We start from the raw sequence: 108,047 nt of genomic DNA on the forward strand, positions 1-108,047 counted from the left end.
AGTGAGCTTGTTGGCTTTTTTTTTTTTTTTTTTTTTTTTTTTTTGCGCTGACGTGGCTGCTATCTGCTGCTTGCTTTCTGGCTTCTGGCTTCTGCTTTTTGGTTTCTGGCTTCTGGCTTCTGCTTTTGGTTCTGGTTTTGGTTTTTGACTTTTGGTTCCTGGCTTCTGGCTTTTGGCTCTGACTTCTGGCTTCTGACTTCTGACTTCTGACTTCTGGCTTCTGGCTTCTGGGCTTCAGGGAGGTTTTTTTTTGATTTTTTTTTTTTGGTTTTTTTTTTTTGGTTTTTTTTTTTTTTTTTGGTTTTTTTTTGGTTTTTTTTTTTTTTTTTTTTTTTTTTTAAGTATTTTTTTGGAGTTTTTTTGGGGTTATTATATTGGCGTTGGCTGTGAACTGTTGGCTGTGAACTGTTGGCTGTTGGCTGTTGGCTGTTGGCTGTTAGCTCTGAGTCTATCTCCTCAGACGCCCTTACCTCGGTCTGATGCTCTTTCCCAGGCCTTCTGCTTTCCTCCATGGATCGTAGGCCTCGCTCCTCCAAGCAAAAGTCCCATTTGCAGTGTGGTCTATCGAACAACTAATCAATGGAGCCTCACTTTGACCAGAGCACTTTGGTTCAGACGGCAGGAAACAGGGGTCACACAACATGACGCCTCTACGCCATGCACCCACTACGACCAGGCGTCCCTGGCGCAGCATCGCTAATTGGATAGCCTAAGGATGATAAGTCAGTAACAATGAACTATTCACAAAGCCCTATAGAGCACCGAGTTGCCAAAGATTCCACCTAACCAGAGAGAAACGAAAGCAAAGTAAAACAGAATTAATATGCTCTTTGTGTCTTTCTTTTCACCTACCTTAGATGTTACCAGGCCTCGGTAACACCTGTTCCTGCTCCTGATCCTGATCCTGCTGGAGGGGGAATCTCCTTGACGGCCCGAAGCTCGAGCTCTACAGGACCCAGTGAATAATTCATTGGTACTGACTTACCATTCTCAGGCTACCGCAACTGTGTGTCATCCTGGTCCCTACGCGAAATCCCCAGAGGCACTCGGATCAAGTGAGGCCCAGAGACTAGAAGTTCTCTAGCGCCACCACAATGGTCCTTCCTCAAGGAGTCGTGAGGGGTCCGACGGAGTGGAACCCCCCATCAGAGCAGATGAGGAGTTCGGAGGAGGCGGCAGAGAGGCCGGCGGAGGGGCCCCCGGGCTCCGATGGTAGGACGGAGTGGAGCCCTTATCGAATCGGATAGGCCTCTACGGAAAGAGCCGAAGAAATAAAGAAAAAGAAAAAAAAAAAAAAAAAAAAAGCGTGGTTAGAATACTATAAAGAATAGCATAACACAGCAACACCAAAAAAAAAAGAAAAAAAAAGTGCAATATGTTTACTCAATAAGAGAGAGTACTTACAGATCCGCTTAGGGCCCCATTTCGATAAGCACTGCATGAGCTTATTGCAGTCTTTGGGATGGTCGCCGCTGAGCATCCATCGGTAGTGGTTTTCTTGTGATGACTAAGAAGGACAAAGGCAAAAAAATAGGAGTAAGTTAATGGACCTGCTGGACTCATTTAGCAATAGCTAAACAGTGGGTGACGGTAGGCAAGACAAAACGAAGCCATACATATGCTAGATACTTACTTGATGACGGCTCTATAGTGGATTGTATTTCACGGCTGGAATAGAGCATTTTTTATGGTCTCTGTGTGGCCTTTATAAGGCATGTGAAGGGGAGGTGGAGAGGATGTGGGTGAAGAGAGGAGAAAAGAAAAGAAAAGCTGAGGGGGAGACGAAGGGTATTTATGAAAATTGTTTTTCTTTTTGTGTCGTCGATATGACGTTTTACAGCAACGCAAAGGAAACTTGGTATCCCACTGCCAAAGGTATTAAATAATAATACTAATAGCCATCATATGTCAGCAATAAAGAAAGCCATTGTGAAGTATAATAGTAAGCGAATGAGTGAGTAAAAAATAAATATTTGAAATGTAAAGAGATAACGCGTTCAGAGGGCAATGCCACAAAATTATTATTTTCCGCCATGACGCCTTCGGTCAGATGTTCGCATGAAAACTCTGTTTTCTGGTTGGTCAAAACATTTACACGGCAGATAAGAGAAGCAGACATTGTCCATCTTCGGTAAAATTAACCTTTTTTATCTCCAAATGCTGTATGAATGAGTATGGAAAGAACCATTGAGTCAAATATAATGAATAATACAAAATAATGCATTATATAGACATATACTTTCTTGCTGTCGACGGCGAGGGCTCTTTGGCGGATTGTGCTTTGGAGAAAAGGAGAAAGGATGAATGCTGAGTGGTTTTTGTAATCGCTCAGGGAAAATAGTAAGTGAAACCAATTTGTGATCTCAAAGTATTGACTGAATAGCAATACAAATACGACATTTTGCTTTTATGCAAGAAAAAAAAGAAAAGAAAACGGCATAGCGGGAATTGAAATCAATAATCTGTGCACCTGTGATATCATTCGTCAATTTTCATATGCTTACAAGGTGGAGAAAGAGAACAACATTCCATCCTCAAAGATATGCAGGGTCATACATACAACAATCTGCCTGCCCACAACAAGAGCACGAGCCACATTGCCCTCTTTGTATGGTGTACAACAAAGAAAGAAAGAAAAAACAGTGAGCAATGTGCTGTAGCTGGAGTAAAAGGACGAGACCCAAAGTACAAGCATATTAAAACTCGCATACTCTGTTTCTCACTCGCATAATCAGCTACTATTCACTATTCTTTATTACACATTTTGCATTGTATTGTATGGAAATAAAAATAAAAATAAGAAATAAAATAAAATTAAAATAAAAGTAAAAGTAAAATTAAAATAAAGTAAAAATAAAAATAAAATAAAATTAAAAATAAAAGTAAAAATAAAAGTAAAAATAAAATAAAATTAAAAATAAAATAAAAGTAAAAATAAAATAAAATTAAAAATAAAATAAAATTAAAAATAAAATAAAATTAAAAATAAAATAAAATAAAATTAAAAATAAAATAAAATTAAAAATAAAATAAAATTAAAAATAAAATAAAATAAAATTAAAAATAAAATAAAATTAAAAATAAAATAAAAGTAAAAATAAAAGTAAAAATAAAATAAAATAAAAGTAAAAATAAAAGTGAAATAAAAGTACAGATTTTAGTATTTCAGGACTAGTATGACAGAATAAAGGAAAAATGCATCCCCCCCGTCAGAATAAAAAATTGACCCCGGCTGAGAATTCCCAAAACCCCCCCGTCAACATTTTGAGGCTGTTTTTTGGGTCTTATTTTCTGCTTTTGGTTGCATCTGTCTTTCTATTAAACTCAACGCTATTAAAGCCCTCTTACTTTTTATCTTATCATCAAAAACTTGACAGTAGAAAAATCAGCTAGACAGACACATGTTCCTTGATGGATCGCTCCCTCCCTAGTATTTTATTTATCTCTAGGCTCAGAACCTTCAGCAACTTTACATGCACCACACAAGCCCGATATAGTCATCGAAAAAAAAAAAAAAAAAAAAAAAAAAAAGAAAGACTTTACACTATATAACACCACATGTCGCACAATCCAAACTATCTTCGCAATCAATGACATTTATTGTCTTAAATACAGATTGGGACAATGGGGCCTTTTACACTTACAGTGTGAGGGTACAGTTGGACTCTTTTTTTTTTTTTTTTTTTTTGACGTGTTTTGCTGTCAACAAGCCACAAAACTCAGGTCCAACTTTATGCTCTTGATTAGGAATGAAAAACGGTTCTCAATTTCAAAAAACAGCTCTAGAATGTTGACAGGGGGGTTAAGGATTACGTGGTTGCCGGGGGGATAAGAATTCCGAATAAAGGTATGTTGACGGGGGGGTTTTAGGAATTCTCAGCCGGGGGTCAATTTTTATTCTGACGGGGGGGTGCATTTTTCCTTATATGCACTACATATTCTTACTTATTGGAAAGTTTGCTCAGTTTTGGAGATATTCTGATGGTTCTACAATATTTTGTCTAAAAGCTAGATAATTTCCGTAGAAACCTTGACTTCAAGATGCCCTAGTTCTTAAACTTTTGAATATAAACATTTTCAATTTTTACCCAAAAATACAATTTCCTGTTTTGAAAGATATATTTTCGGTTGCTTTATCGACTTTAGAAGTTTTAGCACGTTTGGAGCCGAAATGAGGGACTTTACTATATAGTATCTGGTTTTCTATGGATCCTGAGAACGCGGATATGCGTATATGGAGCACTCAGGCACTTTGGGAGATAAATCCCGTAAATGCATATTAGTATTATTTCCATCCCCGCCCCGAGCGCCCATTTTTTTTTGAGAGCACATGGAAGTGATACTAAACAAAGATGCAAGTGATACTAACACAAGAGTTGACATTCATAAATAAACATGCAGGTGATACTAACACAAGAATTGACATTCACAAACAAACATGCACTGAAACTAACTTAAAAACTGGCCCGCACAAATCCTATGTAAAGTGATACTAAAATCTTGTTTTCATGATACTAAATTATGGCCCGCACAAATCCCATGCAAAATAAAGTCGAATATTTTATTGCAGGTCTGAGATAATATGACTCTTGCAAATGCATGGAGGCATCCCATTTCTAGACGCCTCGACCGAGATTTCTGTTTATTCACTTCTTTCACTTCCACTTCCTTTCTTTTACTCACTACTTCCCCACACTTCTTTCTACCTCTGCCTTCAATGAGTTACTCACCTTCGGGCGAAGAAGCCGACTTCTGTCGCGAGCGATCAAATACTCATTCCACACCATCCTTGCCACAATGCGGATCTCATGCTCCACCCTCTCGTCAAGAGAATCCTCCACCAGTTCATTCTAGGAGCGAATGGAAACCATCATATCCAAAGCTACCACCGTCACATTATCCCTCGCCACATTATCCCCCGCCACATCATTATCTACCACCACATTGTCCACCACCACATTGTCCGCCGCCACATTGTCAACTATTACATTACCCATCGCCACATTGTCAACTATTACATTACCCACATTTGCCACCGTACAACATTTCCTCGCAGTCTCCATATCATATGCTTCAGCCTTCGTTTTCATACGTCCCACACCTACATGCATACATGGCCTATCCATACAATCCTATCCAATACCCGATCCAGTACCCGTGCTCGCTTCCCAGCTGCCCTCATCGCCTGCCGCCATCCGAGACACTTCATCAAGGGCTAGCGTACCTATACTCAACAGCGGCTAATATGCTTTCGCATTTTGTGCCGCCAGGCGTGGACGTCAATACAGAGGCTTTGCCATCCGAACAAAAGGCTGCGGAGAATAGGCACCCTATATCCGACCCTTCGCAGTATAATCTGAAAACACCGCTCTCACCCCCCTTTCACCATTTTTGCCTCGACGTTCTCTAGACAAGTCAAAAGCATCTCATCATTCTAGGGTCTCAGCTTCCCTTTCACCATTGTTGCCTCCACGATCTCTAGACAAGTCAAAGGCATCCTGCCGTCCTAGAAGTAGATCTCCCTCAAAGGTTTAAACATAGTCCTCGTGTATGTATTGAAAGAGATATATAATAAATAGATTCTTATTAAACACACCTGTATTGTCGGTGCTCAATAGAACGCCTTCCCTAATGTCATATCATCTTTCGAATTTCCAAATGGGGAGGTTGCGTACGAGACAAACCTCAACATCGTCACCAGTGGCAACAACCAAGTTATAGCGTCTACTTTGGATAGCGAAGATGGCGAAAGCACTTTGGGAGCGTGCAGTAATCGTCGACGTAAGCCAGGGTGTGGGTCCGGGTGGTCCATGCTGGTATACAATAACCGCAAGCAAAAAAACAAAATAACTTTCATGAAGCGGTGCCTTGGAGTCTACAAGTGTCCGGTAGACAGCTGCGGGTATCTGGAAAGGCCTAAGCTCCCTACAAGCAAAAGTATAGACGCGCTCCCTCCGCCTCCAGAGGTTCCATGCAAAACACACAGGCAGCAACTGATTCATACTCCATGCCAGGCAAAAATTGATATAGAGCGCATTGGCAATGTTGAAAGAGCCCAGCATCATGGATACCACTATCATCAGCCTCCACCATCGAACAAGCCGACTGGAGAGGCAATGGCAGAGTTCGAAAAAATGGTGAAGATGGGATCAGAGGCGGAGCCTAAGAAGTTGTTGATTGGTACGAAGACCCGAAAGCCTGTCACGGAGATCCATAGCGCTTTTGCTAACCTTAGTCGTACTGCGTACCACAGAAAGAAAATTCTAGATGGCTTTAAGAGATCCTGGACTATCACCTCTTTGGTAGCATTCGACCGAGATTATAAGATGATGGGCCCCATCAGCTTATTGGAGAATGAAACCCATATTATTATTCAGGCGGAATTCATGAAGGAAATGCTCCAAAACATAGATATTTGTATGCAGACCGACTCCATCGAATCATTTGTCCACGACGAACACTACGCGAATATCAATATCACGTTCACCAGCGCATTCAATTTTGTGATCAATAGGGCGGTGCCAGTCGTGATGTCAATGCTATTTGGGAAAACACAAAAGCATTATAAGCACCATTTTTTTTGGCAATGTTTAAATACTTACCTTTCAAGGGATTCGATGAATTTACTGAGGGATTCCCCGGAATGGTCTGTGACTTCAGTGAAGCAGAACGCGTAGGGTTTGAGCTTGCTGTCCGGGAATATTTTAGGCTCGATGATGATCACGAGATACAGATGGAGAACTTCTACAGGTTCTGTGAGATCCATTTCCGTCGGTCCTTAATGAGGGTGCAGAGGAATTCTGCAGTTGTCCCGCCTTCAGAAGAGTTAGTTTTTAACCGCAAATGCCTAGATCTCCTCGACAAGCACACGCCAGAAAAGTTCCATGAACTTATTCAGGATTTGGTGGAATCTTTCCCAAGGACAAAAAAGTGGATTGATTGAATCCGAACAGAGCAAAGTGTATTTTCCAATCTCTTTCTAATGTCGACATCTCGACATTTTCAAAGGATACAAATGCCCAAGAGAGTTTGGGAGGAGATTTTAAGCGCCACTCACCAACTAAAAAGGGCATGAGTGTCGGGGATACGTATGAATACGCCTGCCGCTACCTAAGTCTCATCGAACGCGATATTGAACAAGCCTTGAAGGGATCGACGCTAAGATACCATCGAATTAAGTATCCTGCAAAGAGAAAAAAAGTGGACCGAACCAGCGATGGCCGCGCGCCAGATTGCAACAAGACGCTGTTCCCAGAGATATTTAAGCAGCAGTGGCGAGCAGGTCGTCCTAAAGGAAGTAGGAACAAAGCCCCCAAGCTAACGATCGACGAAGAATGGGAAGACCTCGCAATACCATGGCAGATCCAATATAAGGGCTTCAAGGCAACCAATACATGTTCGTTAGACGCTCCTCTTATGCTTTGGGTATTATTGCGTAGGTTTTCCGGGATGCGATACTCAGCAGCTACCTTAGCGACCTCCCAAGGGAGCCTACTGGAAGATGTCGTTAACCTAGTAGTATCTCAAAATCATGCCAAGGCAAGATGGATGTGGTGCAACAAAGCTTTGGGATTAACACCAGAAGGTGACCATGATTTATGGGACTCTGTTGAGGGCAGCTTCACTGATCATTTGCGAGGCTTGACCGCATTCAAGCCTATTTTCAACTCGACGTGTTCTGAAGTGGAATGTCCCAATCGAACTTTGAAAGAGACACAAAGTGCTTCTTATTTTGTCATGAGGAGCCATGCAAGGCAAATTAAACAAGAGAGCGTTGACATGTCGGCTGGGGAGGGGGGCACTTCTTGTTCTTTGCCACTGCAGGCTCAGGGACCCCACAAGCGGATGCTTTCACTTAACCTCGAAGATGGAACGTTGGAACCTCTGGAAGTCTGCAGCGGCACGCGGGTGTATTCCCGAATGGAGGTTACTGAATGGCCACTGCTACTCATTATCGACTGCCTTCAGGCGTGGCACACCTCTACAGGGTCGTTCGCCTGCCCAGACCGATACATTTTTCTCGATGGTGCTGATTTTATTTTGGCAGGTGTTATACTCCATAATATGAGCGAAGGGCACTATACGGGTATGGCTCTGATCAAGAGGCGCTGGATATACTACGATAGCATGAAGCCGCGCAAGCTGCAATGGATTGGTGACCAAATGGCTGTTCCTGATGGTTTTCAACCAACTCAAGTATGGTACCTGAGATCCCACAACCAATTAGCTGGCAACGAGACAGATAGGGATGATGTCTTTAGTAGTCCCAGTGTTACTAGTGCAGACAACTCGGAGGACAGTTCAACTGAGAGTCAAAGCCCGAAGGAGGATTCAAGCGAGGGCCATGGAGGTTCCAAGGGTGATTCAGGCGAGGGCCATGGAAGTTTCAAGGGGGATTCAAGTGAGAGCCAAGAAAGCTGTAGGGAGGATTCAAGTGAGAGCCAAAAAAGCTGCAGGGAGGATTCAAGTGAGAGTGAAGAAAGCTCCAGTGAAGATTCTAAGCAACCACGGCAATCACGACAAAATTATCCATTCAGTAGCTCCACCAACGTTGTTTCCAATAAGGGAAAGTTGCCAACATGTGAAGGCTGCAATAGCCAGTTGGAAAGACAAGCTAAGAGATTATTAGTCAAGGTCCCAAGCAACGTCAAGAAAGGGTGGAGTGTTACAAGGTCTTATCACTTTCTCCGGGCCTGCCTCACTAAGCTACCTCAAGAGCAGTACGACGAGGCCATGCGACAACTGCGAGTACGAACAACACGAGCACAGCATCTGCAGAGACAAGAGTTAATTGGAAGACAATAGCGTTACTAGTGATCTTAAATATCTGTTTTCATGATACCAAGTTATGTTCTCTTTACATGGGATTTGTGCGGGCCAGCTTAAGCGATAGTATCATTGCATGTTTATTTGTGAATGTCAATTCTAGTGTTAGTATCAGTGCATGTTTGTTTGTGTCTCTCCAGCCAATGGCCTTTCAGTTATTTTATGTACAATACTAATCTTCTGTCATTTTAGTATGCAGTATCAGTATGTGATACTGGTACTGAAATACTAAAATCAATACGATCATTCTTAAGTCACCAGCTCCGACGCGTGTTTTGAACCGAGACCATGAGCTTGACAGCACTGAAATGAGAAACCCTTTTGTTGTAGCTACAGAGAGCGGTTATTCGGACAGAGTATCCTTTGTAAAGGAGGCTCTTGAGTCACTGCAGTCTGAGGATGCTCAAATACGCTCGTCAGCCTACCTTAACTTGCAGGCCAAGTTCAGAGAGGGCGATGAAAAGCCTTTCTATCTGAAGGAAGTCAAAGAGTCAATACGATTGTTTGCGAGGTATCTCATGAGGGATTTAGATCTATATAGCCCTCCGAGTTTGATTCAGGCGGCACTAAAGTGTACAGGCTACTTTCTTTTCAACCAGAAAATTGTCGCGATGTTTACTTCAAAAGAAATCGAGGCTCTACTTGTACAAATATTACATTTGGTCAATGCAGCGAATGAGAAACCAACTTGTAATTTGGCAATATTGACTCTCTCCTCTACCAGAATCCCTCGAAGGCTCTTGTATCCGTTCCTCCCGCATATGATCGAGGCCTTCTTGGACAATCTGGAGTCCCGATTCAAGCCGTCAAGTATTACGAATGAATCCCTAGGAGGCATGTTTATCTTATTTACACAATTTCTAAATGAAATTGTGGCAACAGTCCAATCATGGCTCATGCCTGTACTTACGAGATTAATATCACCCATTCCTGATATCCGGTCAAGGGCGTTGGAGCTGTTGACAATGGCGATCCCTAAGTTGATTGAAAAGGAGGATTCGAGGCGAATACAGGCCGTCAACGAATTCATGGATGATTATAGCACTGAGTCCCTTGAGGTTTTGACAGCAAACTTTCTGGATGCTAATGATGGTAGGATGACACGGACTTTTTTTCTTCTTCAATGTTAAAAAGGATGTTTGATTAATATTTAAGAGTTTCTCTTGTAACTTTAGAGGTTTACGCCATCTCTGTCTGGGGCGCTCTAGTCACGCTAATGAGAAAGAGACTACAAGAAAGTCCATTGCTCAACCGCATGCTAAAGATGGTGGAGGTAATATACTCGGCAATATTGGTGTTGCATTTTACACATCCTTGAACTATTCTAACTTTTTTTTTTTTTTGTTTTTCCTTTTTTACTTTTTACGCATATAATGCTTTGATCTCGACATATCTATCACAAATAGAAATGTTTTAATTCGACATCATCCGCGAGGACAGAAATCAAAATGGCCGCGTTTCAAGCATGGACGTAAGCCAAGGACTCTAAGAACTTTTTTTTTTTTTTTTTTTTTTTTTTTTTTTCGCTACCTCTTCTCCACCTGTAAAAGCTGTAGTCCATTGCAATTAAAACATGTCAGTTTTATCCCAGAGTGCCTTAAAGTGCCTTTTAAAATGGCAATAGATGAGAAGCCACCCATGGTATCATGATAAGGGGCTGTTGATGACAATATTAAGCATGTGATATTGTATAATACAGGAGATGAGAAAAAAAAGCAACTAATAGAGTTGGCTTCCTAGTAAAATAAAATAAAAACTAGAACCAGATAGTGAGCCTCTCGATATTTGAGCTATACTTGCTGTTCAAACTTATTAAGAGATTGACCAGCAAGCCATTTAAGTAGTTAGCGCTTTATTAGCTGGCAGAGCATTAGGGATCACTAACGCACCGTACTAAGATTAAAATAGAGTTACCCTGACCCAATTTTTTAAATATCTGTTGGATATCAAATATGAATACTAATAGCCTTTGTGCCTTTGCCTAGTGCAAAGGAGAGCATATTGCTTAACCATGTAATATCAAACAACTCAATAGAATCAATTTGTCCCTTCTCCATGCCTTCTGCAGCCTTTTTAAGCCATGGATCCTGGACATATGCCCTAGAAGGATCTATTTTTCTAGTAGCAATGTTTTGGTTACATTAGTAAAGACAGGAATTTATGTCAACTTACGCCGTGCAAAACTAAGTGAAGTTTTATTTATTTATTTATTTCATTTTACCTTATTTATTTTATTGTTTTCTATTTTTATTGGAATATCTCAATGTGGACTTGCCCCATCGCCTTGGGTGCTGGCAGTGCGATAGCCCTTAGCCTTATTAATAGTGGAAGCAGCTAAGTAGAATATGATCAATCATTGCTATTATGAGATTGATAAGTAAAGTAGGATCGGTCATCGATTCGGTTTTGGCGGCGTATTTTGGAAATTCGATCTTTTGTTTTATATTAGATTTGGTACAGAAGTACCGCTGTTTCTATCTTTTAGATGCCACTATTGGAATTTTGAGGATCGGGCTTTATTCTGGAAACAGATATGGAATACTAAGACGACAAAGGACATCTTTACGTCCATTACCCGAGCTAGCAACCCTCCCCTGTGCCGCCACACCTACCCTCATCTTCTACCGAAAAAGATAAGGACTAGCCTAGGGGACTTCTCATTATATATTTATTTATTTAGTTTAGTTCTGGAATCTCGAGCTTTAGTAAAAGATTGATTACAGAGGAGAGGGTTGCTAGCATCGGAAGCATAATACTAAGGGACGGTCGCTTAATTATATGAATTAGGAAGTAAGTATTTTTTTTATTCTAGTCTTCAGCTGACGTCTGACCAAAGAATAACTTGACACTAGCAGATGGCTATTCATCTGTATGATGTTGGTCTATAACAGCCAGCAGCGGAGCAAATTTTGTAATTTGTAATCCGTAGTGCCATGGTAAATCTTATAGTAGTGGCATGTATTTATTTAATAACGTTTGCCATTGGGACATTGGGGAACAGGCAAGTCGAATTTTGCTTACATGCTTATGAAGCATATTACCGCGTGAATCACAAAGCAACCTTTTCCTTTTCCTTTTCTAATGTAACCAAATCATCACTATTAGTAAAGTGGATTCCCCTTGGGCACATGTCCGGGCTCTATATTCTCAAAACAGACTGTGAAATAATAATGGGCTTTATATTTCTTTTCTTATCAGTGTTTTTGATCAAAAAGGAAGCCAAGTGTAAATATTGTGAGATTTGAATAGGTTCATCACTAAACTAGATGCGCCGGGCTTTTGGTTCACAGCTCCAGATATCTGTGTCATTCTCGGCCAGTTGTTTATAATCCATGTCGCATCCTCAGGTTCCATTTGTTGACACTTGTCGTGATCGAAGGATAACGAACGCAATCTCTTTAGGCTGACTAGCTCATCCAGACCTGCTTTTAATCTCAAGTCCAGCGTCCGAATATCCCCAGGTTCAAAATTCGTCGCTGTCAAATCAAGAATCTCTAATTCCGTCAACTTGCCTAGCTGTCTAAACACAATACGCTGCTTCCCCATGCCTTCTGCAGTTTCTGAATCAACATCTGCTACAAGTCTGATGGCCAAGCTGACGAGGTCAGCACAGACCCATTCTGCTCCATTGACAATTTCTGCCACTGTAATCTTAGGCCCCTTTAGTCTCTTCAGACGCGGACAACTAGATAGTATTACTTGGACAACACCATCGTTCCTTTCGACTCGGTTATCAATAATCAATACTTCAATTGTGTCGCAGAGCTTCTGACTCCTCCTTTTCCGCACTATAATTCCACCATCCAGAACCTCCTGCTCGTCTGCTAGTAATTCTCGGACGGAAAGCGGGCCGAAAGTACATTCTGGGACATCTAGCTCTCTTAGTTCAGTTATTTGTCTGAGAAGCGCCGCCATATCCTCATCCCTTATTTCCATATGAAGGCGTAGATTCGATAAATTTGTCAGAGTGTAGGGATGATCACGGAATGCTGCCCAATGGAACTTAACAAGTTCATGCTGGGAAGTATGGGCGTCGCTTAAGTAATCATAGAAACCCAATGAATGTAAATTTGGACATCTCCTAGTCAGTATACCAAGGCAATAGGCTGATGTATGCGGATGTGGAGGGTTGGATATCTTGAACTCATTAAAGTATAGTGTGCTCATATTTGGAAAAATGAATGAATTCTTGTCATCGTTTAAGTAGTCAGAAGGAAGCCGATCGATGCTTACGCTTTCTATATCCAAATTCTTAATTTTCTTGCAGACTTGAAAGAATAGATCGACTTCGTCGTTGCTTATTTGTGTTCTAGAAAAGGCCAAGTTTTCAAGGCGAGCACATTCTAGTAATGTTCCCCATATCCCCTGCGAGCTCGAATCGCCGAAATCGAAATACAATCTAGCAATCGTGGTTCTGTGGGCCTTGATGAGATTAGAAAGATCATTCAGGACAGACGCGTCGTGAGATGATGTCCCATAGAAGCTGATATCTTTAAGGCGGTTACAGCTTTGCAGTGTCCTGTACTCTTCTGGAAGCGGGCTATAAAGCACAAGCTTCTGAATGTATTTCTTGTTATTATGCAGTGCTTCGCCAGTAGGGTACTTTGAATCTAGACTGATCGTTTTCCAAAGGCGTTTGACAAGGGTGCTGTGGAAAGCCTTGGAAATGCGAAGACAACTGATGATGTCGTCCCGACTGAGGAATTCACCAACACGGGAAACAATTTCTGGGAGATCAAAAGGATTCAATTTGCAGTTGGTCATCATTATGATGAAATGAAGATTAAATGTGACGCTTGGAGCTTGCCACAGACGAAATTTGGGGTCACCACTTTAATAAAACGTGACACTACCTGCTTCTTCCATCATCCCATTGCGATATTGGTACATGAAGTAGAGCTGATTATTGACTCGGTTATTTTGGGGAGTTCAGTCCTTTGCTTTATACTAGATTTGACACAGCAGTACTGAAGCCTTTGTCTTCTAAATGCTATGATTGTAATTTTAAAGGTCAAACTTATCCTGGAGGGAACTTTGTCGTTAAAATCCGTTTGGCACATTTCATTCCACGCTGGATATACTCCAACAATAACCCAACTTCATGATTAGTTCTTACCATAAAGTTGCCCCATAACCATGTAAGCGAAATCCAGCCTGCCTGGGCTTCCAATTGCAAGCGTTATCAAGTGAATACCATGCCACCATGGGGCAGTAGCAGCATTGATAACAGCGATGACCAACGAGATGGAAGTAAAAAACGATTTGCCAAGTCACTAGGGAGAAGTGCAAGCCGCTTCTTTCACTTGCTCTGTTAACTATCTGTTTGGTCTTCAACTGTTTTGTTATGAACAAAAAATTGCATTCTACAACCTTTGACTAATACAAATGTATTCTTTTTTTTTTTTTTTTTTTTGTTATTATCGCTGAGCCTTTGGGCAATGCGGTTCCCTCTCTATGACCAACTAGTTTTAGTGATAGAAGTATTAACATCAATAGGCGACAGTCAGCATCCTAGAAAGCATAAGATCTACTAGGAAGGTGATAAATGTATTGTCCGACATCATACCACGCACTGGCAGATCTATTACTCAATACGCTACAACTGGTCCGCTTGACTCCGTACAACTTATTCAGAGGCGACAGCTGAATATTGTTTTTGAACCCGTTGTACTTGTATCATCTGTGGTTGTCAATATCTATGGGACGATACTCCACCGTTTCTTTTTTTTTTTTTTTTTTTTTTTTTTTGGAGTTTCTCTTTGCATTAAATTGACGCCTTCGCTGCATTCATAGCGGACAGATGATTCAATTGATTATTATTGATAAAATATCAGTGGTTTCTACCCTTGTTACCTCCTGGCCAAGCTTTTTTCAATTTTTTTTTTTTTTTTTTTTTTTTTTTTTTTTCAGTGTCTGCAAACCCACAGCACTGAAGCACATGCGAAATAACGTCTACTCGCACCACGAAAAAAAAAAAAAAAAAAAAAAAAAAAAAAAAAAAAAAAAAGCTACGTCTGTCATGCTCCTAGCTCTGAGACTGCACACAACCCATTGCCAGCTGCCCAAGTATCTTCCTCGCCTACTCCTGTGTTATCTCCTTGTTGATTTTGGTCACTGTCCACCTTCTTAATACTCATTATTGCTTTATAACTGCGATAAATCCAATTAATGGAAGTTTTGGAGGACTCTAATATTAGCAAGTCATCCTCTTGCAAGCTTCGGAGAGTGTTTTTAATAGCGTGATCAATCTTTGAAAATCTCATTATTCTCACTGTGTTTTGCTGGGTCACATAACAACCTGACCATCAGGTCGCGTCCACCACTGCGCAGGCATTTGTGCGTCAATTGCCCAGGCTGTAAGAAAAATGTAATAACAAGACGTTGTGCAGCCAGAGAGAAAAGGACTCCTTGTCATCATATTTACGAGTGTCCTTTGTAGTGGGCGACAGTAAATGAATGGTCTAAAACAAATATAACAAATGAATTGTGTTGTGGCCGGACGAATTGAGCTCTATCTAATGGTGCATAAACATAAAGAACAAAACGAAGCACTAGTTATTAAAAAGGCTCATTTTATTTTTGCACTATCAACTGTGCCTCTATAGGAAAAAATCATGTAGTTGTACGTGGAGGATGGAACATCGGCTCCAGGCTTTGGACGGTCCAAATCGCGCCATTCCTAATAGGCGTCGTTTTTCAGGACAGGCTCTTGGAGCTATTCTTGAAGTCCTTGTCAGCGATTTTATATTTTTCCATAAGACGCATAGTTGAGGCCTAGGGTAGTAGCATTTAATAATTTATACGCTATGAAGGATAAACTTAACATGAAGAGACATGATACATAAAGCTCAAGACTTACACGGAATGACAATAGGTAAACCAATACAACCAGAGTTTCTGACATGGAGCTAATACATGCCGCCAATGAGGCTCTATTCCGATTGACTAATCTGCTAACATTTCTTCCTTTTAATCCCCAGCACAAAGACACAAATTGAACAAAAGGGCCTATAATTCAACCATATCGATGCTTAGAGGCGAACATGTTGGCACAAATGACAAAACGCCAAAAGAGTAATATTTACCTTTAAAAAGTAATCCTGAAATTAAAGCATCTCGCAACTTGCTTGGACCTCCTACTTCTATTGACCGCGAGATAAGGATGTCATGGAGCTGTCGCGGCAGCTTGAAATCGCCTTTATTGACATACTCTTGGGAAAATGGATCCCACTCTCGAGCCGCCTCCCCGATTGCCCAATCCTTTTCTGGGTTACATAAGGAGCGCCAAACGAAGTCAGCACGAGCACCTGTCTTCATCTTAATCTCTTGTGGTGTTCCCGTTTCCATGTGTAGCTTGTTATTTCGACTGCGCGTTGAATCCAAAGTCATCTCTTCAACCATGATGAAGCATCCGGACACTTCATCACAAAATCTGTTACAAATTTGCCACACATTCCTCTGCCACCATTCTTCGGAGAGTTTTCCTTCTAACTGGGAAGGAGATGGATCGCTTTTGTAAAGATTTAACCTAAAATACAACGTCTTATTGCCATTAGAAGAAGCGTAACTTGAATCATATCAAGAAAGGCAAAAATAAAAAAAAATAAAATAAAAATAAAAAAAAATAAAGATACCAGTTCAACAGGCAACTATATAAATACAAGTCTACACTCGGGGGGTCACAATTAGGACGCTTTTCCAATTTCGATTCCAGTTAGTGCACAGTCTTAATGTTAACAAACGAGTTTATGTACACCAAAATTTGTTTATGCGGACGATTTACTAAGGAAAACGTCTGTATATTTTTAAGGTTCCAATGAATTGGGAAGTATTCTTAACTTTACAAAATATATAGGCACATGTGACATTGCATTTATGGGTTCCCATAAATGCACTTGCGTCCGGCCTTTTGTCCAACCTTTTTCGTCCGGGAATGTGCATTTATGGGAACCCGTAAATGCAATGTCACATGTGCCTATATATTTTGTAAAGTTAAGAATACTTCCCAATTCATTGGAACCTTAAAAATATACAGACGTTTTCCTTAGTAAATCGTCCGCATAAACAAAATTTTGGTGTACTCGAATGCATCCTAAAACGAGTGACTCCGGAATGCCATTCGTTATTTCATTCCACTCCTGCTTGCTGAAGAGGTTTTTCGTGTATGTATCCTGTACATCGATGATATATGAATGGATTAGGCTATATATTAAATGAATGATAAGGCGATAAACAGGATTGCACGAGCCAAGGGCATGATAAAACGCGGCCAAAGGTACAACCTCTTACTGAGTCGAAGATAGTTTTTCTCCCGCTTCGAATGATATATCCTCGACACACTTTCCAGATTCCAATATCCATTTTTCCTGAAGGTTATCGTGCCTTTGCTGCAGTGAGTGTCGAACAGTTTTTGAGAACTATTCAATATTAAGTGGCAAAAAGGGACTAAGAATCGACTTCATTTTCAGAAGTGCTTCCAATACCATCGCCATGGTCTGACCTACATCGTTTTTTGTTTCCTTTTCCACTCCTTCTGCTGCTTCGTATTGTTTACGTTTTTTTGTATCTGTGAAAGAATTTGACAAAGTAAGAATGACAGCATTTAGAAACTATAAAACAATATGCCTGAAAGCACGTATCAGATATAACAGAAGTGGCTGCTATAAAAAATATAAAGATCCAGATAACATATCATTACGCTTGCTACATGAACATAAAGAATTTAACTATAAATGATAATAATAAACTTACTATCAAGTTTTCGCTCAATGTTTCCGCATTTGCCTTATCTAACAGCAAAGCAGACGTAAGCGTAATGATACAAATATTGACTACACTTATATTCAGACCTAATCGTCCTCATGCATTTGCTTCTTTATTAACTTACGGGTCGAATCTTCTAGCGTACTTGGTGTTAAATGAGAGTTTGAGGGTTTAGTAGATGGTGGAACTGCATCTCCCGGCACCGACGCTGTTTCTACTAGCGATGTTGCTGTAGGTTGGGCGAAGGAAGTCATCTGCTACACCGAAGAGGTCACTGTGGGCTATGCATCAATGATAGCATGTCATACACTCTCAATAAACTGCTTCCTCTCACAGAAACAAAACAAAGACCATGCCAATACTAACAGATGATACCTTTTCCTGTTCAGACTTTCCGATTTGCTCCATAGTAAAAGGTACCAGGGCACCGGCCTGACTGATGATTGCAGTCTGCGCATTTATGAGTACCATCTTTACAGTCACGGCCCTTTTTTGTTCCACCCAAAAGGCTTCATGGTCGAAAGCCACCTCATATGTTCCAGACTGTCATGGATCTCGGAGCGAACAGCGTTTGACGTCGAGGCATTTGTCAAACATTTCGACTATGATAGCAAAGAGACTGCTGTCCGTGACATTCGGATGTTGATACATGACAAGCGCTTATCCTGCGCCACCCGCAGAGCCATCCATCGGAGTCTCGAACAATGGCTCGGCTGCGATGAATTGCTGAGATTCGGAGCAAGATCAGGGTTGGTGCCTCGCGTAAGGCAAATGAATGGGCGAATTAACATTGCGATTAATGTTGAGCAATTAAAGTTTTAAAATTCATTGAGATGATGAGATCATTGAGAGGAGAACCATCCGAATCCTTCGACCCACATTTCATCCGGCGGGTTCGACAGTTTCATCTGCAAAGAACTCACTGCCAGACGCGAACCCTGGATATACTAAAATGGGAAACAAGACGACAAGTTTTTTTTATCCTCTCTGCACAAGGGTCGAGATGAGAGAAGCTATTGTTTGCAAAGAAAGAGCCTCTCCCTCATAGCCGTGGAAGCTTGATTGAAGTCATATCCTTCCACCCACATTTCATCCAGTGGGTCTGACAAATATCCAGCAATGGATATATGGGCAGACGCGAACCTTGGATATACTCAAATGAGAAACAGGGATAGACCCAGCCCAAATAAAGTTTCCACCATGCCAACCCAACCTGTGTGATCAAGCCAATTGCAAAGAGGACTTGCATTATGACTAGCGTTGTTACTGTTTACCTTTACAAAATAGAATTGCAAACAAAGGATGAGAAGAAAAACGCGCTTTGGATTGAGGGAATATTATAAATGGGTTTCACGTGACTATTTGCTTTGTCTTTTTTTTCATTGAGACCGTAAAACAGGCATATTTTTCTATTTTGAAAGTTCAACTTTAATCAACTCATAGCAGGCCAGATCCAATTTTCTGTACTTCCTACTAGTATAGGAAGCGTAGGAGACGAAACTATCGGCTCCTTGCCATCAATGCCAGCGCTCCGACCTAGTCGGTACATTTTTTTTAAACATTATATTTAGTATATCAAATCAATGATGTTGTTTCTTATTCGTTCTTTGTTCCCTCATCTCCACGCTTTTCTACTCCATATTACTTCATTGCACATAATTTTCTTTCTCTCTTCTTTCCCTCTCACATTTTTAACGTCCAGCTCACATTGTTTCGTGGTGAGAAAAAGTATTCGTGGATGATTTCGATAATAATTTTATGCTTCCATGGCTGCAGTACGTAATGAGGCCCGGTAATGGCTCGATGTGGATATTTCAAAGAGGCTTTAGGACCTTAACGCCTGATTGCTATTAACCTAAATCCCCTTTTTCTATAGCACTTTGAGGATCACGATTTCGATGGGGCGAAATACATAACACTATATATCTTCTCAAGGGCGTCTTCAGAAGGATGACTGTGCGCGTAAAGCTTATGGGGAGCTTGGGTGGGAAAGGGGCAGGTCTAAGGGTATATTCAACAAGAGCTATAACCCTGTCGGTGATGCGGCTTTTTTCAGAGGTCTACTCTCTGACGCCTGTCCACCTTTTCACTCAAAATAAATGCTTGCGCTCTCACATTGTAATCCTCCATATACCTGCTCCAATCTATGCCTCCTCGAGGGTAATCCTTGAGCTCTGCTGGAGCTCATTCATAAAGGACCATTAGCTCAGGCCAAAGGCTTTGAAGGTCATGGGTACAATTAACGCCTTGGAGATACGGACTTTGAGTTTCTCACCATCCTTCTGTCGGGCTAATGTTCAGAGCTGCTCTCCAAAGCGAGAATCAAACCAGTACTTCAATCCTGAAGCAGGGCAAAGTTTGAGTCGAATGTCATTTGAGACTTGCCAACGTGGTCGTTCAGCTGTGCACCAGTAGCAACGATATGTGTACCAAAGGTACACCAGGTGAGGGGGCGGATGCAGCTGGTAGTGACTTGCTATATGGGCGGTTCTGCGAGTGTGCGATTAGCAATTGCGGCGGAGAATAAGACCGTTTTTGCCACAATATCGACAGGAATTAGATCTGCTATAACAGACTATAGGGTTGTAGTGAAACATTCTATATTCCTTGACTTTGATGATCACCACGTTTCAAAGCTTTTTTGCTATCTGCTGACTATTTACCCCGCAGCCGATTCATTATTGAACTTGATCCGGGGCGCAGGATATTATTACTTTGCTGGTTGCACCGACACTTTAGGGATTGGTTCCCGGTAAGTGGTGCCAATGCCAGAAAGGCGGACAATGACAATAAGGAGAGCCATATCCTTGTATTATTTCTTAATCAAGTGTTCTGTCAGGGATTTGGAGAATGCGTATGTATTGTTTTTACTTTTACTTTTAAGTGCTTGTTTGCTATCTTGCTACCTAGCTTACCTGGTTACTATCCTAAGCTACAAGAAGCCAGACTCTTAGCCATCTTGGAGAGTGCTTTCCTTTGTCACCATCGAAAAGGCTCTCCAAGATGTTGTCCGGAGCACACCACGTGGAGGTGGTCTGGCATATCGTGCTCCGTTGGTCAGGCCCCATGGCCTTGCAAACGCCCGCACACACACACATTTATTTACCCATTTGTCCATTCCCATCCCCATTCCCATTCCCATTCTGGGCCGAAGGGGCTCCACCATCGCAAAGTTCGTCAGAGAACCAGCTCAGGCTCATACCCGTTCGGACCTGCCTTGGATATGCATTGCTGCACCTTGGATGTGCATTGTTGCTATGTTAAAGAGTGCTTTGTGTTAGTAGGAGGTTTTTTTTTTTTTTTTTTTTTTTTTTTGCGTAATTTGTTTTTTTTTTTTACTTTTTTTCTTTTTCTGGTTTGAATCTTTTTTTTTTTTGCTTTTCTTTTCTTAGCTTTTACTTAGTCTTTTTTTTTCTTTGGTTTTTCTTTTTTTTTTTTTTTTTTTTTTTTTTGGTTTGTTTTTTTTTTTAATCATTGGCTTTTAATTTTTTTTCTTTGGGTTTTTTTGTTTTTTTTTTAAGACGTTTGTTTCCGGAGGCGCTTGTTTTTGCCTGGGTGGACTGTTCGACCTTTCTTTGGTTTCGTCCTTTTGCTCGTGACGCCGAGCTCTCAGTGCCAGTGCCTTTCAGACCACACCGTGAGAAGTGACCTGACCGCTGTGTTTTGGAGCAGTTCGCGAAGTCCTGCCCATCATACCTAAGAGGGGGTTGGGTTGGTTATTTGGCCGTGGAGAAGGCCTGGCTGTTCGACTGCAGTGGACTGGCCTTTTGTGCGGGGCCGTTTGAGCGTGGCCATTTGGATACGACTTTTGGTTTGGGTACGGTTGTTTGAGTATGGGCTGTCTGAGCGCGGCAGCCTGGCTGTGAGCTATGAAGCTCCAGTTGGTTTAGGTTTCATTTCGTTATAATCTAATCGAAGGATGAAAGGAGAGGCAGGCAGAAAAAGAATAATCAGAAAAGAGACAATGGAGTACAGAGCGATAGTGATGGGAACTTCAGTAGGAGTGAGTATTTGGGGAGTGTTGCTTACCTTTTATCTTGGTTGAGGAGGCCGATGGTCGAGGAGACTGAGGAGAAAGAGAAGCGAAAAGAAAGAAAAGAAGATGGTCCTTTTTATATTTGGTTTTTTTTCTTTTTCTTTTTAATCGCGAAAGAAGAAATGAAGGGACGAGCAATGATTGGATTCCAAAAGCACGATATACCAAGTACCTTGCTTGCTGTACGCTCAAGAGCGACCAATAAAAGATAAGCAACAATATAAAAAGATAAAAAATAAAATAAATATACGTGTCTTTGATGTCATCTATCATATTTCATATGAAAGCAGGGAGACTCTCACGATTTGAAATGGGAATAATACTCTGCCTTCAAGACCCGCAAGGAAAATCTGTCCGCAAACAACTAGAGCATGAGCTGCATTACTCTCGAGCTGCTTACTCTTGTTGGTAAAGGAAATCATCATCTTTATCCTCTTCTTCTATTCTCTTTCTTCACTCCTAACAGAGATGGGATAGGCTATCATTGGGACTGTACTTCAGCTGCTTGCCGTTTTTCCAGAGTGCAATAGAAAATAACACATGACAATCATCAGAATACCTCTGTGCCTTTTTTATTTTTTTATTTTTTTTTATTTTCATGCAATACAATATACAATATATAAAGATTAGCGAATAGCTTGAAGGTGAAACAAAGCATCAACGTTTATATGTTGACCAATGAAAAGCACAATCGTATCGAGGGAATGACGTGTCATACCTCTTTGTCATTCTGAAAAGAAAAAGGAAAAAAGGGAAAAAAAAGTCTGTTTGGACAAAAACTGCCGCAGCACAGTTCCCACGATAGTCTATCCTACTCCTTGTTAGGGATGAAGACAGAGAATGGGAGGAGAAAGCCAAATACCAAGCTTGACTGGTAAATGCCTGATGGGTCCCTATTACTAAGAGCCAAAAGGTACTCGAGCTTAATGCTGGTGGAAAATAGAGTATGTGAGGATTGATAAGCTTGGCTCTGAATTTCGTCCTTTTACCCTAGCTGCAGCACTGTTTTCTCTTTCCCTCTTATATAAAGAGAGCAATGTGGCTCGTGCTCTTGTTTGTGGACAGGCAGGTTGTTGTTTGTATGATCTTGCAGATCTTCTTTGAGGATGAAATGCTATGTGGTTGTTGGAATAAAAAGTTTATCTCAATGCCAGCAGCTGTGTGATGACAAACATGTGAGCACATTTTAAACAACATCCACAGTGAAAAAAAAAAAAAAAAAAAAAAAAAAAAAAAAAAACATCTTGTCAGTGCACATCCCTTGGGGTGTATGCACAAGCATGCATGCTCTTTGCTGATCTCATCGTCTTTAAAGTAGCCTCGCTTATGCTATTGTTTTGAAAGGCATTTTAGACTGTGCTGTTGCAACAGGCACTGTTGTCTCAGTTTTATTATTATCATTATTATTTTTGGAGGGAACAGCCTAAGCTTTGCCATTTTATGTGTTTGCATACCACGCACGTTTAATCATCAGGGAAGTATGGTACGTCTAAAAGCCTTGAGGACAAGGTATACTACTCTATTTGACTTTCTTGCCTCTAATAGCCTCTTCGTTTATTATAGTTGTTGTTCTGCGATGGCGTTTATTTTATTTCTACCAGCTGTCTTCCCTTTAATGTGTTTATCCGACTGGAACGAGCTACGTTGATCCTCTAGCTGCATTTATTACCAGAAATCGAAAGCTTACATCGCCTAGTCATATAGCTGGTATACATTCGTTCAATGAAATTATCACATTATGTGACATAAAGACTTTTGCTTTTTTCTTTACACGGCTACATGCCAGGCATCTGAAATATTGCACCATAATTGAGGGCGCCACGGCAGATTCTATCAATATTTCAGGCAAACAATATTTATTGATAATCGTTTACCATGCTACCTCATCCGAGATGCATACTATCCCAAAGGCGGTCACGGCCAGGCCCTTAGCCAAAAAGACTTTTGCTTTCGTGTTTTAGGAGTTAATAGCCTTGATATGTGTAGGCTATTGGGTGCTTTTTGGCTACCTTTAGTAGTAATTGGATTCCTTTGAGGATGATTTGGTATACCCTTTAATGATAACTTGGCTGATTAGCTTTGATAGCCTATGATCGACCGCCATTAGTAAACTGGGTTCGGTTGATTGACTTTAGCTGGCTGACTTTGGCCGACTATTTTGGTTGGCTAGAGCATTTTGGATTGTCTTTGTGAATTGATAAATACTTAATGTGTTTGTTTTGCTTGAGGCATCCTATGTTTGTTTTGCCTGGCACTACCTTTGGCAATTTGGTTGAGGCTGAATATGTTTGCTTTGATTGAGGGAGCCCGTAGTTACTTTGACGGATGTTGCCTTTGGTGGTTTGACTGAAGCTGCGTATGTCTGTTTCGATCGGGGCAGCCTATGTTTGTATTGATTGAAGCTGCCTACTACTGGCTTTAATTGAGGTTGCCTACGGACCATCTGCTTGGAGGAGCCTCTGTCCGCTTTGGTTGGGGTCGCTATGTTTGATCGGGCTGAGGTTGCCTTGTGCTAGCTAGCTTGGAAAGCCTTGGGTTAACTGTGACTTTGACTCTAGCTTTGGTTTGGCTTTGACATTGACGCTGTGACGTAGGCTTTTTCTTCTTGTTATTGTTTTATATTTTTTCTATCTGTTGGATGTTGGGTGTTGGATGCTGACTGCTGAATGCTGATTGCTGCCCTACGCCCCGAGCCGCATTCGGAGCACCTGCTCTCTCCCTGGCCTTGTGCTCTCTCTTTCGCTCCCCCAAGCTGTCTTATTGCAGTAGTCTATCGGATAACTAACCAATGAAGCCTCACTTTACCAGAGCATCCTTAGTTCAGACGGCAGGAAACAGGGTCACACACCATGGCGCCTCTACACCATGCACTACAGCTACGGTCAGGCGTCTCTGGTGCAGCTTTGCTAATTGGTAAACCTAAGTATAGTAAGTCAGTATAAATGGGCTATTCACTAAACATTATAGAGCCCTGAGTCGCCAAAGGCCCCATCTAAATAGCGAAAACGAAAGCAATGGTAAAATCAAGTTAATATGCCCTTCGTTATATATATGCACATATGCTTACCTAAGGTATTATTAGGCCTCGACAGCACTTAATCCTGATCCTGATCCTGCTCCTGCTGAGGGACCTCCTTGAAGGTCGAGACTAGAGCTCTATAGGGCTTGGTGAATATACCACTGCTACTGACTTACCATACCTAGATGAAAACAACTGTGTGACATCCATTTTCTACGCAAAATCCCCAAGAGTGTTCGAACCAAAGTGTGGTCCAGAGGCTAGAAGTCCTCTGGAACTACTACAGTGGTCTCTTCTCAAGGAGTTGCGAGAGGTCAATGGAGGGGTCGGCAAACGAGTGGAAGAAGGGCCCGACCAAGCGAATGGGCCTCTAAAGGGAGAAGGCGAAAGGGAAAAATAAAATAAAAAAAATATACGCATGGTTAGGACATTTGGCAAGCAGGACATAGTAGGATGTACCTCAGTGTAGAGGCCAATAAAGAGTATAAAGCGATATATGCTCTAAAAGGAGCTGTATTTATAGTTCTGCTTTTATCCCATCTCGATAAGCGTTGTACGAGCCATGGTAAGCTTTGGGATGATCGTCGCCGAGGGTCCAGGGCAAGCGATCCTTATTATGGCTAGAAAGTAAGAAGCCAAAGATAATGAGAGCAGTTTAGTTAGCATATTGTGCTTATTTGATGATGGGATAAACAGTCGATGGTCGCAGGCAAGCCAAGTCGAAGGCATGCATAATTAGTATACTTACTGATGATGGTGACGAGAGCCCTTTGGTAGGCTGTACTTTTCTGGTTTGGATAATTTTTTTTATTTTACGTTATTGAATTGCTTGGTTTTCCTTTGGTTTCTGCAGCCGGCTAGGCCTTGTTGCATTTGCAGCCTACTAGTGATATGAAAGAGGGAGAGTAGCAGAGGTGAAAAGTCAGAACAAGTACATGGTTTTGTAGCCGCACAGGGAAAATAGTAAGTGGAGCCAATTTGCGACTTCTTAGTATTGATTGAATATTCATTTATGGCATTTTGCTTTTGTACAGGAAAAAAAAAAAGCGTGGCGGGAGTTGAAAATGGATAATCTGCACATCTGTGATATCATTCGTCAATTTTCATATGTTTACAAGGTAGAGAAAGAAAAAACTCTTATGAGTAAAGGGAGAATAGCATTAATCACATTTCATCCTCAAAGAAGATCTGCAAGATCATACAAACAACAACCTGCCTGTCCACAAACAAGAGCACGAGCCACATTGCTCTCTTTATATAAGAGGGAAAGAGAAAACAGTGCTGCAGCTAGGGTAAAAGGACGAAATTCAGAGCCAAGCTTATCAATCCTCACATACTCTATTTTCCACCAGCATTAAGCTCGAGTACCTTTTGGCTCTTAGTAATAGGGACCCATCAGGCATTTACCAGTCAAGCTTGGTATTTGGCTTTCTCCTCCCATTCTCTGTCTTCATCCCTAACAAGGAGTAGGATAGACTATCGTGGGAACTGTGCTGCGGCAGTTTTTGTCCAAACAGACTTTTTTTTCCCTTTTTTCCTTTTTCTTTTCAGAATGACAAAGAGGTATGACACGTCATTCCCTCGATACGATTGTGCTTTTCATTGGTCAACATATAAACGTTGATGCTTTGTTTCACCTTCAAGCTATTCGCTAATCTTTATATATTGTATATTGTATTGCATGAAAATAAAAAAAAATAAAAAAATAAAAAAGGCACAGAGGTATTCTGATGATTGTCATGTGTTATTTTCTATTGCACTCTGGAAAAACGGCAAGCAGCTGAAGTACAGTCCCAATGATAGCCTATCCCATCTCTGTTAGGAGTGAAGAAAGAGAATAGAAGAAGAGGATAAAGATGATGATTTCCTTTACCAACAAGAGTAAGCAGCTCGAGAGTAATGCAGCTCATGCTCTAGTTGTTTGCGGACAGATTTTCCTTGCGGGTCTTGAAGGCAGAGTATTATTCCCATTTCAAATCGTGAGAGTCTCCCTGCTTTCATATGAAATATGATAGATGACATCAAAGACACGTATATTTATTTTATTTTTTATCTTTTTATATTGTTGCTTATCTTTTATTGGTCGCTCTTGAGCGTACAGCAAGCAAGGTACTTGGTATATCGTGCTTTTGGAATCCAATCATTGCTCGTCCCTTCATTTCTTCTTTCGCGATTAAAAAGAAAAAGAAAAAAAACCAAATATAAAAAGGACCATCTTCTTTTCTTTCTTTTCGCTTCTCTTTCTCCTCAGTCTCCTCGACCATCGGCCTCCTCAACCAAGATAAAAGGTAAGCAACACTCCCCAAATACTCACTCCTACTGAAGTTCCCATCACTATCGCTCTGTACTCCATTGTCTCTTTTCTGATTATTCTTTTTCTGCCTGCCTCTCCTTTCATCCTTCGATTAGATTATAACGAAATGAAACCTAAACCAACTGGAGCTTCATAGCTCACAGCCAGGCTGCCGCGCTCAGACAGCCCATACTCAAACAACCGTACCCAAACCAAAAGTCGTATCCAAATGGCCACGCTCAAACGGCCCCGCACAAAAGGCCAGTCCACTGCAGTCGAACAGCCAGGCCTTCTCCACGGCCAAATAACCAACCCAACCCCCTCTTAGGTATGATGGGCAGGACTTCGCGAACTGCTCCAAAACACAGCGGTCAGGTCACTTCTCACGGTGTGGTCTGAAAGGCACTGGCACTGAGAGCTCGGCGTCACGAGCAAAAGGACGAAACCAAAGAAAGGTCGAACAGTCCACCCAGGCAAAAACAAGCGCCTCCGGAAACAAACGTCTTAAAAAAAAAACAAAAAAACCCAAAGAAAAAAAATTAAAAGCCAATGATTAAAAAAAAAAACAAACCAAAAAAAAAAAAAAAAAAAAAAAAAAAACATATCAACCAAAAAAAAAAAAAAAGAAAAAAAAAAAAGAAAAACCAAAGAAAAAAAAAGACTAAGTAAAAGCTAAGAAAAGAAAAGCAAAAAAAAAAAAGATTCAAACCAGAAAAAGAAAAAAAGTAAAAAAAAAAAACAAATTACGCAAAAAAAAAAAAAAAAAAAAAAAAAAACCTCCTACTAACACAAAGCACTCTTTAACATAGCAACAATGCACATCCAAGGTGCAGCAATGCATATCCAAGGCAGGTCCGAACGGGTATGAGCCTGAGCTGGTTCTCTGACGAACTTTGCGATGGTGGAGCCCCTTCGGCCCAGAATGGGAATGGGAATGGGGATGGGAATGGACAAATGGGTAAATAAATGTGTGTGTGTGCGGGCGTTTGCAAGGCCATGGGGCCTGACCAACGGAGCACGATATGCCAGACCACCTCCACGTGGTGTGCTCCGGACAACATCTTGGAGAGCCTTTTCGATGGTGACAAAGGAAAGCACTCTCCAAGATGGCTAAGAGTCTGGCTTCTTGCAGCTTAGAGTAGTAATCAGGTAAGCTAGATAGCTAGATAGCAAAGAAGCACTTAAAAGTAAAAATAAAAATCTTTGAAGCGCAGTGGCTCCTCTCCAAATGCACTCTCAGATAATTAAAAGTCTGATAGTAAGACTGAGGAAGAGGTGTTGTAGTGACTAGTCTCGACGCAAAAAAAGAAAAGACCGGTTCCTATGAGATTACAGTATTCATACTTGCAAGGGCTACTTGGCATCTAAAGAGATATGTGATTTGGCCTACTTTCTTGCATTAAAAGTATTTAGATACATGGCGGTCAGATCGAATCCTACTAGGGTATAGTAATTAAACATAAAAGGAATTTGGTCCGCAACCTGCGGTGCTGAGTATCCTCTTGCAATGTAACATTTTTGCCATTATTGTCGTATCGTTTATACGATCAGACGGACGCATCCACAACTAACCAAGTCCCATCAAAAAAGCGATGCATGATGCATGATGATGAATAAATACATATCTCTACAACCACAACTACTTCTACCATTTTCATTAGAAGAAAAATCGCTGGTGAAATAAAGCAGCACTTCATCTGTACCACCAGAAAACCATCACTTCAGAACGATAGCTCTTACTGCGACTTTGTGCAACAAATCTTAAAAAAAAAAAAAAAGTGGCAAAATTGCCAGCATATCACATTCTTTTATTTCACTCCATCAGCTTACATGATGGACAGCATCAAACTGAATCCCTTTGAAATTCCAGAAATCATTTTGCTTATTGGGAGACACCTAGATCAAGATGCTCTCTTATGTTGTATTCGGATCTCAAAGATTTTTCACAATACACTAGTCGGACTCATTTGGAGATTCATTGTGGTGGAATCCTATTCAAGGACAGGACTTCGTTATCCCAATGGAAAGCCATTACAGCACAACAAGAAATATATTGAGGAGCTTGTGTTTTACAACCACTTTCCAGATGAGTTCATGTCATTACAAGGGTGTGATCGTCTCCGATTTATCAAATGTGTCGCCAGTGGTTCATTCAATCTGCATCAGGTTTTCAACTTGGTTAAGAATCATCGTGCCACAATCTCGACGCTTAAACTCCATTGTTCGACTTTACGGGAGATATGGGCAGCATTACTGGAATGCACCCACCTTGAGCATTTGACTATTTCTAAAACATATATAAAGTAAACATCAATTGAGGCACAGGTGGACCCATTTTTCCATATTTAAACATACTAAGTCTTGATGGAGCTGAAACAATCAACCTTCCATATTTGCATACATCTTCATACTGTTTTGGCGCGCCGACTAAGAGGTATCCAAGCCTATAATCGTTAAAACCCTGTGGTTTAAAAAGAGATTTCCAGCTAAAATGTATTGATATCCATAAGGCAGCATTCCTCTATCATTTCTACACCTAGAAAACTTATCAGATCTATGTCTTCAAGACATGAAAAATGAAGGACGAAGATTTGGCAGCGTTGCTCAGGCGAATAGGACATTTAAGGAAATTAGCCCTTATATTTTGGATTCAGCCCACTCTCCCTTGGGAAATCACTAGCAGGTGAGCAGAAAATTGTGGATGGTGAGTACATTGTAGCGAAAAGTAAAGAAAAGAAGCTCTGCGATACAGCTGAGGCTCTGAGAGTCAATAAAAAGTACTTAAGCACCCATAGTATTGCTCAAGCGATTTTACCCAACTGTCCGCATTTGGAGGAACTGTGGGGATCTAGGGTTAGCGTGATAGAAGTTGCCAATAGTGCAGAATGAGGCTGAAATGAATGTTAGTCTAGAGGTCGATGTTGATCAAGGGCCTTCAGAAGGATGGTGTTTGGACAACCTGACGAGCTGACTCAACTGGAGACTTTTGATTTAATAGGGCACCATTCATACGTATGATAACTATTTACCAGGTGAGAAATAAATATTGGACTTAAGTTTGAGGGTGCCTGTATCCGTTACTCCCCAGATACAATGCACATCAACAGGCGCAACCTGAGGATGCAGCATGGATTGTAAACAATTGGCCGGGTTTTAAATACCAGATGGGCGTTGTTAACCATGATTAAGGTACATTCAGTTTAGTGAATGGCTTACTCCGAGGGTACTATGACTATAAAATCCTGAGCATAGGTCTTCCGAAGAATGTCTGTACTAATAACACAGAAATGACTGGAATAATAAAGACGAAAAAAGACAGCCCCCATAACATAAATGGTGTATATCTCAGTCAGTTTTAAGATATCTTCCTACTGTAATATTAGCTTCGATCTCTGGGCAAACTATTATTGGTAGATTTTGGATCGTTTTGGTGGGTTGTGAAGCCGGCCACTTCCAGCTACAGATAGATGAAATAACTCTCTAACACGATAAAAGAACAACACACTACTCAAAGACTGAACGAGAACAGTCAGTACTCAAATGGCTCTTGTGTAAAAGAAGGAACAAGGAGCCAGATTTTAAATAGTTGGTGGCGAACCCTCTCCACGTGGCTATCTTTTTCCTTTTCTTCTGGTAACTCAGTTTGTGAGCTGACCTATAAAGTTCCCATTCCCTTTTGGCATCTTATGGCGCTGTTTATCATCAAGGTTATATTCCTCGTTAATCTTGTTGACACCGTCTAACTTATTGCCCCTTAAACAAATATATATTACTGTTGGTTTTAGTTTTAGTCACGTGTAGAGGGTTCGCCACCAACTATTTAACGAGCAACAGCTCAGGAAAATCTGGCTCCTTGTTCCTTATTTTTACACAAGAGCCATTTGAGTACTGACTGTTCTCGTTCAGTCTTTGAGTAGTGTGTGTGTTCTTTTATTGTGTTAGAATTATTTTAGCTGGAAGTGACCAGCTTCACAATCCACCAAAACGACCTAAATCTCCTACCGCATCTGCCCCTAAATTTTACAACATTACTTACAACAAATCAAGCACACGTAATCTCTTTCCGAATCTGAATCCTCTTCATCTCCAATTGGACGTCGGTCAGCCCTAAATCTACCCAATATGCGCCTGCAATTGGTGCCACCATCGTTAGCATGTTGGTGAAACTCTGTTCTCAGAAATCGAGCCACTTGCAAATGATGATGGGGCTTCATCCGCATGCCTCGGGATACCCAAAGCGTATGTTAAATTTGCTCGCTGTGAGTAGTCTATCGGTGTCGCATATGACGGTCTGCACAGCTTTCAGATCGGGAGTTCTCTTCAGGAGGTCCACTCCGAAGTTTGGAAGCGCTCATGATACTTGCTGCATGATAACATCAATACGGTTAATTGGAAATATGACCAGCGCAGTAATAACTTGGACTCCTTCGACAATGGAACCTCGTGCACGGCGAGGATATTGGGCTAGATCAAGATAATATTCCCCTCTCCACCATTTGCACCTTCCTTCCTAAGCAATTATACTCTAGGTGAGGCACAGACACAAAAATACGACTGAACAGTTTACCTTTTTTTTTTTTATTTTTGCTAATCATTCTGATAATGCCATAGAGATACCATTCAGTTGCATTTGATCGATGTACTTCAGCGCATTCCACCATCTACGGCTGTTCGGTGCAAACCCCTTCAATAGAGCCCCTTGAAGTAAAGGAAACAAAAACATACCCGTTGCCTGCGTTGAAGATCGATCAATCAACTATATCAGGCAACATTGAGATCCTTGAGACAATAATGAGAGACACGCTTCAGCTGCCTGAAGAGTGGCTCACCGACTATACGAACATTATAGTTGCGGGGGATCAGCTTACGATATCCAGAATAGCATCCTTGCAAGAGTTACACAGAGAAGATAGAACAAGCTTCCATCGGATGCAATGAGCGATTCCTGTGATACAGCTCTTTCACCTCCAAATGGTTATCTGTGGTACGCAACGCACAGCAGAGCGTCGAGGAAGGCGGCAGTGCGAATGCAAACGCGGTCTTGTTTATCAGGGATGCTCTTGTTTATATCGAATTGCGTGCAGCCATAAAGGCTGGGGACGATAACCCTCATGTTTCAAGCTGGAGGGATTAAAAACTATGCGGGGGAGCTCTTGCGTTTGACATATGGGATCCACCACGGCTGATCTGCACAAAGGAGAAAGGCTATTTTGATCTCCTTGCTAATAAATACGTAGGGCAAGGAGTGTTACGTACTAAGGCTTGGGAATGCGCCTCAGGGGCACTTCCATTTTTATTCATAAGGTCAGAATATTGTGTGACGGTCTTGGCGGGTCCTTAATAAAAGGCTCCCGCCCGGCAACAATAATAAAACAACTTTTGGTCTCCTTGACTTGCTAGACGCAGAAAATATTTCAAGGAGAATGTGTGGATACCTGCGGATTTGTACCAAGAGCACAATAATCTGCTGGCAAAAGTTATTCATGCAGCGGAGGGAAGCAATATCCGGGAGGTAATGACCAATTCAATATCAACCAACATTCGTCTGTTTTCGAAGCTCAAGTCAGTATTTGAGTCACAGTACGACATCATTCACAACAGCACTCGGCAATAATCAAGAGGATGCGGTTAGGCAACTAACATCCTGTCCCCAATTAATAGTAAAAACATTTTAGTTTTGGTTCACGAAGACGACGAAGGAAGTCTTACGTCCATTATCCGAACAAGCGACCCTTTATTGCTCCACCTTTTTTCCCATCCTTCGTAGTTTTTGCTTCTCTTCTTTTCGCATTGAAAGAAAGATTTAGATCAGAGACAGCCATAGTTGAGATTTTATTTTCTTTATTTGCATGGTTTTAGTTGGATTCTCGAGCGGGAAATAAAGAAAGAGAGATTACACAGTAAAGGGTGATGGATAATATAACAAATAAAGCATCCAAATATCAAGATTCTATCCAGAGAAATGCCAAGCGTACTTCTAGTTTCCATTTTTAAAATAAAAAAAAAAAGAAAAAGAAAAAGAAAAAAATGCCGACACATTTTGTTAGTCTGCATAGTTGCTTTCTCAATCAGCGCTACAACATTCACATATCTTTTTCGCATCAGATTGTTCTCCTGCCATGCTTTACTATCCTTCTACGATTTTCATTGAATGACAACAAAGACGCTTTTTATACAACAAATAAGACCAAATGGGAGCATGTAAAAGGAATCGTTATGAAAAAAGAAGAAACATAACCTACACTGAATTATGCACAATAGAATAGTATTACAATAAACTACAATATAATGAACAAGATATAGACAATAAATTACAATGTGATACAATAGAAAGTAGTACTTGAGATGATGCAGGCTGGGATGACAAAAAGGATGAAGGTTCTCGCAAGACTTATGCTGACGAGGATAGACTGAGGCAAGGAATAAGGACAGAGAAGAGACCAGAAATGGGAACATAAATTGGAGCTGGAGACATGGCCGGAGACGAAGTATAAATGCGGAAGGGTCGATTCTTGCTCCTGTATAGTAAGCTTTTATGTGAAGCTACTGTGTGGGCTGGAAAACACTAGATCCGTCCATGGGGGGGATCTTGCACCACCCCTATATAGCTCATCTAGATATGAGGTGTCATATTCATCATCTAACATCATATCTAAGCCTAGACTATTGTATCCATCCATCTGCACGCCTTCAGGACAATAGGAGGTAATATACGCCTCCATCTGCCCATCTTCCATCACAAGACTCGCGAGAACGGCCGCCATGTCTTCAGCACTATTTTGTTTGGAGATGTACTAAGTTCGCCTTTTGTTGAAACTGTCCCTTTTCTCAATTTCCTCTCTCATCAATTGACAAAAAGCAAGAATGTAGCAAAATATCACTTCACAACTTTTTTTCAACAGCTCCATTTCATTTTCCAATTTAAGGTCAGCAGGCACTTCCATTCTTTTGAAACAGCGTACATTCTACAAACATCCGCTTGAATGCGTCGGTTACAATTCTGTAGGATTTTAATGCACCAATTCCTCTGCTATTTTCATCATCATCGGGGTCTCGTTTTCGTTTTCGTTTTCATTTTATTCATTTCTGCAAGGCAACATCGAGCTGTCGCTTTTCAACAACAGGGAACCTACATCATATACATATATGTTGGTGTGTTCATCAAAGCAAGCTCTTTAGATCCTCCTGAAGGAGCTTCCGTAGTCCCTAGCAAAAATTGTACGCGATCCCAAGTGCTAAATTTTTAACATATAACATAGTGTTTTCTTTCACAATCATGACCTCCATAATATCGATTATTATCACGCAAACAGATGTGCGCCCCAATTTAGCATTATTTTACCCGATACTATTGACACTTTTGATGTACACACCTTGTAATTCAGGGACCTCCAATAGAACTAAAAATTAGAAATTTGCCTGTTCTGATATTCCCATAATAAGTGTATTTCAGAAATTGTACCTATTGGGAGCGGTCCCCCTACAGCCACGTGAGTGGCGCCTTCTAGTGGCGACACGCCAGACATCTGAGATCGATTTTATGAAGTGCTGTATTTGGCTACACATTGTTGAAATTGACTGAAATACCAGGAATGGAGACGCTCCATAGAGCTCACAAATGCGATGTTATTAAACCTGGACTTACTCTCTTGATGAGCCTCTCGATGGCCGATAGATTTTTCAGGGAGGATTTCTACTGGCAGTGCTCCTATTCGAACTGAAATTTTGTCAATTTTTTTAATCTGAAACATCATAATTGACAAAATTTCAGTTCGAATAGGAGCACTGTCTACTGGGAATGATGCTGGATCCCTGTTGACAATGCAGGATCCCTGTTGACAATGCAGCTGTGGTCATGGTTGTGTTGCATTATTAACAGTGACTGCTTTTATTATGTGCTGTGCTTGGAATAGAGGAACAACCATTTGGAGGATCACGTTAATTGCTGTTGGGGTTTCCACGAAAGAGGTCATGTTATGGAACGTAATCTTTGACATTGCGGTAGGCTGTAGTTCCTGAACACGACCATTCTGGTCAATACGGGGCTCCTTCTTTGGAGCTGTGGTCACATTTTTGACTTATATGCACTATCGATATCCTTATTTAATTTGATAAAGATATTGGCAACTTCCTTTAAAATGTCATCATCAAAAAAAAAGTTCAAACGGTAGCCGATGCAACTGATTTGGGCGACGTCGTGTTTTCAAGCTTTTGACCTAGTTTATCGACCAAGTCATCCGTCAGCACGCAAGAAACCCTTAACCTTGACCAAACAGGCTCGTAGTCCCTTTGGTGAACCACCAATCTCCACCCCTTATAGCTTTTTTGGCAGCTTCCTTCTGCTCTCTCGTACGCCGAGCCTTTGGAGTGGCATCGACACGAATTTTGATTCAAGGAAGTTGCAGCGGCTCTGGAGCTGGATGATATATGTTGTAACAGTTCTCATTAGGCGAGGGTATATTGCCAAAGATGTAATTGAAGATTTTCCGCTGACATCCTTTGGTCGAAATTTAATTGGCGGGGCCATTTCTCTGGAAACTTGGTATCAATGGACAGTGGAGGTACCAATAAAATACCCTAACTTTGAAGTTGCGGGTTGCGAGCTGCACGGTCAAGACGCTGTACAAGAGCCGAGATTATGGACGGATACTTGTACTGTACAACACGAATGACATCACTAATGCCACACCCCATTCCAATAACTTCTGCAAATAGCGAAATGAGAATATCGCCACGCCTGAGCTATTACATAGTTTACTGCCTGTAACCTTCGGAAAAGTCGGCGTGATATTCAGCGACCTTGAACTTGCCCTCCGCTAGCTGGTACAAATACTTATACCAATATTTACTCTCGTCCTTGGTCCGAAAGTAGACGATAGCTTCTTGAGAACAAGGGGGAGGAAAGCAAGGTGCTTGGGTTTATGTTTATAGTTAAGATACCGGACTTCAAGTCTGATGTTGCGGCGGTCGTTACCGATGCTGATACTCTTGAGATCCAGTATGAATTGAATCAACCTTTTGAGCTCCTCTAGGGCCGTCGGCGGAAGGGTAGCTGAGACAGCGATGAAAGCTATACCGCGAGGGACCTTTGAGCGTAACTCTGCAATACGGTCATAGCAAGTCCTGGAATATATGCCCCAATCGCAAACACAGCGAGCCTCGTCCGTGACAACTGCCTGTAGACGCTTTTGCCATTTTAGATTTGGCTAGAGTTTCGTCTGAATAAAGTTGTCAAGGATAATCTCTGGCGTTATGAAAGCAGCCCTATATTTCCCATCGCCCACGTCGTCGATTGTTTTCCGTGGTGGCTCCTCCATGGAGTAATGCTACGCTACTAATACTCGGCCTTTGGAGACTCTGCTGCTACTCTTGTATCAATGCTCTCAGAGAAGAGAGATGACGACAGTGATTCGATCTCCCCAAATTATGAGTGGGAAAGTCTAAACAAGGGTCTTACCCCAACCACATCCAGCAATAAGAAGGCAGTCTTGGCCACTGCCAACACATTCAACAACATCCAGCTGCAAAGTTTTGGGATAGTCCTGAATATATCTGCATTGTTCAGTGGCTCCGATTCGACCAAGGATCTTATTTTCGACGGCTATTTCATTATTGCCGCTGAATAGCTCAGCCAATCCTTTAATGACATTTCTAGTCGGCACTTCCGATATTTCGAGCAGATTCCTCAGCTATTCTGGTGTATTAGGGGTTAAGGATATGAAGAAGTATATAAAGAACAGCTATGAGGTTTATAGCCGCTTTGGTATTTGGCACTCGTATTGGTAATAGATAGAGTATACGAACAAGTGACGGTAATCCCTGTTACGAACCAAGGTTTGGGAGAGCGCCTCCGGCCGGAGCAATTCCATTTTTATTCATAAGGTCAGAACATTGTGTGGCGATCGTGAAGGACCTTGATAAAAGGCTCCTGCCTGGTGACAATAATAAAAGCCACTTTCGATCTCCTTGAGTCGTTGTTTCAGAAAATACTTCGATCCCTATGAGTAACCAGCGAAGGAGTGTTACTAGGATTCATCGTAAGTTACTTGTAATGAGGCGGAGTATAAAAAGTGAAGAGAGAAGTGATTAAGAGGACATACAACTGGAGGTTGTCAAGCAAATCTGTGTTTAATCAATTATCTGATGAAAAGTCATTTAGCCCTCATTACGAGAGGTTGGAGAGTACTAGTGTATGTTCATCAAGTATCAAGGAGAGCCGAACCACGACATTGTCCAGAGCAAACTTATAATGCTGGGTCTCTTGTTAGCGCCTAGTCACTACTGTAGTACCAGCTACATTGGGACCTGAACGCTATGCATCCATAGCTATTTTTAAGACCCCAACAAACAGTATTAAAAGGGGGGTTTATCTGATTCTCACTACTTTTCATCAATCCATATTGATTGGGTACACGACATGTCTACAAGCACTACCACTGCCATGAATGTATTCATCTATATCCGAGCAAGGCATTGGTGGAAGAAAGCGCGGCAAGCTGCTTAATAAAGTAAAAATTATTTGGCAAGGCAGCGACAAACGTATGCTGGGGGCCGCATTCAGCTCGCTTCATCACATCATGAACAATCTCAAATTGAATCCCTTGGAGATTCCAGAAATCATTTCGCATGCTGGGGACCTCCTCTCTCGATGAGACATCACCAAATACCTTCTCATTTCCAAGGCCTTCCATAATACATTTGTCGGATTCTTTTGGAAAGAAATCATCTTTAAACCTCAGTCAAGGCATCTCACAAAGAAAGCACTGGAGAAATACAAGCAGTACATTGAGAAGCTCGAATTTGACCAGATATCCCCAAAAGGGTCGAGATCATTAATAGGCTGTGGTCGCCTCAAACATATCCATATCCACTATACTGTGGGAATTAATCTAAACCCTTCCTCTCTTGCGCAGTTTTCCCAATCTCATCAAGGTCCATAGGACCACAATAGTTTTCATCCGACTGTTACCGGTTACAAGATATAGCGAGCAGTATTAGAATGCACTCACCCTGAGACATTGGCCGTTAATCCTGCGATGACTACCAACGATGAAGTCGATGAATTCTTTCAAGTTAGCAAGGAAATTAGAGTTTTAGAGATGTGCAGTGTATCGATCAGCTCCCTCATGACTTCTTGAGCGACGACACGGATAAATTCAGTTCCTCAAATGTGACCACACTACACTTTTCAGGAGTCAGGATACACAACCCTCCACATTCACATATACCATTCTATTGCCCTGAAATGTGGATTAGGAGATGCCCAGAATTAGGATCAATGAATACTATGATCTTTGATATTTGGGGGGATGATCCCGCTGATTTCTACTAGACAGCAACCCTTGATCATCCCTTCACACTGACAAATCTATCGGATCTATGTCTTTATATGAGTAAAGGACGGCCGGTCTTGAGAATGATATCGACCAAGACACTGTGGGAGGCTTGCAGAAGCAGCGTATTGTCTTTAGACAGCTAGGCAACTTGACAAACCTGGAGATCCTCAGTTTGGCAGAGGAAGCACTTTGAGTCTAGGAATATTTGGACGCTAGACCTGAGGTTAAGAGCAGGTTTGGATAGTCAATCTGAAGAGGCTGCATACACTATGCTTCAGAGGTGGTAAGTATCAACAAATGAAAGTTGGTTTTATCACATGATAATGAAGACAGCCTAATGAGCATAACAGTCGGGTCCCTTTAAACTCGACAATGGATTGTTAGCGCGATCGCTGGTATGATAAACGATGTGTTGAGGCATTTTCTTACTCTCACTATGCCTTATAAAAAAAAAAGAGGAAAAAGAAAAAGAGAGAAGACCTGCCGAAGGTCTAAAAGGTATGTAGCTATTGAATAGCGCATGCAACGCTTGGAGGATGTCAGTGAAGTGACTGAAACATTATAAATTATCTTATTGGCTAGAGAAAGCGGCGGCAAAATGTCAAACAAAAAAAAAGAGATATAAAAACAAGAGTCGGCCATGTCCATTCTCTCTCCGCTTCTCTCTTTCTCACTTGTCTGTCCATTCTCTTAGTCTCTACTCCCTTCTCGCCATCTCTCTTCGCACAATGAACAGCTTCAAGTTGAATCCTTTAGAGATCCCCGAAATTATTTCGCTTGTCGGTGACTTCCTCCCTCGAAGTGACCTTCCCAATTGTCTTCGCATCTCCAAAACATTTTACAGTGCACTTGTCAACCTCGTTTGGAGTACGCTCAACATTTTAAAACCTATTGCCCTAGTGAAGATGCACTGGAGAAACACAAGGAGGCCATTGAGGAGCTTGTTGTTTCGAGCGACCTAGAGTGTTACGAGTCATTGCGAGGTTGCGACCGCCTTAAGCATATCTTCATCTACGGTACGTTATTGAGCCTATTATCAGGCCTTAAATCAGAACGTCCTCTCAATCTCATCAAGGACCATAGATCCACAATAATAAAGCTTACATTCAACTCCGTGGATTTACAAGGGATATGGGGGACAATACTGGAATGCATCCACCTTGAATACTTGACTCTATCTTTTTTAGATATAACCACTGATGAAGTCGATCCATTCTTTCAACTCTGTAAGAGGCTTCGGTACTTGGATATGCAATACACAACTCTCACTCGGCTTCCCCTCAACTTCTTGGACAACGACGAAGATACATTCATTTTTCCAAATCTGAGCATACTAAGCTTTGTACGTGTCAAAATACGTGAACCCCCCACATTCATATACACTAGCCCATTGTCTCGGAATGTGGACTGCGAGGTGTCCCGGCTTAAGATCATTGAAAGTTCTCAATAAAGATAATCCAATCGATGATTTCTACAGGACAGCTTTTCTCAATCATCCCTATAAGCCGAAAGCTATATCAGATCTATGCCTTCCAGATGTGAGAATAGAGGACGAGGACATGGCGGCGATTCTCAGGCAGTTGACGCAACTAAGGCAACTAAAAGTCCCAGGGTATAATTTCGGTGTGCTCTCCTTGCGAGAATTACTGGCAGATGAGCAGGAGATTCTGGAGAATGGGCACGTACTACGAATAAAGAGGGTTCAGAGGCTCTGCGACATAATTGAGGTACTGAAACTCCGTCTTGGCGACATGAAAGCCGATGGAGGAGGTCAAGCAATCTTGGCTAACTGTCCACGCCTGAGGATACTGTGTGGAGTTAGGATCAAAGTGTCAGAAGTTGTCGGTGGATCAGAATGGGTTAGTACTGGACTGACCAAACTGCAGGTAGATTTTGGTGTAGGCGTTGATAAAGAGAGTGCAGAAGGCTTGGAGAAGCAACGGATTGTGTTTAAGCAACTAGGCAGGTTGACTCGTCTTCGGAAGCTTAATTTGACATATTCGCGGCATGGCAAGCCTCAGACATTTGACCTGAGGTTAAGAACAAATCTGGATGAACTAGCCAATCTGCGGAGCTTACGTTTTTTATCTCTCAATGGTGAGGCTCAATGGTGAGGATCGACAGACGCAATGGATTGTATACAATTCACTGCTCTATTGAATCGTGATCCCGCTATATCCAAGTGAAAGACTTATTCCGATGTAATGATGTTTAATATCGGATGATTGACTGAAGAATTGCCAGTCTGATTTATAAGACACGATTCTTGAACGTGTGTCTCTTGAAGGATAAGTAATGTACTGATTGGCAATAAATCAAGTTAGTCCTTATTACACAAACGAATGGTATATATTCATCCAGTCTGCAAAGGACATCAACTATTATATTTATTTACAAAGTTTGCTTTGTAAGAGGAGATAGTCGAAAATCGAAATTTGTTTTAAAAAAAAAGGTCAATGGTTTTTTTCTTTTGATTTCTCCACTGGTTCCATTTACCACTGCTTTCTTCAAATACTTCACACAGACCTTTTTTTTTGTGGCGCAAAACCGAGGAATGATGATGATTATTATTTTTCTTTTTGTTAAAAGTTTTATTTACAAAAAAAATTAAAAAGCTCATTTAAAAAAGGTCATCCAGACTAGAATCCTGAGCAGAACCTTCTGTGCTGGCAAGGATGCGGCTACGCAAAACACCACAGCGACTCTCAAGGATCGAAAGGAACCGGTTCATTTGATGAGCATTCATCTGGCCGATCATATCTGAGAACTTGTGCTCGTCCATGATGAGGTTACCAGAAAGCTTCTGTGTGGCAGCAGTACCACTGCTATTGTTATTGTTGCTGTTGCCGTTGCTGTTGCTATTATCAACAGTGGGAGACGATTGCTCCTGAGAAACAGATAACTGCTCCTCTTCACTATCACTTGAATGCACTACCGGTGATTGAATGGTGGGACGACCATTAAGCTCCTGAGCTCTACGACTCATCTCCTGAACCATGGATACTTCAATCGCCGCAGCCTCTCCTCCTTTCACTTGGGCCTCCACTTGAGCTTGAACCTGAGCATGGAACAATGCAAGTGCTTGCGCTTGTGCCTGTGCCTGATGGGCCAAGTTGCCACCCCAATCACGACGACGACGTGTGATCTTGGATTTGCGCATCGTAACAGGACGCGCACGCTTGTGAAGCTTGGCATAGAGTCCGCAGGCATTGCAAATAGGCTCTCCAGCCTCGTTCTTGCGCCAGAGAGGGGTTTGGGTTTGAGAGCAATTGGCACACTCAATACCTTGCTTGGCCATCATCAATGGTGGATTCGTCTTTTGAGCCGTGGGGCGAAGCAGGGCATCTGTGTACATCTTGGTCAAGTCCGGGAGCGAGCGTGAAATATCGTTTGAGGTACGACACGAGTCTGAATCGCTATCAGAGGACGCAGAGGACTCTGGACCTGAGGGGGAGGAACTACGAGTGGACGAACGACCATAAGGCAGGGCATGGGCCCGGGGATCAGCCAAGACAGTGGGTAGCTTATGGCGCACGTTCAGAGGACGGTGGGCACCATATTGCTTGTAGTAAAGACCACAGGCATTACAAAGGGAATGTTGGCGGTCTGGAGTCCTTCGCCAGAGTGGAGTTTGAGTGACTCGACAGTTAAAGCAAATGAGCTGGCGCGAGGAAGAAGCCTTGGGATTCTGTGAAGCCTTGTTGGATGGTGATGAAGGTATCTGTGATGCCTCTGGGCTAGGACTAGGACTTGGGGACCGTTCGGTGATAACAGATGATGCAGAAGGCGAAGATGGGGCATGAGTGGGTTCTGAAGTATCTGCGTGTTCCATGCTCTGATGACGAGAAGAATCTCGATCTAACAAGCTCTCTTCTTCTTCCTTCACCTGACGCATTTGAGCAAGATAGCGTGCAAGATTCTCTGCATCTGACTTTTGAGCATTGTCCAATGACCTGCGCCTGACAGTAAGGCCGCTTTGCCCGTCTTGTTGATCCATGCATGCGACGTTATTCTGCTCCTTCTTTTGAAGTTGCTCCTGCTGCTGCTGCTGCTGCTGCTGCTGCTTATCCTCTTGATGAGGTTGTGCCAATGCAGAAAGGTTCCATCGGAGTTGTTCCTGTTGCATCCGAAGCTGATTAGTGTAGGCTTCATTCTGAGCAGCAAGATAGGCATGCAAGAGTGCAGCCTGACGGGCTGTTTCAGCAGCGGAAGGCTTCAATTGATTCGAATGAGAGTGGGAATTGATAGAAACATCAGGAAGCGTTGACAAGAAGGACATCGAATCCGATGTGTGAACAGGAGTCGATAGAGAATCAAAGTCATCAAAACAATAAGCAGTGAGATCAGGGCTATGCTGTTGAGACTCGAAGGACTGAAGCGAGAGAACAGGCGAATGTGAATGGTCTGAGAAGGAAGTATAATCAAGCACGTCACCGGCACCAGAGAGAAGCATCTCAGGATGATCAACCATCCAAGCGGGCGACTGTGAGCCGCCACTGACAGGCGACTGTGAGCCGCCACTGACAGGCGAGGCCGAGTCCAAGGTAGGAGAGGTGGCGTTGGCAAACATTATTGGGCAAAACTTTAAAAAAAATTTCTTTTTTTTTTGGCGGGTGGGTCCAGAACCTTCCGGGATAAGGTGACAAAAAAAACGAAATTCGGAAGAGCTTGATAAGACACGGGAAAAATTGGGTCAATTGGAATGATTTATAGAACAACAGATGGGCTTTGTTGCTAGGGATGATGAGCGCTGTAAGCGTAGTAGATTGTGGAGAATGTGATGGATAGTGCAAAATTGGAGAGAAAAACACAAAAAAAAAAAAAAAAAAAGAAAAAGAACAAAAAGATAGTAGTATTGTTTAACGTCGTCTAGATGGGACGGTAGATCAGTCGACTTCGCGGCCAACATGGCCGCTGGTGGTGAGGTAAAAGTAAGCCATTGTAAATAATAAAATAAAAAAAAAAAAAAAAAAAAAAGAGAAGCGAGAAAAGGATATCAACTAGAGTGCCTGTCTGTTAGGGTCTAGTGGATGATTAATAGAAAAATAATATAAAAAAAAAAAAAAAAAAGAAATGTGAGAGAGAAAAGAGAATAAGAAAGGCTACCGAAGGAGGCAGCAAGAAACTTTTTTTGTTTTTGTCTGATGAATATGAATAGTGATTGTCACAGAGAAAGGATACTCGTTGTCCGTGCTGTAGGATGTGCAGACGGACAATGAGATCGATCAAAGAGGAAAGTCCTTTTGACGGGATGGGGCGGGGGGAGTGTGTCAGAGTGAAGCTGAAGAAAGAAAAGAAAGAAAAGAAACAAAAGAAGAGTCAGCACGATTATTAGAGGGAACCGAACCAAACTAAACAAACTCAGACACGTTCATGATTGACATCCCATCCCACTCACATGCGGTGAGCAAAAGATAACATTCACGTACAGCATACGTACAATAACATGGTTATGGAACATGGAATAACGGCCTAAATGCCTTTTTTTTTTTACCTGTCATGTCATATTCTTATCACTCCCACGATTGGCATAGACACATATTCTCCCCCCACGTGTGTGTCTTATCAGAGTTTTTTTTTTTTTTTTTTTTTTTTTTTTTTAGCTTTGGCTTTTTAGCATTTATAGGATATTTGCATCTAGAGGTCTATAGTTGGAGTAAGTCGGATAGGGATCTCTGTTCTTACTGGCAGCTTGGCTTCTGCAAGGGATCGAGGTGAATGGTACCAAACACTGATATCACCAGGGAGATAGCCCTTTTGAATAACTGCTCGGTATCCAACTTGATTAGCAGTAATCGTTGTCAACCGTCCATAGTAGCCTGTCGCGAAGATCCGTGTATGAAGTTGTGTCATATTTAACTCTCTTCGGTTAACACCTGTAGGGGTATTCGAGTTTGTCTGATCTTGTTCTTGTTCTTGTTCTTGTTCTTGCTCCAACTCGGCTCCCGCTACTGCTTCTGCTTCTTCTCCTAACTCTGACTCTGATACCAGTTCTTGTTGATTTTGATCAGGGCCAAGAATGTCTTCAATCACTTCAATCCGAGGGGGACCAGTAGCAAAGACCCCATATTGTTGTGCCCAATCCGATCCACGAACCCATCGTTCTCTGATAGTCTCTTTGTTTTCTATAGTTTCATCCGCTTCAAAGGAACTCCTTTTTTTCAAAGGATCATGAAACATGACCTTTCCACGCCATTTCTCCTCAGGTCCACCAATGACATTTAAAATCGATTTGAATCGTGTTACAGCTGCCCTTGACATCACAAGGCGGTCTCGACCTTCAAAAATTTTGGCCAAAAGCGGTAATAACGGTTGATCATGTTCCTGTTGTGCCTGAAGGACCAATGGTGGCGAAGTAAATAATTTCGGATTCGGTCGGATCGTATGACATAAAAAACTACTCAGGGCCATCAGTGTGGTGATATCGAGATGCAATGTCTTTGTAAAAAGCACCATATCATCCACAGAACTTGGGATAGAGAAGGGTGCAAAGCTCGGATCGAGAGGAGTTCCCGATAGGAATTGACTAGCCTCTTCAGGAGTGGACCTGGAGGGTTCGATCGGACCAAAAATAGTCTGGACTGGGAATATCCTGTATGTGCCTTCAGAAACGGATTGCGCGACCCTGCCTACGCGGACGGATCTATGGATCATGGCTTCAAGAGCTGGACTTTCATCTGGTTGTACCCCTGCAAATCGAAGGGTTAGACTCGGGATATGATTATAATGGAGTCGGTTCTGATCCGCAGCAAGGACGAGGCTCCTGGTCAATAATGTCATATCTGGGTGTGTATCCTTGCTGACATGAATAGGCTTTCTAGTGCTTGCACGAGCCCATACTAGGCCACGATTGCTTTTGTCATCTCCTTCAAAGTCATTCTTACCCTCTCCACCTGTTTCCTCTTTCTCTTTCTCTTTCTCTTTCTCTTTCTCTTCCTCTTCTTTTTCATCATCATCATCATCATCTTCTTCTTCTTCTTCTTCTTCATCACTCTCATCTTCCATGCCAGCAAACTCGTGTGCGAGGCTCCAAACGCTTCCAGCATTGATCCGTAACCAACTCTTGCCATGATCTGTTACGACATCAACTTTAACCTGGAACACTTGTTCATTTACAAAAGCTGTTGACAATGGCTGAGAGGTTATAAGGGGCAAGATAGAGGTCCCTCTTTCTTTTCCTCTTGCTCTTCCTCCTTTGCTCTCTCCACCCGGATTGTCATTGCCATTGTCATTGTCATTTTCATTGTCATTGCCGTATTTAGCTCCTGTTTTCTTTGATGATGCTCCTTGACTCTGATTGACCGGAAGAGGTTTGAACTTTTCAGATGGTTCGATGACCGTAAAGGGATCGAGTTTATAGGTGAAGACTTTCCGGACAGCAACAGGGTTTTTACTTTGAATAAGCGCCCATACAAGAGACTTTAGATAAGGCACGTTTGAGGATGTCAACTGGACACTTTTGATTTCTTCCGCAGGCGTTGCAGCCACCTGACATTTTGCGACATTTTAAATTGAAATAAAAAAAAAAAATACAGGCTATGAATGAATATGATTGAATTATCTTTTTCTTATTTCACGACGTGATCCATTTGGTAAAAAAAAAAAAAAAAGTTTATATACATGTATATATACCTTCCTCAAGAACTTTTGCTCCGACAAGAGTGCCGAAGTCATCTTTTGGATGCCATCTACTTCGAGGGATGCATTAGCTGTCTTCCATGCTTCAAGACTAGCAATGATGTCATTGCATTCCTGTAAAAGTGATTGCGCGCGTTCAAGTAGCTCCATGCTTCCATGAAAGTTTAAAAAAAAAAAAAAAAAAAAAAAAAAAAAAGAGTGAGAGAGAAGAAGCGTTAAGAAAATAAGAGGAAAAAAAAAAAAGTATAAGATTGAAGGAGTCGAACCATTTGGCCAATCAAATATTGTCATACTGACAGAAGAGATTTTTTTTTTTCGCGTTTTACGTGACAAAGCAAATTCAACAATATTCCAATATTCTCAATGGTCCTGATAGTGATGGTCCCTATGATCTGAGGTGCCACTCTTCTATTTTATTTTAATATAAATATAAATATAAATATAAATAAGCACTATCTTTTAAAGCACTAGTCCTTTTCTTTTTTTAAATATCTGTGAATTAATGTTTCCATTAAAGAAATTCTTCTTTTCGTGGATTTTTTTTTTTTTTTTTTTTTTTTAGCGAGCCATTCAGAAATAGTAATAATAATAATGTTAATAACAATAATGTTAATGAGAATAATGATAATAATAATAATAATAATATTGGTAAATAATAATAATAATAATAATAATAATATTGGTAAATAATAATAATAATTATAATAATAGAACGGAGAGGATGTGTGGTCAAAAAAGTGTTTTTTTTTTTTTTTTTTTTTTTTTTTAAAGATCACAGTGGCTTCCTGCCATAAGCAACATAGACAATTTGACTAGATCGGTACTGAGCAGTCTCCTGATGCATCGCATTCACAACCTCCTGAACCTGTCCCTCACTGATCCTAGCAGCCTTGGCCAGATGAGGTTTCACCGTGTCGAGGACCTGGAACATGTTTTGTTTCCACAACTGGCCTACTTTATCACCCCACTCTCCTACGGGGATCGTGTATTCCTTCACATGCACCTCTGTGAACCCAGCAGCTGCGAGCAATCGATCCAGCGACCGCACAATCGATGGGTCCACTCCTCTAGCGGCCATCGAGACCCTCAGATGTTCGAAGACCAAGTTTGTCTGAGGTCCTGCATTCTGAACTGCCACATCTGTCTCCACGCATTCATAATATCCACCGGGCTTCAGAATTCGGTAGGCTTCATTCATTGCCTTTTGCCAATGCTCAAAAGTGAAGCCACAGGTCAGGTTCCGTTGAAAGACCACGTCAAAGACATTGTCGGGTTGCGAAACGCCCTGGAGGATATCTTCGTTGTAGAAATTACAGTTGCGGGGATAAATCGCTGTAGGGTAGATGGGTGAGATATCAACGCCCACAAAGTTGATAGTCGACATTTCCGTAGCCATATCCTATGATATATAATCAAAAATAAACAAGCAAGCAAGCAAGCAAGCAAATAAATAAATAAATAAGATTGATTCATTAGCATATGACATGGCACTGACAAACAAGGCCCTGTCTGACAAAGGAAAGAAAGAAAGAAAAAAAAAAAAAAAAAAAAAAAAAAAAACTTATGATGATAAGAAGGAGTAACGGTTGTGATTTGTGATTGTGGCTACGAGATGTGTGTGAAAATACAGAAGCGAAATCGGAAATGTGAAATGTGGGGAGAAAAGTCAAAAGAATGAAGCAGCTGTTTACCGCCCGGACCCAAGCAAAGATGCAACCTTTGTCATCCTAAAATAAACGCCCCTGCTTTTCTGCTTTTTTGATTTCCTAATTTCCTAATTTCCTAATTTCCTAATTTCCTAATTTCCTAATTTCCTTTTTTTTCTCTCCATTTCTTTAAAGGATAATCGCGATGGGGGGGTTCTTTATAGCACAATAACACATGAAAAAAAAAAAAAAAAAAAAAAAAAAAAAAAAAAGACTAATAAATAGATTACGACAAAGAGCAGGAGCAAGGCGTAGGAGCAGAAGCAGGAGCAGAAGCAGGAGCAAGCTGCATGGCTTGGGTAATATGCGCTAGTGTGTCTCCATTAGCACCCCTCTTTTTCTTTGGTCTTTGATAAAGGTTCAATGCTAATGCTCTTTAACGCTCTTTTAAAATATATAGATAGCTTGATGGCTACTTTCTCCACCTTATACTTTTGACGTCCAAAACAAGACTTTTTTTTTTTTTTTTTTTTTTTTTTTAAATAAAAAAAAAAAAAAAAAAAAAAAGAATGAATGTAGTGTAGGATTAAACAATGCTCACATGAATGGGGCATTGCATTGTAGAAAGTAAAAAAAAAAAAAAAAGAAAACATTGGTCTTTGCACATGCCAACTCTGCTCAAAACAATCCTTGCACATACACATGCATTCCTCTACTTTTTTTTTTTTTTTTTTTTTTTGCTCACCCTCACTACCCATTCACTTTCTCATTCTCTTTCTCTTTCTCTCTTTCTCTCTTTCTCTCTCTCTCTCTTTCTCCACAATGACCGAGCAAAGTATAAAGTATAAAATATAAAATGTAAAATAAAATGTAGAAAATAAATATCACGAGACAAAATAAAAAAAAATAAAAAATAAAAAAGCTTACCATTGTCCAAGTCGCCGGTCCACAGCCGAAATCCATGACGCGTCCATTCTCGGGAATGGGAACGTGAATGTTCTTGTCCAAAGCAACCTTGTAGATGTAATGCTGAAGATGAAGTCTAAAAACAAAAACAAAACGAAACAGATTGTTATTAGTGATTTTTTTTTTTTTTTGTTTATCATAGATATATAAATATATAGATGTATAGATATATAGAAATATATATATACAACATATACACATCTACATATTAATACATGCATGCGATGATGCAGTATAGTATGCTGCGCTACATTCCTAATCTTTTTTTCATTATTATGATTACTTTTTGGTTGTCCCAACAATTTTCATCCATGTAGTTCAAGAATTCCTTATCGGAATACGTTTTTTCCCCCTCCTTCTCCCCAACAGCCCCTCACCCTTCCTTCACCTCCCACTCCTCCGTGTACAATCAGAGGGAATTTAAGGAAAAACAAGGGTGCAGAGGTACTACTTGAATTTTTTTTTTTTTTTTTTTAAAGTACAGCTCGCGTTGTACCAGAGGTAACGCGAAGAAGATTACTTTTTTTTTTTTTTTTTCCATTATTCAGGCTCATTATAACAGTTACTCAAGATGTGCTGATCCTCTTTTTTTTTTTTTCCTCTTCCTCTCTCCTTCTCCACTCCATTTTCATTTTAGTTCGCTTTCATTTTGATCTCTAAAATAGGAAGAGGTATGTATCACCGTGCGCAAAAATAAAAAATAAAAATAAAAAATAAAAAATAAAAAAAAAAAAAAAAAAAGTTGTATACAACATCATGAATATGTTGAGAGCACATGTAACATGCAATAGTCAGAACATGACATGGTTGTCAGAAGAAAAAGGAAAGGTAGGGTAAAGGGTATGAACAAGGAATAAATGGGACAATGTACGCGAGCGCGCATGTTTGTGTGTAAACAATTAGATAAAATAAAATAAAAAAAAAAAAAAAAAAAAAAAAAAAAGACGTGCACATGCCATTATGGCTAGTTTGTCATTTTTTTTTTTTTTTTTTTTTTTTTTTCGCTGATGTTATTATGTACCATCATATCATTGTCATCATAAAGAACTAGTCGACTGATGACCCTTTCCCTCATCCGTCCATCTATCTATTTGTCTCTCGTCACCCCTAGATAAGGGCAAAGGAAAACAGATATTGGGGGGGATAGATCTGCATACCATGCCTCCATGTCTCCATGTCTCCAAAGAAAAATAAAAACACTTGTGCATTACACTGCCATTTTACCGCCCACCCATTGTTCAGAATCGAAGGCAAGAAATAAAATAAAATAAAATAGAATAGATTATAATAAAATAAAAGAAATAAATGGGTTTCATACTCAGTCAATCATCGTCCACAATTAACCCGGACAAAAAGAAGATGAACCCTTCCGTTAAAGATTGGTACCATACAGAATGATTGATAATAAAGATGGATGGGAAAAGAAAGAAAGAGAGTACTCCGGGTTCATCAGAAGAATGAGAATCTATTCACTTTTTTGTCCTATATGTGAATGAAACAAGTCTTTGTGTCCATATTATTCATAATCATGTTCATGATCATGTTTAACCCTCATGGTCCTCATAGCTTCCTTCATCTTTCTTGTCTTATTGGAAAGAAAGAAAGAAAGGAAAAAAAAAAAAAAAAAATTTCCCGCGTTTTTTTTTTTTTTTTCTTTGTCCCTGAAAAAATGTCCGCACACACCCACGCACACACACTTTTGCACACTTGCACACACACTCAACTTTTTTTTTTTTTTTTTTTTTCTTTTTTTTTTTTTTTGTGTAATGGGATGAATCCTTTCCAAAGTCTATTTACCTGTCAACTTCTTGAGAATCGTTTGGCAACATGTACAGACTAGAGGTATTGTGGTATCGACGACCATGATAGTACTTGAAATCATCCTCTCCCTCTTCTTGATGACTAGGTAGATCGCTGTGATGATGTTGGCGATAATGATCACTGCTGTTGTTGTTTAGGGAAATGGAACCATGACTGGAACTAGTCTCGATCGTTCGATTGGACGATCTTCTTCTGCTTAAAGCCTTTTGAAGGGAAGAACTATTATTGCTGTGGTTGCCGGGGATAAAAGGGGAGGAACCATTATGGGGTCGATCCAAATGTGTTCCACTGCTGTTACGTGAGGAGTATTTGCCATGACCACTTCCACTACTGTGGATCTGATATTGACCATGTCCTCCAGCGGAATCTTTGGAGGAACGCGATGAAGATTGATTTGTTCCCATGGCTGGTCTCACTGGCTGATTGATTTAGGTGATTTAAAAATATAAATAAACTATGTCGGCAGGGAAGGGAAAGGGGAAGGAAAGGAAAAGAAAAGAAAAGAAAAGGAAGGGAGGAAATGTATATAAAAAAAAATATATGTATGCAAGATGCTTTTCGGGTTGTTGAGAAGGGAGAAAAAAAAAAAAAAAAAAAAAGGACTATGAAAAGGACTATGAAAAGGAAAAGGAAAAGGAAAGAAAGAAAGAAAGAGAGAGAGATGTGTAAAAAAGTAAATTGGGTACAAAGAGATTAGTAACAAGATTCAAACGTGTCGAGTTGAATCAATTTTTAAAAAAAGAAAATGGAAGTATGAATGCAGAAGGTTGATGTAATCCAGCAAAGTGGGAAGAAAAGGAAATAAAGTAGAAGAGATGAATGGAATGGAATGGATTAGTGGAGTGGATTGGATTGGATTGGATTGAATGGAATGGAATGAAGTGTGATTAGATGTGATGGAATGAATGAATGATGAAGTAAAAAAAAAAAAAAAAAAAAAAAAAGAAAAGAGATGAACTTTTATATATAAATATATATAATAAAAACGCTCTCTCTCTCTCTCTCTCTCTCTCTCTGTTTTTATCTCAATCTTTTCAATCTTCTTTTTTTCTGCTTCTGTTTCTTACAAAAGTTTGTTCAAAATGGACAAGGGACAACAAAGAAATAAACACAAACAAAGGAGCGGATAGAACGGATGGAAATGGATGTGATGCCGTTTGTAAAAAGAGTTGCGCACAGGGTAGGACACGAAAAAAAAAAAAATAAAAACGCGGGAAAAATAAAAATAAAATAAAATAAAATAAAAATAAAATAAAATAAAATAAAGTGGAGATGTGAGATGTGTGGAAATGGATGGGAAGGAAGAAGAGAAAGAAAAGGTGGAGTGGAGCAAAGGAGATTAGAAGGGGAAGGGAAAGAGTATGTGGAGAGATATAAAGTGATTCTCCTTTTTATCCTTTATATCAATGTGAGGATGAAGAAGAAGAGAAGAGAAGAGAAGAGAGAAGAAGAGAAAAGAAAGAAAGAAAGAGTGAAAGAAAGAGAAAGACAAAGACTGAAAGAGTAATTGAGCAAGAGTGATGAGAGAGATGTAAGAGAGAAAAAGAAAAGAGAGCGAAATGTAAAATAAAAAAGAGAGTTCAGGTTGGAGCGTGTCTTTTTTTGGGCGGAATAGAGAGAGAAAACATTCATGTACACGCTTGAAGAGCTACTCACGATTGGATCCAACTTTTTTTCAAGCCGTACTCGGGAGACTCTGCTCTGGCTCTGCTCTGCTCTCTGTTCTTTTCACTTCAGGTCTATTCAAACAAAGTCTTTGCTTTGAAATCCTGATACTGAAATCCTGAGGATGGAGTGTGGAACGATGGCTGTAATGATAAAAGGATGATGAAAAACAAACAGATGTTGATTGAGAACAAGCAAGGACCAAGAAGCAACACGAAGGAGGAACGGGTCTTTGAGTGCTGTAATCGTCAATTGAGTGTGAGTGTGAGTGTGAGTAAGAGAGTGAGATGACAGAAGAGAAGAAGTAAGAAGAAAAGAGAAGAGGTTGGGAAAAAGAAAAGAAAGAAAGAAAGAAAAAAAAAAAAAAAAAAAAAGAGTTGAAGAAAGAAGAGATGCAAAAAGGCGGAGCAAATTGAAAGAAGAAAAAAAGAAATCCGGGCTGAGGACAATATGGAGAAATGAGTGTCATTTGAATGAATGCCAACGCATCCATGGACATTTAAACGCATCTTCCTCGACATTTAAACATTCGTATTCACAACCAAACATCCATACATCCATACATCCTCCCCCATGTGTTCGTTCAGACATTTGTTTTTTTTATTTTATTTTATTTTTTTTTTGTGCAGCATGGACACACACATAAAAAGTAATAAAGAGTAAAAAAGGATATGAAACGAGGACATGAGAGATTCACGGAGAGCTCCCGGACGATGCAAACATTTACAACAATAATGGACCGGTGAACATTTACATGTTGACAACGAAGAATGGCAAGAAAGTAAGTAATCAAACAATTTTTGAATACATCTCCTCCATTTTGTCTGTGCTGCAAAACATCAAATGGCCGAGTCGTACAGGAAATCATGTAGCAAGGTGTAGGTTAATCAATGAACGACCTTTATTTGAATTGATATCGATAGGTGATGTCAAACAATGTGATGAATAATAATATATAATAATAATATATAATAATCATCATCATCATCATCATCATCAATAACAACAACAACATCAACATCATGGCATTATATACATAATATATATATATATCTATACATGTAGTATATATAATAGTAATAATAACGAATAGAAATAACAATAATATATATATAACAACAGCAACAATAATATATAATAACAAATAATGTGTATAAAAATATAATATAATAACAATTATAATAACAAAAGTATTATAAATATACAACAATAACAAAATAATGGAACGGCAGCATTGCAGAAAACACACATTCTGCATGCAAAAAAGAAAAAAAACAGTTGCATAGCATGTCCTTTTGGATGTTCAAGCGGCAGAGCATAATTTTTACATTGGACTCCCGGGATGCGGGATGGAGAAATATTACATCCATTTCCATTTCTTTAATTTGAATCAATTCGCCTTTATTGATGAGAGTCTTTGAGAAACAAAAAAGACCATCGCTCTCTTCTTTTCTCTTTCTGTCATTCAATGTTTTTTTTTTTTTTTTTTTTTTTTTTTTTCTTGTCTATCGTCGCTCTCATCTACCATGGCTCTCAATGTAAAAAATAAAAAATAAAAAATAAAAAATAAAAAATAAAAAAATATAAAATAAAAGCTGGTTATTTTACATATATATATATGTATAAATACATCTTTTATTTCTTTAAATGGATTTAATGGGTTTAATGGATTAGATGATATCGCTTGAATCGATCCTCACTCAGCTCTCTTTTGTTGAGTATCCACCCTCTAATAGAAAGCTCTCTTTGTCTTCGCTGTATTAGACCTGTGCTAAAACGGCTTCCTTTGTTTTCTCCCCTTTTTTTTTTATTTTTCTGCTCTCTCTCTTTTCAAACACACATTTCTCTTGCATTTACAAAAAAAAATTTTTTTGCCACCGAAGCTCATATTACAAATGTTTATTGAATTTTTTTATTTTTTTATTTTTTTAGTTTTTGGCGGTAAATGAAGGAAACAAAGCAAAACAGAGAGTAAATCATAAAAAAAAAAAAAAAAAAAAGGTGTGTGTATGCGTGTGTATTTGTAGACTAGAGATAATAGATGTTTACACAATGTCATGATTCATACATTAGCATTGCAATTATATATCTTGCCTATCAATCAAATATATACTTCGTGAATGCTACAGTGTACAAGAATACAAAATTATAACTTTCTTTAAACGCCTCAACAAACGCGTGTAACATCTAAATGATTTACGCATTTACCATACCACAAAAAAAAAAAAAAAAAAAAGTTTTATAAAAAGCTTTTTTAGCGATGTGAATATACGGAGTAATAAAAAGAAAAAAGAAAAAAAAAACTCTCACAAGACCGGGCCTTGTTCTGTTTGGTTGACTTTGTACGATAAAAGTATAGCTCATCTCAAACTCTTCCTCTTTACCCCCCCCCCTTTCTTTTTTCTCTTTACGACATTTTATTCTATCAAAAAGTCGAAATAATGGATTAGATGATTGGCAAAAAAATAAAAAAGACTATAAAAAAAAATTGATTGAAGTAATTGCATTGCGATAGAGAGCAATAAACACGACCGATCTCTAGATTTATTTTTCTTAGATCTTTGTCTTTACTTGTGGACCTTTTTTTTTTTTTTTTTAAAAAAAAAAACATCTATATAACTCACCCTTACGCCCTACATATCCTCATAATAGACCAATAACACACTATATCGTCTTCAAAGAGCAGATTTTTTTTTTTTTTTTTTTACTTTTTACTAGAGCATTGTTTAAAGAATTGAGCAAAAAAAAAAAAAAAAAAAAAGTCATTGCAAGAAGAGCTAAAGAAAGAGAACAGGAGAAGGATTAAAGAATTGATTAAGAAAATAAAGAGAAAAAAAAAAGAGGTTTGCCATAATGACATTGCCCAATCTATCAAGGTGGAGTAAAAAAAAAAAAAAAAAACAATAATCAATAATGACAATAACATGCATTCTCTTGATCATGAGTCAAAGCCGTAATCATAGTCATAATAATACATTCGTTATACCAATAGAGTAATCTAGCAATAGTAGCAATTAGCAGCAGCAATCGTAATGACCCCAGGAATAACATCTATAATAAATATATACATATATAAGAAAAAGTCCGGTGATAGCTTCACCTCATTTACACAAAAAGAGTTGCCAGACTGTCCAGACTCGATATGGAACATCTCACCGGGGTAACAACACGCTTGGTCATTTTTTTTTTTTTTTTTTATTTTTTTTTTTTATAGATGAGAGTGAATGGGTGCTGGTGGTGGAGGAAAACACCATTTGTCTAGAAATGGAAACACGATTTTTACCTACTGTTGTTATTATAATAATTATTTAGTTATACATATATATCTAATAGTTATAACTATATTTATAATGATCATCATTGTTATACACCACTTGCCACCGTTATTGCTATGTGTATTTCTCAACATTGATTATACACATGCCACCTCTAGCTTTCACCCCCCACTCCTCCCCAGCCTTCTCACCCTTTGCAAAGAATGTCGGTAGACCCCTAAGCAACGTTTCGGAGGGCTATTTATTTTTTTTTTACCTTTCAACGACCAACAGCAGACATTAGAAAAAGAGAACAGAGAAAAGGGAAAGAGAAAGAGGGGCTTACGTGTGTCTGTGTGTGGGCGTGAGATCTTTTTCCCGACTCTTAATCAACAATGCCTTGTTCCTCTGATCTGACTAATTGAATAAAAACTCCTTGGGGATTTTTTTTTTAGTTTCGTAGATTCGTAGATTATATTATATATACCTTGATTATGCGCATGTCTTTTTTATTTTCGTCTGTTCCATTTAAAGGCCATTGCGCAGAACAAAAGAAAGGGAATCCAATGTTTCAGTTCGATCTGTTTTTTTTTTTTATTGTTATTGTTGTTATCCCTAAATGACCCTTTCCTTTCGGAGGATGTTATTCGCATTGGTATTAGTTTTGGTATTGGTAGAATAATAATAATAAAAAAATAATAATAAAAAAAATAAAAAAGTTGAACGGACTTTATCCAATCTTTTTTATTCAGTTCGATTATATTCAGGTACAGTTTACAGGTCCAGGCGATAACTTCCTATTAAAAACCAGGAATCAAAGAACATGGGATTGACAGGGATTGGGATTGGGATTGGGATTGGGATTGGAAGCGCCTCATCCTTTCCATCTTACCTTTTTACTTTTTACTTTTTATTTTTTAATTTTTTGATTGACCAATTTTTGATATCCTTTCTCTCCGCCCCTTTCCCTTCCCCACACAGAAGCCATCCATTAGCTTACCAGATCTGAAGAGAGCCTAGAAGACTCGGAGGAGTCGGACACTTTTTTTAACTGTTCTATGAATAAACCGATACAGCAATAAAAGCAATAAAAGCAACAAAAACAGCAGAAGCAAATAATAATGTTCATGGACATGTATGGTAGACTATAACAACCCAACCATGATCAATCCGGTCTTTTAACCTTGTGACCAAAAAAAATCCCTTGTTAAAAAAAAAAAAGGGAGAGCTCATTTTTTAAAAAAAAGGTTCTAACCAGCATTCCTTTGTTTCCATCCCCATCCATCCCTATCCATCCCTCTCCATCCATTCTTTCCCCACTTTAAAAAAAAAAAAAAGTCTTTTAGAGTTTTGAAATAGGCCCTTTAAACTCCTAGAGCGTTTAAGCGCAGCAATGTTTTATCCATCTCTTTTGTACGACGATCTAAAAAAGGAGCTCGTTGGACATGCCGCAAACGTGTCTTTTATTTATTTAATAGTCTAACGAGAGGCCTTCAGGAGAAGGAGGGGGGGGGATCTGACGAGAGAATGCATAATGCAACCACACCTCGAGGTCATTGGAAAACGTGGATTAATAATAATAATATTAATAATATTAATAATATATAATGTATATATAATAATAACACATAATTAATGACAAAAAAAAACAACAAAAAAAAAAACTGTAAAGCGCCGTTACTATCTTCGTCCATCTCATCCGGCTCTGTGGAGAAAGAGAGTAAGGAAGGAAGAAAAAAGAATAAAACAGAAAAAAGAAAAAGAAACAAGGAAACCAGGCTAAGGCTCGTTTTGAACAAAACATGCATGCATGCATGCATGCGTATCCCATCCTTTCTTTTTATTTTTTTTTTTATTTTTTTTTTGGGGAGAGAGAAAAGAGAGTAAAAGAGAGCTTGCTCCTCCCCCCCCCCCCATGGCCTGGCTGCTAGTCTAGCAAGCAAAGTAAAACAAGTTGTAATCAACGACTGTTACGGCTATTACAATGACTAAAACTGCTACTATAATTGTCCCTAAACTGTAAAATTACGTACTAACAGCCGCCACTTGGTCCCCCTCCCCCTTCCCCTTCAAAGACTCTTCGCCCATGCATGCAGAGCCTTGTATACATACAATGTAAAAAGGAAAAAAAAAAAAAGAAAAGTAATAAAGGCGGCACGCTGATCAAAAAAAGGACTAATTGAGTTCTGGACAAGTACATGTACACATTTATGCAACATTACAACTATTCAACACAACACTAGACCTTTCCTCTATAGATGAGTATGCAGGTCAGTTCATCTACTGTACTGCACTGTACTGTATAAATGTGGCTATACAAAAAAAAAAATAAAAAATAAAAAAATAAAATAAAAGCCAGAAAGTTCACCCGACTTTTTTTTTTTTTTTTTGTTTATTGTTTATTGTTGTTGTTGTTGTTGTTGTTGTTGTTGTTGTTGTTGTTGTTGATGTCGGTCTATTCTTATGACCCACGTTTTTAACGTTCTATTTCAAAGCCCATGCAAGATTGCCGTTGAGATTAACTCTATATACTACCGATATAGGAAGGCGAGCCATTTCGATTGAGCAAATGTGTTTTCCCTCCCTTTTATTTTATTTATTTATTTATTTATTCTTTCCATCTTTCATCTCCACGAGAGCGTGCGACTTTTAATGGCCAGAAGAAAAAAAAAAAAAAAAACATTCACCATGCAATAACAAAGTGGGAGCAAAAAAAAAAAAAAAAAAAAAAAAAAAAATGGAGTAACGAGAAAAAAAAAGAAAAGAAAAGAAAAAGAAATTAATATGAATATCAAAATTAGCATGTACAAACAAGAAAAATAACAACAAAGACTTGTTGCGATCTATAGTCTGTACATGGCGTCAGCTTGATAACTAGAATATGTAACCAAATAAAAAAAAAAAAAAAAAAAAAAAAAAAAAAACTGAAATAAACCAGAAAGGTTTAAGAACGGCTAAGATGAACTTACAAAAAAAAATAAAATAAAAAAAAAAAAATAAATAAAATAAAATAAAAGCAAATAGAAAAGGGGGGATGGGAAGAGATTAGAGAATAATGAGAAAAAAAAAAAAAAAAACATTGTGGATGAGAGCTAAAGAGAGCCGCTCAACCTCAGTACCCATGAATGATGGGGATGGTCTTTAATTTTTTTTTTTTTTTTTTTTTTTTACATGGTCACTGTTTTCTTTTGTTTCCATTATGGTGTAATGTTGTGCAAGTGTAAAGTGCATATGGATACATGTATGCATACTTATGTATATAGCATGTGGCACCCATGATTCATCGTTAACCCTTTCTCATTTTTTATCCATAACCATTGACAATAAAAAATAAAAAAAATGACATTTTAGTTCGAATTGTCTTCATCATTTGTATTTTAGAGTTAATGCCTGAGCTTTTGTACATTGAAAGCTCTTATTTTTTATTTTTTATTTTTTATTTTTTATTTTTTATTTTTTGGCAATCAATCTTAGATGTACGCTCAGTAGGGCGTAATATTTACGTAGTTTTTTTTTTTTTTCTGTCTCTTTCCTTTCCATATCTGAATATATATATTTATATAACCTGTTGTCGCGTCTAGCTCAGCCATACCTTTGTGTGTGTATAATATATCATATATCTAATTACGTATTACATATATCTAACACACAAATGTGTACATGTAGTTACTTTCCAAACATTTATATAAATATTACCAGTGAGCGCCGGAATAGCATCTCCGAGAGAGAGAGAGAGAGCAAAAGCCAGTGTAAGAGCCAAAACAAATAAAAAACTGGTCCTGGAGAAAAATTCCCTCTAATGTTGTCATACATGTTTAGACAGTTTTTTTTTTTTTTTTTTTTTTTTTTCCCTGGAGTGTTTGTGCATTGGGTAAAGTAAGGTAAGGTATATAGATAGTAAGGTGGAAGAATAGGGGGGGGGGAAAGCAATCCAATTTAGAAATGTGAGTACAAGTATAAAGTCTCACAACGCGTCGTCACACACACTTTCACACTTACACATACACACACACACACACGCGCGCGCACGCGTCCCGATTAAAATTTGGTTTTTTTTTGATTCAGGAGTAACGGAGATCGGAATTGGTATAAATGTGTGTCATTGGCTGCTGCGCCACCCAACCGTCTTTAACCTCACCATCACTGCATACTCATTCTCCGAATCTATTCTTTTTTCTTTTATATATATACATATATACATTTATATATTCTTAATCAGCGCGTTATATCTTTGGGATCCATGTTGCCTTCTCGTGTATTAGCAACAGCTGTTGCAGGGGCTGCATCCTCATCTTCAGCCGTTCGTCAACTCATCAGGAATTCCATTGCTCAGAATCCAGTCATGATCTTCTCTAAATCTTATTGCCCTTATTGCTTACGTGTCAAGGACCTATTCGATGACATGTCCATCTCCTATAAGGCTTTGGAACTGGATGAGCATGAACAAGGCTTTGAAATCCAACAGGAGCTCAAAGCTCTCTCGGGTCAATCCACCGTTCCTAATGTTTATATCAAAGGAACTCATCTCGGTGGTTCTGATGATACTCATAAAGCCAAAGAATCTGGAAGATTGGTCGAGCTCTTGAACAAGGATGTTTGGACCAAGATATCGGAAGCATAAAGAAAAAAACGAAAAAAAAAAAAAAAGAACCAATAGAAATATACACATTACATTATATATATATATACATCCATTTTCTCCTCCTTTCTCCCTCTCCCCTCCTCCTCCCAATAAATCATTACTTGTAACGTAAATCAATTTAACCGCCATGCAGACAATGCATGTCCAACCCCCTCCCTCCAAGGTTGAAGATGGGGGCGGATTTCAGGAGACAATGAATGTGTAGTAAATATACCTGCATGTTTTATATTAGGTAGAAGATGCAGTGGTGAAAAGAAGGAAAGGAGAAGAATACGGATACAGCTTTCCCCCGATCCATCCCCTTTACCCCTCGATCTATTTTGCTTTGATCCTTGTCAACATGGCTCTTGAATATTCATCAACCTCCCAAAATATGGACTTTCTTTGGTTCGATCTCATCTCTTTCTTTTTTTTCTTTCTTCTTTGAAATTAAAAAAGATGACTTTGGGATACTTTGGTGTTCAACAAGTATATAAATGTAAAAACATAGCGAATATAAAATTCTTTTTTCTTTTCCAGCTCACTCTTTTCTTCACCTCGTCTTCCTCGACCTTGACTTTTCTTCGTATTACAAAGCATTTTTCTTTTCTTTTCTTTTCTTTTCCTTTTTTCCTATTTTCAAGCAATAAAGGTTAGATTTGCTTTTCAATGTCGATGTCAACTTATAAAGGTAACAATCCCGCTCATACAACGGTATAAAAATAACCATTCACTCATATCCTCCCTCTCGCCTCTTCGTTTTTCCTTCATCCTTTTTTTTTTTTTTTTTTTTTTTATTCAGACTTGAAATAATAATAATAATAATAATAATAATAAAAGAAAAGAGAAGGAAAAAAAAAAAAAAAAAAAAAAAATGAAGGCCTCGTTTTTTCGCGCGCTTGTCGGCGGGCTTGTAGTTGCCATGGCTACTGTTGCTGTGGAAGCCATTACATGTCAGGAACAAAGAGGATACTGTGTCAGTGGTGACTCTGCTTGTCCCCCAGGCACTACACCCGTCCGTTGGGATACTGGTTGCTTCGATGCTCAATTCTCCAATGCCAAGCATGATGATCTTTGCTGTGCCCGTTACGTTGTCAACAACAATAATCATAATAGCAATAACAACAACAACAACAACAACAACAACAACAACAACAACAACAACAACAACAACAACAACAACAACAATAGTAATAATAATAATAATAATAACAATAATAATAATATTGATAACAACAGTAATAAATAGCCTCCAAGTATTAAGTATTAAGTATCATTTTATATACTTGTCCAATACCATAGTGTAAGGTCCCAATATCCGGATCTTTATGCCCTCGCATGTATTATTGTTTCCCTCATTCTCAATATACTTAAAAAGGTATGAAGACAATAGTGACAATATTGGCAACAAGTTAACTAACCCCTTACGAAAGTCTATTTCTCTTGTAAATACCAATAAGGTCTTGGTTGGAGATGTAGGAACTAACTCAAAAAAAAAAAAAAAAAAAAAAAAAAAGAGAGAGAGAGATAAATGCAGAGGTGAATGTAAAAGTGAATATGAATGCAGAGCGGCAATGTAGAGGAGGACAGAAACAATGGACAAGGATGGACTTGCGGATATCTTTGCTTTGGTTTGCTTCGCTTCTTGAAAAGCGGACAGAATTAAACTTCATTTGGCATTGGATTAACGACCCTGCAGGAGGAACGCGTTCGTATAACTTGTTTTGACTTTTTCCGGCTCTTGCAACTCAAAAACACAGGCTTAGATCCTCTGATACATGCGGCACAGTGTAGATGAACGCATGACATAAAGTCGACTTTGGCTACAAAGAGAGTGATTGAACCAAAAAGAGGCCTAAATGATGAAGCTGACAGCAAAGGCGTGCGTCTGCTCATGACACGGAGAAAAGAGTTCATGTCATATCTACTCATCTCCTCAAACACAGCCATAGGCACCCCTTCTTTCCCAGGAGACTCAAACTCAGGAACTCAGGAACTCAGGAGCCATGTCTTCCTAATCAGACTCTAAAGCTGTGTTCACTAGTCATATTCCAATATTCTGATGTTGTGCGATCGGAGTAAATTATCCACGAGCTTGAGTGTATCTAGATTGTGATCCACAACGCAGAACACTTTAATATTCGGCCCATTGCTTACAATCCACGCCGCATCCTCAGGTTGCATCTGCCGATGCTTATCGCGGTAGAGGTTTAAAAATAATGCAGCCTCTTCAGGAAACTGTGATCGAGCCAGCTTCCCTAGCTCCTCTCAAGAAAGACCTGCATTCTATCAGGTACTGCGCTTTGTGTATTGAGTTCCAGTGCCTCAATTGTATCGCAGAGTTTGCGTACTTCCTGTCCATGATCCCAAGCCTCCTGATCACCCACTAGTGATTCTCGCATAGTGAACGGGCCTACCTCACATCTGGAGACATGTAGCCGTCTTAGTGCAGTCATCCGCCTGAGAATCGCTGCCATATCCTTGTCCTCTATTTTCGTACGGAGACATAGTTCCGATAGATTTGTTAATGTGAAGAAATAATCAAGAAATACTGCCCTGTAGAAACCTGTGGGCGAATGCTCTCAAGGCTCACTAATCTCAGAATCCAATGATCTTAGTCCTGGGCGCCTCCTAATCCACATGCCGAGGCAATACCAGGGCGTATGTGGATACGGGGCCTTGGATATAGCAACGTGCTCGCAGCGTAATGCAGTTACATTTGGAAAAATGAATGTATCCGTGTCGTCATCCAAGAAGTTGAGAGGAAGCCGAGCGAGGTTTGTGTCCTCCATATCCAAGCACCGCAGCCTCTTACAGAGTTGAAAGAATAGATCGACTTCATCATCTCTTATATCTAACTGGATAGAATCAAGTCTTCAAGATAGATGCATTCCAGTATTGCTCCCCATATCCCTTGTAAATTCATGTATTTAAATTTAAGCTTAGCGATTGTGAATCTATGGGCCTTGATGAGAATGGGAGGACCTTCTGGGGTAAGAAGACTTGGACGTCTGCCGAATATCGTACCGCAGATGATATGCTTAAGGCGGTTGCAACCTTGCAATGACTCGTACTCCCCTAGGAAATCGTCCAAAACCACAAGCTACTCAATGGTCTCCTTGTGTTTCTTCAGTGCTTTCATAGCGTGGCATGGGCTATAGCTAATGATGACCTTTTTCCAAACGAGGCTGACAAGTGCATTGTAGAATGTTTTGGGGATGCGAAGACATTTGACAAGGTCAGCTTGGGAGAGGAAGTCACCAACAAGCGAAACAATTTCGGGGATCTCTAAAGGATCCAACTTGAGGCTGTACATCGTGCGAAGAGAGTTGAGTTTATTTAAAGAGCCGGGGGTGGCTGGGAATTACAGAGAAGCCTCAAACACTGCGACATAGAGAGTGGGTGCTAACAATATCCCTTGGTCTGTGGCAAGCCGAAATTAGGTTAAATATTCATGAAGAGAAGAATGGTATTGCTCAAGCATACGAAAACTATGGTTATTCTGCTTACAAATTTGCAAATGAGGATTCGACTTTCCAATCATTGTTGCCTCAAGTGCCTAACTGTGCCGATGAAGGGAACCCTCGCAGTCCACGCTGCTGCCATCTTAGACTTAAACTTCTCAGGTCGTATTAAGAAGGCATTTGCGCGAGGTACATCCCACCGATATTTCCAGCGTCAACCGCATCACGATAAAATACAATATGACTCTAGAAAGATAAGAGAGTGTGGTAATGGCAGAAATGTTAGCATTTTGACCAGATCAAAGAATATATTGCTATCAAGGAGATATAAACGCCAGCTAATGGAGAGTCAGAGCATATGTGCGAAACGCGAAACAGATTCAATCAGAAAAAACTAACAATGCATCAATGTATACAGATCAAATAAAAATAAAATAAAAATAAAAATTGTGACCACGCTCATCTTCGAATATATATGTCTTGTAGATGTGCAAGGCTTCAAGGTGTGCGCATTCCAGTATTGTCCTCCATATCCCCCGCGAAGCTGGACACCCCAAATCTTAGTATAGTGATTGTGGAACTGTGAGATTTGAAAACCTAAATCCGATCGGACGAGCTCTCGTTTATATGTATATTCGATGGACTGGAGACGATCGCAGTCTTACAATGGTGAACTTATCTAGGAAGCAGCAATAAAACACAAGTTCCTTAATGTACTTCTTGTACTTCTCCAATGCTTCCTTAGTAGGATAGGCCGGTTCATCATTATATTCACTAACAAGGATCTTTCTCCAAATGAATCTGACAAGTATGTAGTGAAAAATCTAGGAGGCACGAATACAGCATAGGAGATCATTTCGAGATAAGAAACCACCTACAAGCAAAATGATTTCTGGGATCTTCAAGAATTTAAGATTACTCATCATGCAAAGATGCAAAGAAATCCCAATCTCTTTAATATCATCGTTGCAGCCTTCAAGTCATTTCACCTATCTTATAGATATTAGACAACGCTTTCATTTCTTGGGATAAAAAGGATGTTCGCGGAAGGTAGTGGATAAAGCAAATGTATATTCGATATAATGCTTGCAACGTCAGCTTCATACAGGACGCTTAAAATGTGGAGGTCAATACTCACCATTGACACCTTCTGTAACTGTAATATTAGGTCCCGTCTGTTCCTTCAGACGTCAGCAATTGGATAAAATCGCTTGGACAATGCTATCTGCCCTTTCAATTTGTGCATCGAATTTTAGCATCTCAATTGTGTCGCAGAGTCTCTGTTTCCTGCTTTTCGTGCAATGTATCTATCCTCCAAGACCTTCTGCTCGTCTGCGAATAATTCATGCAAAGAGAGTTGTTTGAAATGACAAAGAGGAACTCCTGGCCGTCTTAGTTCACTAAACTGCCTGGAAGGTGCCGCCATATGCTTCCCTTTATTTCTATGCTTCCAAGACATAGCTCTGGAAGACTGTGTATTTCAACTTCATCGAGACTTGGTATATTCACAGTTGAAAAATCGAATTCTCCTATGTTTGTTTACGCATTCCATATCCAAACACCGGAGATCCTTGCAGACTTGAAAGAATAAATCGACACCATCACTTATATGTGTGTCATAAACGGCCATGCCTTCAAGCTGGATGCATTCTACAACGCTCCCCATATCTCACGTAAAGCTTCATGAACACATCTGTCTGAGACAAAACCTGGTGATGAATTCTAAAAGATCATGCAGAGTAGGAATGTATTCACTTGATAGACTTGACTTCTTAATGTCTTTCTTTAGGAGTGATACTACTATTATCTTTGACTATCATTAAGACCTCTTTTTTCGTGTTTTCTCTGGAATGTATGTTTAATGGTTTTATTTTCTTATTGTACAGGAAATCGTTCCCCCTTAATCAAATATGAGGCTCTTCGTGGTCAAAGATGTCCTCCAATTGACAGATCGATCAATTGGAGTAATCAACCCAATCAAAGTTGTGTTAAACTCTAAACTGAACGGAGTATATTATCATTTTCTATTTAGAAAAAAAAAAAAAAAAAAAAAAAAAAAAGATTCTATCGTCGTTCTGTCAACATCTAATCAAATAAAGGGAATCAAAGGATGGAGTTGAATCAGTCATCAGAAGACACTAATAATGCGCAAACTACAACTGCATCCGAAACATTGGAAGAGCTGCTGGCACGTCATAAAAAGGAGCAGCGTGAATTGATTGCCAAGATTACCGCTCTTAAAAAGACAGCCACCAAAAAGAATAAGAAGGAGATCACAACAGAAATCGCTCAACTGGAACATGCTCTTAGTCAACGGCATGAAAAGGAGAACATGGAATGGCATGCTGCCCATGGCAAAAATAACAACGACAACAGCGGCAAAAACAATATGAATTTATCTGGATCTGGAAATAGTGTTGCTCCTTCAAGCCCATCACTCCAGTCAGCAGCAGCTGAAGAAGAGGACGAATTTGATGTCAACGACGTGAGTGGATGAAATTAGTATAAAGAGTGGGACCAAGATGAAGGATATGATCAATTCTATTTTTTTTTTTTTCTTTTTTTACTCACCTTTACCCTCCTCTCCCACTCTTCCTCTGTTTTTAGATCCCCATTGATCACCTTATTCTGGAGGCGGTGTCTACAAAGAAAGCTCCGTCTGCTGGACAACAGCAGTCCTCAGGAACAAGGAAACCCAATCGGCAAAAGGCTCGCAAAGAAAGGAAGGCACAGGCGTTGAAAGAGATACAGGATGAAGCCGAAAAAGAGGCTTCAAGCCAAACCAATATGAATGAAGTTGAAAAAAGTGCAATTGAGGAACTGGCTCAAGCAATGGGTGTTGTTGTCCAGAGTATCAGTCCTGATGGTCACTGTCTTTATAATGCCATTGCGGATCAGCTTCGACAGCATTATGAGACGGAGGTACCCAATGTTGATTGGCTTATTTATATTTAACGTATTGCATGCTTAATGAAAAACGTATTAACGTTCTTTTTTTTTTTTTGACATAGACAACGGTCAAAGATTTGAGGCAAAATACGGCAGCATATATGCGAGAACATGCGGATGACTTTTTACCCTTTTTGACTAATAAACAAGGAGATATGATGTCCGATAAGGATTTTGCAGAGTACTGTAATGATCTTGAATCCACTGCCGTTTGGGGAGGGCAGCCCGAGGTAAAGTGATTTAGATCCTAAGAAAAAAGATGTTGTAGTTAGTTGAATATCAATAGCATCTAATTTTTTTATTATAATTATTATTTATTTCTTCAACAGTTGCTTGCACTGTCGAGGCTACACAAGGTTCCAATTTGGGTGGTGCAGATGGGCAGTCCGACAGTTAAACTATCAGCAGAAGTGTACCCAACAAAGACCCCATTGATGGTCTCCTATCATCGCCACATGTATGGATTAGGTGAGCACTACAATTCCCTCCGTCCCAAGCCAAAAGTGTAGATATATAGGGCTCTGCATGGAGAGTTGAAGAGAAACATTAAGACAAAAAGACCCTGCTTATCGTGCTTTGTTGTGTGTATGAACTGCATGAATGGTTCTGTACAAAAGTTTTTGTATTAGCATATTTCTAAGGGTGTACATGAGTGTGAGTGTGGTTGTCTTTGCCACTGACACATTGTCACATTGTGCTCTCGATTAGCCCATTAGTCCAAATAAATCATTCTCCATTCTCCATTCTCCATTCTCCATTCTCCATTCTCCATTCTCCATTCTCCATTAACCCTTTCAACTCAGAGATTTCTCTCTACCCCTGACTTTGTTATTTTCATCCCGCCTCTCTCTCTCTTTCTTTCTCGCTCTCTCTTTCTCTTTCTCTCTCTTTCGCTTTTTTTTTTTTTTTTTTTTTTTTTTTTTACATATTATTATTATTTCCCTCCACTCCAATCTCCATCTCCTGCCCCTTCGTCAACTTGCTCTCTCTGAATCTGGCTAATTCTTCATCAACTTTACATTAACTCGACTCACTTGAACAGGCTCTCATTCTTTAAACTCTCTTTTCATTCATAATGGCCGACGTGGATGAATTCCCTCAGAACGACGAGGCGGCCAAGAGGTTCAAGAGTGGGCCGAAAAGAAAACAGCCTGGCACTGTCATACTACCACCTGCATCCTCTTCTTCTGGCTCCTCTTCCTTTTCTTATTCTTTATCCACACAGCAACCAATATTAACCCATAATACACCCGCCTCATCAGCTATTGAGACATTATCAAGCACATCCTGGGGAGCTTCTACTACGGACCATCCTAACATCTCTGGTACTTCAAGCATGGTTTATCAACAACCCAGATCAATACAGCATCATACTTTACCTGCTCAACCTCTCCAGCTTGATAGCTCCAGTTTCCAACATCTTTCAAACGGCAATAGCATCGGCAGCGCAGCTAGTCATGACAGCAAGAAAACGACCGTTTCTGATGGGGTATGTCTTGAGTTAATGCTTGATATTGTGATCATAACGATTGATGCTGGTTGTGAAGACCCTTGCTCAACAATGAGCGCAGCGTGGGAACGTCTATTTGAATACCTGTAAAAAAAATTTTTTCAGATGAACCAGCCCACAGTGAAAATGGAGATGGGCCGTGCTTTTTTATTTTCCGAAGCGGCAATTGATCTTTTGAGTACGAGAACTACAAATAAATATGACATTCATTGTGCCTGGTCGTCTTTGTCTGTGTCCCATTGGTTGTCGTACAAACAAGCGCTCTCACATGAAAAAATAAAAATAAAAAAAGACTAACGCCATTCTTTATACTATTATACTATTATACTGGTTTGTTCTTAGCTTCGGTCACCAGTGAATGAATCTTCCTCCACTCGACATGTTCGAAACAGCAGCAGTTTCCTGGACCTTCCTACACCAAAAACTGTTAATATTGTTGATCACTCCAGCGCAGAAGACTTGGAGGCTCTCACAACGATGCTCGCTGAAACGACACTTAATAGTCTCTCCTACTATGGTCCAAATGCAGCGATGGTTGCAACTGTATTCAATGATGAGGATTTATGGGGACCTCAACTTGGTGCTGGGAATACTGAGAGTGATGTCCTCGTTCCTGAAGAGTTGCAGATCCTTCCTGATGCAGCAACGCGAGATCATTTGATAGCGCTCTACTATAAGGTTTGCTACAAAGCGTGGTCCAACTTTATTGATTTATCATCTTACTTGGCTTGCTTTTAGAAAAACTCATAATTCACCATTGTTTGAATCCAGAACCACTATTGTAGTTTGCCAATGGTTCAACGTGAAGTACTCCGAGTCTGTCAGGAAAACATTCATATTCCACATTGTCTGCTGTTGTGTAATGCCGTCTATTACTGTGGATCTATGTACTCTGCAAACGCGCACATGCTTCGGAAAGACATGAATGATGAGAGCACTGTAGGCGAGGAATTTTTTTCACGGGGACAAGGTAAAGAATATAAACACTGTCTGAATTTTTGAACAGTTCAGCGTTAAATCGGAAAATGACCTACACTTAACTTTAAACTGCCTCTTTGGTCTTTGGTAGCATTGCTAGAGAAAAAGTATCTGACAACACATCTGTGTACTATTCAAGCCTTACTACTTTTTGCTATTGGATTTAAATCGCCTGCACAACGGTTGGCTTTTATCAGTCAAGCAATCACGATGGCTTTAGATATGGGCCTTCATACGCGACTTGATGAGAGTATACATCCTTTTGTTCGTGCTTATAGGGCACGAGTCTTTTGGTGTTGCTATTTATTTGACTCGACAGCATCAGCAGTCAATGGAAAGCCAGGTCTTATCAATGATGACGAAATTAGTGTGGAAATGTTCCAGGCAGGCGATTTGGGGCCCGAATCAGAGACCTTTTCGGACCAATATCTTATTCACTGTTTACATGGATGGCAACTTTGCCGCAAGATCCGTAAAAACTCCAAGCTGATTGTTCGACAACCACCACCTGATCGCTCACTTCTACTTGACAACCTCGCGCGACTTGACAATGAATTGGTGGAATGGCAGCGAAATTTACCAAAGCCTTTTGATTTCCAACCCATAGATGGCTGTATAATTTCCAAAATTTCCTCATTAGCGGCTTGTGCGCAATTGCTCTGCTATGCGCTAATCATTTTGCTTCATCACCCATACTTGCCCAATCCCAAGAGCCCAGATGCATTCCAGCCACCAGCACCAGGGATGCCAGATTCTCAAGGTTATTGTACGCAGGCAGCTAAAGAGATCACTAAAATTGCGGGGATTCTGCTGAGGGAAGCACCAAGGACCTTTGAACAGAACACACCAGCACGCTACGCTCTCAACTTTGCGATTCGAATTCATCTTAGAAACTCGAAATGCATCGCTGACACAGCTCTCGCCAAAGATTCCAGACGGGATTTACAAAAGACTATGGACTATATTGAGCATGTAGAGAATCTCCAATTTTTCCGTATCAACCGCGGTAAAAAGTCTGATGTTGCAGATCTGCTGGCGTCCTGCCGAGCAGCACTGGCGCAACAAAAATCAAGTCTAGATCTTGCTAAAGAAGCGGCGGCAATAAAGCATCGACAAATGCTGAAAGAAAAAGAAGCTCTGAAAATGAATCAAACGAGACAGCAAGCTCAGAAACATGATGCTTCAGTTCAGCCACCTGTCCTTGCGTCGCAGCCATTTCCAACATTTGAGCCAGTATTCGATACATCCCCTTCACCATCTCAGATTGTACGGTCAATGCAGGAAGCACAACAGCACAAAAACATTCAGCAACAATCATATAAACAACATGAGCTCCATGTCCAAATGTATACCCAGGAGCGCAATCAACAGGAGCTTGCAAAGCTGAATCAGCTTCAACGCCAAGGCCAGCTCGATTTGGACCACCAGCGCCAAGAATATTTTCAGCAACTTGCTATGGCGAAGCATAAACAGCAAATCTTTATGCAGCATCAACACCATTTTCACCATCCACATGTGTATAGGCCACAACCTCATCAACCGCATTTACAGCAACGTACTCCGGAGCAGCAGACACCACATCTTCCCATCACACACTCACATCGACAGCAACAAAACTTGCCTAGGAACATCATACAGGCAGCAATGTCTCAAGCTTCAGCACTTGATTCGAATCAAATCGGATTAACACCGTTTGTAGGTGTAGGTAGTGGTGTCCATAATGTTGACAACAACCTCAATCATGCCAGTAGCAACAGCAATAACAATATCAATAACAATGGTAATAACAATGACAATAGCAATAACAATGGCAATGGCAATATTAATGGCGATATCAGCAGTAATGGTCTTAACAATAACATTATCCACAATAATAACATCAGCACTCAAAACTATGGATCAAATATGTTACCGTTATTGAATGTCCAGGACCCTTCAGTCTTTGCCAAGCTCTCACCGGAACAACAACAACAACTCTTTGTGGCTTTCAGTCAGAGCCTCATTAATCAAGGCAACATTTTATTTCCTCAGCAGGGACCTGTGGACTTTGATGGAAAATCAGGTCAAGGAGCATATTCGAGCCAGAGAACATCCATGTTGGAGTTTGGTGGTTTGATGTCTAACATTTATCCTTCGAGCCTGCCTCTGTCTGATGTAAGCCACATTGACGCAAATACCTTTACAAGTGTTGCGCTCATGAATAATACTGCCACCATCAGCAGCAACAACAGCAGGATAGGCTTGGATGGATGTGTAAATGACGGAGTATCTATTACTCCGCAAAGTATGCAAAATCAATCTCAATCTCTATCTCAGCTACAAGCTCAAGTTCAACAACAGCAGCAACAGAATTCAACATACAACAAGAGCGCTGTTGGCGTTGGGGAAGGCCACTCTCACAGCTACAATCACAACAACAGCAACATCATCAACAATACCATTAGTCTAAGCGATACAAATGGAGGTAGCAGGAGTAATAGATTTGGCTCACCGGAATCAATATCTTCACCAGGAGGTTCTATTTCTGAGGAATCCATATTGAAATCATGGTCCATCTCGACTCTACACGATAACATTTTCTTGGATCCAAACATTGCGCGTGATGATCCTAGGAATGATCTGGGCTCGTTTATGTATCTGCCGAGTGAGTTTGAATATGGTGACGCGGCTGCACTGTCTCCAAGCCTATCCAGTACTAGTGGTAGCGGTAATGGCAACTAAATGAGATAAATAGGGGTGCTGACTGACTGGCTCAGCTTGCTATGGGAAGGGTTCGTGATTCATGTATAAATATCATAAATAAAGGATAGACTTTGAGGTATATACATTAAAAAAAAAAAAAAAAAAAAAAAGTCCTAAAACGGATTCAACGTGTCAATGACCCGACCATACTTAATTTCTCCATCCCTCTTTGCATGATGAATATCAAATTGCATCCCTTGGAAATTTCAGAGATTGTTTCGCTTATTGATGGTTTTCTGAGTCGGAGGAATCCCTTTCGTTTAATCCAAGTCTCCAGGACTTTCCACGACGCACTTGTCAAATCTATCTGGAAATGAATTGTTATAGCAATCCATTCCAGGGCTCCTGTGGGTGGAGGACTGCAAAACTACAAGAAGAGAGCATTTTCTAGATGAGTTCATATCATTGTAAGGCTGTAGCTGCCTTCCGTGCATCGGATACTCAGCCCAGGATTCATCCGATCCGAGTCAGCTTTTCGATTTGATCAACCCCACAATTCCACGATTAAATCGTTCAGGATCACAAGTGATATGAGCATTACTGGGATGCACTCGCCTTGAGAACTTTACCATTTCTAGCGCATGTATATCCAAAGAAAAAGTCGACCTATTCTTTCAAGTCTTCAGGAAAGTTAGGACCTTGGTCATGTCCGGTGTAACTATCGATCAGCTGCCTTCTGACTTTCTGAACGATGGCGACATGGAGAGATCTATTCTCCCGAATGTGAGCACGCTAGGTCCTCAGGATGTTCGACTAATTAGCCCCCCGCTTCCACACACATCATCATATTGCCTTGGCTTGTTGACTAGGAGATGCCCAGCATTACGTTCGTTGACTTTCCGTGGTCCCAAAGAGAACGACGTCCAGACTACACAGCAAAACTATTGACTTTTACAAAGCAGCACCCTTTGATCATCTCTACACACTAACAGATCTGAAAGATCTTATGCATTCCATTCATGGAATTAAAGGACGAGGATATGGCGGCAATTCTCAGACAAATGATTGGACTAAGGCACCTAGAAGTCCCGCTTTGTCATTTCGGGCCATTCTCTATTCGATAATTACTAGCAGATGAACAAAAGGTTATGACTGGCGGATACATCGTACGAAAAAGAAGGGACCAAAGACCCTGCGATACAATCGAGGTACTGAAAAATCGATGAATACAACGGAAGTGCTGATGGCATCGCTCAAGCGGTCCCCTCCAGGAGAAATCTCCTGAGTTTGACTAAGAGCAGTTACTGTTGGTTATAATAATCAAAGATTCAAAAAAGATAATCCTTTATAGCTTCGAATAGTTACATCCCAAGCTGACAAAAAAGGGCATTGATTTTTTTTTAGATAGCTTTTCGGGATATCGGTTCCTCGTAACCCATAGAGTTTGCTTCGATATACTGTACATGAAGTGAGTGCTTGGAAGGCAAGATGGATCATGATTGTGCTACTCGCAACCTCGAGAAGCTGTAGTGAGGTAAAATCAATTTGGTTATTAGGAAGAATGAATCTATTGTATTGTAATAAAAAAAGATATAGGTCCAAGCGATGCTGTGTTATTTCGAAGTCAAGAATGAATGAACAGTGAATTGTGGACTTTAATCAGACACTACTGCTTCCGCTAAATCAATCGTAATATAAGGAAGGATTACCAAACCACTGAAGATCAGGGTGACAACTCATGTTGCACTTGAAGAGTGTAGAGATGACAAATGCACTGAGGCAAAAAAAAAAAAAAAAAAAAAAAAAAAATTGTATTCAAGATACTCATGCAACCAAGATATCTAAGGTGGCAACGGACCAAAGCCAAGCAACAAGACGCTCTGACCAGGTAAACAATAAATTGAATAGCACAATACATTGCTACAAAGCGTTCAGAGTGCTTATGTACAGTACATTCTATTGCTATTTCATTACGAGGATATGCACCTGACAGGCTGACCATTCTCCAGGGATCGATCCCTTCGAACTGCGTTGTGATCCATTTTCAATATCATTGCCAGGAGACATGGACGACATGGACATTTTCCTCATTTAAAAGAGAAAGATACCCCTTTAATGCACCCTATTGGCTAAAATGTTGGCTAAAAACAAACATATTAATGTCAATAATTCCAACATGTCATGCATATTCGCATTCTTACCCATCCTTGATCAAAACTCTCTCTTTACATGATGAACAACCTCAAATTGAATCCATTAGAGATCCCAGAACTTATTTCGCTTGTCGGTGGCTACCTAAGTCGGAATGACCTCTGTAGTTGTATTCGTGTCTCCAAGCTTTTTCATGACACACTTATCAAATATGTGTGGAGAAGAATCACTGTCGGATGTCGTCGACAGTCCCAATCTTGCTACCCTACTAAGAAAGCACTAAAGAGCCACAAGAAGTACATTGAAGAACTTGTGTTTTATTATAGGTTCCCAGATAGATTCATGTCATTGCAAGGTTGTGACCGCCTTCGATCCATCGAATATTCATATGAAAGTTTATCCAGTCAAAGTCAGATTCTCAATTTGATCAAATCCCATAGTTCCACAATCGTCAAGCTCAAAGTTGACTGTTCAAGTTTGCGAGAGATATGGAGGACGCTCCTAGGATGTGCCCACCTTGAGGACCTGGCTATTTCCACTACCTATATAAGCGGTGATGAGGTTGATTTATTCTTTCAAGTCTTCAAGAAACTTAAACGCTTGGATATGGAGCGCGTATACATCAATCACCTACCTTCCGACTTCCTGAATAATGATACAGAAAAATTCATTTTTCCAAATGCGAACACGCTACGCCTTATTGACGTCGTGATTTTTAGCCGACCACATCCACATACATCTTCATCTTGCCTCGGCATGTTGACTAGGGGACTTCCAGCATTACATTCATATGATTCCGAATGGGATGCCCAAACTGTACATGATTTCTGCAAGACAGTGTTCCTTCAGCGCCCTTACACAGCATCAAGCATATCAGATCTATGCCTCCGCGTGAAAATAAAAGACGAGGATATGGCAGCGATCCTCAGGCAGATAACCGTACTAAGACGGCTAGACATCCCCTTCTGTGATTTTGGTCCGCTCTCCATTCGTGAACTACTAGCAGATGAGCAGGAGATTACGGAGGATGGGCACATAGTACGAAAAAAAAGAGGACAAAGGCTCTGTGACAGTGTTGAAATACTAGAACTTAGGCATAGTGAAAAGATTGACGGCGTTGTTCAAACGATCTTATCCAATTGTCCACGTCTGAAGCGACTGAGGGGTTATAGTGTCGCGGTGACAGAGATTGCCGACGGTGCAGAATGGGTTTGCACTGGACTGACTGACATGAAGGTCAGACTTGTGGTTGATGTTGATCAAAAGACGGCAAAAGGCATAGATAGCGAGGGATTGTGTATAAACGCATGTGCAAGCTGACTCGATTAGATCGCTCTGATATTATGCGATATAATGCCATACTGTCTTCTGCACCGGGCGAAGGCAGATGGTGCTCATATTTGATAGCCGACAGCGGATAGGCAGATAGAAGAGGGTGGGGCACAAGAACTAAAACATTGGGGCTTTAAGGGATTGGACAAAGAACAATATATTCTAGTCCTGATACATCAGTAGTTGCTAATTCTCTTCCAGTTAATTAAAGGAGTAGTTCCCAAATGCCACATGTTGATAGTAAAGCTACATAAACAGCAAGTATAGCTCAAACGTCAAGAGTTTCTACACCTGATCCTAGATGTTTTTCTAAGAAGGTAAAACCCAGCTACATGCTAGCATAGTTATCGTTTGATGAGCAAGATCCTCAACAATTGCCATTACAAAATGCGATTAGTTTAATTCATTTTTAACAGAGAATGCTACAGAGCCTCGTTGCTTAGTCTCCATAGAGGAATCAAACACTTCACGGCCTGTTCATCACATCGCTTCTCTCCACTACTCTTCGCATGATGAGCAACATCATTCTGAATCCTGTGTAGCTTCTTGAGGCCTTTCCATTTATTGATAATTTCCTAGATCAAGTCGACAGCTTAAGTTGTCTTTACGATAAAATCTTGAAGAATCGCTCATGAGTGATCAATTACCCCAATTACCCTTCTCCTTTCTTAGATTCACTCGCATAGTGCGGCATGAATTGTCAAGTTGATGGGACTCTCTACTTAGACTTCAGGTCAGAGCATAAATTTTTTAATTTTAAAATTATAGTGAAAGGGATGACTTTGTCTTCAGTTTGTCAGAGTCTGGATGGGAAAAAGGGGTTCCTACGATGCAATGGCTCTTATTACCTTCTTTATCATTTAGATCGAATAATAGTTATCAGGAAGTATATGTGCACTAGAAGACCCATGTGTAAGTTCTCTGTCTCTATATCAGGGGTATGATGTGATAATGCTTTCCTATTCCTCTGTAATCTATCAGCTATAGGATATGTATGCTATGCAAATGTTAATCGCATTTTTGACAAAGTTCCTGTAACTTTAAACAAGGTTACGCGCGAGAAACCCCACTGTCCAATAACAATGTAAATATAAAAAAAAAAAAAACGCGCCAATTTTGTCAACCACGAACTCACACGACTTTTTTTTTAAGATTACAATAGAACCTTAGTTGGCGATATATGATGCAAAACATTCTCCAGGATTTTGAAAACTTTGATATTAATCAAAAGTGGGTCAAATCATTATATAAAGATGTGGATAAGACGTCGTCTTTCCCTAATATACATAAACATACAGCTTTCCTCCCCGCTCTCTCTCTCTCCGATGGACTCCACTACTTATGCAGGCTCTACATGGGCTTGGTACGTTTGATTGGTATTGAACACAGAGTTTTAAATTATGGCCTACATAAATGCCTTCGAAAAAAAAAAAAAAAAAAAAAAAAAGTAAGAGATCACCATTATCACGAAGGTATCCTAATCGTCAATGATAGGTCTTGGAAGCCTCATGGTCATGATACTAGGTTATTATGTAAATCTATTTTATGCGACTTCAAGAACTCTTCCAGCAAATCAACTGTCTCTTTCTCATCGTTCAGAACACCATACACGTGTTTAATATTTGGCCAATTGTTCACCATCCACGTCGCATCCTCAAGCTGCATTCGCTGGTGATCATCACCTTTAACCTATAGCGCATCTAATCTCTTCAGATTGGCTAGTTCACCAAGACCTGCTCTTAATCTCATGTCCAGTGTCCGACTGGAGAACCGTGTTAGGTTAAGATATTCTAGCCGAGTCAGTTTGCCAAGCTGCTTGAACGCAACGCATGCCTTTGCCATTTCTTCTTCAGTCTCTTGATCAATGTCTGGCTCAAGATAAATATCCAAGTGAAACAACCCTGTACAAACCCATTCTGCTCCATCGACAATCTCCGATACCGTAATTCTAAGCCCTTTCACTCTCTTCAGCCGTGGACAATTTGATAAAATAGCCCAGAGTAATACTGCTGCTATCTACACGGAGCACTAACGTCTCAACTGTCTCACAGAGCCTCCGAAGCCTTGTCTTCCATACTAGCTGTCGACTATCCACCACTTCTTGTTTGTCAGCTAGCAATTCTTGTAAAGAGAGCTAATCGAATCTAACACAATGGACGTCTAACTACCTTATGACTCAGGGCCAGATGTCATTTTCTTTGTCCAAATAAACGGCAGCAATGTCGTTGCTCCTGTGTTTGTCCAGGTAAACGTCACCTACAGTACAAACCCCGATTTTTTATTTTTTTTATTTTTATTTTTATTTTTTTACTCACTATCCAATGCAAAGTATCAATCACTACCACTACATCGCTCAAGTTACGACAAGGTCCCCCAAAAAGCGATGCAGAACGTGCTCTAGCAACAACAAGCGGTGTAACATTGGAAAAGAAAATACACATTGAACAAGGTCAACAAAGGGAAATAGTCGATAAGACCAAAGAATCAGCGAACACCAAAGTGGAACTTGATCAATCTGAATTAAGCACCATCAATGCCACTTCGTCAACCCTTCATGACTTGTGTCCATCCGGCATATATATTAGCATGGTCGTTGCATACCCAGCTGAAGTGTTACAATACCAACATGTGCGCCCAGATCCAGAGCCTGAATTCGCTGCAAGTCCAAATCTCAAACGGATCATCATTAACGTCGACGACAGGAACATTGGAAGTATATTCCCTGCTCGACACACCAACTTCCTTGATAACCTGAAGAAATGCAAGCGAAAACCAGGCAATGATTTGAGGGGGGATAACTGGAATAAGCCATGCCTCAGGAAAACAGCTAATAGCGATGTATAGAATCGATTCACTTTTTTTACCATCTTGAGCCAAGTGAACAATCATGGAACATTGAATTAGATCGAACTTTTACAATCTTCTGCCTTTTATATTTTATATTTCAGCACAAGTGTGTCATGAGCTCGTGTAGATAATAATCTTGCTAAATAGGCTCCAAATCCAGAAACAAGCTACGAGTGCTTTTTTCTGTGTTTTGGGCTCATTTCATTTAAAAAAAGCAGCCCCTGTGAGGGAGTAAAGGAAGGAATTAAGGAAAAATGCACCCCCCCGCCATCAGAATAAAATTTTGACCTGGTTGAGAATTCCGCTACACCCTCCGTAAAGATTCTCGAAATATCAATCTTTACCTCCCCGTCAACCAGCTTAATTGTGGGAATCCTTACCCCTGGAGTTGCATTTTTGTGATCTCTTCAGGAACAGAATTGATGAAAAAAGCAGCCAGTTTTATGCTAACAAAGTCATTCTAATCTTGATCATCTCTTCGCAACATGAACGATCTCGAATTGCATCCCTTGGACATTCCAGAAATTATTTCGTTGGTTGGTGCTTTCCTAGGTCGAAATGATCTCTTGCAGTGTATTCGTGTCTCCAGGGTTTTCCATAGCACACTTTTTAGATTCATTTGGAGAAGGATCGTTGTCAAGCAATTTTATTTAGGATCCTTTCCCACTAAGAAAGCACTGGAGAATAACAAGAACTATATCGAAGAGCTTGAATTTAGCTACTGCTTCCCAGAAGAGTACATGGCACTGCAAGGCTGTGGTCGCCTCCAGTCTATCGAATGCAAAACACAGCCCTCATTCTATAAGAATCCGATAGACCGCTTGATCAATTCTCACAGTTCAACAATCACCAGGCTAAGCTTCCAAGGACCACATTTAGAGGGGATATGGGAAGCACTATTAGGATGCACTCACCTTAAAACCTTGACCATTTGTGAGGCAGCTTTATTCGAAGATCAAGTCGACCTATTCTTTCAAGTCTGTAAGAAACTTAACTCCTTAGAAATGTCTAGTGTAGTCGTTTATGGGCTACCTTCCGACTTCTTGGGCAACGGCACGAACAAGTTTATTTTCCCAAGTGTGATCAGACTAAAGCTACTGAATATCCAAATACTTGATCCGCCACATCCGCACACATCATCCTACTGCCTCGGCATATTGGCTAGACGATGCCCAGGGTTACGTTCATTGGAATTCTTTTATTGCAAAGCGGACGAGCGAGAAATGCAGCAAATGCATGATGATTTCTACAGGGAAATAGTCATTCATCATCCCCAAACACTGACAAATGTATCGGAGCTAGGCCTTGGTACGGTGCTATTAAAGGACGAAGATATGGCAGCGCTTCTCCGGCAGATGACTGAACTAAGACGGCTAGTTGTTCCACGTTGTGATTTCGGTCCACTCTCCATTCGAGAACTACTTGCGGACGATCAGGAGATTTTGCATGGCGGCGGACATAGAGCACGAATAAGAAGGAGCCAGAGGCTCTGTGATACAATTGAGGAGCTAGAATACAATAGGGATAGTGAAAGAACTGATGGGGTTGTTCAAGCGATCCTATCCAACTGTCCACGTCTGAAAAAACTGAGCGGAGCTAAAATTACAGTGACAGAAATTGTCAGTGGTGCAAAATGGGTCAGCACTGGCCTTACCAACTTGTCCATCCAGCTTGTAGCTGACGTCGGTCAAGAGACTGTAGAAGACATGCAGAAGCAACGTATTGTGTTTAGGCAAATAGGCAAGTTGACTCGACTACGGGTCCTTGCCCTGACAGCGGGTAGCTCAACATCTGAGCAATTGCATACGTTGGACTTGAGGTTAGGGGCTGGTCTGGATGAGCTAATCAACCTGAAGAATCTGCATTCGTTATCATTCGAAGGCGATGAGCATCAAACAATGCTACCTGAGGATGCAAAATGGATTTTAAAAAATTGGCCGAATATCGAAAACTTGGAGGGCATTGTGAATTCTAGGCATTATGTAACGGCTAGCTTATTTCAATCATACAATATTACGACACATGATGTTCTTGATTTTAGTAATTCGGATTCAGATTATAGCATTTAGAACCAGGGACAGGTTTTTTTGATTGAGTGGGAGTTTTGTTATTGAATATGCGCTGTTGAATAACTTTTTTTTTTTTGGACCTTATTGTTGCACTTGTAACATTAATTAAGAATAGAAGAAAGGAATAGAAAGCATAAAGAAAGACAGTCAGTTGATGTATATATATCTTATTAACGAAGGATGTGAACGTATTGAAAGAGTGAAGAAAAGAAGCATGTTTAATAATGGGAGTAATAAATGTGATAGGATTTTTGGTGGGGATAGAAAAATGAGAACAAGGCGACATAGTCAATGGTGTGTCATAGACCCTTCTCTTCATTAAGGCTTCTTACCTGGAAGAAGTATGCTACAAAAAAAAAAAAAAAAAATAAAAAAAAAAAAAAATAAAAATAAAAAAAAAAAGCAGCCTTGGTCGTTGTGCAAGAATATAAAATTGGCATGCCACGGAGAATGATATGATGTATGCTTTTAATATTAACATTAGACTCTTATGAACGTGTTGCTCCTTGTGACAACGTGTATGTTTTTTTTTTAAAAAAAAAAAAAAAAAAAAAAAAAAAGAGCTGGACGACTTAAAAAAAGAAGCGGATCGAGATCTGAGTTCTAATTTGGTGGACAGAATAGTGGAAACAAACAAGAGTAGGTCGCCTAATTCTTCAGTTTTAGTGGCAAATGAACTAAAGGGGGGATAACTCGCGACCTCCGTAAAATGGGATTATATTAGGGCAAAGGGTTCCGACAAAACTTCTTCCATGACTCCAAGGAGAATGTCACGCTCCAAGCAGCTTATATAAAGTGCCGCCCTATAAATATAAAACTTGTAGACGGAAATTGGATGAGAAGATACCAGATGAGGTTTATCAAGAGATCTTTGATGAAGAGGAGGTTATTGAGAACTTTGATGATGCTATCAATTGACAGCGGTGAATGGGGCACGGAACCCCTAAGAGTGGTAAGTCAAGAGCAAGCTGAGGCTGTCACTCTGTGTCCTGAGATAGTTGTAGATCTTATGTCAGATGCTCGAAGCATGTCTGATGTGGTGGAGGATAGCCAGTCTGAGGAGGAGCGTCTTGTTGACCATAAAAATCAAAAATCTGAGTTTGTACGTTTTATTTTCCGTCTATAAAAATAAGTATTCTGTTCGATTTAAAAACGTTACAAATATATTTGATTGAGGACTATTTAAGACAGAATGGGTTGTCCACGTGAAACAAATTTTTATATTTTTGGTGGCGGAGTCACTGCTCAGGTTGAGTCATCATTTTGCATTTTGTTGACTGTGTTTGTATTTTTAATGCAGAGAATAGAATAGAATGGAGGCATTTAAATGTGTTTTGTACACATGTAAAACATGTAAGATGTTTGTAATGTGTGTTGATTTCTGTGTGAGATGTGAAATTGGGCCCTTTGCCTTTTGCTCTCTCCAATGATGTGTTGTGGAGCCCTTTGTCTTGGTGGGAACTTGGACCACAGAAAAAAAAAGTTTCCGAACAAGATTCTCTTCTTATCTTTTTCTCTCCTTTTCTTTCTTTATCTCCTATTCCTTATCCATTGACATCGTCATTTACTTCTTACTCTTTACTTCATTCTTTTTCCATTCTCTCTCCCATGCTCACCAGCTCATTTTACAATCTTTTCATTGCCCTCCACATCCCAGCTATTCCCAGTTACTCCCCTTTCTCCTTTCCTAGAAACCCTTGGCCTGCCTTTCCTTGTTTTTCCTTTTCATAACACTCTCTACTCCTTAACTTATCCACACTCAATTCCATCTATCACCATGAAAGCAAAGACCCCCGTCATGGTGTTGTCGCAACAACAGCAACAACCTTCTCCTCAGCAACAACAACAAACCCAGCCCTTCTTCAAATCCTCTTTCAATCATTTTGCTAATTATAACAACAATAATAACAATAACAACGTTGTTAGGATTCGTCCCAATCTATCCCCTTCTCCTTCTTCCCCTTCTTCCCGTACCTCACACTCTTTACCATTTAACAAACAACAACAACAACAACAACAATTGCATCATCCTCAAAAACAACCTCACACTCAGCAGCAGCAGCATCATCAACGCTCATTACAACTTCGTAAACCTAGTGGTAATTCGGGTCAAAAGCATCACTATTACCAACAAAAACAACAACAATTCTTTCCTCGCCATGATAAAGACTACCATGATCTAGAATCTGAGCAATCATACAATGGCCCATGCCATTGCTCTCCTCGTAGTCCAATCAATAGACATTCACATCGTCAGCTCTCTTCTCAATCTCGATCCTCTCCATCACCGTCATCACCGTCATCACCAACAGTAACATCAGCAACGACAGGGACAATAGCAGCACCAACACCTGCATCTGTTCAGGATAAAAACAACAAGCTTGGAGGAAACAAGACGGACATGTCTTCATTTACGTCAGCACCCTCATCTGCGTCTGAGGTAGGAGGGTCAGTGAGCCCCCCTTCGTTTGCATCTGTTGTTCGGCCTAGAGCCGCACACTCATCACCATGGAAAGCTACAGTGGTCTCATCAAACTCTCCCGTCACTCCTGTTACTGTTCAGCCTGCCGCTGCTGCTGCCAATGATGCCGCTTCTCTCTCCCCCTCTACTGCTTCTGTTATCTCTGTTACTTCTGATTCCCCCTCTGTCCAGAGCACTGATCAGCAGTCTCAATCAATCAATGCAGAATTAAATTTGCAGGAGAAGGAGCATGGACCCACTTTTCAATCCAACAAACGATTAAATACTTTAAGCACATCTTCCAGGTAAAGTGAAGAAACTTTTGTAAATGCATACAACATGTGACATTTTACACCCCCTCCCTCTCTCTCCGCCTGTCTGACATCATTTGAAATCATCTTTCTCTTTCTATTCCATATACGACTGCTTGCATTTTTTGATGCTTTGCTAGAACCCCACATGAACCAGAAAACACGAGCAGTGGCTATGATACATTTGGGACGGAAGATGACGCTACTTTTCATGGCAGTGATTCAAATGATACAGATTATTCCTCAGTTGTTTCAACCCCAGATGATTCCTTGGTTCTAGAAAAACGTCGCTCTCGGAAAAAGCGATCCATTGAAAGGCTTATCGCCAAGAACAAAACTCTTAAATCATCTCTCGCTCAAGCCAAAGCAGACTTGGCTGCTGAAAGACACAGTAGAGCCATGATTGATCAGATCTACTTGAAGATCCGAAAGGAACTTAATAACAAATTGGAAGAAGAGGAGAACAAGGTGGCTAATCTAAAAGCCGAATTAGAGATGATGAGTGAAGAGCTGAAGCAGCAAAAGGAAGAACAGAGTCGTAGTAGACAAACATCATCCCAAGGGAGTCATAATGACAGTACCAGCAATTCTTACAAGATTGGATATAACAGTTCTACTTATTCACTCTCCTCAGGACTTACGGGAGGGTTAATGCTACATCACTCAAATTTATTGGATAGCGTCTATGAAGAAGACGAGTTTTTCAGTTATGTACCATCATTATCAAGCAAGAGCCAAATGAAGCAAGAGTCCTCTAGTATTGTACCGACATCATCGCCGCCACCGCCATCGTCACCATCATCCCCATCATCCCCATCATCCCCATCATCCCCATCATTATCACATCTATCGCCTGATTCGTTATCCTTGAATGTTGAGCAACATGATCAAAGTGATCAAGCTCCAGTATCTGATGAAGCTGTTGAGAAATCAATCTCCGCTGAAGGCGAAAAGGTAGCTGAGCCTGAGAAGAAGGTTACGTTTTCTATAACGCCCTGCGACGTTCTCAGCATTGCTCCATCTCACTCTACCATTTTCTCGGTACAGGAAGTCTTCATCAAGGATGGGGAAATTAAGGATGTAGGGAATGAAGTCACGAACGAAGAAGATGATGATGACGAGGACGAGGACGATGATGATTCAGATGAAGCGCCTTGTACAATGATGGAGATCATGATCAAAAAGCAACAATTACAATCCTCAGAGGATGATGTTCAGGAGGATTTACCGGCAGATGCCAATGAGACTTTTGATTCTATGGCACAAAAATTTTTACATCAGGCTCTTCATGCTAAATTTACGCCTGCCCGTATGATCCTTCAGTTGGATGATCTTTTGTTAAAATACGATTCTTCAACAGAAGACCTGGTCATGGTTCTGGTACAAGAATCGACAAAATGGTGGGAAGATGCACGAATCGAGGCAGGAGGGCCTCTTACAGGGGGATGGGGGAATATTTCAGGACCATCTATTTCAAATACTGGAGGGAATCGTATCAACGCCAGTGCCAGTGCCAGTGCCAGTGTCAATGTTAAGGAGGCAGTGGAGACTCAATTCAAAGCGATCTATGTACCACTGTTGTTGAATTATGTGACATCCCATCAGGAACAAAGGATGTTGCTGGATAAATTGGAGACAACCGTAAAGACAAATGCTCGATGGATGCGTAACCATACGGCTCAACTGATGGCGCTTTACAAGTTTGATGTCTTGGATGCAGATGCTATTCTTGAATGGTGGCGTCTATTCAAGGAGCCAAATGGCGTGCTCGGTCATGGAGGTGGTCTTCGTAGTATGGTATGTGAATCTTGCTCGTCTCGTTTATATATATATATATTTACTTGCATATTATGTCTTTATATGTACCTTTCTCAAACTAAGTCTTTTTTCTTACTTTTTTTATCGTCCTTACTGCTGTTGCGATTTCCTTGATTTTCCTAGAGCTCTAAATTTATCGCTTGGTTGGAAGATGAGGAAGAAGAATCGGACGATGATTCTGATGATTTGGATGATTCTGATGAAGACGACGAAGACGAAGACGAAATTGAGGACGAGGATGAGGACGAAGTTGGTGAAGATGATGAGGATAACTCTGAATATGAAGGAGATGTTGATAGAAACCTCGTTCGAGGAGGTTCTGTTAAAGAAGGACAAAAAAACATTGTTGGTCTTCATCTTTTTGGTACAACAGCAACGACTTTGACATCAAAAACATCATCATCACCATCACCAACATCATTGCCATTGACACGGAATCAACAAGTTTTTATGAGTTCTCAGGATGTCTTTAAATCATTGGACAGGGACTTGGCAAGAGCTGAGGCAGAGAAGGAGGAGGAGCTTATGGTGATTGGCTCGGATGATGGAATGGATGATCAACTTTCGAGCACATCTTCATTAGAGCGCATTGAAGAGTCTGAACGGGAACGAAGGATAAGCTTCTGTACAGATAACATGTATATTGACCGCGAGGGTCGGATCAGAGTTGGATCTGCACCCTCCATTACAGTGCAAATGTCGGCATCCGTATCATCGCTGCCGAAGACGAGTAAGAGTACAGTAATTAAAAACTGTTCACTCCTACTCCAGGAGGATGTTGAAGGTGTTGAAGGTGTTGAAGATGTAGAAGAGATGACAACAGCTCAAGTTGAATAAGAAAAATGGAGGGTGGTTGAACTTTTATTTTTTTTTTATTTTTTTTTTATATACACATATAGTTTAGTGATTTAGCCATTCTCCACCTCCCACGCACCTCATATTAGTTGTCTTTTGCAACAATTGTACTATAGATGCTTCAATTTTTTATGGCTATGCATCTTTATATTGCATGATGGAACACGTTCCACAATGCTGTTCTGTATGAAGTATATGTATGAAAGAAACTTTAACAAGGTTTTGAAACCGACAATGACATGTATTTAACAAGCACTAGCAGCCCTGTATAACGAAATGGTGCCAGCATAGCAGTGCCAGGTGGGAGAAAAAGAATAACATTTACACAGTTGTAAGTAGAAGAAAATAAGAGGCTAGCGCACGTGAAACGATACGCTTCTAAAAAAAGTTAAGAGGAAACAAAGACACTGTCGTACGTGAACAAGTTCGAGTAGACAAAGAGAACAAAGTGTATAAAAAAAGAAGAAACGATATATATAAACAGAGAGAAGGAAAAAAAAAAGTCTCTCACATCAAAGGATGAGGGGACTGTAGTGGATAGGTTGGGTCATATAAGGGGAGATGCGATGATCCATCATCTAATAATGGGCGATCATTTTGGAAACCATGATAAAACATCTGTTGAGGAGGCGCTGAAAAATAGTGGGATTGCATCTGAAGCATCTGATCCTGAGCTTGAAGTTGGTGATACTGAGCAGGATGATGATGCGGATATTGCTGCTGATGTGGATTATGACCATGTGGATGTGTTGACGTCAGAGATATTGAATGATTTTGACGTTGAATCGATTGGAGAGATTGTGGAGGTGAGGATGAGACTAGGGGCGAGGTCTGGGTATGAGGAGTACTCATTTGCATACCAACATCCCGGTTGTTTAATGTAGCCTTCGAAGGGCTCACAGCATACATCCAAATACGCGTCTTATAGATTTTAAACAAGTCGCGAACCAACTCTCGAAAATCGATACGATGCTCTGCACGGAAGTAGAAAGTCAACTTGCGGCGATCCCTGTGAGATGAGAATGGGGTTAGGCATGTTGAAGTACATATAAAAACTGTAATTAAAAAAAAAAAAAAAAAAAAAAAAAAAAAGCTTACCATTGATACTCAGCGTCAACAACTTCCATCGGTAACTTCTTCTGGCGAACTCTATTTTGGCACACCAACATGGCCTTGATTTCATCTTGATTCTTGTTTGCAAGCTGTGCAATTTCGGAAGGAAGAGCTGGGCGAAAGATACGTTTTGGATGAAGTTCTTTTGAAGTACGTTGCCCCTCTTGTTGAGCACCCATGGCTGCAGCCTCTGTTTGCTCCTTTTGCAAAGCTTGTATTTGTGATGGTGTGATTGAATCGTTCGTGATCTTCCCTAAGTCCTTTCCACGATCTGCTTCAACCATGACTAGATCACCACACTTGAACGTCATATTGCTACCATCTGCGACATAAAAAAGGTCACTACGACCAGCCTTAAATTCGACCAAGTAGAGTGCACCATAATGAGAGAGCTGACTGAGAGTTACACCCTTTCCTAGGTCATTCGACCCCATAGCGTCCGTCGTTCCAGGAGTCTGATTTTGCTTGTAGTCATGTTCAAACTCCTCTCGCAAGTTCCAGCTTTGTGCTGCCTCAGGGGCGTCAAGTTGTAGCGATTCTAATGGTTGACAAAGGCTGAGTGTAGAAGTAGTGATAGAATAGACATATGGTCCCGACGGTCCAGCAACTGAGTGACGTCGCTGTAGATGCGCACTCTCATTATCTAGAAGGCTTCTGTTTTTCGACACAAAAACAATTGAAATAATAAGTACTAGCCAATAGCCTTCACTTGTTTTGTTATCGAACAGGGCTAGTCTATCGCTCAACGTTTTTTTAAAGAAAATTTACAAAAAAAGTAGTACCTGTTGCCATGAGGTCCATGTAATGATGGTGCTCCCAAATGCTCCGATTCCAAGAATTGATCATATGGTTGGAATCCAGAAGAGGGTGCAAGCGAAAACCTCCGGGGAATACGCTGTCGTTCCATTAATCGTTCTTGCTCCGTGACGGGTAGAGGCGGAAGTAAGTGGGGGCTCTCTCTAGGGGTCTCCCAGATAGGCGGTACATAACTGTTAGATGTGATTGATCGACGATGATTTGAAGGCACGGTCGACCTACTATTGTTAGTATTGTGAAACGGAAGACTGGGCCAGGTGGAGTATCCAGAATGTTTGCGCTGTAGAAATGGGTGCTGATCTTGGTTGTTGAGCTGTGACAGTGGGCCTGGATCAGTGCCAGAGGCCGATGGTGAAAGCAAATCTTGGTTTCCAACATTATAAAAAACGGTATTTGTACTCAAGCTCTGAAACGACCTTGGACCAAACGCTGCTGAAGTAGAAAAGCTTCTTGCACGAGTTGTTCTCAGATGCTCAGAGCTATCTTCAAATTCTTCTTCCATAGTTGGTAGCCCAATTCTATAGGATGAGCCTAATGGATCCACATTCTCCTGACTGTAGCCGCTTCGCTTGGCGCCATTCTGGGCATTGGCAAGACCAAGATTGAATCCCGGGGGTTCTGAAAGAGAAAGACTTCTGAATGTACGGGGTTGGACATTAGGGACAAAGGGATCAGTTTGAAGAGCAGTTAATGTATCCTCTCTGGTAACATTAGGGTTTTCACTACGTGTAGTACTGAAGGTAGATGTCGAGTAAGCGCCATCTTTTGTGACGCAGTCGTTCCAAAGAAACGAAGTCATGGAGAGAGGTGATTCCAACTCAACTGTAACGCCACTTTTGGGCGCTACGCTATTGTTTGGCTCACTGGAGATGTGAAGAGTGTTATTGCTATAACGCTGCCTTTCATGTTGTCCCTTCGTATTTGCATTAATCTCAAAGCGACTAAAAGATGAATCGTGACTTGGACTTGTGTTTGGTGTGTAAAATTTTGAAGATGGGTCGATTATCAAGCTATCGAGGGATGAGAGAGTGTGTGTAAACGCCTGCAGAGCCTGTGGCGATGGTGTGGTGGGTGTTTGTAGGGAGCCGTCAAGTTGCTTCTGTCGGAATGGCGAAGAACACGAATCGTTTACAGAAAGACCATAACTAACAACAGGCGTAGATGATGTGTCAGAAACTGGGGCAGATACAGCCAATGGCTCAATAGGATGCTCATGAGATGCTGTCGTCTCCGGTATGACCGAGGATAGATTGTCGTAGCCATGCTGCTTGTGTTCATTAAAAGCAATATCGTTATGGACCTTGGCCTCGATCCCAGAACTGCTTTCTGTGCTATTCTCAACCTTCTTCTCAGCACTGTTCTCAGAATTCTCAATGCTCTTCTCAACGCCCTTGTCAGCACTCTTCTGAGCACTGGTATTGACGTGATTGTTTGGTGGCGAGGAGATTGTTCCCCGAGGGGGACTGCCAACAACCTTCCAGCTGGTATGGTTTGAGACTGTGGACGGTTTATTGGGCTGAATGGGCCTTGGGGAGACAAGAGGTGGCGTGCCGAGTCCAGACGGATGCTGAGAACCGTCCATGATGGTCAAAAGAAATGTCTGTGCCAAGTCTATGTGTCAATGAAGAGCGAAGAATGAGAGAGAGGAAGGAAATAAAAATAAGAATAGAATAGAGAGAAAGAAGGAATGAACAATGGGCTGATGCAATTTGGTGGCCAAAGAGAGTGAAAAAAAGAAGGCGAAGAAAGGCCCTCAAAAAAGACCAAGGGAAAGGGAAAATAGGCTCTTTTCTTGTTCTCCTGTAGAAGTGCAAACCTTCTTGAGCAAAGACGGTCACGGGGGAAAGAGAGAAACAGATAATTTCCACGCGTGAGTAAAGGGAAGTGAGGAAAAAAGAGAGGTGCTGGAAAGAGAGAGGATAAAGAGGGGAAGAGGAAATTAGGAAAGGGAAAAGGAAAAGAAAGGAAAGAAAAAAAAAAAAAAAAAAAAGTGTGAGACCAAGAAAGAAAAAAAAGAAAAAGCACGGTCCCAGAATGACCTTATTGTCTCTCATTTTTTGTTTTATTTGTGTTCATCATGGTCGTCTTATTCATGTTGGTTTTGTCTTTCCTATCATCAGTAAGCATCATTTTTTTTTAAACAGGTTGTATGCATAACATGTAACATGTAGCATGTTCACGCTTTATTTCCATCGTTGTTGAAAACTCTGTTGAAATAGGAATCGATTGAGACATCTCCTAAAAAGCAACTACACTGATAGACAAGCACTCTAAATTAACGAATAAAAAGCTCATTGAACTTGTTTCACTTCACAAATAAACAATTCATTTGTTGCCACAACCACGACCATGTCCATGACCATGGTCATTGACTAGAAAATCATTGAAGAATGAATGGCCACCACATGTTGCACAGGGCAGAGGCCACAAGGAAAAAATACATGTCCAAAGGGGGAGAACAGAAAAAAGGACGCTCTCTGATTGGTCGTCTTATTTCTTATACATGTCTTTTGTCTGAGCACAAAAACCTTATTCAACATACTTCTTACATCCTTTTGCCTTTCATGCAAAAAATAAAAACCCCTTCACACCGCATGTGGTTCGAACACTCATCGCATCGGGATGTCTGTAGTTTTGATTTCTATAACCTCCTCGATCTATTATCTATCCCTTACTTTGTAGATCCCTCTTTTTCCTCTTAAGGCCTCCTCGTTAACCATTGGCCCGTGCATGGCTACCCCACTGGGGAGACAAGCTTTGCATCCCATTATTGATCTACATGTTGCTCTTCATTTGTGTAATGATATTGCTCAACTATGGATCTTACAAGTTACACTACATGTCTATGTACCAATTCATGCGCCCATGTTTTCTTTGTGCTGCTACAGGTCATGTGTCCCAAGTAGCCTACGCTCAGGGTAGTTGCTCATGCTATCCCACCCAACCTATTGGGCCCAGTCAGTCTATACTAGCATTTTGCCGTATAACCAAAGCCTTTTGTTCGTCGATTGGGGCCTCTAATCCTACTGAAGTGTCCCCGATACTACCATCGCAGCTTCCCTCAACAGCTGATGAGCAGTTATGTCAACAAGTTCAAGTCGTTCAAAGACAGTAATCGAGCGGAGGAGAAGAAGATGGATAAGACGTTGGTTGGGGATTGGCATATCGATAAGCACGAAAGGGGATGAAGGAGGAGAAGTGTGAATAGGACAAGCAAAAGCAGTATTAGATTAATGACACGATAAATAATCGGAACATGCTGAACACTTTGTATTTTATGAAGGATAGAATGGAACATAAAAGCACGATTGCCAGTAACTTAACAAACAGCTCTAACGGCTAGCGCTACTAGCAAGGGTAGGTGAAGAAGAAGAAAAGTCGGAATTAGAACAGTTATCATGGTGTGAGGAGGCTGGGAACTGTAGTAGGGGTGAATATCCTGAAAAGCATTTTACCTTCCATTTTTCGCTCAGGAAGCTAGTACTCTTTAAAGTGCTCATTTTTGTACGTCTGTTCAACACTTATTGGTCAATACAAGTAAAGAGTAGTAAAATTGTAAATTAGTGGCAAAGTATGACACAGCTCAATAACCATATGCGTCGTTGAGTGCACTAAACAGCATGTCCATGTAGCTATTGAAAGGGGTGATAGTGAATTTATCCCTCTGTAGGGTCATCCAGTATTCCCCATACTCTTGAGCGAAATGAAGGAATGAGCCCTCATCTCCGAACACCGATATTGGATGGGATAATAGTTAGTCATTAATGTTGGTTAATCTTGATTATTTCCTTCTTCATATGGGAGGCAGTGTACGGTAAGTATTCATCCAGTTCATCGGCAATAATGATGTGAAGTGGAATGATCGGAGTGGGGAGGACAATGAAGAACGAGGCCCAAAGCACAAACGCATTGATATTCATATATTTTACACTCGTGTCCACGAACAGCAAGCTTTACCCAGTAATCAGTAGACTCAAATTATGTCACTACTACTTCTTCGGGTCTCCTTGTCATGACGGACCTTACTGCAATAGGCAGGGTTCGAGCCAAGCAAACCGCCTACTTTTCCCTATGTTGGGTCAGTATGTCTTTATGATTTTGTACGTTTGCACCTTTTGTATTCTTTCTTTTTTCTTTTTCTGTTCTAATGAGAAGTGTAGCAGCAACTCATGGAGCATTGAGACCTCCGTAAAAGAACAACGCTTGGTTTCGTTCTTTGCTTCTAACTAGCAGTCGCTATTTAATAGTTGGGGGAGCATATGAAAAGAGAAAAACAAACTAATGCTGCAAAGCTCTTACCCTTGAGATTAACCAAGTTCAAAAAGGCCAAAAACATCAACATCTTCCTCCCGATTTTCTCATTAAACAATCGCAGCTAGAGTTCGAAACATTCAATCTTTCTCATCTTCACCATCACATTTATAACTTGGATGACCCCCATCATACTATCGAGAAAATAATATCATTCATCGTAGTAGAAGATCACAATAAGCCATCCATGTCGTCTGCATTGTATCCATCATCATTATTTCTCCTTAAATTAAAATACAAATATCAGAAAAAGCAGATATTCATAGGGAAATGAGTCAAGTCATCTGAATCATATTGAGAATCTAAAGCTCTCTAATAAATACAGTGCGATCGGAGTAACGCAGCTACTAATCAATGTGCGCCAGGATCATGGGTTATAATGTCCATCATGGAACGGATACTTGGCCAAATGTTTATAATCCATGCCACATCCTCAAGTTATACCCGCTGCTTCCAGCTGGACGACCAAACTGGCGGGGCCAATGCTAACTCATTCTGCATTATCAATAATTTTCCGTCACCATGATTTAGGTCCGCACAGGTCCTTCAGACGCGGACAATACCATCAGTTCTTGTGGTATGGCTGTTGAATCCCAATCCCTCAACTGTAGCACAGAAGTCTCTGTTCCCTTCTTTTCCGTGCTATGCGACTATTATCCAAAATCTCCTGCTTGCCTGATAACATTTCTCACATAGAGAGCGGGCCGAAACCACATTATGGGGGCAATCAGCCACCTGAGTCTAGTCACCTGTCTGAAAAGTGCTGCTCTTCTCTTTGTCATTTAGGTGGTTTGAATACCTTGGCTGTTAGATAGTATGGGGTAGTATGGCGCACTTAAGAGGCCCAATGTAAGTTAATAATAGAAAGAGAAGTTTTTTTTTTTTTTTTTTTTTTTTCTTTTTTTTTTTCGAAACTACACGCCACGTCTTAAAGCTGCTGACTAACAAACCATAGTGTGGTTTGAGCCTCATTCGAACCATATACAGATGAATAGCTGTTCCTCATATTATCTGGGTCATTCAGATCGAGCAAAGTAAAACGAATACACTTTATTTCTCACTGTTCAGTGATAATGGTAAAACTAGCCAATGGGACGTAGGCAATTGATCGACCTTTTGGAATTCACGCGACTTTAGCTTTTTTGAAAGACAAGCGAGATGAGATAGAAAGATAGCAAAATAAAGAGGGAGAGACATGTGAACATTTAAAAATATGAAGTTATGGGGATATGGACATATGAAAAGCTAAATAGACTCGCTCAATACAAGATTCTCTTTTCTTTTCTTTTTCTCCTCACCTTCCACTGCCCTTCACAAACAATAGTCTCCTTTTGCAAACCAACACAAGCACGCAGGATTGGGCCCCCGTCGGCGCCGTCAAGTAAGTATGCGGCTTATGAGTAGATGTAGTGCTTCGCTTTTGACTTCCTTGTTAGTCACTACCCACTGTCCATTGTCCACTCTCTGCCGTAGATCTAAAAAATATCCACCACACTTGCCGACTTGCTCACTTATCTTGGCGTTTCTTTAACTTTTTTTCTCGTCCAAGCTTATTCACCCACCTTGTTCTTCCTTCTAACTATGATGGGAAACGAAAATGCTTGGCGCCGCGCCGCCCACCCCGGAGACTGCCGCGGTTATGGACAGTGCTTCCGGCACTAGGAATAAAAACCAGATTGTAAGCACTCTTTCTGGCCTTTTCTCCATATTTTTCTTTCTTTTTGCCTTTATCTTTTCTTTATACTTTTTTTTTGTTGTCATTTTGGTCATATACACGACTCAATGCCTTAGTATATACACACAGCTTAATGCTCCATGATATATGCACAGCTAGCCAACTCAGGGTATACACACACTAAGCGCTTTTCGGTATAAACCCAAATCAGCGTAGCGCAACATACCGAGGAGTCTAGAGCTGTGTATCACCTTGGTGTGCTTTACTGCGTATACGCTGAAACATGTTCTGCCGTGTATATGCTAAATGAAGGACTGCATATCTACCAAGCTGTGCTCTATTATGCTGTGCTCAGTCCTCAACAGAAGAGTCTAACTGTGGATGTTTCTTATTTTATTTTTCTCCTTTGCTTCTTTTCTCTTTGTTTCTGCTTCCCTTAGAAGCCTATCCACTTCGAGAGAGGGACCTGACTCGACGGAGGTTTCATCCGATTGAGGCCCCCAACCGTGGCCAACAAGGGGGTCCCGCCTAATGGAGGCCCTCAGAACCATTCGGTGAGAGGTCCCAGCCTAGTGGGACTTCCCAGATCCGTTCAATGAGGGCCCCAGTCTAGTGGGGCCCCTACCATCCACTTCCAAACCCATAGGGTGCTCATCATCGTCAACGCCCAGGCCAAAGTTGACACTACCACCAAAAGAATCAAAAACAGAGTCAACGCCGCCGCCATTGCCATCGCCACCAATTCCACAGGCATTGGTGAAAACCAGACTGGTCCATCTCATTCATCTAAACCGGATCCTCCTCACTTTGTGGAGACCCGAGTCTTCCGTCGTGGCCCCTTAAAGGGGATTGTCGCGGTTGTTCTAGAGAGCTTTTAGTCTCCGGAGTCCGCTTCGGTCCGAGAGACCTTTGGGGATTTCATGTAGGCCAGGAGACGAGGCTACCGGCAGGCGCCTAGACTGGGTCCTCCTGGGCAGATGCAAGTCATATACAAGAGTTTTTATTAAACAACTCTTAGTTGGTTTGAGTCTAGCCTAGGATGAGGACCAGCACAGATCCTAGTCCCAAGGGAGAGAGCCATTGGGCTAAGGCGGGTCCTCGGGATCGACTTGCCAAGAGGAACAGCTCCGGCAGTGGAGGACCACAGCCTGGATATTCCGGCGTGGGCCCATGTCTGAAAAAGCCCCGGAGTAGGCATTCCACCGGGGACATAGGCAGCTCTGGGCATCGATGGCCCATTGTAAGCCTTGCCTGCCTGCATATAGTAAGGCAACAGATGGATTTTATGTATTGCTATACAATGTTTCTGTTAGACCCAACGGATGAAAAAGAAGTCGGACTTTTGAAGGAGTAGTCTTACTAACCCCCTTTTTTAAAAAAGAAAGGAAAATATAATTATGCTAGGCTCCAGCAATAACGACAGGCACAACATGGGCAGCAAGAAAACAAAACAAAAAAAAAAACACACACACACACTCAAAACACATACAAAAAACATATCCAAAACAAACGACAGTAGCCGCAACCAAACCAAAACAGCAGCGGCCACCTCAACTGAAGGCTATAAAGCCCTTCCAAAACTAAAGTTATTCAAAGACTACTCAGAGAGCTCAGCCAACCGAAAAACTACCAAGGCTAATCAATTAATATAAAAAAAATAAAAAATAAAATAAAATAAAAAATAAAATAAAATAAAAAATAAAATAAAATAAAAAATAAAATAAAATAAAAAATAAAAATAAAAATAAAAATAGAAAAAAATCCTAAGGCAGCCAGGTCGTTTACGTTGATCAACCACCTCCGCTTCCCAATAAAAAACAAGTGTCTCTCGACTAAAAGCCTTATCATTTTTTAGATCATGATGTAGGTAGCTCAGAAAGAGTAGCATAAAAATGCCTGAAAAAATATAAGTACAAATCCAGATGTAGTAATCCTTTACCCCATATCTGAGGCCTTGTTAGAAAGATATTCGTGGCCTCTGTGAGAACAGACGGCAGGTAGGAACTAAGCTTAGTAGTCAGCAATCACTACTGGTTATAGTAACTGCATACGCTCATTCATTGCCCTGGGCTTGAGGAGCAACCCAATCAAATTCATAAGGACCTTTGTACTGTCGGCCTCCATGACCACCCAAAAGGCGATGCCATCAACCCATAGAATAAACAACACGGCCTCAGAACGCTCTCGATAACAAGGGCATTCTGCAACGAAATTAAAAAAAAAAAAAACCATGGCAGACTAGTAAACAGGGACAGCAGGATGGATGACATTACACCCCCTATAGCCAATAAAAGCTGATTGAAGGCTTTTTCACTCGCTTCGTAAAGTTCTGAATTCATCTAAGTACTGGCGCTTAAGGCGATACTACCGACTCCAAACTGGTTTAATCGGGCCCAATTTGTGTATTTGCTCATGCACAATACGTGCTTTTCCCTTACCTTCTGCGATCTATAGATCAATACCAATCCCCAAAATTACATAAATGTCAGTTAGCTCAGCACGAACGTACTCTGAGTCATCGACAGCCTCTATCATTGCGATCCAAGATAGTCGTAGTTTCTTCGGGCGTGGACAATTGGATAAAATCGCTTGAACAGTGCCGGGGGTTATTGTGCCATATATATATTGAATTCCAATGCCTCAACTGCATCGCGAAGCCTCTGCTCCTTTCTTTTCCGTACTATGTGTCCACCATTCAAAACCTCCTGCTCCTCTACTAATGATTCGCGCATGGAGAGGGGACCGAAGTCATAAACTAGGGCCTCTAGCCATCTTAATCCAGTCATCGTCTGAGAAGCGCCGTCATATCCTCGTTATTTATTTCCGTATGCGAAAAAGTTAAATCTGGTAGACATTTCAGTGCATAGGGATGATGAAGGGATACTCTATTGCAGAAATCAATACGTACTTACTGTGTACTTTCATGGCCCTCATTGCAGCCATTGAAAGACAATGAGCATAATCCTGGACACTTCCTAGCTGGCATGCGGAAGTAGAATGATTGATGTCTACTCCAACCGTGTCCACGATCCCAAATCGACATCATCTTCCTGTACCTTATGAGTGAGTGAGACCTCAAGGTAGGTACTTTGCAATATTGCCTTCCATATCTCTCGTTACTGAATATCCGTAAAGCCTAAGCTCAATAATTGTGGGATTGTGGGCCTTGATGAAATTGGAAAGATCGCTTGAAATATACTCATGGTAATCGATGTGTCTGAGGTGCCTACAGCCCTGCAATGAACTGTACTCTTTTGAGCAGTAGTAATGGAACACAGACACGTCAACGTACTCCTTATTAGTCTGCAGTGCTTCGCCAATAAGATGCCTTGAGCAATCTTCAAAATTGAACATTTTCTAGACTATAAAGAGATTAAAAAAGAAGTTTCTTAATATCTTAAAGGCAAGCGGTTTTACTGATAGACTTTAAAAAACACCGCCAGCCCTTATTGATTAGGATCACAGCTGCTAAGTGATCCGAAATATCATTTAAAAAATAGTCATTTCTCAGTCCACTCAGCATGTCAATATCTGTTCATATCCTTAATCTTTATCTTCCTCATCTCTCTTTGCATAATGAACAGTCTCGAATTAAACTCTGGGGATTCCATAATCATTTCCGTTGTTGGTAGTTCCTTACGTCGAAAGGATCTCTTGCGTTGTAATCGTATCTCCAAGGCTTTCCGCCATACGCTTGTCGAGCCCATCTAGAAAATGTTCAATTTTGAAGATTGCTCAAGGAGTACGTTGATGTGTCTGTGTCCCATTACTACTGCTCAAAAGAGTACAGTTCATTGCAGGGCTGGATATTTCAAGCGATCTTTCCAATTTCATCAAGGCCCACAACTCCACAATTACTGACCTTAGGCTTTACGGATGTTCAGTAACGAGAGATATGGAAGGCAATGTTGCAATGTGCCTTTAATCCTTTACGACCATTGTTATGCCTTCGTTCGCCTACCAATGCCCTCTTGGTCACCTTCAACGGATTATCCCTGGCAGCTCAGTTTTGTATGAACAACACCATGCCGATCTCGTTCCACGAAGTGTACGGTATGTCAGAGACTACCATTGGACTTGTTTTCTGCGCAGGAGGATTCGGATCCATCGTTGGATCCATCGTTGGTGGCAGATACTCGGATTATGTGATGCGTCGCTGGTTGGTCAAACATGAGCTGAGGCGACAGAGGGAGTTGAGGGATCGTGAGGCGATGTTTGGAGCTGGACATGGATCTCGCCCAAGCAGCAGTAACGGCTCTACGCCTGTCAAGGAGATTACTGAAAAGGATGTTGTCATTGATGTGACCATGCGCGCTCCACCGGAAATCCGTCTTCGCAGGTTAGGAATTGGATTTTTTTTTTTTTTTTTTTTTTTTCTCATCTTCAACCAGAATAGTTGACTGACTTTATATATTTATTTTTATTTTATTTTTTTATTTTTTTCTAGTGTATGGTTAGGTGTTTTCTTGTTACCACTTGGTCTCATGCTTTTTGGTTGGTCAATTCAGAATCGACTTGCACTTGGTTCAGCGGTCGTCGGGATCTTCTTTGTAGGATTTGGGATGATGATGGTTTACTCTAGCACGACCACAGCGCTCGTGGATGCAAACTCTCAGAACAACATGGCTACCTCTGCAGTGGCCTGCAACAGTCTTGCTCGAGGCGTCACCGGTGCCATTGGAGGATTTACAGCCCTCCCCCTGTTGGGGGCCATGGGCAGTGGATGGCTCTACACATTCTGGGCCCTCATGACCTTGTTGGGTTCCATTGGCTTGGTTGTCCTTTTGGTGAAGGCTAAAACATGGAGAGAACAAGAAGCCGTCGCAGAAAAAGTGGTTGATCGCGTTTAAAAAAAACACTTTTTCTTTGTATTTAGAGCATTTTCATTTATGCATATTTTTTTTTTTTTTATTTCGCATCCATCTCATTTAAAATTGCATCTCATATCCTAAAGCATTGAGTGAAGTTACGATTTCGTATTTTATTCAGCTAATTATTACAATAAAATTTGTTTGTTTTTTTTTTCTTTTTCTTTTTCAAATGTTTCTACTTACAAAAAAACAATATAAGTTTTTTTTTTTTTTTTTTTTTTTTTTTCTTTCAAATGTTTCTACTTACAAAAAAACAATAAAGTTTTTTTTTTTCTTTTCTTTTCCTTTTTCTTTTTTTTTTTTTTTTTTTTTTTTTTTTTTTCAAATGTTTCTACTTCACAAAAAAACAATAAGTTTTTTTCTTTTTTTTCCCCTCTTCAAATATCATTCATCCTTCTCCAAGTTTGTGCATCCATATTGGGATCAGGGGTAGGATATCGACGTTGAGCAAACTCCTTGTATAAACTTACTATTTCTTCTCTTTCTTGTTTACGTCTTCTTTCTTCTTCGTCTCCTTCCTCTTCCTCATCCTTATTCGCTTCCTCGTCCATGGTCTTCTCCTCCTCCTTAGCCTTAGCCTCGTTCTTCTTCTTACCCCTATCCCTCTCCTTACCTCTATCCTTCACCTTAGCCTCTTGTCGTTGTCGTTGCGATTGTGATGATTGCTGTCGTGCTTGCTGCTCCAGTCGATGAAGCTCTTCTCTTTGTCTTTGAGCTTCAATCTCTGCACGGACAGCTCTTTGTTGGGTTCGCAAAATGAATGGCCTAGGTTGAGTCAGAGGCCTCACCTCCTTCCTGGGTATAGATTGCTTAGGAGGAAGAACCACCGCCTTTGGTATCTTCCTCCTCCCCTCTTCCTCCAACAGCCTCTCTTCCTCCTCCCGCTGCTGAAGCCGTGCCCAGTATCGTTTGCTCCTACCTTCAGTCTCAAACTGGAAGGGTTTAGGGATTGTCCCTGTGGACCTGGGCATCGGCCTCGGCGTGGGCATCGGCGTTGATGCGCGCTTTGTTGGTTTGAGCGCGAGTGGCCGAGATGCCAGAGGATCGTATCGCCTCTTGGCGATAACTGGCGACTTTGGAGCCGCCAGTCTGGTTTTCACCAACGCCTGTGCCTTTGGTGGCGATGGTGATGGCGGTACCAGCGTTGCCTCTGTTTTTGGCCGTTGAGGTCGTGCTGTCGGCTTTGGGCGTACACCAAGAGGATCATGTCGTCTCTTGGTGACCACAGGGGATTTGGGGGCTGTCAGTCGTGTTTTCTCCATTTTAGGTACACTCGAGGTTCCTGAACTTTGGAGGACCTATGCACGTGTATTGTATATTAGAGAAAATAATAATTCTGTTACAACGATTCTTTACAGACACACATTTATACATAAAATATATAATACACATATTTCTGAACTCAACAACAACAGCAACAACAACAGCAACAACAACAGCAACAACAACAGCAGCAACAACAGCAACAACAACAGCAACAACAACAGCAGCAACAACAGCAACAACAACAGCAACAACAACAGCAACAACAACAGCAACAACAACAGCAACAACAACAGCAACAACAACAATAAAATATAAAACAAAACAAATAAAATAAAATAAAATAAAATAAAGTAAAGTAAAATAGTGTAAAATAAAATAAGCTCTCGACTGAAGACTCCACAACCAGTTAAGCAATTACCTTTTTTTGGCTCATGAGTACACTCTTTTCAAGCTGCTGCTTGCGTTCTGAGAGAGGAATAAAAGGTGACTCGGGCCTAGCTTGCTGCTCATTGGTGATTAGGTCTTGCAGAACCGGTGAAACTGATGTAGCAACTGGTGGCGCTGATGTAGCATTTGGTGGCGCTGATGTAGCAACTGGCAGCATTGGTGCAACAACCTGTGGATTAGAATGTGACTTGGTAGCATTGTTTTTATTGATGTGTGGAGTTGGATCATAAAAGATGGAGGGCTCTTCTTTATGTTTTTGCTGTTGTTGCAGCCATTGCTTGCCTTGAAGATATGCTCTTGTCATATGAATATTTCGAAGTGGTGTCATCTTTGCGTTCTTCTGTTCTTGCGTACCGGGTAAGTTGGGAAAGCTCATAATTATAAAGGGGGGTATCGGGTATCAGGTATCAGGTATCAGGTAACAAGGCAATAGGTAAGAGCTTCTGAAGCTTGGACAGGTGGAATGGTTGAATGAAGAAAGGTTAATCACAACTTTATTAACTTTATATACGACGCGACATTGTAGGCACGTGAAACCGCGGTCACTAATAAAAGAAAGGCGTGTTGTATATTTCTGTTTAAGGGGCAAGAAGATAAGCACAAAATCAGGATGGTGACAGGACAAAGAGTGTTGACAAGAATAACAAGGCAAATAACCTTGACGACAAACAGCGCCATAAGATGCCAAAAGGGAAGGTGGGAGCTTTATAGGTGAGCTCACAAACTGAGTTACCGGAAGTCAAAGGCCTGTTGTGAAAAGGGGAAAAATAAAGGTGAACAGCAAGATGAGTTGTAGGTAGAACTTAAAACTTCTGGGTAAAACCGAACACTTTACTACCTCCACTCTCCCACTCTCTATTATAGCTGGATCTCAAGCTTAAATGATATTTTGTCCACTCCGTCTTCACAGCAACAGTATGGATGACTGCTCTTTATATTACTGAAGGCCTATAAGAGACCCTAAGAAATCATCCAAAGCGCTCGCATTCCGTACAACTATGCACCATTTAAACTATAAAGACTACCATTGCCTTTCCTTGATGGACATTAAAATCACAACGTTGTTGTCACTGAAGTAGTTACTCGTCAGAGTGCGCTCGTTTAAGAGCCATCAGACTATGAAGTGAGATAAAATAAATATTATTCCCACAGATCAAATTCTGGTGTATCAACATTGTGCGATTTGAGAATGTCAGTCACTAAACTCTGTGTTTCAGGATCCCGATTCACAACGCCCTCACAGTATTCGATGCTCGGCCAATTGGTTACAATCCATGTCGCATCCTCAGATTGAATCTGCTGGTGCTTATCATGTATGAATGATAGCCAACGTAAATGCTTCAGATTGACTAGTTCATCCAGACCTGCTCTTAATCTCAAGTCCAGTGTCCGAAACCCCTTAGCTTGCGGAACCCCCCCTGTTAAATAAAGATGTTCTAGTCGAGTCAGCCTGCCAAGTTGCTTAAACACAACACGCTGCTTCTGCATGCTTTCTAGACTCTCCATATCAACATCAACCTCAAGAATGACTGACATTTCAGTCATCTCAATGCAAACCCATTCTGTGCCCTTGACAATCTCTGACACTGTAATATTGCAGCCTCGCAGTTTCTTTAAACGTGAACAACTGGATAATATCGCTTGGACAGTGCCATCAGTCCTAGCTGTATATATATTGAGGAACATTATTTCAACTGTATCACAGAGCCTCTGATCCCTTCTTTTCCGTACTATGCGTCCATTACTCAAAATCTCCTGCTCCTCCGCTAATAGTTCTCGCATAGAGACCGGACCAAAGTTACAATGTGAAGCATCTAGCCGTCTTAGTGTAGTCATCCGCCTGAGAAGTGCCGCCATGTCCTCGTCCTCTATTTTCATGCGTGGAAAAGACAAATCTGATAGACTTGTCAGTGTGTAGGGATGAAGGAATAGTATACTGCAGAAATCGGTACATATTTGCTGTATAGTTTGGGCATCCCCTCTCAGATCATTGAAAGACAGTGAACGTAACCTTGGACATCTCCTAGCCAACATGCCGAGGCAATACGATGATGTGCGCGGATATGGAGGGTTGACTATTAGGACACTCTGAAGGCTTAATGTACGTATATGTGGAAAAATGAATCCCCCTGTGTCGTCGTCCAAGAAGGTGGAAGATAGCCGGCTGATTTTTACTCCAAACATCTCTAAGGCCCCAACTTTCTTACAGACTTGAAAGAATAGATCAACTTCCTCATCCAGTATATTTGTCTCACGGATGTTCAAGACTTCAAGGTGAGTGCATCCTAATACTGCTCTCCATACCCCCCGTAAGCTTGAACATTTGTAAAACCTAAGCTCAGTGATTGTGGAGTTGTGGGCCTTGATGAGATTGAAAAGATCGCTCAGAGTAGAAGAATCTTGAAGTGTTTATGCCTGGTAGTCAATGTATCTGAGGCGACTACAGCCCTGTAATGAACCGTACTCCTTTGGGAAGCACCAACGGAGCACAAGCGTCTCAATATACTCCTTGTTGTTCTGTAGCGCTCCACTAGTAGGACAGTTTGAACAATCTCCAGTGTCAATCTTTTTCCAGATGAATTTGACAAGTGTACGGTGGAAGGTCTTGGAGACAAGAATACAACGCAAGAGATCCTTTCGGCGTAAGAAACCACCAACAACGGAAATAATTTCTGGGATCTTCAAGGGGTTCAATTTGCAGTTGCTCATCATGCGAAGCGAGATGGAGTAAACTTATGAATGTGAATGGTCATTGACATTTTGCATCCTTTTTAATTTTTTTTTTTACAATTTGCCACCAATTAACGTAAGCATGAGTAGAGCAGTGATCACAGAATAGTGCCTTCAATAAGGTTGATTGTGTTATTTTAATACTTGTCGGTTAAACAAGCTACCTTTAAGATACTAGGAAGCACCTTTTCATCTCTTTTGCATTTTTAAAGAACAAAACACGTCTATTCCTTTTTTTTTTTTTTTTTTTTTTTTTTTTGACGTATTCTTCTTGGAAGAGTGAATACTTATGAAGAGTGGTAGAGTTTTCACACTGCCAACTAGCTTCACATTCTTGCTCTCCCAACGTCGAGTACTATAAACATCCTTTTTTTTTTCTGAACTAGCAAACCAATCAGGAGAGTAGTTTTTCGTTCATATTAACGGTCATTACAACTTATCCTTGACTTCATAAATAGAACATCGAGTTGACTAGTTGCATTTATTACCCAATGTCGACCGACCTACTATAAGTAGATATAGTGAAGTAGTTGGGACAAGTACGTGTGTAATGAGCAATTGTGGTATATACGATTCCTCACGAGCGAGCTTTTTGTCAGCACTAGCTAATAAAGAGAGCGTAGTGTTGTTATTGGAAGACATGATGCGGATAATGTTATAAGCGAGAAAATGATATCCGAAGACTTGGTTTTGTGGCAGGCAAGCTGAATGTTAATGAAGCTTTAGGAATGAAGGAATGGGAAGCAAAATGAATACACCGTTTCTGCATTTGTTGATCTTTGTTGATCTTTTCAAGCCAATCATCTGTAATTGTCAACGATTCAAAAGTGTGTATAAAACCACAGATCTTGCCTTGTACCTGATGATAATCTTTGCACCAGAAAATTAATAAATGCCTCCATGGATGTAGTGCGTGGATACATATCTTAATCTCACTTGCCTCTCAACCTGTTTACTTGTCTATCTATCGTAACAAGCATGGACTTTCTTCAAATAAAATGAAGCTCTGTTACATTATTAAGGAATAGAAAGCTTCGCTGTCCTGGTGACAAAAGCAAAGGATATAATCATGCTAGAAGCGAAGATGTGTTCAGTGTCAAAGATTCATCATCCCTGGATCTAAAAATACGGTCAATATCAAGATCCTCTTAAAGGTACCCTCTCGTTGCCTTTGCTATGGCAAGTATAAGTAGTGAGAGCTAAAGATGAGGCAACTGTAGACGAGTACTATAAATGCCAAAGAAACTTCTCTCCTAATAAAGTGTTCGGTTTTACCCAGAAGTTTTAAGTTCTACCTACAACTCATCTTGCTGTTCACCTTTATTTTTCCCCTTTTCACAACAGGCCTTTGACTTCCGGTAACTCAGTTTGTGAGCTCACCTATAAAGCTCCCACCTTCCCTTTTGGCATCTTATGGCGCTGTTTGTCGTCAAGGTTATTTGCCTTGTTATTCTTGTCAACACTCTTTGTCCTGTCACCATCCTGATTTTGTGCTTATCTTCTTGCCCCTTAAACAGAAATATACAACACGCCTTTCTTTTATTAGTGACCGCGGTTTCACGTGCCTACAATGTCGCGTCGTATATAAAGTTAATAAAGTTGTGATTAACCTTTCTTCATTCAACCATTCCACCTGTCCAAGCTTCAGAAGCTCTTACCTATTGCCTTGTTACCTGATACCTGATACCTGATACCCGATACCCCCCTTTATAATTATGAGCTTTCCCAACTTACCCGGTACGCAAGAACAGAAGAACGCAAAGATGACACCACTTCGAAATATTCATATGACAAGAGCATATCTTCAAGGCAAGCAATGGCTGCAACAACAGCAAAAACATAAAGAAGAGCCCTCCATCTTTTATGATCCAACTCCACACATCAATAAAAACAATGCTACCAAGTCACATTCTAATCCACAGGTTGTTGCACCAATGCTGCCAGTTGCTACATCAGCGCCACCAAATGCTACATCAGCGCCACCAGTTGCTACATCAGTTTCACCGGTTCTGCAAGACCTAATCACCAATGAGCAGCAAGCTAGGCCCGAGTCACCTTTTATTCCTCTCTCAGAACGCAAGCAGCAGCTTGAAAAGAGTGTACTCATGAGCCAAAAAAAGGTAATTGCTTAACTGGTTGTGGAGTCTTCAGTCGAGAGCTTATTTTATTTTACACTATTTTACTTTATTTTTTATTTTATTTTATTTTATTTGTTTTGTTTTATATTTTATTGTTGTTGTTGCTGTTGTTGTTGCTGTTGTTGTTGCTGTTGTTGTTGCTGTTGTTGTTGCTGTTGTTGTTGCTGTTGTTGCTGCTGTTGTTGTTGCTGTTGTTGTTGCTGTTGTTGCTGCTGTTGTTGTTGCTGTTGTTGTTGCTGTTGTTGTTGCTGTTGTTGTTGAGTTCAGAAATATGTGTATTATATATTTTATGTATAAATGTGTGTCTGTAAAGAATCGTTGTAACAGAATTATTATTTTCTCTAATATACAATACACGTGCATAGGTCCTCCAAAGTTCAGGAACCTCGAGTGTACCTAAAATGGAGAAAACACGACTGACAGCCCCCAAATCCCCTGTGGTCACCAAGAGACGACATGATCCTCTTGGTGTACGCCCAAAGCCGACAGCACGACCTCAACGGCCAAAAACAGAGGCAACGCTGGTACCGCCATCACCATCGCCACCAAAGGCACAGGCGTTGGTGAAAACCAGACTGGCGGCTCCAAAGTCGCCAGTTATCGCCAAGAGGCGATACGATCCTCTGGCATCTCGGCCACTCGCGCTCAAACCAACAAAGCGCGCATCAACGCCGATGCCCACGCCGAGGCCGATGCCCAGGTCCACAGGGACAATCCCTAAACCCTTCCAGTTTGAGACTGAAGGTAGGAGCAAACGATACTGGGCACGGCTTCAGCAGCGGGAGGAGGAAGAGAGGCTGTTGGAGGAAGAGGGGAGGAGGAAGATACCAAAGGCGGTGGTTCTTCCTCCTAAGCAATCTATACCCAGGAAGGAGGTGAGGCCTCTGACTCAACCTAGGCCATTCATTTTGCGAACCCAACAAAGAGCTGTCCGTGCAGAGATTGAAGCTCAAAGACAAAGAGAAGAGCTTCATCGACTGGAGCAGCAAGCACGACAGCAATCATCACAATCGCAACGACAACGACAAGAGGCTAAGGTGAAGGATAGAGGTAAGGAGAGGGATAGGGGTAAGAAGAAGAACGAGGCTAAGGCTAAGGAGGAGGAGAAGACCATGGACGAGGAAGCGAATAAGGATGAGGAAGAGGAAGGAGACGAAGAAGAAAGAAGACGTAAACAAGAAAGAGAAGAAATAGTAAGTTTATACAAGGAGTTTGCTCAACGTCGATATCCTACCCCTGATCCCAATATGGATGCACAAACTTGGAGAAGGATGAATGATATTTGAAGAGGGGAAAAAAAAGAAAAAAACTTATTGTTTTTTTGTGAAGTAGAAACATTTGAAAAAAAAAAAAAAAAAAAAAAAAAAAAACATTGTTTTTTTGTAAGTAGAAACATTTGAAAGAAAAAGAAAAAGAAAAAGAAAAAGAAAAAGAAAAAGAAAAAAAAAAACTTTATTGTTTTTTTGTAATAATTAGCTGAATAAAATATGAAATCGTAACTTCACTCAATGCTTTGAACCTGTTCATATTTTATATTTATCTAGAAATTACTTATTCACCGTTGCCTCTGACGTTTATTACTAAGTTTGAGTCCTGGTAGCACTGGAAGTCGTGCTTCGCACAGATCAGAGGCTTTCTGTACAGCCTGTACTACTTCTTGTATCCCAGGAATAGGTGCATTGTCATCTAAAATGCTTTCTACTAACTTCCCCAGGATAAAAAAAACTGGTATGAGGGAGCTCTAACGTCGCTAATGCGATATGCTTGCAGCACATTTCTGCTCGAAAGAAATCAAGACATGTGCACCCATTGAACTGGTCAACTTCGCCCGCCTTCCAATCGACTGCCACCTCATATGATTTGTCTGGGTCAGTGAACGACTTTACACTGAAGACCTGTCGCTTGCTGTCAGAGACATGAGAACAGCCTCAGGGTTCTCTGACCGCTTGCCCGCAATATAGTCCAAGACCTTGATTTTGGCCGCCAGCTCTTGCTTCGCTCCAGGCGTCATCCTTCCAATTCGAAAAGTCCTTCACAATAGTAAAGCATCCAGCGTCTTCTATCCGCTATTGAATTGAAATAGTTTTTATTCAAATACTGTACTATTTTCGGAGCACGACCCTCTCAAGCCGTTCTAAACTGTCAATCAACCTATCTGCCTCTTTTTCTGACTTCGTGTAAAGAATCGTATGAAGCGCTGATCTTATCTATCGGGTGTCCAAGGCAATCAGTTAGCACGCGAACCAAGATCACCGCCAAAGCAGCACTACTCAAGCTCAAAACCATTCTTACCATCTACTTCCTCAGATCCTTTTCGGTGGAAGAAAGGTCAGTTGACCCAAGATTGTTATTAGTGAAATTCAGTTCCCATGTATTCATGATATGCCAGGTACAGTAAAAGATACGGGTATATAAAGAGAAAACTGCTTGAATAGTGTTGATCTCATTTTGGCCTTGGTCAGTGATAACCACGTTAGGCTGGTACTCTTTTTCGCATAGTTCATCCATTTTTATCTTCAATGCACGAAGCCATCCCTCTAGGATGCTCTATTTTTGACTCTTTGTCAAGAAGAAAGTACACGACAAACCCAAGCCTGTTTGCCTGTTCTTAACAACAATCGTAAATAGGTAGGTACCTTGCCTACAAGAACAGAATGTTTGAATAATATGTGAGCGAGTAAAACTAGATCATTGTGGTTTTATACATTCTTCAATTTATTAAATAAATAAAAAAATAAAAAACATACCCGCTTGCTTGATGTGTGCCATCGAAACGGAATGTATCACCCCATTTTCTTAGTTCTTGCAACTGCCGTGGTGACGAAAATCCGTAATAGAGGTTATGCTCCTGATCATTATAGGTAAAGAAGTCTTGCCTTCTAAATTCCTCCATCCAAAGGTGTGCCGAAATGATTGGATCTTTGTGCTTTCTCATATTTTTAGCCGTTATTGTGTAAAGGATGTTGTAGACATCATCCCCTGAGAGTGGCTGGCCTTCACTCTCATTGTTTAAGAGCCTTATGAATTTGGCATGGTCCATCGTCAAATGATCCATAATTGCAGGAATCGACCGCCCCTTAGGATCATAGCCTTGATTCTTTGCTTGATCGCTTTAGACTTGCTTTGTGTACCTACATCATCTTTGCTACCTAGCTTGTTAAGTTCCAGCAAATACTCAATCCGCTAGGCGGTGCTGGTCGGTAGATAGGATTGAAATAGGACGCGCATCCGCATTTGATCGATTTTTTTTTACCCTGGTGATCCCAGACTTCCCTCCGGGCACTCGTCCTTTGACTACCTTCTGACTCCCTCTACGGTGACAATCGTATCTGGTTATAATCTGATCCATCTCTTCTTTACGGCTTTGTT

General features: G+C 40.6%; 23 protein-coding genes across 23 annotated transcripts; 14 read left to right on the plus strand and 9 right to left on the minus strand.

The window, feature by feature from the left end:
• Window positions 1–4,717: 4,717 nt before the first annotated feature.
• Window positions 4,718–10,476, plus strand: BCR41DRAFT_390774 (Rap1-interacting factor 1 N terminal-domain-containing protein; the record flags this gene model as incomplete). The annotated part of the gene is made up of 9 exons (XM_022028273.1): window positions 4,718–5,349; window positions 5,439–5,529; window positions 5,619–6,044; window positions 7,069–8,748; window positions 8,847–8,990; window positions 9,081–9,918; window positions 10,002–10,099; window positions 10,233–10,297; window positions 10,377–10,476. 9 exons carry the CDS (start codon window positions 4,718–4,720, stop codon window positions 10,474–10,476), a joined length of 4,074 nt encoding a protein of 1,357 aa, XP_021875405.1.
• A 1,508-nt stretch (window positions 10,477–11,984) lies between these two features.
• On the minus strand, window positions 11,985–13,616 carry BCR41DRAFT_365052 (hypothetical protein). The gene has a single exon (XM_022026111.1). The coding sequence runs from the start codon at window positions 13,591–13,593 to the stop codon at window positions 12,034–12,036; it is 1,560 nt and encodes a 519-aa protein (XP_021875406.1). The 5' UTR covers window positions 13,594–13,616; the 3' UTR covers window positions 11,985–12,033.
• Window positions 13,617–15,522: 1,906 nt separating this feature from the next.
• Window positions 15,523–17,843, minus strand: BCR41DRAFT_375825 (hypothetical protein; the record flags this gene model as incomplete). The annotated part of the gene is made up of 7 exons (XM_022026984.1): window positions 15,523–15,600; window positions 15,686–15,834; window positions 15,912–16,393; window positions 17,116–17,243; window positions 17,310–17,435; window positions 17,578–17,675; window positions 17,714–17,843. The coding sequence occupies 7 exons, from the start codon at window positions 17,841–17,843 to the stop codon at window positions 15,523–15,525; spliced, it is 1,191 nt and encodes a 396-aa protein (XP_021875407.1).
• A 788-nt stretch (window positions 17,844–18,631) lies between these two features.
• Window positions 18,632–19,138, minus strand: BCR41DRAFT_375827 (hypothetical protein; the record flags this gene model as incomplete). Its single annotated transcript, XM_022026985.1, has 2 exons — window positions 18,632–18,855; window positions 19,057–19,138. 2 exons carry the CDS (start codon window positions 19,136–19,138, stop codon window positions 18,632–18,634), a joined length of 306 nt encoding a protein of 101 aa, XP_021875408.1.
• A 401-nt stretch (window positions 19,139–19,539) lies between these two features.
• On the plus strand, window positions 19,540–22,037 carry BCR41DRAFT_375828 (hypothetical protein; the record flags this gene model as incomplete). The annotated part of the gene is made up of 5 exons (XM_022026986.1): window positions 19,540–19,749; window positions 19,795–20,000; window positions 20,087–20,341; window positions 20,500–20,645; window positions 21,913–22,037. The coding sequence occupies 5 exons, from the start codon at window positions 19,540–19,542 to the stop codon at window positions 22,035–22,037; spliced, it is 942 nt and encodes a 313-aa protein (XP_021875409.1).
• Window positions 22,038–28,770: 6,733 nt separating this feature from the next.
• Window positions 28,771–29,826, plus strand: BCR41DRAFT_426832 (hypothetical protein; the record flags this gene model as incomplete). The annotated part of the gene is made up of 2 exons (XM_022030783.1): window positions 28,771–29,240; window positions 29,592–29,826. 2 exons carry the CDS (start codon window positions 28,771–28,773, stop codon window positions 29,824–29,826), a joined length of 705 nt encoding a protein of 234 aa, XP_021875410.1.
• A 1,265-nt stretch (window positions 29,827–31,091) lies between these two features.
• BCR41DRAFT_416367 (hypothetical protein) lies at window positions 31,092–32,135 on the plus strand (the record flags this gene model as incomplete). Its single annotated transcript, XM_022029524.1, has 2 exons — window positions 31,092–31,346; window positions 31,549–32,135. The coding sequence occupies 2 exons, from the start codon at window positions 31,092–31,094 to the stop codon at window positions 31,873–31,875; spliced, it is 582 nt and encodes a 193-aa protein (XP_021875411.1). The 3' UTR covers window positions 31,876–32,135.
• Window positions 32,136–38,867: 6,732 nt separating this feature from the next.
• Window positions 38,868–40,546, plus strand: BCR41DRAFT_390781 (hypothetical protein). The gene is made up of 4 exons (XM_022028274.1): window positions 38,868–39,140; window positions 39,179–39,289; window positions 39,461–39,631; window positions 39,660–40,546. The coding sequence occupies exons 1-4, from the start codon at window positions 39,002–39,004 to the stop codon at window positions 40,385–40,387; spliced, it is 1,149 nt and encodes a 382-aa protein (XP_021875412.1). The 5' UTR covers window positions 38,868–39,001; the 3' UTR covers window positions 40,388–40,546.
• Window positions 40,547–41,400: 854 nt separating this feature from the next.
• On the minus strand, window positions 41,401–41,931 carry BCR41DRAFT_290809 (GATA zinc finger-domain-containing protein; the record flags this gene model as incomplete). Its single annotated transcript, XM_022020347.1, has 2 exons — window positions 41,401–41,558; window positions 41,676–41,931. Coding segments are annotated over 2 exons (414 nt in total), but the record flags the coding sequence as incomplete, so codon positions are not given.
• Window positions 41,932–43,879: 1,948 nt separating this feature from the next.
• On the minus strand, window positions 43,880–46,078 carry BCR41DRAFT_426836 (hypothetical protein). The gene is made up of 2 exons (XM_022030784.1): window positions 45,906–46,078; window positions 43,880–45,761 (listed from the first exon to the last, which is right to left on the minus strand). The coding sequence occupies exons 1-2, from the start codon at window positions 46,059–46,061 to the stop codon at window positions 43,911–43,913; spliced, it is 2,007 nt and encodes a 668-aa protein (XP_021875414.1). The 5' UTR covers window positions 46,062–46,078; the 3' UTR covers window positions 43,880–43,910.
• Window positions 46,079–46,683: 605 nt separating this feature from the next.
• On the minus strand, window positions 46,684–50,931 carry BCR41DRAFT_343358 (S-adenosyl-L-methionine-dependent methyltransferase; the record flags this gene model as incomplete). Its single annotated transcript, XM_022022330.1, has 3 exons — window positions 50,321–50,931; window positions 48,485–48,599; window positions 46,684–47,310 (listed from the first exon to the last, which is right to left on the minus strand). The coding sequence occupies exons 1-3, from the start codon at window positions 50,746–50,748 to the stop codon at window positions 46,684–46,686; spliced, it is 1,170 nt and encodes a 389-aa protein (XP_021875415.1). The 5' UTR covers window positions 50,749–50,931.
• An 8,464-nt stretch (window positions 50,932–59,395) lies between these two features.
• On the plus strand, window positions 59,396–59,894 carry BCR41DRAFT_365067 (thioredoxin-like protein). The gene has a single exon (XM_022026112.1). The coding sequence runs from the start codon at window positions 59,504–59,506 to the stop codon at window positions 59,882–59,884; it is 381 nt and encodes a 126-aa protein (XP_021875416.1). The 5' UTR covers window positions 59,396–59,503; the 3' UTR covers window positions 59,885–59,894.
• Window positions 59,895–60,806: 912 nt separating this feature from the next.
• BCR41DRAFT_402250 (hypothetical protein) lies at window positions 60,807–61,133 on the plus strand (the record flags this gene model as incomplete). Its single annotated transcript, XM_022029290.1, has 1 exon — window positions 60,807–61,133. The coding sequence occupies one exon, from the start codon at window positions 60,807–60,809 to the stop codon at window positions 61,131–61,133; it is 327 nt and encodes a 108-aa protein (XP_021875417.1).
• Window positions 61,134–61,972: 839 nt separating this feature from the next.
• BCR41DRAFT_416379 (hypothetical protein) lies at window positions 61,973–63,200 on the minus strand (the record flags this gene model as incomplete). The annotated part of the gene is made up of 3 exons (XM_022029525.1): window positions 61,973–62,372; window positions 62,478–62,758; window positions 62,992–63,200. The coding sequence occupies 3 exons, from the start codon at window positions 63,198–63,200 to the stop codon at window positions 62,143–62,145; spliced, it is 720 nt and encodes a 239-aa protein (XP_021875418.1). The 3' UTR covers window positions 61,973–62,142.
• Window positions 63,201–65,399: 2,199 nt separating this feature from the next.
• Window positions 65,400–66,942, plus strand: BCR41DRAFT_426839 (hypothetical protein). The gene is made up of 4 exons (XM_022030785.1): window positions 65,400–65,833; window positions 65,956–66,270; window positions 66,360–66,527; window positions 66,627–66,942. Exons 1-4 carry the CDS (start codon window positions 65,459–65,461, stop codon window positions 66,804–66,806), a joined length of 1,038 nt encoding a protein of 345 aa, XP_021875419.1. The 5' UTR covers window positions 65,400–65,458; the 3' UTR covers window positions 66,807–66,942.
• Window positions 66,943–67,211: 269 nt separating this feature from the next.
• Window positions 67,212–71,603, plus strand: BCR41DRAFT_365069 (fungal-specific transcription factor domain-domain-containing protein). The gene is made up of 4 exons (XM_022026113.1): window positions 67,212–67,786; window positions 68,150–68,485; window positions 68,579–68,777; window positions 68,877–71,603. The coding sequence occupies exons 1-4, from the start codon at window positions 67,373–67,375 to the stop codon at window positions 71,504–71,506; spliced, it is 3,579 nt and encodes a 1,192-aa protein (XP_021875420.1). The 5' UTR covers window positions 67,212–67,372; the 3' UTR covers window positions 71,507–71,603.
• A 2,065-nt stretch (window positions 71,604–73,668) lies between these two features.
• BCR41DRAFT_365071 (hypothetical protein) lies at window positions 73,669–75,096 on the plus strand. The gene has a single exon (XM_022026114.1). It carries the CDS (start codon window positions 73,697–73,699, stop codon window positions 74,936–74,938), a length of 1,242 nt encoding a protein of 413 aa, XP_021875421.1. The 5' UTR covers window positions 73,669–73,696; the 3' UTR covers window positions 74,939–75,096.
• A 1,195-nt stretch (window positions 75,097–76,291) lies between these two features.
• On the plus strand, window positions 76,292–77,824 carry BCR41DRAFT_390789 (hypothetical protein; the record flags this gene model as incomplete). The annotated part of the gene is made up of 3 exons (XM_022028275.1): window positions 76,292–76,313; window positions 76,399–76,482; window positions 77,280–77,824. The coding sequence occupies 3 exons, from the start codon at window positions 76,292–76,294 to the stop codon at window positions 77,792–77,794; spliced, it is 621 nt and encodes a 206-aa protein (XP_021875422.1). The 3' UTR covers window positions 77,795–77,824.
• A 292-nt stretch (window positions 77,825–78,116) lies between these two features.
• On the plus strand, window positions 78,117–79,943 carry BCR41DRAFT_365073 (hypothetical protein). The gene has a single exon (XM_022026115.1). It carries the CDS (start codon window positions 78,283–78,285, stop codon window positions 79,864–79,866), a length of 1,584 nt encoding a protein of 527 aa, XP_021875423.1. The 5' UTR covers window positions 78,117–78,282; the 3' UTR covers window positions 79,867–79,943.
• A 1,428-nt stretch (window positions 79,944–81,371) lies between these two features.
• BCR41DRAFT_390791 (hypothetical protein) lies at window positions 81,372–85,460 on the plus strand. Its single transcript, XM_022028276.1, has 3 exons — window positions 81,372–82,632; window positions 82,779–84,435; window positions 84,580–85,460. Exons 1-3 carry the CDS (start codon window positions 81,644–81,646, stop codon window positions 85,291–85,293), a joined length of 3,360 nt encoding a protein of 1,119 aa, XP_021875424.1. The 5' UTR covers window positions 81,372–81,643; the 3' UTR covers window positions 85,294–85,460.
• Window positions 85,461–85,818: 358 nt separating this feature from the next.
• Window positions 85,819–86,858, minus strand: BCR41DRAFT_314982 (PSP1 C-terminal conserved region-domain-containing protein; the record flags this gene model as incomplete). The annotated part of the gene is made up of 2 exons (XM_022021200.1): window positions 85,819–86,320; window positions 86,410–86,858. 2 exons carry the CDS (start codon window positions 86,856–86,858, stop codon window positions 85,819–85,821), a joined length of 951 nt encoding a protein of 316 aa, XP_021875425.1.
• A 9,276-nt stretch (window positions 86,859–96,134) lies between these two features.
• Window positions 96,135–96,580, minus strand: BCR41DRAFT_375849 (hypothetical protein; the record flags this gene model as incomplete). The annotated part of the gene is made up of 2 exons (XM_022026987.1): window positions 96,135–96,276; window positions 96,315–96,580. The coding sequence occupies 2 exons, from the start codon at window positions 96,578–96,580 to the stop codon at window positions 96,135–96,137; spliced, it is 408 nt and encodes a 135-aa protein (XP_021875426.1).
• A 551-nt stretch (window positions 96,581–97,131) lies between these two features.
• Window positions 97,132–98,226, plus strand: BCR41DRAFT_416385 (hypothetical protein; the record flags this gene model as incomplete). The annotated part of the gene is made up of 2 exons (XM_022029526.1): window positions 97,132–97,565; window positions 97,674–98,226. 2 exons carry the CDS (start codon window positions 97,132–97,134, stop codon window positions 98,074–98,076), a joined length of 837 nt encoding a protein of 278 aa, XP_021875427.1. The 3' UTR covers window positions 98,077–98,226.
• Window positions 98,227–108,047: the final 9,821 nt, after the last annotated feature.

Source organism: Lobosporangium transversale (assembly GCF_002105155.1).
Source record: "Lobosporangium transversale strain NRRL 3116 chromosome Unknown BCR41scaffold_81, whole genome shotgun sequence".
In the NCBI taxonomy this organism is placed as follows: Eukaryota; Fungi; Mortierellomycota; class Mortierellomycetes; order Mortierellales; family Mortierellaceae; genus Lobosporangium; species Lobosporangium transversale.

What these genes read in the sequence shown, in the direction of transcription:
- BCR41DRAFT_365052 (XM_022026111.1), bottom strand. Translation starts at nt 13,593, where the DNA reads ATGATGACCAACTGCAAATTGAATCCTTTTGATCTCCCAGAAATTGTT.
- BCR41DRAFT_390781 (XM_022028274.1), top strand. Translation starts at nt 39,002, where the DNA reads ATGAACAGCTTCAAGTTGAATCCTTTAGAGATCCCCGAAATTATTTCG. An exon ending in TAAGCATATCTTCATCTACG is followed by an intron (nt 39,290 to 39,460) that starts GTACGTTATTGA and finishes TATCTTTTTTAG; the next exon opens with ATATAACCACTGATGAAGTC. An exon ending in CTTTGTACGTGTCAAAATAC is followed by an intron (nt 39,632 to 39,659) that starts GTGAACCCCCCA and finishes CATATACACTAG; the next exon opens with CCCATTGTCTCGGAATGTGG.
- BCR41DRAFT_426836 (XM_022030784.1), bottom strand. Translation starts at nt 46,061, where the DNA reads ATGGAGCTACTTGAACGCGCGCAATCACTTTTACAGGAATGCAATGAC. An exon ending in AGCAAAAGTTCTTGAGGAAG is followed by an intron (nt 45,762 to 45,905) that starts GTATATATACAT and finishes GCAAAATGTCAG; the next exon opens with GTGGCTGCAACGCCTGCGGA.
- BCR41DRAFT_365067 (XM_022026112.1), top strand. Translation starts at nt 59,504, where the DNA reads ATGTTGCCTTCTCGTGTATTAGCAACAGCTGTTGCAGGGGCTGCATCC.
- BCR41DRAFT_426839 (XM_022030785.1), top strand. Translation starts at nt 65,459, where the DNA reads ATGGAGTTGAATCAGTCATCAGAAGACACTAATAATGCGCAAACTACA. An exon ending in ACGAATTTGATGTCAACGAC is followed by an intron (nt 65,834 to 65,955) that starts GTGAGTGGATGA and finishes CTCTGTTTTTAG; the next exon opens with ATCCCCATTGATCACCTTAT. An exon ending in TTTGGGGAGGGCAGCCCGAG is followed by an intron (nt 66,528 to 66,626) that starts GTAAAGTGATTT and finishes TTTCTTCAACAG; the next exon opens with TTGCTTGCACTGTCGAGGCT.
- BCR41DRAFT_365069 (XM_022026113.1), top strand. Translation starts at nt 67,373, where the DNA reads ATGGCCGACGTGGATGAATTCCCTCAGAACGACGAGGCGGCCAAGAGG. An exon ending in AAACGACCGTTTCTGATGGG is followed by an intron (nt 67,787 to 68,149) that starts GTATGTCTTGAG and finishes GTTTGTTCTTAG; the next exon opens with CTTCGGTCACCAGTGAATGA. An exon ending in ATTTTTTTCACGGGGACAAG is followed by an intron (nt 68,778 to 68,876) that starts GTAAAGAATATA and finishes GGTCTTTGGTAG; the next exon opens with CATTGCTAGAGAAAAAGTAT.
- BCR41DRAFT_365071 (XM_022026114.1), top strand. Translation starts at nt 73,697, where the DNA reads ATGATGAACAACCTCAAATTGAATCCATTAGAGATCCCAGAACTTATT.
- BCR41DRAFT_365073 (XM_022026115.1), top strand. Translation starts at nt 78,283, where the DNA reads ATGAACGATCTCGAATTGCATCCCTTGGACATTCCAGAAATTATTTCG.
- BCR41DRAFT_390791 (XM_022028276.1), top strand. Translation starts at nt 81,644, where the DNA reads ATGAAAGCAAAGACCCCCGTCATGGTGTTGTCGCAACAACAGCAACAA. An exon ending in ACTTTAAGCACATCTTCCAG is followed by an intron (nt 82,633 to 82,778) that starts GTAAAGTGAAGA and finishes ATGCTTTGCTAG; the next exon opens with AACCCCACATGAACCAGAAA. An exon ending in GAGGTGGTCTTCGTAGTATG is followed by an intron (nt 84,436 to 84,579) that starts GTATGTGAATCT and finishes TGATTTTCCTAG; the next exon opens with AGCTCTAAATTTATCGCTTG.